The sequence below is a fragment of the Saccoglossus kowalevskii genome, chromosome 2 (assembly GCF_978046115.1).
Source record: "Saccoglossus kowalevskii chromosome 2, keSacKowa6.1, whole genome shotgun sequence".
Taxonomy (NCBI): Eukaryota; Metazoa; Hemichordata; class Enteropneusta; family Harrimaniidae; genus Saccoglossus; species Saccoglossus kowalevskii.
The window spans coordinates 10,411,685-10,530,685 of record NC_140642.1 but is presented as its reverse complement, the minus strand read 5'-3'; the positions used below and the strand labels follow the sequence as shown (position 1 = coordinate 10,530,685).

At 36.2% G+C, this 119,001-nt stretch overlaps 7 protein-coding genes and 1 long non-coding RNA gene across 11 annotated transcripts; 4 read left to right on the top strand and 4 right to left on the bottom strand.

Annotated features, from left to right (window-relative positions):
• Window positions 1-1,864: 1,864 nt before the first annotated feature.
• Window positions 1,865-8,619, bottom strand: LOC100378583 (mitochondrial genome maintenance exonuclease 1-like). Its single transcript, XM_002737973.4, has 5 exons — window positions 8,547-8,619; window positions 6,656-7,122; window positions 3,632-3,848; window positions 2,720-2,852; window positions 1,865-2,136 (listed from the first exon to the last, which is right to left on the bottom strand). Exons 2-5 carry the CDS (start codon window positions 7,041-7,043, stop codon window positions 1,975-1,977), a joined length of 900 nt encoding a protein of 299 aa, XP_002738019.2. The 5' UTR covers window positions 7,044-7,122; window positions 8,547-8,619; the 3' UTR covers window positions 1,865-1,974.
• Window positions 8,606-33,211, top strand: LOC100378432 (sorting nexin-6-like). 2 transcript variants are annotated; one of them, XM_085491084.1, is made up of 15 exons: window positions 8,606-8,667; window positions 8,767-8,814; window positions 12,902-13,006; window positions 13,434-13,544; window positions 23,323-23,444; window positions 24,237-24,360; window positions 26,007-26,102; window positions 26,468-26,573; window positions 26,817-26,892; window positions 27,427-27,453; window positions 27,751-27,790; window positions 30,480-30,566; window positions 31,624-31,719; window positions 31,915-32,064; window positions 33,008-33,211. In XM_085491084.1, exons 1-15 carry the CDS (start codon window positions 8,662-8,664, stop codon window positions 33,065-33,067), a joined length of 1,254 nt encoding a protein of 417 aa, XP_085347210.1. In that variant the 5' UTR covers window positions 8,606-8,661; the 3' UTR covers window positions 33,068-33,211. The 2 variants fall into 2 exon arrangements, with proteins under 2 accessions (XP_085347210.1, XP_085347217.1); XM_085491091.1 differs by lacking the exon at window positions 27,427-27,453.
• Window positions 33,212-43,604: 10,393 nt separating this feature from the next.
• Window positions 43,605-56,850, top strand: LOC100378281 (uncharacterized). The gene is made up of 7 exons (XM_002737971.4): window positions 43,605-44,047; window positions 47,868-47,963; window positions 48,054-48,284; window positions 48,653-48,866; window positions 51,343-52,290; window positions 52,464-52,597; window positions 53,835-56,850. The coding sequence occupies exons 1-7, from the start codon at window positions 43,670-43,672 to the stop codon at window positions 54,324-54,326; spliced, it is 2,493 nt and encodes an 830-aa protein (XP_002738017.3). The 5' UTR covers window positions 43,605-43,669; the 3' UTR covers window positions 54,327-56,850.
• A 1,835-nt stretch (window positions 56,851-58,685) lies between these two features.
• On the bottom strand, window positions 58,686-64,528 carry LOC100378130 (E2F-associated phosphoprotein-like). Of its 3 annotated transcripts, none has more exons than XM_006820412.2 (5): window positions 64,407-64,528; window positions 62,767-63,021; window positions 62,086-62,273; window positions 59,710-59,877; window positions 58,686-59,481 (listed from the first exon to the last, which is right to left on the bottom strand). In XM_006820412.2, the coding sequence occupies exons 2-5, from the start codon at window positions 62,835-62,837 to the stop codon at window positions 58,973-58,975; spliced, it is 936 nt and encodes a 311-aa protein (XP_006820475.1). In that variant the 5' UTR covers window positions 62,838-63,021; window positions 64,407-64,528; the 3' UTR covers window positions 58,686-58,972. The 3 variants fall into 3 exon arrangements, with proteins under 3 accessions (XP_006820475.1, XP_077868139.1, XP_077868140.1); XM_078012013.1 differs by having other exon boundaries at window positions 62,767-63,018; XM_078012014.1 differs by having other exon boundaries at window positions 64,411-64,528.
• A 192-nt stretch (window positions 64,529-64,720) lies between these two features.
• On the top strand, window positions 64,721-71,650 carry LOC100377982 (thymus-specific serine protease-like). Its single transcript, XM_002737969.4, has 10 exons — window positions 64,721-64,913; window positions 65,834-66,121; window positions 66,274-66,403; window positions 66,990-67,113; window positions 67,343-67,468; window positions 67,567-67,830; window positions 68,084-68,225; window positions 68,780-68,962; window positions 70,073-70,218; window positions 70,429-71,650. The coding sequence occupies exons 1-10, from the start codon at window positions 64,850-64,852 to the stop codon at window positions 70,507-70,509; spliced, it is 1,548 nt and encodes a 515-aa protein (XP_002738015.2). The 5' UTR covers window positions 64,721-64,849; the 3' UTR covers window positions 70,510-71,650.
• A 696-nt stretch (window positions 71,651-72,346) lies between these two features.
• On the top strand, window positions 72,347-100,861 carry LOC102804894 (symplekin-like). Its single transcript, XM_085491051.1, has 27 exons — window positions 72,347-72,563; window positions 73,435-73,557; window positions 73,645-73,718; window positions 76,161-76,293; window positions 80,028-80,134; window positions 80,247-80,358; window positions 80,477-80,580; window positions 80,884-80,981; window positions 82,065-82,123; window positions 83,242-83,337; window positions 83,608-83,700; window positions 83,813-83,962; window positions 86,286-86,432; window positions 86,579-86,648; window positions 86,766-86,957; window positions 88,384-88,470; window positions 89,299-89,488; window positions 90,581-90,662; window positions 92,485-92,667; window positions 93,618-93,790; window positions 94,538-94,607; window positions 95,519-95,627; window positions 95,777-95,877; window positions 95,970-96,162; window positions 98,961-99,196; window positions 99,524-99,652; window positions 99,756-100,861. Exons 1-27 carry the CDS (start codon window positions 72,474-72,476, stop codon window positions 100,086-100,088), a joined length of 3,534 nt encoding a protein of 1,177 aa, XP_085347177.1. The 5' UTR covers window positions 72,347-72,473; the 3' UTR covers window positions 100,089-100,861.
• On the bottom strand, window positions 80,129-83,303 carry LOC146748100 (uncharacterized). The gene is made up of 3 exons (XR_014926613.1): window positions 83,222-83,303; window positions 80,694-80,745; window positions 80,129-80,497 (listed from the first exon to the last, which is right to left on the bottom strand). It is a non-coding gene; the product is annotated as an uncharacterized LOC146748100 (long non-coding RNA).
• Window positions 100,862-106,294: 5,433 nt separating the features above from the next.
• LOC100378730 (protein dpy-30 homolog) lies at window positions 106,295-112,467 on the bottom strand. The gene is made up of 4 exons (XM_002737974.3): window positions 112,387-112,467; window positions 110,708-110,775; window positions 107,399-107,592; window positions 106,295-106,910 (listed from the first exon to the last, which is right to left on the bottom strand). Exons 1-4 carry the CDS (start codon window positions 112,394-112,396, stop codon window positions 106,838-106,840), a joined length of 345 nt encoding a protein of 114 aa, XP_002738020.1. The 5' UTR covers window positions 112,397-112,467; the 3' UTR covers window positions 106,295-106,837.
• Between the last annotated feature and the right edge of the window lie 6,534 nt (window positions 112,468-119,001).

Below are 119,001 nucleotides of genomic sequence, written 5' to 3'. Positions count from 1 at the left end.
GTCAAGCTATATTCTATACCAAAAATAATGGCAAAATACACCCCACTATACATTTATATGTTTCACAATGTCTCAATACCATTTAGGAAACAAAATTTAGCAGAACGGCCCCAAGTAAATGCCATTTGGCCAATTGCATTCTGGGTGTAATGGTGAACGGGCATGTAGATTTGTCCACAGCAATGACCTTGCTCATTTCTGGTTCCACGATTCGACCTTTCCAAGCACCTGTAATGGCATGTGTGAGCAACTATGATTTTGATGTGATTGTGAAACTGTAATAACATAAATGGTTATGAAAGTTAACGCTTATTTTATGACACTATACATATATTGAATTTGTTAATCTTGCCTTTTATTTATCAATGGGTTTAAAAACTTGCATGTTGGATATTTCCAAATCAATAGTGGTTATAAACCGTATTTCATTCCAAATGGTTGAATTACACAAAAGGGTAATCAGTTAGCAATCGATATTTAAACCACACTTAGGCTATTGTGATTTTTCATCTCAACGCATATTAGCATCACCCTTTACATAAATAGGTAGTATTTGTCAAGATTATGAAATCTTACTGAAACTGGAGCAGACTTAATCATAGAATGTGAAAGAAATTAAATGAGAATATGTGCAGACAATAAAACATTTCCAGCCTTAATTGCATCACTTTTCTATGGTTTGTCGTGAATTTCAAAAAAGATAATCGCCTGAACAAAGCCCCAAGAACTTATAACAGTTATAAATACATCTGTCCTGTTTTCGTTTACTATTTTGTTTGTATGAATCAGAAGTCCTCATGAATAATTAATCACCTGAAAGATTGCTTATTGATGCAATTTGAAACAAATGCTTCATTGCAATGCTTTATATAGACTAAATGGTCAGTTCCTGAGTCCAATTAGTCTGAACACAATGGAAAGTCTCAGGTTCTAGGGATTTTATATGATAAAGCCCTAAAGCTTCAGAAACATGTCACAGTTTTGACTTTGAGTAAATATTCAAAATTAATACTAATGTGAATAGCTGGATTTGAACTCAAACCTTAAAGGAGAGCTTCTTCATCTACCTGGAATTCAATGTTGGTTGGTGCCTTTCAGACTACGGTACATCATATTAAGAGTTATAGATGCATGAACTCTTCCTGCGACAAAGTGTCTAGGTCTGCAATCTCAATACTTTTAAATTATCTCTAGGTACTGGCAAAGAATTTGCCAAACTCTCTCGACTCTCCAAAAACAATCATGCAAGTTGTCAACAAAACCCAAACAAACATCTTTATTTCAGCATTTGTGTTGAGTGAAGGATTACTATGGCACATGTCAAGTGACATCAAGAGTAAAACATGGTTATTAGACTTTGACCAAGGATTTTGAATGTTATCTGAGTTATATATAGTGAGGCTGTCATGTCTTTGCAATCCATCTACGTGAAGGTGGCTTGCAACACATCAATTACCAATAAATATATAATAGCATCTAGTGGGGAAGGGTATGCCGACTATCCATCCATCTGCCATTTTTACTAAAAGAATAACTAAAACTGGTCATGACATGACAGAGTTCCTGTTGTTCAATAGTAAACTTCACTTAAATGAAACTATCGTAATAATTAAGTCTGAACAATAGCTGTTCATGTAAAATCAGGATCCAGATCATTAAAATAACTGCCATATATGTCTGAGATCTGGTTCCAAAATATCATAAATGCCTTATTTTACCAAATTTTAATCATAAAAATAGTCATCCTTCTGCCAACATGAATCATTTCATGAAACAAATAATTTTTATATATGTCTCCTAAGATGTATGCATGGAGTTCAAATGTGATCTGAGACCACGCATGTTGAGGATACAGGTGGGGGCACTTGGCTCCACGTATAGATGCACAGAGGTCAATTTTCAGACTTCGTGAACTAATAAAGTTGGGTTTTCCTGCAACCTGTCACTGTAGTACTGTGGCAGACTTGCCGTTATCTAAATATCTAATGCTTCCTTTTCACTGGCTTTCATCAGTCTGTACATGTGAAGTCTACTCAACCATTTCTCCCAGAAATATTGGGAAGTTTTCTTTGGCATATAGTGTACATGGGCTTCAGTGCCATTTTTATAAGCAATAACCAGTAGTGTATCTACCACCTGAAATATATTAACAGAGTAGCATTATGATTGATTTGATATTCATAATTATTATACATCTGTCACTGTAACGCCATAAGTTATAATTACTGGGTATTTTCATCCTACCATATTAGGAAACGCGAATTCCAAATATGGGAACGATTACATGGCTGCCCCCTGGGTTTGACCGGACCACACACAAAGAAGTTCACTAAATATGTTCTAAACGTTTTGGATTTCGGTATTTCCATGATTTATTCCTGGGAGGAAAAGATGTATAATAATAATGTTATTATAAGGATACTGCAAAGTATGCACTCAGACAGTATGCAGTCGCATTGACCTCCGCTGTGTGTCGGTCGATACTCCTGCTGTCTTTGTGCATACTTTGCAGTGTCCCCATAATAACCTCATATTTTCAATGTAAATTTTTTCCATAAATACAAGGTATGAACCATATACATAGATCAGAGCATGTAAATACCAGTATTCTGTTTTCGTGTTTTTCAAATGACATTTTTCAAAAAAATGTGAATCCCAAACTACATGCAGTTTGACAATACAACAACATCATTTTGATAAAGAGATCTAATCACACTACCTGTACATTGATACTGTCATCAAAATTAGTGGCACCGGTATAAGCAGCAGTTTGTAGTGGTGAATCATAGCATTTTAACAGTGTAGGTTTGGGTTTTGTGGATGTCTTCCAGTCAATCACGCATAGCTTACCCCTTCAAAAAAATAGAATACATATTTCAATCAATCATAGCTCATATTATGACTACTGAGCCACAAAAACACTTTATTGACATTTAATGTTATCAATTTATGTGTGTGAAGTATAGAAGCGAGTATACTCAACATGTGTGTGTTAATGCATGTCAAGTTACAGTCATGGAACATTAATGAGAGGTATGTGGGGTACCACTATACTTTATTTGTGGTAGTTACATTTTTGTATTTCTGAAAATTAAATTTTTTTATTAACCAGGTGTACGGTAATTGTATCTCAAAAAACTTTTACTAGATTTTCTGTTATGTGCATTTATTAAATATGTTGAAATACCGGTAATAGACCCATAATCATGATCAAATCAATACACAACCTTGAATTTGAAAGATGTCAATTTCAATTTTTTATACCACTGTGACCGATTTTTCAACCACTACCGGTACTTTTATTTCTATAAATCCATTTATTTATGTCAATTGCAAACCAGTTACAATTGTGATACTTAAGTGTCAATCAGCATTATATTACCTAAGATAACTGTATATAACATGTAAACCACTAGTATAAATTAAACCTTGTACCTAAGCTAATACAATGGTGTGAGACTGCAGCTTTAGCCAAGGGGAAACATTTTCTGGAGTTGACAATGAAAAAGTTGATGATATTTAGTATTTATATTATGCATGAAATACTTATAACCAATTTCATGAAGCAAATATATAAACACATCCAGATGTAAAACTTTTATGGAAAACAGATTTTACTGCCAAATCTTACTTGTAAGTAGCAATACAGTCTATGTATCCAGCATAGCTAAGCATTGGATGCTTGACATATTTCTCTGTTGCATATACATCTGTAATCTGTGGTAAAATAGATGCCATACTCTTCCAATGGCCTGCATTGGCCTTTCCCACATTGATTTCATTCATAGGGATACCCTGTAAATACTGTTGTATACAGCGATGCAAGGCACTACCTGCTGCCAGGGTCTCTGTAAAAAATCACATTACATACATGATTCATACATAGTACAAATGATCGTCTAGCTTTCAAAGGCACTTTTTTCAAATTTTTAATAAGCTATGCATATTTGTAATTTTCAAATGGACAAATGATGCAGATCAACCTGAAAAATAAGGATGTTTATTATTCAAATCCATTTGATCAACTTACACATCACATACATGCCCCAGTGTATTAACCAAAATAATAGAACCCAGAACTTTGCTAGGTCATCTACATGTGCATATTTTAACTATTTAATTTAGAAAACAAATTTGAATCTATGCTTGGCTGTGCTAGCCATGAACAAATCTCATAATTGTAGTATGATAAGAAGCATTTATAGACTCTTGCACCATAGCAGTCTTGAATTGACCAATGGGTGTTCTCGATTATCTCTGATTATATGCTGTGACCTGGTTATGGCATGGTAAGAAATAAAAATACAAACAACTTTGATTATTTGACAAATTGACTACAATTCAAGTGACTCACCACAGCAGTGGTACAAATCAGTTAAGGCAGTCTTGAGTTGAATTTGAATGTTGCACTACTGGGCATGTTTTTGTTTTTATTGGAGTTTCCTTTTAAAAAAACATTTCTTCGATGCTTACAGCAAGTTTCAGAAGTATTGGGGCAGCCAATTTGCAAACTCGCTAGCGAATTGGCTAACTGCTTTGGTTTTGACTAAACGGTTGGCTTTCGAATCTCGCTGGCGCTGTCTTGCGGTCACGCCCACTTAAGATGAATCTATGTAACAGTAGGGGAAGATCCTCATATTTTAGAAGCTAATCAGCAACGGTCTTACAGTTGGGTGGCGATTTCGCTTTCGAATCTACTAGGGAAAGTGTTCTATTTCTTTCGTATCTACGTAAAAATGATGAATGACTTTTTTAGCGGTCGGCTTAATTTTACCTCAACGGATCATTTGTATGTGAAAGTTTGTTATTTTCTCTCTGATTTGTAGGAAAATGTTTCTCAACTTGACTATTTACATTTTGACTATTTACATTTTTACATTACAGTGTTCAAGATGACTACCCCATATAATATCGGTGAAATAATCGCATTTGTCATTTTATCACTTGTACGCCAGCTGACTATGGTTATTTCCAGGCTCAAACCGGGGGCTCAAATTACTCAGGGGAATCCAGACGTGTAAAAAGCATTCTATGTCCCCTACTGCAATATAGACTCGCCCAGAGTGGACGCGATCACAAGTCGGCGCCAGCGAGATGCGAAAGCCAATCGTTTAGTCCAAACCCAAGCAGTTAGCCAATTCGCTAGCAAGTTTGCAAATTGGCTGCCCCAATACTTCTGAGACTTGCTGTAACTTACATAACAATTTCTTCTCATAAAGTATAATTACAGGTAGATTATTGTCTCTATGTTTGTTGCCTGCGTGTTTCTTTTCATTCAAATGTTTCTTTAGTTTAGTGTTTGTGTTCATTCATTTGTATCTTGAAAGTTATGTACATGTTTTCTCCTTTTTCTATTGTGGGATCTGGTTTTGTTTTTTTCTCTTGGCAATGTACAATTCTATTTTTTGTATTGTTTTCACATACTGCTTAAAAACATGAAAATCTGGTTTGGCTTTTTTACACCAAGATATATATACATGTCGTTTTCCCAGTAGTACAAGAAAATTTGTGAGACATGAGAGTGATTCATCTTCTAATATAATCTGCCAGTCCCTAACACGACTGAGCTTGTTACTGCACATATACTCAACCACAGTCCCTCAACAATGGATTTGTAAAAAATATGGCCTCATATGGTGGCCATTTTAGATGTAAAATCCCAACCCTGAATTTTCAAAGATGGCTGAACTAATTTTAATCAAACTTGGTATGCTGGGTACCAGGTTAGTGATATTTTTTTTAACCTGTCCTAGCAAGTCCTTTCATGCAGTTCAAATGACTTTGATTGTAATTTTATATTATTTTAGTACTGAAAGATTATTACAACAGCCAGATGTGCATACTGGTTGGTTACTCCTAGGTGGCGCTGTTGGCTTTCTATTCCACATGATAGTCACTTATGCTGTAAATAATAAAGCTTTTGATCATGTGATCTCTGCAGCCAGCTCTAATTGGCTTCAAGAACATTTTGCTGACATAAGCAGAAAGTATATAATCATTTTGTTAAACATGACTTTTCTAAAACCGTTGGACTGGTTACATTATTATTTGTATTGTAGATATAGTATATCACAGTCCCTCAACTGGACTATGACACAATGTATGGCAGAGAACTTCCCATTGTATATAATGGGAAAACTATTATCACTCTAGAAACACACCAAATTATATATCAATAACAATATGTCAGCAACAATATATTTATTCCATGTCACAGAACAACATTTTTAGATATAAAGAAATAACCTTGCCATAGAAACCAGTCAAAAAATGCCAGTTTTGACCATTGACTCTTGTATATGAGAAATTTTGTTTTTCAGTATCCTGATGGCATGAACTGATAATAATGAGAATATGGTAAACATGACATGTATTCTTCAATTGAGCTTGAACCTCCTTATGTCATAGTCACTTTATGATTAGTGCACATAAACGGTTTATATACCATAACTATCACATGACCAGGATTTAACAAGTACTGTAAAATCTGTATTAGAAGCCCCGGTTTCCATTAAAATGGTACAATGCAACAGATGGGATGCGGTTTCTAATAGAGCATCTACACAAACGAGAGATTGTGATTTTTTGGTTCTCAATAGTTCAAAAAGAATGGGTGCGACTTCTAATACAGATTTTACGGGGTACATAACATTACCTTCATTAAATTTTATAAATCCTTTTTCTCCAAGCTCAGCAATCATCTTCTGCTTCCATTTCAATAACATTATTGCATTCTGTATGGGCATAGTGTCTTGGAGTATTTTTGTGACACTTGGCAATCTCCCCGATTTCTTTGCTGCAATATTCCAGTCTTTTTTCTTGAATCCTGGCTCTTTCATCAGTGGGAATATGGGAATATTTGTATCACTGCTTTTTGGGACTTGACTTTGTGTTGAAATTTCACCATTTGTGTCTGGGGGAACGCTTGTATTTTCAGATTCATGGAATTTAATGCCATCCTGAGTTGAAGAATGTCTAGAATATCTTTGTAAACATTTACTTAAATATCTTTTGTGATGACAGCATCGCTGAAGGCAGTACATTGCACACTATCAGTCATGCAGCCAGTTCTGTCAATAAAATATCACTATGCTTCGGAACAATGACTCTGTAATAGTAAACCTGAAAAAATATCAAAATAAAAAATGAGGTATGGTAGTACATGTATCGGTAAAATTGTAACCTTGTATAGACAAGGTAATATTTTCTATTTTCATTATTAAAGGCATTAAATTATGTCATTGTTTTGTCAATATGCCAGTGAAGTGTGAGCCCTTCCAACTTTTTCAATGATAACATTGTTACAAATTAGTGGACATCATATGATATCTAAAAATACCAAGGTTGCTGAGATGTAGAGGTGTATAGTAATCTTATGTAGCCCACAGGCAAATATTACTTATGCTGTGCATTTCATTTTATACAGCATGCATTTTATATTTGTGCCAAATATCATTTTGTCTTTCAATCTGAACTGTACATTTATATAATTTTTAAATAATGTAGCATGTTTTGACACTTTAATCAATATTATTTATATCAAGTTTTGGGCAGATATACAAGTACCGGTATGTATATACAGCTACCTTTGACAGCATCTTGGATTTCAGAGGGTCAAAGGTCACAGAAGAATGGCAACATTTATTAAGCATTGGCATGGACCACAATTTACTCACATACACTTACACACTATTGGGCTAATTAACTATTAATCATTTGTATTCATACATGCTATGTTTATTTTACTAAGCATGTTTCAGAATTTTTCATTTTCATGACTTGGCATGAACTCAATAGGAAGCCAGTTAACAATGATGTTCCACTCAATTTTGTGATTTTAGTTGTTTTTTGACAAAGAAGCCACCAGTCAGCTAAATGTTATCAAAATCTAAAAATAATGCCTATTGTACATTGCTTTTGTACCAAATCTGTAAAAATATCTTTGAGAAACAAGCAGAAGATTCATAAACAAAACAAAATGACAGGCAGTCGGCCATTTTTAATCAAATAGTGAAACAAATAGTGATGTACATGTCATCAATCAGTAACACATCATGAGTGATGTTTAAACATCAAAATATTTCACCCGTATTTGTCTATGTATCAAATTTAAACAAAATCCTGTATGCATGCAAGTAAAATACTAGTAGCAGTATGGATTAGACGAACGCACGGATAGAACATAATTAAGTCCCCGTTCCGACGGAGACTAAAATATTTTAAAGCAACAAAAATCTGAAATAAATAACTCTAAGTTCCAACCCGCACAAAACTTCATAATAACCATTAGTTTTAGGTTTTATTCAGGTGAAAAAACCTGGGTTTTACTCGGATATGAATGGACCCGACACTGCCAAGGGAGGGGACAAGAGCACATTATTGAAGGGGTGTGTGCGTCCTTAGTCCTCACGGTTGGAAGACATTTCGGTACTCGATCGTGTGGTGCACTCGTCCCTCCACTTTCTCTGCTAGTTAATTTAAACAATATTTGGCCTGACTGGCTAAGAATCTGTATTATTCAATATTACAATATTTGCTAAACATACCGAGATAAGTTCTCTAAACCTTGTCTTTGCCGCCTGTGTCTCGCTCTGATTTCACTTCATTTCCCGAAATACTTTGCGTGGCTTCACATCACGTGATATTAGCTAGCAAGCAGCCATGATGGTGGGTGTGCATTCTATGTATCGATAATATAACGGTTAATACTCAATAATATCGCTTTAACGCGTGATAAAAACTCACTTTTATTGTGTTTAATTTTAGGACGGACTGGACGACCACCCAGACCTCCTCTCCGAAGACCAAACCAAGGTAATAATTTGTTATTTCAGTGTTGTTGACGCCCCCAAGGCGAAGATCGCATGTAGTTACAGGAAGTGATATTATTGACGTCGAACACGTTTCATATTTGATTTTATACAACATTTTTTATGGAAAATGAGTTTCTTTCGACGATGAACAGTGCGTTACACCTAGGTATTTTGTTGACCATTAGTTAATAGTATAATTGAGCTCCATGGCTGTATTGTGTACGAAGTAATGTGTATTGTTGACACCCATGGCCATTGACAGCAAACCTGTAATACTCTACCCACCCCTGTGTCACGTACCCTTAGTATCTTCAATATTTTAATCACATTTATGCCATTTGTCTTTGTTGTAATATTTTGAGGAACATTTCCAATCCCGTTGTTGAACCAAGTACTCAATACACGTACGTAATAAGTAGTAAATCTGCAGGGGAGGAGGGGGCAGTTTTCTAACGTGGCTATAGACAATTCCAGTGTACTCATTTCATAATAAATTCTGCAAATATTTGCTCAAAGTTACATGCAACGCCTTAAAGAGTGCATGTCTTCTTGAACTCGGGCAATATCCTCCGAGTGTCAAGTACTATTCAGATTCAGGTGTCTTGGGATACACTCATCAATGAAGCATTCAAACTTGGCAATATTTTTAAATTCAAAATCAGGAAAACTGATACATTGAATAATAAAAAAATCAAATTAGGTTTATAAAATGACAATGAAGGTAAAAACCAGCTTTGAACTTGTAGACCGATTAAAGATGACTTTGGTCTGGAAAATTACTCCACTGTTGTTAAACATTCTTTACATAAGCTAGCTGCTCTAACTACAATGAGAATTATTGCTCCCAATCTTAAAATTGGAACTGGCAGGTACATGGGACAGAAATTGGAAGACAGAAAATGTCTACTGTAAGGACAACCAAATCAAGGTTGAATGTCATTCATGCTGAAGTGTGGTCTTTACAGTAACCTGAGAATGTATTTTTGCCAAGTTTTTGAAACCATGGTGACTAATAAACAGATTTGAAAAATCTCATCATCATCTTGAATGATAATCACAGTCTGATGGATCTCAGTAAATACTCTTTTACAGCCGTTCTGAGAATTATTCGGACAGCCACTTGCAACTTTGCAAAACACTTCGGTCTATGCCAATTTAGACTTGTCAGCACAACTTGAGTGACGGGCGCGTGGTTTGGGATAACTATTTCATGGGGGTTGTCGGCTTGGTGAATTGCAAGCATTATCTAGCGTGCGTTTACAGCAACCATTCTTTATTTTTTATAATCATATTGTAATTATTTCCGTAATTTTGAAAATCACAAGTTGGGTGTTGCTTAAATCTGTCGAAAAATGTCAACCCCTCGCTCAGTTGTACCTGTTACAAAAATGGACTAGACATAATAACGGTCGTTATACCCCGTCATTTTCAAACTGCAGTTGAAAAAGTGATTCGATCAAGGAAGGTACTTTTGATTTGACAAAGTCCATCAAACTGTTATAATCAAGTTTTCCATCTGTACTCTCCCACCTCGGTATAAAATCTGAATTTGATACATAATGCATCAGTAATGTAAAAACAACTTTTAGTTTGGTCTAAAACTGTAGCGAAACTGCAGCGCGGCCTGCTAAGAAACTTTACTTTGAGCCTTCCCGCCAACGACGAGTTCATTAATACCTGGGGTTACTCAACACTCAGGAGTTGTTTTGTAAATTGCTCTATGTCAGGTGGACTCCAGTGTTTTCACGTAATATTTCTTCTGTGATTTTTTTTGGCTTGGCTGATTTCGCTCAAACTTGGCTGGTAGGTCACACCTTCACCCTAATTATAAGGAAAAATCTGGAAACAAAAATTGGCCCACCATTGCCATAGCAACAGCCAAAAAACTGGTTTTTGAATAGCTTCGCTTTGGATAGCTTATCTCCTACAAATTTGGGATAAAACAACTCAGACATAGCTCATTCTACTTAGCTTAAGTGTGGTCACAAAGTTACCATTTAAATTTGTGATATCTTTCTTCATTACCGATAAATTTGACCCTAAAGTTGGGGTAAATGTTCACCAGGAATGGCTTTTTATCTCTTCTGTGATTTTTTTGGCTGAGTCGATTTGGTTCAAACTTGGCAGGCAAGTCACACCTTCATTTTAGTTAGGTTGTAAAATCTGAAATTCTGGCTCCACCGTTTCTATAGCAACAGCCAAAAAACTGATTTGTTTAATATGTATCTCACCTTACATTTCTATGATTAAAAAACACGAACATAGCTCATTCTACTCAGCTTGTGTGTGGGCATAAATTTTTTATGTCTATTTTCATTATAGAGAAAATTGACCTGAAAGTTAGAGTAACTTTTCACCAGCAACAGCTTTTAACTGCTTTGTGATTTTTTTGGCTTTTTTTTGTCCATACTTGACAGACATGTCGTACCGTCACTAATTGAAAAAAAAATTGGCCCACCACTGCCATGGCAACAGCCAAAAACTGATTTTTGAATACTTTCGCCCCAAATTTATTACCTCCTACCAGTTTTGTAATAGCAGGGTTCAAATGATCATGCTTTTTATTTTGGCTACGTTGCACACTGGTAAGAGATCACTGGCGCCGACATTGTTACACCTTATCAACGTAATCCCAATGCAACTTTGAACTTTGAATGAACTGTAAATGCTGCCTTCATTCTAGAAAATACTATCACAAAACGGTTGGAAATAATAATTGTAACAGCAGAATAAGTCCTAGTAATAAAGTAAAGTGACTTCTAAAGACTGAATGGTCTTTGCGAACTTCGTATATGGGATCCATTTAGTTATAAACTGACTTTAGCTTTTGTCCTACCATGAAAACAGCCAAAAACATGTTGCTTGTTTTTGAGCGGAGCGGATTGCCAACCAGCCTACCAGCTTGTTTTTATTACATATGGTAACATTTATACGTTGTCTTTTAGTAAATCCTTTTTTAGTTTTTATTTTAGTAATAAATCCTCCATTTTGAGTCTTGACGTTGGTTGTTACGGTAGTGTTTCATTTTTGTAGGCAGTACTTGTATGCTTTCTGTTTGAAGCAATGTTTGTTGTTTTTTCCAAGCTATTTTTTCCACGATTTGGGTTTGATGTTAATAGAAGCTGTGTCCTCCAATACAGATTTTACAGTACTTCTTAACTCCAGTAATTCCAGCTCCTTCTTCATCATAGTGCAATTTGGGTCTGTGTATTTTGGTTTTCTTTTTTTTATCTTTCTGTTGTTGCATTTACTAGTAGTTTTTTCTACCAAATTTCTGAATGTTGCACGTATTTCATTGGTTGGTATCTCTTCTGAATGCTCTTCAGTTCACTATTGAAGAAATCTAGTGTAGGTTGGCATCTCCTCTGAATGCTGTCCAGTTCACTATTGACGAAATCTAGTGCAGGTTGGCATCTCCTCTGAATGCTGTCCAGTTCACTATTGACGAAATCTAGTGCAGGTTGGCATCTCCTCTGAATGCTGTCCAGTTCACTATTGAAGAAATCTAGTGCAGGTTGGCATCTCCTCTGAATGCTGTTCAGTTCACTATTGAAGAAATCTAGTGCAGGTTGGCATCTCCTCTGAATGCTGTTCAGTTCACTATTGAAGAAATCTAGTGTAGGTTGGCATCTCCTCTGAATGCTGTTCAGTTCACTATTGAAGAAATCTAGTGCAGGTTGGCATCTGTTCTGAATGTTGTTCAGTTCACTATTGAAGAAATCTAGTGTAAGTTGGCATCTCCTCTGAATGCTGTCCAGTTTACTATTGAAGAAATCTAGTGCAGGTTGGCATCTCCTCTGAATGCTGTCCAGTTCACTATTGACGAAATCTAGTGCAGGTTGGCATCTCCTCTGAATGCTGTCCAGTTCACTATTGACGAAATCTAGTGCAGGTTGGCATCTGCTCTGAATGCTGTTCAGTTCAATATTGAAGAAATCTAGTGCAGGTTGGCATCTCCTCTGAATGCTGTCCAGTTCACTATTGACGAAATCTAGTGCAGGTTGGCATCTCCTCTGAATGCTGTCCAGTTCAATATAACATGTTGTTGATTACAAAGTCATCAATAATTTTCATTCTTGTACTTTCAGGGGAGGTCAGAAACGGTTGATTTGAATACAGACACATCACTTCTGGTTGATATATCTGATGCATTAAGTGAAAGAGACAAAGTCAAGTTCACAGTTCATACTAAGGTCAGTTGTTGAGAGTGAGAGATCCACAAGACTTATTTTCGCCCTGCAAGAGCTGAAAAATGATGGTAATAGTGGTCAATAATGGAGTGGGAACTATAACCACCTACTGCTTAATAATTAGTGAATGTAATGTTTAAGGATGATATGGATTATATTTTCAAATAAAATAATTCACCTTCCAAATTATCTACTTATGAAATATTTTCTCTAATGAATTAAATGCTGATCTTTAGCCAATACTCATTGACTGATTTGTTCAAACTTTACACAAAGACAGTGGAAAGAATATAAACAAATATGACTGACAGGTAGCCATTTTAGACATATAATTATCTGTCTCTGATTATGTGTCAGCAGTTTTTAGAGATGACTAGTAAAAATAAACACTAGGTTTTTTTTTAATTATAACTTGTGTTTTATCTTTTAGACTACATTGCCAGAGTTTAGAGACAGTGAGTTCAATGTTGTACGACAACATGAAGAATTTGTTTGGCTGCATGATACTTATGTTGATAATGAAGAATTTGCTGGAATAGTTGTAAGTAGTAAATAGTTTCAACCAAACACAATTTGTGACTAGGTTGGCATTCTTCTATCCATTTCTGTGCACAGGGACTAGTTCAGACAGGTGTCCAGTATGATTGGTGTTCAATCTACACAGAGTGAAACTGATCCAGTCAACAAGCGTTTGACTGGTTAAGACAGGTATCCAGTCAGCACAGGGCATGAGTAGTTTAGATAGAAGTCCAGTCAACACTGGTTTAGAAAAGTGTCCAGTCTACACAGGGTACCAGTGGTTTAGATAGAAGTCAAGTCAACACTGGTTTAGAAAAGTGCCCAGTCTACACAGGGTACCAGTGGTTTAGATAGAAGTCAAGTCAACACTGGTTTAGAAAAGTGTCCAGTCTACACAGGGTACCAGTGGTTTAGATAGAAGTGGAGTCAACACTGGTTTAGAAAAGTGTCCAGTCTACACAGGGTACCAGTGGTTTAGATAGAAGTCCAGTCAACACTGGTTTAGAAAAGTGTCCAGTCTACACAGGGTACCAGTGGTTTAGATAGAAGTCCAGTCAACACTGGTTTAGAAAAGTGTCCAGTCTACACAGGGTACCAGTGGTTTAGATAGAAGTCCAGTCAACACTGGTTTCGAAAAGTGTCCAGTCTACACAGGGTACCAGTGGTTTAGATAGAAGTCAAGTCAACACTGGTTTAGAAAAGTGTCCAGTCTACACAGGGTACCAGTGGTTTAGATAGGAGTCAAGTCAACACTGGTTTGGAAAAGTGCCCAGTCTACACAGGGTACCAGTGGTTTAGATAGAAGTCAAGTCAACACTGGTTTAGAAAAGTGTCCAGTCTACACAGGGTACCAGTGGTTTAGATAGAAGTCAAGTCAACACTGGTTTAGAAAAGTGTCCAGTCTACACAGGGTACCAGTGGTTTAGATAGAAGTCAAGTCAACACTGGTTTAGAAAAGTGTCCAGGGTACCAGTGGTTTAGATAGAAGTTGAGTCAACACTGGTTTAGAAAAGTGTCCAGTCTACACAGGGTACCAGTGGTTTAGATAGGAGTCAAGTCAACACTGGTTTAGAAAAGTGTCCAGTCTACACAAGGTACCAGTGGTTTAGATAGAAGTCAAGTCAACACTGGTTTAGAAAAGTGTCCAGGGTACCAGTGGTTTAGATAGAAGTCAAGTCAACACTGGTTTAGAAAAGTGTCCAGGGTACCAGTGGTTTAGATAGAAGTTGAGTCAACACTGGTTTAGAAAAGTGTCCAGTCTACACAAGGTACCAGTGGTTTAGATAGAAGTTGAGTCAACACTGGTTTCGAAAAGTGTCCAGTCTACACAGGGTACCAGTGGTTTAGATAGAAGTCAAGTCAACACTGGTTTCGAAAAGTGTCCAGTCTACACAAGGTACCAGTGGTTTAGATAGAAGTCAAGTCAACACTCGTTTAGAAAAGTGTCCAGTCTACACAGGGTACCAGTGGTTTAGATAGAAGTCAAGTCAACACTGGTTTAGAAAAGTGTCCAGTCTACACAAGGTACCAGTGGTTTAGATAGAAGTCAAGTCAACACTGGTTTAGAAAAGTGTCCAGTCTACACAAGGTACTAGTGGTTTAGATAGAAGTCAAGTCAACACTGGTTTAGAAAAGTGTCCAGGGTACCAGTGGTTTAGATAGAAGTTGAGTCAACACTGGTTTAGAAAAGTGTCCAGTCTACACAAGGTACCAGTGGTTTAGATAGAAGTTGAGTCAACACTGGTTTCGAAAAGTGTCCAGTCTACACAGGGTACCAGTGGTTTAGATAGAAGTCAAGTCAACACTGGTTTCGAAAAGTGTCCAGTCTACACAAGGTACCAGTGGTTTAGATAGAAGTCAAGTCAACACTCGTTTAGAAAAGTGTCCAGTCTACACAGGGTACCAGTGATTTAGATAGAAGTCAAGTCAACACTGGTTTAGAAAAGTGTCCAGTCTACACAAGGTACCAGTGGTTTAGATAGAAGTCAAGTCAACACTGGTTTAGAAAAGTGTCCAGTCTACACAAGGTACCAGTGGTTTAGATAGAAGTTGAGTCAACACTGGTTTAGAAAAGTGTCCAGTCTACACAGGGTACCAGTGGTTTAGATAGAAGTCAAGTCAACACTGGTTTAGAAAAGTGTCCAGTCTACACAGGGTACCAGTGGTTTAGATAGAAGTCAAGTCAACACTGGTTTCGAAAAGTGTCCAGTCTACACAAGGTACCAGTGGTTTAGATAGAAGTCAAGTCAACACTCGTTTAGAAAAGTGTCCAGTCTACACAGGGTACCAGTGATTTAGATAGAAGTCAAGTCAACACTGGTTTAGAAAAGTGTCCAGTCTACACAAGGTACCAGTGGTTTAGATAGAAGTCAAGTCAACACTGGTTTAGAAAAGTGTCCAGTCTACACAAGGTACCAGTGGTTTAGATAGAAGTTGAGTCAACACTGGTTTAGAAAAGTGTCCAGTCTACACAGGGTACCAGTGGTTTAGATAGAAGTCAAGTCAACACTGGTTTAGAAAAGTGTCCAGTCTACACAAGGTACCAGTGGTTTAGATAGAAGTCAAGTCAACACTGGTTTAGAAAAGTGTCCAGTCTACACAAGGTACCAGTGGTTTAGATAGAAGTTGAGTCAACACTGGTTTAGAAAAGTGTCCAGTCTACACAGGGTACCAGTGGTTTTTAGATAGAAGTCCAGTCAACACTGGTTTCGAAAAGTGTCCAGTCTACACAGGGTACCAGTGGTTTAGATAGAAGTTGAGCCAACACTGGTTTAGAAAAGTGTCCAGTCTACACAGGGTACCAGTGGTTTAGATAGAAGTCCAGTCAACACTGGTTTAGAAAAGTGTCCAGTCTACACAGGGTATCAGTAGTTTAGATAGAAGTCAAGTCAACACTGGTTTAGAAAAGTGTCCAGTCTACACAGGGTACCAGTGGTTTAGATAGAAGTCCAGTCAACACTGGTTTAGAAAAGTGTCCAGTCTACACAGGGTATCAGTAGTTTAGATAGAAGTCCAGTCAACACTGGTTTAGAAAAGTGTCCAGTCTACACAGGGTACCAGTGGTTTAGATAGAAGTCCAGTCAACACTGGTTTAGAAAAGTGTCCAGTCTACACAGGGTATCAGTAGTTTAGATAGAAGTCAAGTCAACACTGGTTTAGAAAAGTGTCCAGTCTACACAGGGTACCAGTGGTTTAGATAGAAGTCCAGTCAACACTGGTTTAGAAAAGTGTCCAGTCTACACAGGGTACCAGTGGTTTAGATAGAAGTCAAGTCAATACTGGTTTCGAAAAGTGTCCAGTCTACACAGGGTACCAGTGGTTTAGATAGAAGTCAAGTCAACACTGGTTTAGAAAAGTGTCCAGTCTACACAGGGTACCAGTGGTTTAGATAGAAGTCCAGTCAACACTGGTTTAGAAAAGTGTCCAGTCTACACAGGGTACCAGTGGTTTAGATAGAAGTCCAGTCAACACTGGTTTCGAAGTGTCCAGTCTACACAGGGTACCAGTGGTTTAGATAGAAGTCCAGTCAACACTGGTTTCGAAAAGTGTCCAGTCTACACAGGGTACCAGTGGTTTAGATAGAAGTCCAGTCAACACTGGTTTGGAAAAGGTGTCCAGTCCAGTCAACACTGGTTTGGAAAAGGTGTCCAGTCTACACAGGGTACCTGTGGTTTAGATAGAAGTCAAGTCAACACTGGTTTCGAAAAGTGTCCAGTCTACACAAGGTACCAGTGGTTTAGATAGAAGTCAAGTCAACACTGGTTTAGAAAAGTGTCCAGTCTATATAGGGTATTAGTGGTTTAGATAGAAGTCCAGTCAACACTGGTTTAGAAAAGTGTCCAGTCTATATAGGGTATTAGTGGTTTAGATAGAAGTCCAGTCAACACTGGTTTAGAAAAGTGTCCAGTCTATACAGGGTACCAGTGGTTTAGATAGAAGTTGAGTCAACACTGGTTTCGAAGTGTCCAGTCTACACAGGGTACCAGTGGTTTAGATAGAAGTCCAGTCAACACTGGTTTCGAAAAGTGTCCAGTCTACACAGGGTACCAGTGGTTTAGATAGAAGTCCAGTCAACACTGGTTTGGAAAAGGTGTCCAGTCCAGTCAACACTGGTTTGGAAAAGGTGTCCAGTCTACACAGGCTGTGCTCTCGCTGTCGCTCGCAAATGTCGTAAATTACAAAATTTGGACGAGATTTACGAACAAAATAAATATCTATTAGTAGGATTTACGAACACATTTTGTACAAAATACCCTCGCAAATCGCCCTCATTTAATTGTCAAGACTCGACTGTGATCATCACGCGTGTTACGGTTTGAGTGATTGTCATTTTAAAGTTAAACAATGTCCCGTTACTTCTAAGATTGCAACAATTGTTACATGGTGATCGCGATCAACACGGAACTGCCATTGAATGTATTTTTCCACTCTAAAGTTATTTTTGTGTCATCGCACATGCGTAGTTTAGTCGACATGTGTTTCAAGATACCCCGCGACATTACTCTCAGTATGGAACGGTTTCATGTCGCCCTTATCAAACACATGATTTGTTTATTTATTGAAAATGGAGACTACGTCAAAAAGGAACAGACAACTGCTCGACGAGTATTTTTCACGACGAGATGGACAAATCGCTAAATCGTGTTCAGAACCAGAAACATATGGGTGTCCTAACCCTGACAGCATCAAGAAACGGAAAGTTGATCGTACTGCAGCACGATTTCAGAAATAATGGAAGGTTAGCTGCGGTTCCGTAGCGCTTTGGTGCGACATACAATCTAATTTTGCCCTACCAATTTCATTCGGACGTCTTGTTTTTATTGTTGTTGTTGTATGTCGTACATGGGCCGGCCAGTGTCTGTCACGTAAATAATGCGGTCGGCAACATAGGGCTATTATTCCACAGCTAATGGAAGGTGAGCCAATGTTAGCGAATCGATCGAAAAATACTATAATTTGTGTAACATTCTTACCGGGCATTCTTAGCATTGAGATCGAGTTACAAGACCGAAAGTTACTTTAGTTACTTTTTCACTTTAATTCAGAAATTTCGATGAAAATAAATTGTCATTTTGTGTCGTCATAAACGTCAACATGCGGGTTTGCATGATGAGCACGGGAGATTACTTCATAATAATATTGATTGGCATAGGCTTAGTCTTTTCCACGAAACGAAACCCTAACCCTAACCCTAACTCGCGTTTTTGTTTTCATTGGCCCAATAATATCTGAGAAAATTTCACACTGTGAAATACGGACGTGACGATGTTTGAGGTCGTTCAAAATCTAAGGTTAGGGTTTCGTTTCGTTTTATTTTGTTTCATTTCGTTTCGTGGAAAAGACTAAGCCATTGGCATAGAGTTTTTTTCTGAGAAATTTCCCGTGAAAATTTATTCACAGACTTGTGTTCTAGGCAGTGAACTTTTGAATGATAACTATTTTCCCCACTGTTAACAATGTGAGCTTATCATGAATATGTTTAATTAATACTGAGTTATTCAAATAAAGGTTCTGGTGTCTACATTTTATATTTTGTTGTGATGTTTTGTTGTACCATCATAAATGGTACATTTTGTGGAGCAGACTGCCTAATTTGATGTCATGAAATTACACACAAAATTAGAGCTCAAGTTGCACCAGCAAGCACCATTTTCAGCATGCTGTTCTTGTTTTCGGCGGACAACAGATGGGACACCTCCCTCTCCTTCTCTCTTCCCCGTTGTGCTCGGTCGCGGGAAAATGCTCCGCAGTTTCCAGACAAAGTTTACTAATACTTTTTTTTCTTGATTAGTAAATTTACTATTACCTAGCAAATTCCAGAGAGAGCCCAGACAGGGTACCTGTGGTTTAGATAGAAGTCAAGTCAACACTGGTTTCGAAAAGTGTCCAGTCTACACAAGGTACCAGTGGTTTAGATAGAAGTCAAGTCAACACTGGTTTAGAAAAGTGTCCAGTCTATATAGGGTATTAGTGGTTTAGATAGAAGTCCAGTCAACACTGGTTTAGAAAAGTGTCCAGTCTACACAGGGTACCAGTGGTTTAGATAGAAGTCCAGTCAACACTGGTTTAGAAAAGTGTCCAGTCTACACAGGGTATCAGTAGTTTAGATAGAAGTCAAGTCAACACTGGTTTAGAAAAGTGTCCAGTCTACACAGGGTACCAGTGGTTTAGATAGAAGTCCAGTCAACACTGGTTTAGAAAAGTGTCCAGTCTACACAGGGTACCAGTGGTTTAGATAGAAGTCAAGTCAATACTGGTTTCGAAAAGTGTCCAGTCTACACAGGGTACCAGTGGTTTAGATAGAAGTCAAGTCAACACTGGTTTAGAAAAGTGTCCAGTCTACACAGGGTACCAGTGGTTTAGATAGAAGTCCAGTCAACACTGGTTTAGAAAAGTGTCCAGTCTACACAGGGTACCAGTGGTTTAGATAGAAGTCCAGTCAACACTGGTTTCGAAGTGTCCAGTCTACACAGGGTACCAGTGGTTTAGATAGAAGTCCAGTCAACACTGGTTTCGAAAAGTGTCCAGTCTACACAGGGTACCAGTGGTTTAGATAGAAGTCCAGTCAACACTGGTTTGGAAAAGGTGTCCAGTCCAGTCAACACTGGTTTGGAAAAGGTGTCCAGTCTACACAGGGTACCTGTGGTTTAGATAGAAGTCAAGTCAACACTGGTTTCGAAAAGTGTCCAGTCTACACAAGGTACCAGTGGTTTAGATAGAAGTCAAGTCAACACTGGTTTAGAAAAGTGTCCAGTCTATATAGGGTATTAGTGGTTTAGATAGAAGTCCAGTCAACACTGGTTTAGAAAAGTGTCCAGTCTACACAGGGTACCAGTGGTTTAGATAGAAGTCCAGTCAACACTGGTTTAGAAAAGTGTCCAGTCTACACAGGGTACCAGTGGTTTAGATAGAAGTCAAGTCAATACTGGTTTCGAAAAGTGTCCAGTCTACACAGGGTACCAGTGGTTTAGATAGAAGTCAAGTCAACACTGGTTTAGAAAAGTGTCCAGTCTACACAGGGTACCAGTGGTTTAGATAGAAGTCCAGTCAACACTGGTTTAGAAAAGTGTCCAGTCTACACAGGGTACCAGTGGTTTAGATAGAAGTCCAGTCAACACTGGTTTCGAAGTGTCCAGTCTACACAGGGTACCAGTGGTTTAGATAGAAGTCCAGTCAACACTGGTTTCGAAAAGTGTCCAGTCTACACAGGGTACCAGTGGTTTAGATAGAAGTCCAGTCAACACTGGTTTGGAAAAGGTGTCCAGTCCAGTCAACACTGGTTTGGAAAAGGTGTCCAGTCTACACAGGGTACCTGTGGTTTAGATAGAAGTCAAGTCAACACTGGTTTCGAAAAGTGTCCAGTCTACACAAGGTACCAGTGGTTTAGATAGAAGTCAAGTCAACACTGGTTTAGAAAAGTGTCCAGTCTATATAGGGTATTAGTGGTTTAGATAGAAGTCCAGTCAACACTGGTTTAGAAAAGTGTCCAGTCTATATAGGGTATTAGTGGTTTAGATAGAAGTCCAGTCAACACTGGTTTAGAAAAGTGTCCAGTCTATACAGGGTACCAGTGGTTTAGATAGAAGTTGAGTCAACACTGGTTTCGAAGTGTCCAGTCTACACAGGGTACCAGTGGTTTAGATAGAAGTCCAGTCAACACTGGTTTCGAAAAGTGTCCAGTCTACACAGGGTACCAGTGGTTTAGATAGAAGTCCAGTCAACACTGGTTTGGAAAAGGTGTCCAGTCCAGTCAACACTGGTTTGGAAAAGGTGTCCAGTCTACACAGGGTACCTGCGGTTTAGATAGAAGTCAAGTCAACACTGGTTTCGAAAAGTGTCCAGTCTACACAAGGTACCAGTGGTTTAGATAGAAGTCAAGTCAACACTGGTTTAGAAAAGTGTCCAGTCTATATAGGGTATTAGTGGTTTAGATAGAAGTCCAGTCAACACTGGTTTAGAAAAGTGTCCAGTCTATATAGGGTATTAGTGGTTTAGATAGAAGTCCAGTCAACACTGGTTTAGAAAAGTGTCCAGTCTATACAGGGTACCAGTGGTTTAGATAGAAGTTGAGTCAACACTGGTTTAGAAAAGTGTCCAGTCTATACAGGGTACCAGTGGTTTAGATAGAAGTTGAGTCAACACTGGTTTCGAAGTGTCCAGTCTACACAGGGTACCAGTGGTTTAGATAGAAGTCCAGTCAACACTGGTTTCGAAAAGTGTCCAGTCTACACAGGGTACCAGTGGTTTAGATAGAAGTCCAGTCAACACTGGTTTGGAAAAGGTGTCCAGTCCAGTCAACACTGGTTTGGAAAAGGTGTCCAGTCTACACAGGGTACCTGTGGTTTAGATAGAAGTCAAGTCAACACTGGTTTCGAAAAGTGTCCAGTCTACACAAGGTACCAGTGGTTTAGATAGAAGTCAAGTCAACACTGGTTTAGAAAAGTGTCCAGTCTATATAGGGTATTAGTGGTTTAGATAGAAGTCCAGTCAACACTGGTTTAGAAAAGTGTCCAGTCTACACAGGGTACCAGTGGTTTAGATAGAAGTCCAGTCAACACTGGTTTAGAAAAGTGTCCAGTCTATACAAGGTACCAGTGGTTTAGATAGAAGTCCAGTCAACACTGGTTTAGAAAAGTGTCCAGTCTATACAAGGTACCAGTGGTTTAGATAGAAGTCCAGTCAACACTGGTTTAGAAAAGTGTCCAGTCTACACAGGGTATCAGTAGTTTAGATAGAAGTTGAGTCAACACTGGTTTCGAAGTGTCCAGTCTACACAGGGTACCAGTGGTTTAGATAGAAGTCCAGTCAACACTGGTTTGGAAAAGGTGTCCAGTCCAGTCAACACTGGTTTGGAAAAGGTGTCCAGTCTACACAGGGTACCTGTGGTTTAGATAGAAGTCAAGTCAACACTGGTTTCGAAAAGTGTCCAGTCTACACAGGGTACCAGTGGTTTAGATAGAAGTCCAGTCAACACTGGTTTGGAAAAGGTGTCCAGTCCAGTCAACACTGGTTTGGAAAAGGTGTCCAGTCTACACAGGGTACCTGTGGTTTAGATAGAAGTCAAGTCAACACTGGTTTCGAAAAGTGTCCAGTCTACACAAGGTACCAGTGGTTTAGATAGAAGTCAAGTCAACACTGGTTTAGAAAAGTGTCCAGTCTATATAGGGTATTAGTGGTTTAGATAGAAGTCCAGTCAACACTGGTTTAGAAAAGTGTCCAGTCTACACAGGGTACCAGTTGTTTAGATAGAAGTCCAGTCAACACTGGTTTAGAAAAGTGTCCAGTCTATACAAGGTACCAGTGGTTTAGATAGAAGTCCAGTCAACACTGGTTTAGAAAAGTGTCCAGTCTATACAAGGTACCAGTGGTTTAGATAGAAGTCCAGTCAACACTGGTTTAGAAAAGTGTCCAGTCTATACAAGGTACCAGTGGTTTAGATAGAAGTCCAGTCAACACTGGTTTAGAAAAGTGTCCAGTCTATACAAGGTACCAGTGGTTTAGATAGAAGTCCAGTCAACACTGGTTTAGAAAAGTGTCCAGTCTATACAAGGTACCAGTGGTTTAGATAGAAGTCAAGTCAACACTGGTTTAGAAAAGTGTCCAGTCTACACAAGGTACCAGTGGTTTAGATAGAAGTCAAGTCAACACTGGTTTAGAAAAGTGTCCAGTCTATATAGGGTATTAGTGGTTTAAATTTGCATATGTGCATGTTTGTAGTACTTGTGCATGTCTTTATGTAGAGGAAAATGAAAAAAGTCTATCACAATGATGAATGTGCAAATGTATTGCTTTTTTATCAGATTCCTCCCCCACCACCTAAGCCTGATTTTGATGCATCAAGAGAAAAACTTCAAAAGTTAGGAGAAGGTGAAGGAACAATGACTAAAGAAGAATTCAATAAAATGAAACAAGAGTTGGAAGCGTAAGTACCTTCTTGTGTTTTCTTCCAAATATAAAGTACTCACATAATTAACCAGGTTTGATAACATCAGTAATTTTTCACTTTGTTGATCTGCTTTTCACTTTGGTTTCAACAACCGCAACCTTGCCACCAGTGTCATGACAGGTACAATTTACCTGCTTCGGAACTTGCCTGTCACAGTGAAAATCACAAGACCAGTAATTTCTGTCTTATTTATGGTGTTTTCACATTGCCTTGGGTAAACAATCAGACTTCAGTGATAATAAATTTGGAGCTTGGCTGCTCATAGTGAATTAGTAAAAAAAACTCCAATTCATGCAACAAATACATCAATCATATTCATATTGCTAGCTGCTTCTGGTTGAGACAAATTCAAACACATATGAAGTAACTGGATTTCCAGGAAATTAATGTCATATTATTAAATCAATTTTGTCTGTTTGTTCTCCATTTTGACTTGTGATTTTGTGCTAATTTGCAAATGTTCTTGGACTGCAGATCATGTCACCAATAAAAATAAGTTATCACTCGCTCATTCTTTCACTTAAGTGGTGCGTTAAATCTTTGCTGTACTCTAAGTTGGCTATACAAAACTAGAAAGGTTATTAGACTCCAATGTGATCCCATTATGGCAGAGACTAGTGGTTTCTGCTTGTCCATGCACCATACAGAGCTATTTTCATGTCCTACATTCACTTATTAAAATAATTAATATTGTAATTGTAAAATGATGCTTCTCATAAGCATTGGTCTGCATAGTGTGTATTAATTATTTTTGTTTTATTTTCATAGGGAATACTTGGCAACATTTAAAAAGACTGTGGCGATGCATGAAGTTTTCTTACAAAGGCTAGCAGCCCATCCTGCATTAAGAACTGATCACAACTTTAGAGTGTTCTTAGAATATGATCAAGAAGTACGTTATTCAAATTATCACTGCTAGAAATGTTCAGTTACAGTTGAGTTAACTCTTGCTACTCACATTGAGTTACAGTTGAGTTGACTATTGCTACTCTCATTGAGTTACAGTTGAGTTGACTATTGCTACTCATTGAGTTACAGTTGATTTGAATATTGCTACTCTCATTGAGTTACAGTTGAGTTAACTATTGCTACTCTCATTGAGTTACAGTTGATTTGAATATTGCTACTCTCATTGAGTTACAGTTGAGTTAACTATTGCTACTCTCATTGAGTTACAGTTGAGTTGACTATTGCTACTCTCATTGAGTTACAGTTGAGTTGACTATTGCTACTCTCATTGAGTTACAGTTGAGTTAACTATTGCTACTCTCATTGAGTTACAGTTGAGTTAACTATTGCTACTCTCATTGAGTTACAGTTGAGTTGACTATTGCTACTCTCATTGAGTTACAGTTGAGTTGACTATTGCTACTCTCATTGAGTTACAGTTGAGTTAACTATTGCTACTCTCATTGAGTTACAGTTGAGTTGACTATTGCTACTCTCATTGAGTTACAGTTGAGTTGACTATTGCTACTCTCATTGAGTTACAGTTGAGTTGACTATTGCTACTCTCATTGAGTTACAGTTGATTTGAATATTGCTACTCTCATTGAGTTACAGTTGAGTTAACTATTACTACTCTCATTGAGTTACAGTTGAGTTGACTATTGCTACTCTCATTGAGTTACAGTTGAGTTGACTATTGCTACTCTCATTGAGTTACAGTTGAGTTAACTATTGCTACTCTCATTGAGTTACAGTTGAGTTAACTATTACTACTCTCATTGAGTTACAGTTGAGTTGACTATTGCTACTCATTGAGTTACAGTTGAGTTAACTATTGCTACTCATTGAGTTACAGTTGAGTTAACTATTACTACTCTCATTGAGTTACAGTTGATTTGAATATTGCTACTCTCATTGAGTTACAGTTAACTATTGCTACTCTCATTGAGTTACAGTTGAGTTAACTATTGCTACTCTCATTGAGTTACAGTTGATTTGAATATTGCTACTCTCATTGAGTTACAGTTGATTTGAATATTGCTACTCATTGAGTTACAGTTGAGTTAACTATTGCTACTCTCATTGAGTTACAGTTGAGTTAACTATTACTACTCTCATTGAGTTAAGTTGAGTTAACTATTGCTACTCATTGAGTTACAGTTGAGTTAACTATTGCTACTCTCATTGAGTTACAGTTGAGTTAACTATTGCTACTCTCATTGAGTTACAGTTGAGTTAACTATTGCTACTCTCATTGAGTTACAGTTGAGTTAACTATTGCTACTCTCATTGAGTTACAGTTGAGTTAACTATTGCTACTCTCATTGAGTTACAGTTGAGTTAACTATTGCTACTCTCATTGAGTTACAGTTGAGTTAACTATTGCTACTCTCATTGAGTTACAGTTGAGTTAACTATTACTACTCTCATTGAGTTACAGTTGAGTTAACTATTGCTACTCACATTGAGTTACAGTTAAGTTGACTCTTGCTACTCACATTGAAAAGATTAAGTATTAAAGCAAAATTATCGTACAATCATCAATAAACATGCAGACATATTAACAAACCTATACTTAATTTGTTACAGTTGAGTGTTAGAGGCAAAAACAAAAAGGAAAAGTTGGGTGGTATATTTAAAACATTCACAAAATCCATGGATGAGGTACTGTTGTCTGGACAAAAGGTATGTTTCTGTTCATGCTTGTCTTTTAACTCAATACTTTTATTTTAAAACTTAGTTTAGTCTGGAAGATATTTTAAGTCTTAAGTCCAGTAGAGAAATTTGACATTCGTAAACTAGGTGTATTCTCCAAAATGGAGGTTTATATGTATTGGGTTCCATCCATGCATCTGTCTTAAGAGATATGAAGACATATGACACATGCACGTACACATCAACTTCTTTTTGTTTCTCCATTCTAAAATGCATACACTTGATTGCAAAATGTGCATGTTCAGTTGTATTGGAGACGCGTATATGCACTTTAAACTTATAATTGTAAATTCACACAATACCTGAGAGTCATATTATACCGTGGTGTCTTGCAGGATGTTGATAGTTTCTTTGAACATGAAAAGGGTTTTTTAGTGGAATACCATCTGCGAGTGAAAGATACAACACGTAAAGCTGATGAGATGACCAGGAAGCATAAAGGTATAAAACCTAAATTCTTCATGAGAAAGAACATATTGCTTGAAGTTGGTTTACAAATTTCAAATTTTGGTCATTTTGATATTTTCTTGTGCCCATTCCTCTGTGAGCTTTTCAGATATTCTTAGTAATTAAGAAGGGCTATGAAAACCAACCTTTTTGCTGTACATGTTTTACCAGGACCAATATTAGTATCACGGTAATCCTGGATGGAGAACTACATGGCTTGTTCATTTAATTTTACAGATGTTGCTGATAGTTATATTAAGATATCTGGCGGCTTTGTTGGTTTAGGTACAATAGAAAATACACAGCTAGATAAGTGAGTATTGATGCAGCCCTACACAATGTCATTTTGCTTTGCTACCATGTTAATGCCATGTTCCTGTCAAAATATATACCATGATAGGAATAGTTGATAGGAATAGTCTCTCAGTGATTGTCTTGCTTCAACAATTGCTGCATTATGCAATATAGTGTTGTTTTGAAATACATGTTGTTTCAAGTTGATGTTGCAAAATACAAACAAGATGACAATGCAAGACTTAGTTGCTGCTGCCTAATTTCATACTAATTAGTATAACGTACTTCTTGATCCGTGACTGATGCTATGGGCGATATTTATTGCTGGCAATATTCTTGTGTTTGTAAAGGTTCTTTTTCCAATTTACCTTAATTTTCTCACACCTATTTCCAATGAATCTCTTTTCCTTTTTGCTCTGCTAACCTTTACTTTGCCTCTATCAGTTTATATCAATTGAGCTATTAATGACATATTACTGTGGTTCCTTTGTTTTTCTGCTTATTGTTATTTTTATTTGACATGTGATGATGATGCTCATTCCTATATTGCTAGTCAACTTGGAGGGAGAAATAATTCACGGTAGGCTTTGTCTATTTCATGCACAAATACTGAACACATGCAATCTGTAGCCAATGTTTCTTAGTAAACAATTAATATTCTTTAGATAGATCTTGAATACTTCTATAATGCTAAACGCATTCTAACTATGGTTCACTTTATATTATCCTGTCATCTCTTTGTATCTTCTGTTCTTCATACAATGCCCCTTGGTTCATGTGTTCATCATGAGCTGATGGTAGTCATTATAAATTATGTTTGATTTTAGTTCGGCATAAAATCATCTATAAAACATTTGTGTGTTTTTTTTTATTTTAGATTTTTCAACAAAACATCTGAAATTTTTGAGAAGGCAAGAGTAAGTGTCTTTAACTCACTGTAGCATGATACTAAAATCAATGAATATGAACTGCTTACTTAACACTGGCCATTTCTGTGTTTTCAGTTGCCGCATTTGGATTAGCGTCCATTCATTCAATATTTATTGCTGTGAAAAATACAAGTTTATCTTAGAAGTTGCCATTTGCACACTAAAATGAGAGAATTCAGAGATGGCATAGCAGTTTCACTGCTGGCCAATGTGTGATGATGGTTTCACTGCTGGCCAGTATGTGATGGTGGTTTCACTGCTGGCCAATATGTGATGGTGGTTTCACTGCTGGCCAATGTGTGATGGTGTTTACACTGCTGGCCAATGTGTGATGGTGTTTACACTGCTGGCCAATATGTGATGGTGGTTTCACTGCTGGCCAATGTGTGATGGTGGTTTCACTGCTAGCCAATATGTGATGGTGGTTTCACTGCTGGCCAATATGTGATGGTGGTTTCACTGCTGGCCAATGTGTGATGGTGGTTCACTGCTGGCCAATGTGTGATGGTGGTTTCACTGCTGGCCAATGTGTGATGGTGGTTTCACTGCTGGCCAATGTGTGATGGTGGTTTCACTGCTGGCCAATGTGTGATGGTGGTTTCACTGCTGGCCAATGTGTGATGGTGGTTTCACTGCTGGCCAATGTGTGATGGTGGTTTCACTGCTGGCCAATGTGTGATGGTGGTTACATTGCTGGCCAATGTGTGATGGTGTTTCACTGCTGGCCAATATGTGATGGTGGTTTCACTGCTGGCCAATATGTGATGGTGGTTTCACTGCTGGCCAATATGTGATGGTGGTTTCACTGCTGGCCAATATGTGATGGTGGTTTCACTGCTGGCCAATATGTGATGGTGGTTTCACTGCTGGCCAATATGTGATGGTGGTTTCACTGCTGGCCAATATGTGATGGTGGTTTCACTGCTGGCCAATATGTGATGGTGGTTTCACTGCTGGCCAATATGTGATGGTGGTTTCACTGCTGGCCAATACGTGGTGGTGGTTTCACTGCTGGCTGCTGGCCAATGTGTGATGGTGGTTTCACTGCTGGCCAATGTGTGATGGTGGTTTCACTGCTGGCCAATGTGTGATGGTGGTTTCACTGCTGGCCAATGTGTGATGGTGGTTTCACTGCTGGCCAATGTGTGATGGTGGTTTCACTGCTGGCCAATGTGTGATGGTGGTTTCACTGCTGGCCAATGTGTGATGGTGGTTTCACTGCTGGCCAATATGTGATGGTGGTTTCACTGCTGGCCAATGTGTGATGGTGTTTACACTGCTGGCCAATGTGTGATGGTGTTTACACTGCTGGCCAATGTGTGATAGTGGTTTCACTGCTGGCCAATGTGTGATGGTGGTTTCACTGCTGGCCAATGTGTGATGGTGTTTACACTGCTGGCCAATGTGTGATGGTGGTTTCACTGCTGGCCAATGTGTGATGGTGGTTTCACTGCTTGCCAATGTGTGATGGTGGTTTCACTGCTGGCCAATATGTGATGGTAGTTTCACTGCTGGCCAATATGTGATGGTGGTTTCACTGCTGGCCAATATGTGATGTTGGTTTGACTGCTGGCCAATATGTGATGGTGGTTTGACTGCTGGCCAATGTGTGATGGTGTTTACACTGCTGGTCAATGTGTGATGGTGGTTACACTGCTGGCCAGTATGTGATGGTGGTTACGCTGCTGGCCAGTATGTGATGGTGGTTTCACTGCTGGCCAATACGTGGTGGTGGTTTCACTGTTGGCCAATGTGTGACGGTGGTTTCACTGCTGGCCAATGTGTGACTGTGGTTTCACTGCTGGCCAATGTGTGACGGTGGTTTCACTGCTGGCCAATGTGTGACGGTGGTTTCACTGCTGGCCAATGTGTGACGGTGGTTTCACTGCTGACCAATGTGTGATGGTGGTTTCACTGCTGGCCAATGTGTGATGGTGGTTTCACTGCTGGCCAATACGTGGTGGTGGTTTCACTGCTGGCTGCTGGCCAATGTGTGATGGCGGTTTCACTGCTGGCCAATGTGTGATGGTGGTTTCACTGCTGGCCAATGTGTGATGGTGGTTTCACTGCTGGCCAATGTGTGATGGTGGTTTCACTGCTGGCCAATGTGTGATGGTGGTTTCACTGCTGGCCAATGTGTGATGGTGGTTTCACTGCTGGCCAATATGTGATGGTGGTTTCACTGCTGGCCAATATGTGATGGTGGTTTGACTGCTGGCCAATATGTGATGGTGGTTTGACTGCTGGCCAATGTGTGATGGTGGTTTGACTGCTGGCCAATGTGTGATGGTGTTTACACTGCTGGTCAATGTGTGATGGTGGTTACACTGCTGGCCAGTATGTGATGGTGGTTACGCTGCTGGCCAGTATGTGATGGTGGTTTCACTGCTGGCCAATACGTGATGGTGGTTTCACTGCTGGCCAATACGTGATGGTGGTTTCACTGCTGGCCAATGTGTGACGGTGGTTTCACTGCTGGCCAATGTGTGACGGTGGTTTCACTGCTGGCCAATGTGTGACGGTGGTTTCACTGCTGACCAATGTGTGATGGTGGTTTCACTGCTGACCAATGTGTGATGGTGGTTTCACTGCTGGCCAATGTTTGATAGCAGTACTACTAGATAATAGTTTGCAAATGTGTATTTTCAAAGTTTGTAATGTTCTTTGTTTTTCATAGAAACTAGAAGCACGAGTAGCGTCTGATGAAGATCTTAAGTTATCAGATTTAATGAGGTATTACATGAGAGATTCACAGGCTGCTAAGGTATATTGATCCCTTGATGCCCTAATCATCTCAATTTGTTGATGCACCTATCATCTCAATCCTTTGACGCCCCAATCATCTCAATCCTTTGATGCACCTATCATCTCAATCCTTTGATGCACCTATCATCTCAATCCTTTGATGCACCTATCATCTCAATCCTTTGATGCACCTATCATCTCAATCCTTTGATGCACCTATCATCTCAATCCTTTGATGCACCTATCATCTCAATCCTTTGATGCACCTATCATCTCAATCCTTTGATGCACCTATCATCTCAATCCTTTGATGCACCTATCATCTCAATCCTTTGATGCACCTATCATCTCAATCCTTTGATGCACCTATCATCTCAATCCTTTGATGCACCTATCATCTCAATCCTTTGATGCACCTATCATCTCAATCCTTTGATGCACCTATCATCTCAATCCTTTGATGCACCTATCATCTCAATCCTTTGATGCGCACCTATCATCTCAATCCTTTGATGCCCTAATCATCTCAATCATTTGATGTTCCTATCATCTCAATCCTTTGATGCCCCAGTCATCTCAGTCCTTTGATGCCCTAATCATCTCAATCATTTGATGTTCCTATCATCTCAATCCTTTGATGCCCCAGTCATCTCAGTCATTTGATGCCCCAGTCATCTCAGTCATTTGATGCCCCAGTCATCTGTTATTTGATGCCCTAATCATCTCAATCCTTTGATGCACCTATCATCTCAATCCTTTGGGACTCCATTCATCTCAATCATTTGATGCACCTATCATCTCAATCCTTTGGGACTCCATTCATCTCAATCATTTGATGCCCCAATCATCTCAATCCTTTGATGCCCCAATCATCTCAGTCATTTGATGCCCCAATCAATTCAATCCTTTGATATCCTCGTCATCTTGATCTTTGGATGTCCCAAACAACTCAGTCCCTTGTGTTCTCAGAGTATCTAAAAGATTTCTAGATTGCTAATAACGTGTAGTTCAAAATGTTTAACACAAATTTCTGTTTAAAGTGAGTTTATATATATTTATTGTTTTGTTCCTTTTAGGATCTGTTATTAAGAAGAACCAGGTGTTTATCTAACTATGAAAATGCCAACAAAGCACTAGAGAAGGCAAGAGCTAAAAATAAAGATGTTCAACAAGTATGTGCACTTTTGATTTTGATTTTTTTTTCAAGATATCAAGGTGTAGGTTGTAAGCTGTATATTTCTCAGTGACACTGTATGCTAATTATTCCCCCAGTAACCAATGAGCTTCCCTTCTTACCTGGCACCAGCATTTAATAGCAGCCTTACAATTGTTTATTTATTATTCACCTTTTCATTTTCTTTATATAGGCAGAGACAAATCAACAAAGAGCTTGTGAAAGATTTGAAAAGATATCTGATACAGCTAAACATGAACTAACAGACTTCCGGATGAGACGCGTTGGTGCATTTCGTAAACATTTGGTGGAATTAGCTGAGCTAGAACTTAAACATGCTAAAGTAGGTTTTCCACAGCTTGTGCACTTTGTGTAGTAACCATGTCTTTTCAATAATGGTATCCATTGAATGATAAGACACATATTGGGATGAATACATCCAGTTTTTGGAACTTTATGTTGTACATTTTTGCTGTGTATTTTGAGGTTTATGCTTTCACGAATAGCTGACTGAAAATCTCCACAGATTGAAAAATTACTTAAAAACTGCATCAGCAAATGTATCAGTTAATACAGTGTTATTAACAAAATACCAAAATGTATGTCAAGTGTATTATACAGCAAAGGTATTGTCCAAAGACGCACAACATCGACAATAGCTTATGAGAACATAAATTCTGGTATTTTGTTCATATAACCTTATTATTATATACATTTTTGTAAAGAAATTAAGTTTCTGCTGAACTACGCCTTTCAGAATTTGTCATGATTCACTGTCGTGGCGTTATTAGAAAATCTGCTGATTATTCATTCCCTGCTCATCAGAGCCTGAGAATGGCCGTACACTCGCTCTTATGCATACCAGTCTGTCTGGCTTGTGTTATTTGTGCAAGTACTTAACAAGTACTTTCAGAAAGTAATATTTCATGTAGTAGCGACTGTGAGAAGTTCAGCGACTGAAATACTAATGCATTGATACATTCATACTAAGATACGTGATATAATAGTCTGTCAGTGGATTTCTGTAAGATGAATCATCCATATATTATTTTGAATATGAAAATATATTTTCAAATAAGTGTTTTTTTTTATGTTTATATTTACATGGATCAACAGATGAGGTCAAAATGTCAAATTATTTTGTTAATTTTCATATTTATTAGAATCCACATCCTAATCTGTATAATTAATGAATGCATATAGCAGAAACTATTGTTTCCTGAATTACAGTAGGTGTTTTTGAGATGATTTGTCCTAATAACATGGAATACTCTGTTCAATTTCAGGCCCAAATGCAGTTACTTCGAACGTCCATTGCCTCCCTTAAAGAAGAACAATCTGACTAGCTTGAAACCATAGAAACCATCTTAGGTGCATAAAGGAGGATGTATTTTAAAATATCTGTCAAATATAAAAAGATAATTTCTATGTTTATTATTAGGTATCTGTAATAATCACATAATGTTGAATATACTTCGAGTTGGTAATAATTTGTTTTTATTTAGTTTATTCTTGGTATGTGTTGCTATCCACAGTAGATGAGCTCTTATGTGTAGTGTGTAATGCATGCCAGCATATATCTCTGATGTTTTTATTTTTGTACCCGGTTGATATATGTCAGAAACATATCAGGCATGTTGTGTTGTAGGTTTACTGAAAGGTAAATCAATTGTAGATGAGCAAAATTACAGGTACCGATGTAAATAATTCAATTCAAATCCCTTTGTATGTGTTATCTACCATCAGATAACATAGCAGAGAGATTAGGGTCTCATACATTGCTGATGATGTATGTATAACCGATAGTAGTAAGTAAAACAGTTGTAATACCAAGGATTTCTAGGATGATGGTATTGAACTGTGATGCATTCCATGTGTGTATCATTCAAGCTTATTTCTGACCAATAGCGTCATAAAATGTAATTATCACTTGGAAAGGTTCTATTATGAAAATATATGAAAATAATACATCGTCTGCAAATACACAAGTCCATTAGCAAATATAGCCCGAACACTGACCATTTCTTGCCAGGACTCGTTCAATCGCATCAGAACCTATTGTAAAGACTACAATTAGGATTTCCATTCAATATCTCACTAGTTTCTTACCCTTATTCTATAAATCCTTGGTATCAATACAACTTAATTTGATGATAAAAATGTTTGCTTCTATAAATTATCATGATTGATTATTTCTTTTTGGTTTAGTTCAATACATGTGTGTGTAAATTGAATCTTGGCATTATAACATGTACATGTAATAAATCTTTGCCCTTAAATCAACGAGTTTCAATTGTCTTTTCTTTTATTTTATATTACACTCGATATATAAACATTTTTTTGAAGTGATATATGGTAATTGATACCATCTGGGATGGCTGTATTTAGTGTGCATTTCAATGTAATGATTCTGCACTAATGGTTCTCAAAATATTTGAGATTAATGTGTTGAATGGTGATGGCTGACAGATGTGGTTTCATGGCGCTTTCAATTGACTCTGCCAACTCACTTCTCTCACTCGCTTTGTTTTTTACTTGTCTGACATTTTCATGGTTGCATTTTGTATATGCCAGTCAGACACTGACAATCAAGTACTGTAAAAGCATTTAGTTTATGGCGTCAACCAATTACTTCAACTATTTGTCTAAGTTAGACAAATGGGACTACTACTGCCAGCCAGAATTGAGTAATTATATCACCCACCAGGTGCATGGCACATTCAGGGATTATTGGCAATACCTATTAAATCTTCAGTTTCTAGGCCGAAGACACAATTTGAAATTTGAGTGCTGCTAGTCAGTTAACACTCTTATTAGTCCACCGGTTCATCAATCTGTTCAGTTTCTTAACATTTTCTTACCTGTTTACGTTGGTTTCAAGATGGCTGACATGCCTATTTTGGCGGAGAAAACAAGTTGAGAAGCAAAATTACCAAAGACACCACGGTGATGTTCGGCCTGTTAATAATATGTGTAATAATGACCTACACCCTGTGTGTCATTCCTGTGGTCATGAGTGTGAGCGTTTCTCCAGTTGTGTAATTTAAGTTGTTTGGTATTCCTACACGATGATATCGTCACAGAGCTTGTCTGCCATTGTGCTTATAGTGCTCGGCATTGGTAAGGACATGCATCACCTGATTCATCAGCCAAAAGCAAAGTTGTTAATTTTCTGATTATGATTCTGACTGCTCAATGCTCAAATGGCCAAGTAACTAAGGTGAATTTCATCTGAATGGAAATACCTGCCTCCATTATTGGTTATTTGGTCTCTGTGAACTGGAAATTGATGATTCTATGCAGTTGAAGGAACAGTGTAATTAGAGTAGAGCGCAGAGTTACATTTATTTCACTAATCTGTTAACCTGGGGATGTTATTACTACATCATCTGTCAACACACACAAGTGTGACAGCACCACCTGCAAGCCATCTTCATGCACTGTTGTATTGTCAGACTTGGTCAATCAATATTTTTCTTCATGTTACTACACCCTTGACAATATATGCCCAACAAACATACTGCTTTTGGGGAAAGTACACCACAGGGCTCACCACTGCTCCTGGCAATGCCTCTCACCCCTCCACAGAAGGTTTCCAAGGGACCTGTTAAAAGCAAAGGCAATACGGTACAGACAAAGGTACCATTCCTACTAACCAAAGCGACAATATTCCCCTGCACTGTAGCCAAGCCTAATTTCTACAGGAACTTGATTCTAGTATCTACAATTCTGACAAGCTAAGACCAGTTGTAGTTCTGTCATCCTTGAACCCCTCGGTCGATCTAAACTCGTTCCAGGTGGTTACACCAAACTCAAACTTTGGTAGCCCTTGAACTCCAGGATGCATACATACACATGCACCCAACAAGCCAAATGCACCCAAGCCATCAATGCATCCTACAAGCCAAAATCTGTTGAGGTTTGTGTTAAAAGGAATGGTGCTGCTGGTAGAAGGAAAAAGCACTGTTCGTGTTGGTGATGAAGGTGGTTCAACTTTACCTGCTGGACATCTTGGTAACCCTGTCCATAATTAACTGGTTTCTCCACCATCAACTAAGGAAGATAAGCAGTTACAGTACACTCTAGCATTGGGGTTTGTAGGCCCCAAGCTACATAGTGTGAAGCAGAGCAAAACAAGGCCTTCTGTGGGACACTCATTCTGCACTCTGTTCAGGGAGAACCACCCGATCACTTCACAGTTGGAATGCTCTTCATACAACTCCTGCAAACAGTGTTCGTTTGTGGGACGCCTCAGGGAGCTGGCTGGGTGGGCACACTAGATCGATCTCCAGACCCAGGCTGTCTTGCACATTGCTTAGTTAGGCAAACACACCTACTGGAAAGAGGTGAAGACTACCATCTGGACCTTTTTGCCCAAATCAGACTTGTGTTGATGAGGATCGTCAACATCACAAAAGCAACTCAACAAGGAAATGACTCAAACAGTTTAACAGTGGAAATGCCCACTGGTATACAATGCACAACATCTGAGTATCATGCAAAAGGTTGGCTATATCAGACGAAACACAATGACACTGAAGCATTGCTCTGGGTGGACACCCCGCTGGTCACTACCAATAAGCCATCCAACACTCTGTTGTCTATCAACTTAGAAAAGAACATCGTTAATAAAAACACTGCACATGGTGTGGTCTTGCATGCATGCTTTGGAGTCACAGGACTGGATTCGCCAACATGATGGTTCTTTTCATTAGTGTTGGAAATCTCTTCAGCATCAGTTATCACAGCCAAATCAGAAGGACAAACTGCTTATGGATTTTCTGTTGTAGATTTGGGCTTAGAGTTTCACCAAGACACTTGCAGCTTAACTTTACCCAGGGAGACAGCTAGCTAAACTGAGTTTTGCACAAATTGTGAAATTATCGCTCACGTTATGTCTGTTCAATTTGATCTCTCTCAGTTTATAAGTATATATCTTAGGCCTAGTTTGGTACTTTTCAAAGTGTTTTAAGTTGGATTTGGCTTCTCTGATACAGACAAATCTAATTTTATCTACCTTAGTGGAATATCTAACTTAAAAAGTACTGGTAGCATAGACAGGATGGTCTGCTTCACCCAGCCTTTTTTGTCACTCCAAATACATACACCTCTGGGAAGCTGCTGTGTGATGCTATGCCCCATTGGGTTATACCATTATTACTGAGGTCGACTGACTGGCAGTAGTAATATCTAGCTTACACAAATACTGTAATTGGAGTGACTAATAGCTAGAACTGGTGCATTTAATTTCACTATTTTGATGTGCAAGAATTTTTACTGGGTACTTGGCAAGGAAACAATGAGTTCTATTGTTATTCTACATGTTCACATCTATGTTATTAGCGACATTTTATTATCAGCGAAATTAACAACCATGATTAATTAATTTGTTGACAGTAAATGTACCTGGATTGACTATTGAATAGTCAATCCAGGACTTCAGAATCAACATACATCATTTCGGAATTTATACAGATTTGTAAACACATTCAATTTAAAATCTGCCTCAATGCACAATGAAGGCATTATGCAATATTGGATATGATATTGTTATTACTATAAGGGGTTAACAACTGTTGAGGGATGATTGTTGAAGGGGGAGATAAAAATATAAACAATACTGCTGTACCAATAGAACAAATGATTATTTGCTAAAAGCATTACCTAGCCAATTCTGCAAAATTAGCTTGTAATTTCTACGCTTTCCATAGACTATTCCACTTTGAGGCTGTGGCATTGTAGGTGACTTTAGTTTGTTTGTGATTACAGGTTATTATCAATAACCAATTCAAATCTGGCAGCTTGTGAATATATAACCTTAAAATAGACTCTGATGTGTACATAAATAATTTTTTTTTTGGATTTCATTGATATGTTATTTCATTGATAGAACAGAAAATGAGTGTTTTCAAATGCATAAACTATCCGGACTTGTAGGTGCTAATGAAATAGATGGTATATTCTTCTTTCATTCTTGAATAGATTTCCATATGGTGTGGCAATGGCCGATGGACTTGCAGGCCAAGGTCTTGTGCCTTAGAAACTGATTGCAAAAGAATGATCGATCATTCACAATTATATCTCAAGCTGCAACATTCACAGATTTCTGTGCCTTTAACTTGATTTTTAAGATTGGATAAAATACATGGCACTCTATTTGTCAGTAAATGTTTCAGAATGCATTCTTCTAGATATTCTTCTTCCTTGGTGTTCTTCTTCATTAGCAGTGCTTATATAAGCTTTGATGTCAATTGAGAAATAAACTTCCCTGCCTCTTTAAAAGATTCAAGCATATTTACAACTGATTTCTGAACTGTTTATGTCACTCATCTTGTTTGATTCTTGTACATTTGGGTTTTACCAAAGGGATTCATTTCAGATATCTAAACAGCTAAGTGGCCATTAAGGAGATGTGTTTGAATTTATGAACCTTAGTTCTGTCAATGTACTTTCATACTGCAGTAGTAGTATACATATTATAGTTGGTCTGGTAATAGGCAAAGAATCAGGACATTTGAGACTTACAAACTCATTCTCTGCATGCACGAATACATATCAGCAGAAGCGATCACTATCTGTAGGAAATTTGGACATTGGTTCTTTGTTCATCTCTCTAAAATCTTGAAACAGTCAACATATCTTGTCTGTGGTATGTGATGTTAGAAGGAAATAGCACCTTTGTCTTCTGATTGAAGTCAATATCTATATCGAGGTCTTGTGCTGTAATAAAATTCTCACCAAAGTGTTTCCATTGTAGTATTAAGCATTGTCTCGTATACCATTTTCAAGATATGTACAACTCCGTTGTAATGGTGATTTGCTAATAATAGGTGATCCATCTTTTAGTCTATGTTCAGGACCATGGACTTGTACAAATATCTACAGAGCTATATATGGTAACTCAACTTCATGTCCTGTGTATATTCCTGTCTCAATGACTGGCTCCTCCACCACCAACCATGAGACCAATCAGAGAACCTATGGTACAGCACACATTATCTGCAGTTTCTGGGATGTGTACCCAAACACAATTCTGTCTTACTGTTGTGACACATGGACAACAAGGTTTCAGTTCATGTGCTACAACCACCATCGGTGCATGCACCAATACTCAGGAATTTGCCGCAAAAGCAGTGGTGTATGACCCACAAACTGATATGTAAATCAGATGAACTGAAGTGCACCAGAATCCATTATGTAAATTACGCATGTCATATAAATATTCGAACAGTGTATACAATAAGCATGTATGCTACGCCCCAAAGTACATGCATAACTTTATATATTTTAAAGTTCATAAAAAGTTACATATGCATCTCTCAAGGCTCAGTCAAGAAATTTAATTTTATAAAAAAGTCAAAACAGTTTTATAAATGTGCATTTAAAGGACATAAGTCGCTATATAGCATGTAATCACTTTCTAAGGAACCCCCTGCTTTGAAGTCTAGTATATGTTAGTGTCTTAATATTCACGCACACAAACAGATAAAACAAATCATCCTTTACTTATTTAGCATTGGCAAAAATTTATAGGATTACTTACTGGCATGATTGTATGTATTAACAGAGCTCAGGCAAAACGTCAGAGTGCCGTGCAACTAAATATCAAGCATCTCAGACTATATTTCTAGAGAGCTAATATTTAGTAACGCATAGGCAGCCGCCATTGTACTCGATATTCCCGCTTAAATTAATTCTGGTATGATTGTGTCGTTCAATTGGAGATTTCAATGTAAGCCACGACTTAATCCTAAGCATAACCTTTAACAGCACATTCAAACATGGGCCAGATGATTTGTTTTAGTTCATGTTTGACTATCTTCAAGCAAAAAGTTAGAAAACAGTCACTATTGGTTCACTCAAGCACAGCCCCTCAGCAACTTGTTGTGACTGTGACTTAAGTTCAGGTGAGCCAAATGGTTGCGGATTATTTTTTTAGTACATGTGCAGATAGGTAGAGCTGACTAGCTGTATTTCTTTTCCATAAGGATAATCAATTGCCAGAAAACACTGCTACAAGATAAAAAGTTGCGTCACATTCTTGGCTGCACAGTTGCTAACAACACTGCAAGATAATGTTCAGTAATGCCGTGCTATGGCTCAGACACATACAACAACTCCTGTTGGTATACATGTCCTTCGAGGATAAATTCCCATTACGGGTTGATCAATGTTTGAAACTGAGTCCTGGTCTATTTATATCTACTGAACATCAATGGGCATGCCGGACATGGGACACAATGTCAATAAGTTGGGACATATACCTACGCCCAGTTTTCACTTATAGCAGCGATACTCACTGTCAATACAATGATGACACTGATATCATGGTGGGATGTAACTCTTGCTGTCCTGTTACAATGTAATTGAACATCTACACATACTACCCATGACCGAAGGTGGTAAAAATTCCTCACATGGATGTATATATAATGCCAGAGATATTCCATTTCCATGCCATCGGACTATTTGTATTTTCAGATCGGCACTTTTTGCTAAGTTCGTGATGTTATTTGTGGTGCCAAGGTGACTACTGGTGCATTACTAGAGTTTGCTATGATTATATTGTTAGTAGAAAAAGATAACTAAATATTATTGTCGTTGCTAAGGTGACCTCTGGTGCATTACTAGAGGTAATTATGGTTTAGCTGCAGTTCTGTAGCTCTGGATTTCGCTGGTGTCTGTTTTTGGCGTTTTCTGTTGCATCGGTAATCTGATTCGTTCGTCTATTGGTAATTGCGAAACCCTAGCTAATTATGATTAGATTGGTATTAGAAAATGGTACGATGTTATTTGTGTGCAATGGTGATTACTTTGCATTATTAGAGGTGACTATGTTTTCGGAAACTATGGCAGTCATTATCATCGCGATCGCATTTCTCGTGATTGTTCACCTCATACCAGGAATTTAGTTCCCATGTTTTGAAAAACGTTTCAGTTAGCCTGTATGTTTCGATCATTGATATCCGTCTCGAGTATAAATCAGCAAATCACTACGACCAAACCATACGCGATCACTTAAGGGAAGATCACTATTATCAAAGATTTATAAATCATTGGTATTACAATGTATTTATAACTGTCTTCTTTTCATCTCTGGTTGTATTTCAAGACTAAATTGAAAATCTGACAATGTTTTTCCCCACTTTAACAATAGATAGTAGTATCAATGTTTAAATTCTAGGCAACCATGAGTCTGGTTAACCGTGAACCACTTAAGGTAGAAGCCGAGTCATATTTTTTGACAAAATTGGTCATAAATCACATAACAATGTTAATTAGTTTATTATGTACAATCATGAAGCTAATGTCGCATGGTACAATAAAATAACATTATTTTATGTGTTACAGTTAAGCTTTATGAGAAATGTGTTTCTAATATTTCTTGAAAATTGCTGTTATAAAAAAAATTACATAGAACACAATGTTAAAGAAAAATTGCATTTTTGGACACTTAACCAAGGTTTTTCAAATAATTCAGAACAACAAAAAGTACTCCATCATTAACAATATATGATTTTTTCAACCTATGTCACCAGGCTAGATTTTGAGATAGTGCATAATATCTCTGCCATAGGAACCTGTGGTAAAAGTGTTATAATAGTGTCAAAATGGCGAATTTTCGCTAAAATACAACCACCAATCTCTCGAAAAAAAGGCTGGTGATCCCCATTTTTTTTTAGGTCAATATTTTTATATTGCCTTGGAGTACAGTTTATTGCAAAATGAATAAATTCTGTGTATTTTAATTTATGAGTATGCTTCTACCTCAAACACGCATAATTGGGAGTAAACATGTCAGGTGGGCAGGTTACGTGATTTTAACATTTACAAGAGCGGATTACATATATTGCCCATAATGCAATCATGTGATAACCTTTCCAAAACGGGGGCTATTTTGAACTCAGTAATATGAATTATAACTAAGGATGATGTCACAATACTATTTCTGGATTGGTCTATTTAAATTGTAACATTTATTTTGATTTAAAAAAACGTTAATAAAATTCTTATAATGACCACAGCTTCCTGTTTGCCACTATATATCAGTAGCCTTTGTTCTAAAATGTTCTTAATTTTCACACATTTCACAGATAATAGTACGTAAATTCTCTGAATGGAGCTAATCTCGTTTTAGCTCTATGTTGGAATCAGTCAACATACTTGTTTTTGACACACATTGCGAATATGTCTACTTTGAAATAATATGCATAAAGGTCTCCTTGAAAGATACCTTTAATACAGCGAGTGTTTTCAATAAAATAAATATTACGTGAATGAATACTAGTAAATGGCGAAAGTCGGATTACCACGAAAGCCAACAATCTTGTTCACATATATTTTTGCGCCCCTTCACGTAAGAGAAAAACAGACGTTTATGAAGGGGTATCAGCACCGATGTAACTACATGTATAACGTAATAGTCACGTCGGTTTAAACACAGATGGGAACACGTCACTGCGGTGCAAAATCTCGTGTGTTTTTTTCATAAAAAAAGATATATTTCGTTGTGATCGATAAATGTTTACGTTCACTACTTGGGAGATAGAACTCAGGAAAAGAGCCTTTTTTCCTCTGCTTGAAATGTGGGTTTGGGGCTGGTTATGGTGAGCCGCACTTAAATCAAAACTATTCCGGTTTGATACTTGTAATGCATCCGGGTAAAGCACATACTCCAGGCTGAACATATCTTTTCCTAAATCTACATTGTATCGATATTGAACACTTTGATACGTTCCCGTTTCCTACACAGCTATACAATCGTATCGCGCCTGTAACAATACAGGAATTATGTTATACTTTACAATTTGCAATATATAAATATTACTATATTTTAAACTAATTAAACTTGAAATATGCCAAATGCCAGCGATACACATTACATTTAACAGTGTTTTCTAGCAACATAGAATTATTATGACCATGAATATTTCACTTCACCGGCAGAAAATGCAATAATAATCAAAATAGTACAATTTAACCCAAAATTACTTTTATATAATATTAATTTCTTAATATACTTTAGGGTATTTGGCCAAAATATAACGAGCCGCAAAAGTTATCTTAAACTGATTTCATAAATTCGGTCTTCGTACACAAAAACTAAAACAGAAATTTATAGTAAAATTCAAAAATTAAAACACTGCTAACGAAGGTTAAACATTGTTCTTTTGTCTGTAATTCTTTTGTTGATAAGCATATAGTGATTAATTATATTGTCGCCATTTTCCACGGATTGTGTGTGTGTGCTCGTTGTTGTTTGATTTCTCTTTGTTTTTTTTTCATCAAAGTGGAAGTTACGTACAAAAGTTACTGTACTATGTATGTGCAAGTGTCGTGAGTCTCAGAAAGTTGTAAGTAATGTGGAAGTGGCAAAAGATGTTGTTGGTTTTCAGCGAAGTGCGGTGAATGCTATCGTTCGTAAGGCCATGCACCGTCACCTCCCTCGTTACCAACAGTAGATAGAAGTTGACTTTTTTAAAATAGGAAGGGGCATTACTGTTATAAGTTTTGAGGGTGAACCTCAAAACAATTCAGGGATAGTGCAAATGAGAAGTGGGAGGGGTTTAAAAAGCAACATTTCTGAAACTTGTCACATCAAATTTAATACCCCTCATTAAAAACTTTATGGGAATGACTGCCAATCAACGTGTTTATGTAAATTATCTTAGTTTTGGACCAATCACAGATGTTCAATTTCTTGCTAGCTAGGCCCTGATTGGATAATATTATTTTTGGTGGTTTTGGTGGGATAAGTAATGTTGCTTCCCTATTTTTTTTGTCTTGAAATAAAGATTTTTCATCTAGTTCAAATATATTGCACAAGCACGTGTTGACTGTCAACCAATAAAGTGCAATACTCGAGCTCCGATATTCGCGTCATGCGCAGAAAGCATGCGCAAAAGTGATTATTTAGCATTTGGTTAATTTGTCGACCATTTTGTTGGATGCCCCCAATTTTGCCGCTTTTATCAAGAGATTGTGCGCTTAGTGGGATTCCCTCGCCCAAAATGGCGTTGTGGTCCAACCTTATCTCGATGCAGATTCCCGAGAACGTCAATGAGCCTCCTCCAACCATGGTATTGTGCTCCAAAGAAACATTGAAAGATTTAGAGAGACTGAAAAACGACAAGGATAAGCAGACGAAGAGTGGCACAACAAAGCCAGACGATGTCGACAATGAAGACAATCCCGAATGTGACGAGGTTGTTAGATTAGAAGATGACACTGACAAAGAAGTTGACTGTCTTATAAGAGACTTGCTTTCTGAATGTGATAAACAACTCGAAAATGTCGAAGTTACAACTGAAGGCGTTCTTACCAAGGTATGCGTTATTGTCATATGGAGCCATATTCCAGCATGGACTCCACTCGACTCCATAATAGGTCAACCTTTTAATTTCCGGAAAGAAGTTTATGTATGTTTATGCCACGTTGGTGAATGATCTATTGTCCAGTCGTATTACTATTATAACTTATTCGACGAACTAATATTTTATAAAATTTAACTTCAAGCAATTACGGATTAATTAATATAGTGTATTAATTATTATAAATCTTGTATTAAATGGTGAATTACATACAAGAATAAATTAAAGAATACATGTCAACTAAAAAATAAATCTTAATCAACATGTTAGTTTTTATGATTTGAAAGATCGGCAACTGATTCACACATTCAAGTAAAAAATTATTGCCTCTTTTATTATGCACTGTTTTGCATAATTCATGTGTGAAAATAATTTCTTATATAAATTGAGTATACTACGCAACAATATAGTTTTGAAGTAGTCGAAGATGCATTTCTAGCACTAAAGTTACAAGTTGGTCTATTTGTACATGTATGTGATGCATCTGTGAATTCATAAATCATGGAGGTAAAATTAACTTCTATTATTATACATCTGTCACGATAACGCCATCAGTTACAGTGTGCCGTAATTTTGCGGTATTTCAGTGGGTATTTTCATCCTACCATATCAGGAAAGACTTTTCAAATATGGAATGATTACGTGTGGAAGCATCCTCTAATAATAAAAACACAATGAGGTTCGCTGATTCTGTTCTAAACTTTTTGGATTTTTGCATTCTCATGATGCATCCTCGGAAGGAAAAGATTTATAATAATAAGGTTATTACGACAGTGTTCTCCACAAGGGGTTTTAGGCGGGCGGCCCGCCCATCAAGTTTTACGGCCGCCCAGTAACTCTCAACACCCGCCCACCAACATACATCCAGCTGAACTTATTTGTAAAAAGCTTGCATTGTTCTTCCCAAGCCTAAACAAAAGAGTAGTTACCCAACCCTTTATTTTGCTATTGTTTCAAGAGTCCAAACATAAACAATGACCACTGGAAGTCTGCAAGCAGTTATCGAGTGTATTCATGGCAATGTGTCAATTGCCTGAATTCATTGTCGCCCGACATTGTTGCCACTTATTGCTCACGATGCGCAACTACAGTGGTTTCAATTTACAGCTGTATTTTTAATAATCGCCTTCCGATCACGAAAGAAAGAAGTAAATACGAACGAAATGTTCATGCACGGAAAATAAACAAATATATTAGCAGATTGCATGTAAACTTGAACAAAAATTAAAATTCTAGCTGTATTTACAACGTTCGCTCGATTTTCATCCTGAAAACAGCATGGAGAAGGCAAACTGGTGACCTTTTGGCCTACCCCATTCAACGACCATCGGGCACCCACCTCTGTTGGCGCTGTAACGATTAAGTATCTAAGTTGCATAGGGGAACAGCGCATTCTGGGTGTTCGTGTACTGAATTCGGAAAGCGGTAATAAACATCAAACATGCCTGTCGGATTAGGTTATCGCGAGTATTCGTAATTGAATAATATTTTAGTTATCTTTTCCACGTACTTTTTTCAATTTATCCATTTTTTATGTCTAATCTTTCGAGAACATGGCAGATTCTCTTATTTTGCCGATTGCTAGCATTTTTTCTTGAATTCCAAAACAACGTGTGAAAACGCAACGCAACGTATCGTGACCGTACATGCGTAAATGCATCTCACCGTCCGTCAGCACAGGTGAGTACTGATGCCACAAATAAAAATGGGTTTTGTTTTGACAAATCGTCCGTTTTGGCTTCGAGGTCAAATCACCTTGTATATTTTCTACATTATAACTCAATTATGTTTTGTACCTGCTCTTGGTTACTCGAATTGCATTCCATGAACATAGAATAATTTGCGAACGATCAACGATTTCAAACTTTTTGCATTTCGTAAATATTGATAGTGACCAATCTGTTTGCATTTCAAAAAATTGTAACATGTTTCAATTAAATTAAAAAGAGTATAGTAAATAACTTAGTGTGTATTGCAGTTCATGACATAAATGCTAGAATGGTGTATGTAAATGATATGCAAATTTATGCTAATTAAGCCACCCACCAGCTATTTTGGATTGTGGAGAACACTGTACGAGGATACAGTACCTCAAAGTATGCACTCACTGCGCGTCTGTCAATACTTTCGCTGTACTGTCTTCGTGCATACTTTGAGGTATCATCGTAATAACCTCATATTATTACATATGTACTGCAGTTTATTTTGATTCGTCCCTAAAATCATATTTGGTATTTCCACACCTCATATGCAAATGAGGTCTGAGAGCAAACAAAGTAGTCCCTTCAGGAGTACCGTTTTTCGAAACATAGCAGAAATAAACAATATTACGAAGTATATTTTTCTCTTGGGGTACATGAATATACTTGCCGAGTGAAATGAAATTTGAACAACAGTAATGGTACCTTTAGCCAGTCACTTATTTGACAATGCAATAATGTTTTCGGTATTTTCACGGTCGATATGCAAATGAACATGGTATTTCCCTCGGCTACCGAACTATTTTTATTTTGTAAACACATTTTCGTCTGCTATTTTTGTCCGGTTCAAATCGTCAGGCAACATTTTTGGCGTGTTAGGTGTACATCACATTGAATACTACGATTGGGAGAACTTAATGTATGTTGACCAACTGGAAACTGAGTTTTATAAACCTTGAAGAGCTCTCGGAAGATCCACCAGCAGTGAAATCAGCGATTACTATGTAGCCGCAACCATCAACATCGAGATACCAGGTTTCTGCTGGTGCCGTTGCGGCGTTACTCAGTTCCAAATAAAAATTACCAACGCCAAAAGAGCAACAGTTTAACCGGCAACCAAGACTCAGTCAATCCACGACCAGCAAGCAACATCACACACGAAGTTGTAGCGTGCAGCTCAGCGACAACTGCTGTCGACGAAAGTCATCCCGTCAGTGGAGTACCGCAGTTGCACTCGAGATGCGGTCTATTCTGCTGTACATTCACGTGTATTCTGCTGTACATTCACTCGCTTCGCTTGTGAAAGTACGGCCGCAGGATACACCGCATCACTCGTGAAAATAACTTCCATACGCAACGAAAGCCACGGGCAGGGTGTGGGGTTCTGTCATATTATTATATGCTGTATTCTTGGCTGCGAACTGACTGTTAAACATTGTGCATTCAGATGGACAGAATATGGATTTTTAATGGGAATGTTGCCTTCTGAAATGAACACAAGACTAAATGCCGTTTATGATTATAAGACTTTAACAAATCTACAAATAATAAACTAGTGAATCAGTCCAAGTTTTATGGGAGGGCTTTACCAATGGGTCAGACTGTGCATGCATATTACCATGGTAATAATGTACTGAAGTCTTAGAGACTGCCAAGTTATTACACAAACAACTGTGCTGACTACATAGTTACAGTACATAGTGATTCATCAAGCCATTCATGAGTGTAATGGGAATGACCACATTCCAGGCTAAAATGAACATGATTTCAGTGAGAATATCATAATAAACATTTTGTTGTATGATAGTTCACTAATTTTTGGTACACTGCCATTATGGATTAATGCTATAAAGTAAAGATGGCATTGATGATAAAAAAAATCAGATTATTTTCATGACAAGGCCATTGTAAATCACCAGCGACAGTTATATTTGGGATTCATTCTGAAATAGAATAACAGTTGAGATTGTATGTTCTAATTGTGGGAAAGAGTCAGGTTTTTTTTCTGACCATGACTTCCTTACGATTTTGTTGTTTGATGAACTCTATTCAAACATTTTTTCATTAAATTGCAGGAAGATCTGAAGACGGATAAAGAAAAACTACAAAAAGACAAAGAATCTATTGAAAAATCTATTTCAGAAATAAAAGGAATTACAATAGCTATTCAGGTATGATTTTTATTGGATGTTTCAGTAGGAACTCGTGTTCAGTTTTGAAAAATAAAAAATAAAAAATGGATTATATTTTTTGCTTTACAGGCTAAATGTGACCAACTGATTGAAAAGGTCAGTCAATCCATCCATAAATTGATGAACACTTTAGAAGACAAGAAAGCAGTGATGTTAGAAGAGATAACATCAAGTTTTAAAATCCAGTTGGATAAGTTGTGCCTTCATAAAGCTAAACTTGAGGAGGGATTGGAAACTGCAGAAGATTTAGAAAAGAAAGTTGAAAAAGCTGTGGATTTACCAGAGTCTGAATTTTTAGATGTAAGTTCATGTACATCTTGAGATTTGTCACAGAATGTTCTATCTTGCTTGGACACTTACCACTGTATAATGTTTTTCTATAAGCTCTATGCGAGCTGCAGTGGAATGTCTGTCAAAAAGCTAGTGAAAACTGCAAAAGTTGAGAAAACAGCACGAACTCAACTTTGACGTAATCCTTCAAGCAACCAAGTAGTCTTGTTACACTGTTCAGGAGTGTCTCAACAACTAGCCCAAATTACAGTTTTTTGAGAGATTTTAATCATTGTTTGAATAATGTACATTAATCATTATAATTTTAATATCAATCAATAAATATTGATTTCAGGTGCTTCCAGGGATATGATATTTGTGTTTGTTTGATATTTCAGGAATGTGTGGATGTTAAAAATAGTTTAATTATTGCAGCTGATATGATGGAGGCCATAAACACTGATCACCATGCTATTAAAAATACTAGCATACCACTAGAATTTAACAAGGTTCTTTATGTGACCAGAAAATACAAACTTAGAAAAATGGATTTGCTCAAGAGGAGTGAAAAGACAATGATTGATGTCATTAAAGAAGAAATGAAAAAAAAAGGTAGGTCAGGGTTCTCCACGATTTGACAATTAAACTGAGACCGCCAATGTGGAGTGGCCGTGGCTCATCACATGAAATTTTGCAGGACTTCTGTCAATGGGAATATTAAAGATTGTAACATTGATCTTTGGCATGGATGTTGAAAGACCGTAAATCAAAAAATCTATTGCACAATTACATATACATGTTATATATTCATTATTATCAAAATGGTTTCATATATGTAAATTAATTTCAAAATTCATCATTTACAAATGTCATAATTGTTGCTATTTATATGGACTTTTGATTTATATAATAGCATTGCATTGGCTAGCTAAAGAATAATTACCTAAACTTATCAGCAGTTTTCATTGTGACTGAAATAAAAGCAGATAATAATTATTTAAAACAGAAGTTTCCAGGGGTGAAAGAGAAATTTATTATTCAGTAAACGTTTACCATATACAATCAGCTGATTCATCACAGCTACATCAGTTGTTTACTAATAATGACCGCATCCAGAAAAAAAAACAAGTTTGTTGATTTGTTTTCCCAAATAGATGCGTACATGCATTATTTAATGCATGTATAATTTTTCACAAAAATATAAAATTTAAAAAGACAGAAAATTTCTAATTTTTGTAAGACAAACTGAGCATTGATCAAATGTTTAACATTATTTACATTGAGAACCACAACATTGTCAAATGGAGTTAATTGGCTTCAATAGACAGATTTGTAGGACCGAACTGATTTAAAAGGGCAGTCAATGGTCATATTGGATATGTGGTTTTTCTTCACTTTACATGTAAATTGCATTGGGACAACTTGAAACTGATCACTATGGGAGTATAATAATTTAGTTTGACCGTATTTTTAGCTCCGCTGTCGACTTTGTCGAGCGGAGCTTATCATATGAGTGATTGTCTGTCGTCCGTCGTCGTCCGTGTCAAAAAGTGATATTTTTGACTTCTTGTTAAAAACCACAAGTCCAATTGCTTTGATATTACATATATAGGTACTACATGTGGACCTCTCTCAGATTTGTTCATTTTGTAATGATATCTTTAATTCTCTAATTTTGGTGAATATTTTTGTCATTTTTGGTAAAAAGTGATATTTTTGACTTCTTGTTAAAAACCACAAGTCCAATTGCTTTGATATTACATATATAGGTACTACATGTGGACCTCTCTCAGATTTGTTCATTTTGTAATGATATCTTTAATTCTCTAATTTTGGTGAATATTTTTGTCATTTTTGGTAAAAAGTGATATTTTCGACTTCTTGTTAAAAACCTCAAGTCCAATTGCTTTGATATTACATATATAGGTACTACATGTGGACCTCTCTCAGATTTGTTTATTTTGTAATGATATCTTCAATTATCTAATTTTGATGATTATTTTTGGTGAAAAGTGATATTTTTGAATTCTTGTTGAAAACAGCAAGTCCTGTTGCTTTGATACTATACATATTGTTCATTTTCTAATGATATCTTCTGTTCTTTAATTGCAATGTGCATTGTTAACAGCGGAGCTATCTCAGCTGACAGGCTGCTTGTTTAGATCGAGCATGTAATAATTGCATTACATTGCATTACATTGTTTTTATTGTGTTTCTATACTTGTATGAGTTAATAAGTGGAACAATTAGTCACTGCTTCAGTCAAAGTCTGTAAATGTGTCTGAACCATTTTGGGGGTGATTTCATTCAAACTTTTTTTTTTAAATTTACACAAAAATAGCTGACTGGTTTAATCTTTTTAATCAAATTTGTTGAATTGTCAGTGATTAAAACATGTCTGAATCTGTTTCTTATAGACAATGATTTTATTTGTATAGTGATCATGCATACTGGGTTACATAGGCACATATTTTTTCTGGGAATTGAACGTATCGACTGGTGTTTTTTTTAATGCATCCATATTAATATGCGTAATAATATCACTACATTTTGTCAGTCGTAATGTATTGAAATTAACATACAGCTGATGCATGCAAACCCTTTGGTCGACCTGTTCTAATATATCTACATGTGACTGAATGAACAATGAGATCAAATATGACTGAACATTGAGATCAAATATTCATAATAACTGTTCACCAGGTTTTTAATTAGGCTTTTTGCTTGTTGATCTGAGTAATAAATAAATTTATCGGTAATTCAAGTGAAAATATTGTGCTTATTGATATGCCAATTACTGTAAAATCTGTATTAGAAGCTGCAGCTTCTATTAAAATGGTAGAATGCAACATAGGGGATACCGCTTCTATTAGAGCACCTACACATATGAGAAATGATGAATTTTTTGTTCTCAATTATTTTAAAAGAGTGGGTGCGACTTCTATTAGGGATACGGCTTCTAATGCAGATTTTACGGTAGTCAATGTCTTTTTAGTTTTTTTCTGGGTGAAACTATATGCTGTGTAATTTTCATCTTAAATTCACCATAATAAACTGCATCTAATGACATCAAATTATTTCTTTCTAGCTTCTGAAAAGAAAGATGAGACAAATGTGGAATTAGAATGTGACACACGAAAGACACTGGAGAATCTATTATCATTCTGCCAAACGCCAGGTACACAAACTAAATCGGTATCATCAAGTGTTGTAACAGGAACACAGGGTACAAGTAATCTAATCTCAAGTACACCAGTAGCAAAGCTGGTGAGAACTTTAGCATCCACACCCCAGGTTGCTACTACTACTACTACTACTCAAGTTGCACCATATTCACTAGGAATATTGAATGGGGCTATGCTTGGATCTGGAGTATCAGGACAGTCATTGTTGCTATCTAGACAATATCAGCGACCTGGAATGCAAACATTACAAGGAACATCGGGTACATCAATACAATATGTTACTCAGCCTGTCATCCAAAATTTGCAAGTTGTCAGACAAAATACTGGAACACAACAAATGCAGATAATGAATGCAGCCTCAGTTGCTGTGCCGACTGGAATCACACAATCTCGACTGCAGACTGGCGTGTACAATACTGTTCCAAATTACCAGGCTTTTCAACAACCTACACAATTGATGGGATCTAATCGTCAGTTTGTTTATATGCCAATGACCACTGCCCAGGCACCAAGGAATTTTTCAAATACTGCTACTGTTAACACTGTAAGACAGCAATTAGCTGTGAGACCTGTCGGTACTGCTATCAGATCAACATTCAGACCGCAGAATGCTGTAAATAAAATTACCAATTACACCCAACCACCTGCTGTGAAATCAGTAATTGGGTTAAATCAACTAAAGAGAAAACTGGAAGGGCCAAATGTTGCCTGGGGTCCAAAATCTAAAAGGAAGATGCCTGCCTGTAGAATTCATCTGATGAAGTATTATAGCAACCAAGATTATGCATGCCGGGATAGATGTAATGAAACTCAAATGACTATTAACAGATATATGAGGAAGAAAATGAGAAGTAAGTTGCATATAACCACTAATAAAAATACACAGAACAAAGTGCCAGGTAATAGTAATAAGGGCTGTGCTTGAAGGCAGATATGAAGTGATTTCATTGCATCATATTATAGTTTGTGTTATTAGGGTAGTGAAATCCACATTGCTGATATGATTTTGATTTGTTTTTCACAGTTCTTGATATTTGCCTTGATGATTGCACTGCTCATCCGCTTCTGGAAGTGTTGAATCCAAAACAAGTCAAGTTAAAATTCAACAAGAAAATGAAGTCTTGTAGCTGTACCCCTCAACCTGTCCTGGCATTTAAGGTAATGGTTGAATAGAAATGTTATAGGCAAAAAAAAAATTATAAATTTGCTTATTTTAGAATTTATTACTGTGTATTGTTAATGTTTACAAGGCAACATTAATGATACTATCATCTGTTTTGTAAAACATGACTGATGGCCACAGTTGAGTGAATTAACATAGTACTGTTCAGGGCCTAATTATGTTTTATTACCTTGCCTGTATCATAGTTGAAGGAAATGATGCATGAAGGAGGAAGTGTCTGTCTGTCCTAGTCTGTTCCAAACTTGATTTCTTATGGTTACAAAAAACCTACGTTTGCATTTGACATTTTTCAAACTTGGGTATTTTATTAACCAGTGTTGTGTATAATTTTCCAAATATTGGTGCAATTTCAATTAAAATTGTCTTTTTGAAACAATTCAAACAATTTCTATCTGATCATTTTCAAATGCAGAATCTCATTAATTGCAATTAAATGTCAACCAAGTTTAATTTTAATCTCTCAAAGATGTGCAGTAATGCTGTTATTTTCATCATGTGGTATAAATCAAACTTCTTAGCAAAAATTTGACCAGGATTTTTCATCACCAAAAACATGCATTCTCACTTCATTGAGTACATTATTACTATGTTTTACCCTTATTCTGCTTATAGATGAATGTGCTAAATTAAAACCCAGTGACTGCAAAGTTTACAATAGAATGCATTATTTTACAAACCAGTGAATTTTAAAACCTGGTGAATATCCCTCCAACATCAAATCTGCTGAAATTAAAACTAGTGAATATTTCTCTCTACAATGACCAAAGCATATTTACACCCACACTATAAACAACAAACATTTTCAAAAACAAAGTGGCACATATTTATTAACATAGAAGCTTCACACAGTGTTGTTATAAACACTTTTCTATCGGGCATTTTTGTAAATTACCGCCGGTCCCTTAATGCCGACCCTGCCTGACACATGGAGGTTAACACCCATTTACAGGGACTCTTTGATCATAGTTAGTGGCAGTCGGGTAAAACAATGCTGAGAGACTGAAACAATAGCTACATATTTTGCACTTTATTTTCTTAATACAGTACACCAGATGAACAATGAAAAAAAGCACTGTGGCGGTGTCAGACCAGTATGTGCTGAAACGTATTTAGCAAATTGTAGTTCTGTGTGTTATAGCCAGATGACATTGAGATATTGTACAAGAATGATGAATTTGTATGTTTATATTGTTCTATTGTCTCTTTCAACAGGATGTATCATTCAGCATACTTGGTAGTAGACCTCTGCCAATAGGACGATGTTATTGGGAAGTGATGGTGCCAATATGTGGTTTCAGCGTTGGTATTGCAACTGGATCTGTACCTCGTAATAGAGCATTAGGTTACAATGTTGCATCATGGTGTGTCAAGTATGAACCAACTGTAGGCATGTGTTTTGTACATAATAGTCATCAGAATCCAGTGACTTTGTACAACACATCTATTAGAACAATAGGAGTCTTACTCGACAGGGAAACTGGTGTCTTAGAATTCCTGAATGCTGAAGACAAAACTACTTTAGTGAAAGTCCATACAAAGTTTGCTGCAGCACTGTATCCTGCTTTTAGTCTCTCTGGTCATGGATGTTTAACTGTTACAGCAGGATTTCCATATCCAACTGATATACAAGGCAGGAGAAAGCAGCTGTTTTATCCTGTTCAGAGCCCAGCAGCAACTGCCTCAACCTCCCAAGGCGTTAAATAATTTATTGGTTCAATCTTGTTCTCACCATGTCTAACCATTGACTGGCTTTGTTGGGCAGACAATCACATTGGCAATGCATCATACATCTTGGGATGTATATGTCCATTCGTTTCATTTCATGATTTTAATCGAAATAGTCAAATGGCGGTCATTTTTATGCTAAAAGTTCATCAATATCGAGCCTCTCTGCTATTCCAGAACAGAACCTTAGTTGTGTTTGGATGGATTTTGTTTAAACCTGGTCCATACATATGATAGGATTACGTGACTGATTCAAAATGGCCAATTGATGGCCATTTTGTTTTGATAAATGCTGTTCATATTTCTGACATGTCTTGATAGATTATGTTCAAAATTTATATGTACATTGTACATGCTGAAAATTCATATAGATAAAATGTCGTACCAAAACTTGATCTCAGTCATGTATGAATGAATTTTGTAATTTTCTTTTTCATGTTCAAAATAGCATGGATAATGGAACAAAAATGTTTCTCGGATCAGATTCAAATCACAAAAATTATTTATCAATGAATGTTATAGAGCTTTGTCTTTGCAATCAAACTTTGCAGCTAGTAAATACATCATGCAAGTTTTTATTCACAAGTGGACTTGTTTGTCCAACTGACTGCAATTTTGACCCCCCCCCCCCACTCCATAACGATTCCATTTGCACTTTGAAGATTGTACATAATACACTTGATTTAAAACAGACAAGTGACCCCTGTATTTTTTCTATTCAGTGATTCAACTCTTTATCATGAATTTCTATTTATTTTTCTGAGTGATTCAAAGTTGATGTTGGATGCTCTTCTGAAAGCAGCTTTGACACCCATATGGGGCCATAACCTCAACTTTTTTGTATCCTGTTGGCACTGGAAATTGTTTTTGTCATATACTGGCACTGTAATGTTGAACAAAGTCAGAGATACATATACTGTATTGATACATAATAAAAGGTGCTATAAAAGTTTGTATACCCACTACAACAATATTGTGACTAGTGTATGTGGTATTGTGCTGTTCATATTCTAACTCTCGTACATCAAATGATTGATGCACTGTTTGTGTACTTGGCATCTTGAATGTTCTTGAACAAAATGACTTGACTGTAGCATATATACTTGCTATGTTCAGTTTGCTTTTGGGAAAGAATGTGAAGATTGTACTCCCATGCATAACCAGAATTCAATTAGTGAATATTTATTGAAATTATATTAAGACAATGTAGTATCTGTACATCAACATCTGAAATACAAATCTTTATACTGTTGGTCATATTGATCATGTTTTTATGTCAACAAATTATTTGTATATAGAGTGAACTAACTCTTTGGATTATCGTATATGAAGGTGGGACAAGGATCACGCCAGTCAAGTTCCATTGATCCTTCCTATCAAATGTGGATCATTTGTTTAATGTGCCAATTATAGAAAGTTGCACAGCTTGGAACAAAGGAAATTACTGCCAGTACACTTGAGTTTAATAAATACAATTAGTTCAGTCTAAATTTTCAACTATGAAAACTATTTTGTGTACTTTTATTCAGGCTTCTTTTCCTTTAAAGTACTAAGTCTGCTTACCAGTGAAGAACTTCTTGTACTTGAACTTGCCAAGCTCCACATATCCAGTGGTAACTTGTATTTTCAATGAGATTATTTTTGTGTCCTTTGCATACATAAAAAAAATGACCTGTGGTACATTGGAAAAAGTGATGTTTTTGGTTATGCAAATTCAGTATTTGTTCACAGATGTTTGCACACATGTTAATTTAGTCTTGACAATGCCAAAGCTTTTAGAAAAGGCTTTTTTAAGCAAGTAGATAACATTTCACTTAACTATAAAGTGACTAATAACCTTGTTTTTGTTAATTTTTGGATTATGAATTGCTTTTCATATATTGTTTTTCAAATTATTGTATAATGCTCGTTGAAAAACTCCACTGCCAGTATCCAATTACCCGGTATATTTTTATTGAACAATTCCATATTTGCCAGATGCCACTGATTTCACTCCAAATTTGGTCCGGAAGTTTTATACAGAGGAAGATGCATTGGCAGTGTACCCTTTCAAACTGGACGTATATTGGACGTATGTAAATGTATCTCCATTGTCATTTCTAAAAAAAAATGTACATTAGTTCAGTAAGTACTTAAGTAAGGAAGTATTTTGCCATGCTCGATTTGAGATGCATTTACATAAATTCTTGACCTGGTCATGCACATTGGTGGCTAAATGTCAGTGATCCCTCATTTTTGTTGGAGTTTACCTTTGTCTTGAATATTATTAATCACAACACTTTCAATTTGTTTCTTTTTGTAATTCGTCTAGTTTAAGATACTTTAAACTAAAATCACCATGATTGTGGTATGCTGCAAAATACTTGTACAGTATATGTATACTAGTACAGGTAAATGTGCAATTTTGGGACACTTGTCACAAAAACATTTGTGGCCCTCCCTTCAAAATAATATATAGTACAGCAGATTGATAATTTAATAAAAAATATGAAATTTTCATTTATTTTTGACTAAGTGTGTTTTGTCATTGTGGTCTTGAAGCATTTCATGAGTATTTAGTGGGTTTACCGGTATATGCAGATTCCATAAACATTTTGGGCTTAGTACTATACATATCAGTAGTACCAGTCGCTCCTTATTCTATTCATTATTTATTCCTACACACCATAAATTGGTGTATTTGTATGCAAAATTAAGTTGTACCTTCAATGGTATAATTTTATTGCATCCCCAGAAATAGGTAGTGTTCATGCTGCACAAAGAATGGACTAAGATTTAAGCTAATCTTGTATGTTTGCATATCGAAGAGTTCCATTTGCATTCACACACGGGAAGAAACTGTGGTTAGCACGGGATAAGGAAGCCTCAAACTAAGTTAATATACGAAAATCTTCAGTCAATATAACCATAATTGTGCAGTACAGTAACTTGGAAGCTATACATGTTAGTTCTACGCTTATAAAACAATACCAAACAAATTCAGAAAGTGCAGATTGCAGAATAACAGGAAGTAGCACAGCCTCTAAGTTATTTCTTGATAGCAATATGTTTAGATGTACCCAAGTTGAAATGGCATACCGAAATGATTAGTACTAAATATAATAGTTGGAACGGGGGTCTTATAATTCAGTCTCTGTCCGGTGTCATATTTCAAAAATCTTGACCAAATCTGTTCATATGTCCAGTACTTTATCTGGGACATGTGCACATGCAGTGGTTATGTACATATTCCATCAAAGACGGCTGACTGGCAACCATTTTCTTTCTTGAAACATCGTTAAGTTTTATGGTGTAATAGTTATGTTTTTTTATTATAACCTGATATCCCTTCACCAACTATTGTAACTTGTGTAAAATTGACATACAGTATGTGGGTTTTTACTTATTATGAAAATTGCAAAAAAAATTTGAAAACTGAGTAGTAAATCACTTGGTTGACTTGCAGTCCCTTGATCCACCAGGAATTTTGTAATTGGCTTGTAGACTGATACATTATGCAACTCCTGTGACCACATTTCAGTATGAGCACTTTTTAAAACAATAAAATTTTGAAATTCCACAACTTGTGTTGAACATGTATGGTGTTATGTACTGGTATATTCTATTTGAGAAAGTAGAGACATGGTGCTTTTTTGCAGAGCTAGCTGAATGAGTGGCTGATTCAATCACCTGGGGGAGGGGGGTTTAATAATTGGAGCAGTTCTCTGAAAGTCCCACTAGGAAGAATTATTACATTGTCAATTATGTGCAAATTCAGAAAGCCATTTTGTTTGTATGCGTTGATTGCACTCAGTAACGACTACATTTTGTGTAACAGACAGTGGTGGCTCAAAATCTCAATAATTAGTTTTAATTGGCCAAAATGTTTCAATCACCATTTTAGACTATTGGTACATCTAGGACGACATTGAAATAGCTACATGCCATATTAGAAACTTTGACTCTATGCATAATTTAGCTAATTCTCATTAGAATATACTTTATTTTAAATGGTGGTAGTCGTCGCGCCACGCATGCACGAGATAAGTCTTGTATAAATAAAGATGGCAACTTTAACTGTTGCGTACACAAACGAGTACAAACTGAGACGATATCAAGCTTTAATCAGGTTTTTTTTGGTGTTTGGAAGGTATCGCCAGCGGAAATTAGTGCAAGTGGGACTCAAGGCAAAATCACAATCATAATTTCATCAGAAAAGCGCATTGGATTATAGGAGAAGCAATGATTATCAACACAAATGTCGCACATGCGCGACTCAACGACTACCGCCCTTTAAATTGCCAACATCTTGGCTTAAATAAATTCGCTAAAATAACATGCTAGCAAAAAAGAGACATGTTTTATAATCATTAAAATTTGTGTTTTATTTTGGAATTTAACATGTATTAAATTTCATGGTTTCACATCACAGAATGAATTGCAGCTCTATTACCCTGACCACATATTTACAGCTCTCAACAAGGCCCACAAACATCCAAATATGATTGGACAAAAGACATAATTTTTGCTTGTTCTAAAAATTAAAAAACTTGAATATTTAACAGTATCTATTTGAAATTCAATAGAGTCTGTTGCATCATCAGAATATAAGCGACTGTGTATATAATCTTTCATTCATACAATGTTTATGGTGCACTGGCGAGCACATTATGAAAGTGGTACACTTCATCTTTGTCATAGACAGCCACTTCAGTGTTACATTCTCCACACTTCACAGGGTGATAGATTTCTTCTGATGTCTCATTGGCTTCTATTCTTACATATTCTGCTTTATTTTGATTTCTTTGTCTCTTTTTACCTTGTCTGATTGGTTCTTTATATCTCAACACTTCATCCTTGACAATAACGCAGTTTATAACGAACATTGCTCTGAACTGATTTCTGTAAAAATCGTGTTTTTGACAATCTATACATAAAGAAGCCATGCATGCAGGGCAGTTCAATACCGCATCAGTAGTAGCAGTCACCTTCTCACTACAGTTCTGTGATCTACATTGATTAGCGGCATCCCCAGAGCCTGATTTTTTTGGTTTGTATCTATCTCGTTGTTTGTTTATCCATCTTTCATTTTCATCATCAATGTCAGGATCATAGAACAAGTCATCATTGCTTACAACACGATGTTTCTTCTTAGCTGTAAAGCAGTAAAATAAGTAAAAATAGATGAATTCAGCCATAATTAAAATGAGTACTAGAGTAAACAACCAAATTGTGAAAACTGTATGATTAAAAACTCATTCCTTGTATTCAGAATGAGGGGAAATTTATCTTAAAAAAAAATTGTTTAAAGAGTGATTGGCAGAATTTCTCTTTTTTTCAAATACTGCAATAAACTTTTGAAATTCATTGTAAATTTAATTACCTTTCTTATTTTTACTTGTGTTTACTTTTTCATCTTCTTCTTCATCATCTGTATCAAAGTAGATATCATCATAAAATGCCTCTTCTAAGCCTTTTATTTCCTTATTTTCACTCAAGTTAGCACTTGATGTAGATGCAGCACCACGAGTATCTGCTAATGTATGCTCCCCTGTTGATTCCAATAGCAAAAGTAATTAAACTTTAACAGCTTGACTGGAGCCCATGTAAAAGTGAAAAATACTTGTGTTTGGATTACATCAACTGCTCACATGGGCCTACTGTGAACAAAATGAGCGGCAGTAGAAGACTGAACGACAAAGACCTTGGTTTATAGCATATACTAGTACTGTAGAATAATTTATTTTCGCTGAAAGGATGATTCCGTGAAAATAAAATCCAGCGAATATACTTTTTTTTCTACATTTCACATTAAACTCATCAAAAATCAGTGAAAATAAATTCCATACAAAACACCCAAAAAGCCTTTTCAGTGAAAATTAATTCCAGCAAAAATAAAGTATTCCACAGTAGTTTAATTGGTGTTGTTTGAATGCGCAGTCAATGACTGAAAGTGGGATATATGGCAGTGTTTTAGATATATGGTGCTGTTCGAATGCCCGGTGTTTGAGTGGGCAGTCAATGGCAGTGAATGTGGGATAAATGGTGGTGTTTGAGTGGGCAGTTAATGGTAGTAAATGTGGGATCTATGGTGGTGTTTGGCTGGGCAGTCAATGACTCAATGTTGGTTTACTGCTCAAATTGACTAAGTGTTCAAAACGTCATAAAAAGGACGCCACCGATGGTGCGCGTCGCACAATCTTTTTGCTAGCTGTCAAACAACTTGTCAAAACATCTATGCGCCAAAGTGAAAAGGTTGACGCGCAAAAAATAAAATTAACCCGCCAACCGTATTTTCTCTAAACCACGCCCACTGACGAGAAGTCATACAAAATGGAAACTGTCAAAGGTGACTGGTTCCGAAAAACTCCAATGGTGGCTAGAAAATTTTGTCCACGAGATAGAGAAGTATGTTCATGGTCTGCGAAGTTCTGGATATACCAGTTTACATGCAATAAACATAAGATAACGGCATAAGATATTCAGGAAATTTTATTCCAAGTCTCCCCCAAAATCACATCACTCCAGTTCTTGTCACGAGAAGTATGTGTCATCATTCGAAAGAATCAAAGCCGACAAAGAAATCTTTTCAATGTTTCGATCAACTCTAAGTCACCATCCTAAAGTTATGGTAATTTCGTCTGTTGCCTTTGCTTGCTCTGTATAATAATAAACTTCGCCATATTTTTCGGATCCCCTTGTCGGTGAAACGAAACTTTTCTGCTATTTCACAAAAAGAAGAAAAATGACCAGTGATCGGATTACCGCCCCACAATATAATTTCGTTAACAATCATATTTTCAACCTCTTCTGATGTTTTTGACCCTCTCTTCAATATTTTACCGGTTGCAGTAACGATATTAGCCATATTTCTTGCATTTGACGGTCAGATATCGTGAAAAGCAACGCAGATAAACGTATTTATTCTGTGGGCGTGGTTTAGAGTGGAGATGGTTGGCGGGTGGCTTTTATTTTTTGCGCGTCAACCTTTTCACTTTGGCGCGTAGATGTTTTGACTTGACAAGTTGTTTGACAGCTAGCAAAAAGATTGAGCGACGCGCACTGTTGGCGGCTCCTTTTTTATGACGTTTTGAACACTTAGTCAATTTGAGCAGTATGTGATTTGTTTGGCTCATGACCAAATAATGCTTATTCTATATCTAAATGTCTATATGTGCCAACAATAATACCATTATGTTTCAGACTACATAAATTGTTACAATGTGTTTGATATACCGAGTAGCGTGATAGCGATATTTGATGACTGTTGTAACCCGGGCATTTGTTCCACTATTTTTACATAGGATATGACTAATATTTTTCATCATATTTTCCCAACATACTTTGTAACTTTCACATGCTAGAACAAAGTGTTCTAGTGTTTCATCACATTTTTTTGGAGCATGAACATGTACAGTCACTATTGACATTTGCCCACTTTCTTTTCTCATACGCAAGACCTAGAGTGTATGACCTTGCGTTGTTTTAAGCTGGGCACCTTTATAATTTTCAACTGATTTTAAATTTTATAGTTTTTATGATATCATGAATACATTTTGGCAGTTCCTCATTTTGATCATTTAAAACATTAAAAAAAACTTTCAGCCATCTGGAATCTGCCATATTGCACAATCTTTGGTAATATTTTAGTTTCATTATATCTAGTCTACATTTCATTGTGAACAACCCCAAATCACCAAAGATGTTCATGTCGGAGTTCAGAGTTCAAACACTATGATGGCTAGTAAAACTGACTTGCCCATATTCTTGTGTTTTTCTTCAAGTGATTTCATAGTGGCATCCAACTCTGCTTCAACTTCTTTTTCAAAATCATCCTCACTGGATGAAGCATCTGTAAGGTCTAAGCTGCCGCGACTCAGACTCCGGGTCAGTCTGCGTTTCTGTTTTGGTGTACCATGCAATATAATGTCAAGCTCATTATCCGAACTATTAGTGAAAAAGAGTGATTTAGTTAATGATGGATAAATACCATCAGGTAATGATGAATCACACACATGATTGACAGGTCCTGAATTCAAATCCCACACCAGGGGATGAACAACAAAAAATATACATCCCATGTGTCCTTTGAGATACAAACTATCCTGTGTCCACTGATTGAAACTGCATTGGACACGGCGAAATTGGCACGAAACAGCATTGTGGACGAAACAACACAGATGAAACAGCATTTGAACGAAACAGCATTGTGGAAGAAACAGCACTGAGACGAAACAACACAGATGAAACAGCATTGGGACGAAACATCATTGGAACGAAATAGCGTCGGGTCGAAACAGCATTGACAAGAAACACCAATTTGGGACAAACCGTCTTTGGGACGAAATAGCATTTGGAGTTGGGACGACACATTATAAACGAAACAACGTACAATCAGCATTCGCGGGAAAATATAAATAACATGCGTATGATGTATTACCTTTCACTCTTAATATCGTGTTCTTCTTCATCACTCTCTTCGAACACACAATAACCGTCATAGTCTGTCATTGTACGTTTAATATTAAGGGACAGATCAGACGCACGGGCGACGTACGTACACTACTGCAGTCCGCGACTTGGTAATCTCTCAGCTGTTTAGGTAGCCTCTCCAGATCGATCGTGAAGTTAGCAACATATTCACATTCCAACTTAAAATTCAAATTTCAGCAACAGAGTTTGATTTACCAATCTTCTTCAAGTTAAAAAATAAAGTCAAAGTTTGCGTTTATTAATTTGGTGTTAGTTCTAGTACATACAATAGTTGAATAATTAAAAATGAGATTTATTATTATTATTTATATAGCGCACTACACTGCGTCTCAGAGCGCTTTACAAAGTTGAAATGACAATAAGATAGGATTAATAACATTGGTTAAAAAGGAATCTTTTCAAGTGACTCTTAAATGTAGCTCTTGATGAGCACGAACGTAATGACAGGGAAAGATGGTTCCATAAAATTGGGGCAATTATATAAGAAAAATATATAAGAAAAAATCAAAATCTAAGGAGGCACTTTCATTAGCTTTAGAAGTCATTTGGTAACGCCCATTACAATTGAACTGATCAAGAGCGTGTGACAATGTATCAAACAAAGATGGGAATTGTATTCATGACAATAATAACAAAAATTTAAAATATTAAATATGATTATCATAGTACGCTTTTTGAACAGACAATCTTTGAGCAGAGTCTTAAATTTGTTGAAATCAGAGCAGTGAGGTTCAGCCACAGAAAATGATGTACGATCCTCGCAGTTATCAAATTTCTCCTGGGAACGATTAGTGATTGAATAATAAATAATTAATTTCATGCAAAGATGTCTAATGTTTAACAAACACATTGTGAAATTCTTTCGTTTTTATACAGAAAAATACAGCATTTTTAACAAGTAAAATCACATTTATTAAAGTTATTGTTCATACATTTGTTGTTGGTAATTATGAAAATTCAAGTTATTTATGAGTGCATAGGAAATACATTTCGTCATGAATTATTTTTGATATAAATTGAATTATCTTGTCAAAATAATTGTTTTCGGGATTTTTTCACCTAAAAAAAATTCACAATGTCGAAAACGGAAAGTCTTTATCGTAGTCATGAGTGTTAATGATATCGAAAACAAACATTGAAGCTGATTTTGAAATCGTATCCAATGTATCAGATTTATATCAGAAACCATTATCAGACAATCAACTATAATTAACAGGACATTTTTATTTTATTTTTTTAAATTCGCACAAGTTCTTTACCAGATGTTTACACACTTCATTTGGTAATCATTTCTCGAATTTGTTCCGGCAATAAACTTTGAATACGTTCCCAATCTGAATATGTTGCTACATTCACGCTCGTGTTGAAAACGAGGTCACGACGAAGGCTTTCAGGGCTCATACCACTAATTGAATTTCCATAGACGACAATGTTAACATATGACGAGATTGCTATATGAAAATGACGAAGAAAGTTGAAAATATGGCTCAAAAATGGGAAATCAACATGCCAGTAATCAACCATATGAAAAAAACTAACATGTTGGCCAGCTCAAACTCTTGCAAATCTCAGGTAAACAAGACACACCTACTGTATTTGGATTGCACCAAGAGAAATCACTGGAAAAACACCAAGATTAGAACATCCATTAACACACAGAATAAACCCACAGGTTGTTGGTCTCACCTCTGACCCAGGTGATTACGCCCTCAAACAGGGAGCACCTGAGAAAAATAATATTTAAAAAATTTCATTGGTTCTTGCTGGGCATTTTTTGGGCTACGAGCAGCCATTGGTTAATTAGTGGCATGAGACCTTTCTAACCATCGATTTCCAAAAACAGGGCTCCTTAACTCGTTTTCAATGGGCATATAACCTCGTAACCCCTGGATATCTGTCATGTGATTTCACTTACGCTGTGACATGTGATTTTACTGATCACATAGACGTATCACATAGCAAGTCTCACGGGTTTAAAACCTTAAAGAAGCGAGTGTCTACAAACACACATTTTGTGAGAAAGTATTGCAATGAAGACTTTACTGTTGGTACTATCATTTACGTGTGTTTTTGAAATCTCCAATTCAATTCTAGGTAAGACAAGAGAAAGTGACCAGTATTGTTCATCGATTATGAATGCTAATAGTGAACAAGGCATTAAAGGCCGAGTGTTGCAATATTCATTAAAAATATTTATGTACAAGAATTTACATTCATATTTATAAATGATGTATTTATATTCGTAGAATCTACATTTGTATTTGTAAACTTTCCTTTCATATTCGTAATACAAATTTGCATTTTTGTGGAAATTTGCATTTGGTATATTTGTAAAATCTTGGCTACAAACACGATAGAGTTTGAACTGCTAATACTGTCACAAGGGGTTTAAATAAATATTTAAAACTAAAACAAAAATACACCTCTTAAATATTTTTCATTATTTTATTTCCTGTTTAATATTCCTGTAACTAAAATTATTGTATCCCTTCTACATTATTGTACTTCTACATTGACCAGATAAGGGGTAGAGTTATCAAAATCTTAATCAGGATATACGATTTCAATAAATTGGTATTATTACATACCACACTAGGAAACTTCCAGGACATGTTGGTATTTGTAGCTGGCTGGTAAAGTACTATAGTCTAAGAGTTAACATGGAAGTTATGAAATATCATTCATAAAACTGTTAGAAATAATGCCAGAATATCCTATACATTTTACTAAATTTGTGGGGAGGCATAACTGTCATTCTTAATCTACTAATATATGATTTGATTGCTATTAAGATTTTACTTGCTGCTATGTACATTCATGCATTACATATTAATTAATGTGATCTTGATCGTTATTAACAATCATCAATACTGTTACTGTTACTTGCACTTCACATGCATCATAACTACATTACTTAACATGACACCCAGACACACCAGTTTTCCAGACATAATGATTTGCCAGACATACTTGTACCATCTGTTGAATAACATCAATTTGATTATGGCTTGCAGGAACACATTTTTGGAAGTTCCAGGAAAAGGTAGGACAGTACAAGAAAAAACGATTTTTGAAAAATAAACTAAGATGGCAGAAAGTGTTTTCTCCAAACAGTCATTTAATGTATAGTGAATTTGAAGACCTATACTTGGAGCAACCACTGGACCATTTTGATCCATTGGTAACAGATATATATGAACAAAGATACTGGGTAAATCCCACTTACTGGAATAAAGAAAATGGTCCTGTATTTCTGTTTATTGGTGGTGAAGGAGCACTGGGTGCATATGATGTGGAAGAAGGTATGTGTAATGTCATTATTGTATTGCGTCAGCCCTAATTTATATTTATATATGCATAATGTTTTTATTTTTGGTCAAACCTAATCTAGGTTTCAGCACATCTTTAAATTTGCATCATAAAAGTTTTGTAATTAACTGTAAATTCTTTTTAGGAGAGCATGTTGACCTGGCAAAGAAATATGGAGCGTTGATATTTGCTGTAGAACATAGATTTTATGGTGCAAGTATAAATAAAGATGGCCTGAAATTAGAATATTTACAGTATTTGTCAAGTCAACAAGTGTATGTGTCAACATTTATTGTGGTGTGAATGGTTGTAGCATTTCTACTGTAAAAGGGCAAATATTCACTGAGTTCAATTTTAATTGACTTGATGTTTCAGGTGTTTTCACTAGAATTTAAATTCAATGCTTTAATTCGATTATTAAATAAGAATAAATTCACTGTCTTTTTATTTTATCACATTTAGCTGTCATGAAAAATAAAACCCAGTGAATAATTAAACCCTGTTGATATACAGTAATTTACCAAGGATGTGGAAAATATTATATACTCATTTTGAATTTTCCATGGATGTTAATAGTAAGATTTAATATTTGTTATGCAAATTCAAATTTAAATGAAATGAAATGATTTCTAATTCACAGTTGATGTGATTGCATAGTTGAACAACCATCATTTTAAGGTGTAAGAACTTATAAATTAATTGTAAACCAAATCCATGGGTAACCTGACATGAGTGTACCTGCAGACCTAGACTTTGTAGATTGATTCGTTTACTCTTCTTTAAAGTAGTAAATGGAGGAGATATATTTCAATGACAAAAAATTATGCTACACTTTGTGAACTTGACTTATTGCTCTTTCAGATTGGCAGATCTTGCATCATTTCATCGTTTTGCCACTTCTAAGTATAATATTACACAAAGCAACATATGGATATGTTTTGGTGGTTCTTATCCAGGATCACTCTCAGCATGGTTTAGATTGAAAGTAGGTCATTCTCATATATGTATTCAATAAAACAGTTTGTTGCAGGATAACATGATTATATTGGTTATTCATATCTGTTAGAGAAGATATAGCAAATTTCATTTCTCATACTAATGTTGATTTTATCTCTCATATAAATTTTGATTTCCCATAGGAGTGTTGATATTATTTCTCACATGTTTGTGGATGATATTATTATTATTGGTGTTGATATAATTTTTCTACACAGTATCCTCATTTAGTTTATGGAGCCATAGCATCTTCAGCACCTGTGAGGGCAGTTACCAATTTTGAAGGTTATAACCAGGTGGTTGCTGCAAGTTTGGCAGATCCTGTTGTCAAAGGATCTCTAAAAGTAGGTACCACTACTAATTATCTTATCAATAAGAAAATTTAAATCATAATCCTAGATATTCAATATCTTCTATTTATTATTTCTTTTTTATTTAAAAGTGTTCAGATAACATTGCTGCAGCATTTAAGATAATAGACCAGAAGATCAAGGACAAACAATTTGACACGTTGAAGGCTGACTTTAAGTCTTGTAATAACATCAGTAGCTACAATGATACTGCATTATTTCTCAACAATCTTGCTGGTATATTTATGGGTATTGTACAGTATAACAATGAAATGCCTGACTGGAACGTGGCTGCAGTTTGTCAAAACATGACTCAACCAGCAAGTCCTTATGACAACCTTGTTAAATTTACTAAAGTAAGTAACCTATATTGTATTGATAAATTAATAACCACAATTCAATGGGTGTTATATGTTTACTCAAAGACACTAGAAAATACATATATATTTTCTAGTGTCTTATTTTACTGAACACTTGCAACTCGATTGGCCTCAGTCTCTATGGCTAATAAATATGCTTTCAGTCATTACTGTTTTATGAAATCTATAACATTCAATTTTACACTGACTAGAAATAGTATGAACACTAATATTGAATGTGTCTTTTTAGATATACCTTGATGGAATGGGGCAGGAATGTTTTGATAATTCCTATGATAATTTCATACAAGAACTTGAGGATACGACTCCGACTGAAGAGGGTGTTGGTGTAAGACAATGGACCTATCAGACTTGTTCTCAGTTTGGCTATTGTAAGTCGATACGTACAGTATTATGTACAATGGTATAAAGAACGTTCAACTCTGTCATAGTGGTAATGGCATTGATCCTCCATGCTACATCCTATAGTGGTAATGACATTGATCCTCCATCCTATAATGGTCATGATATTGACCCTCCATGCTATAGTGGAAATGATATTGACCCTACTATAGTGGTAATGACATTGACCTTGTAGTAGTAGAAATGATATTGACCCCATGGTACAGGAATTGACATTTGATACAGTGATACAGAAATTAAATTTAACAATTCGCTGCTCAGATTTAGATGAACATTATACGACTAATCTTACCCATGAATGCTGTTACACTCAATGAATTATTATTTTATTTCTCCCAACTATCATGTAACAAAAATAAACAATTAGTTTAAATACAACTTGAATATTTTAAACAATTTCTTAACCAGAATTGTATTTTGCATCAATATTTTTAATGATTAATTAACATAATTTGCATAATTATTTTTCTCAATTTTAGTGGATTTACATCATATTGATATTATTATAATTTGATTTTTTCAGATCAAACTTGTGATCAAAACACCACTTGTTTATTTTCCCCATTGATTGATCTCAAATCAAGTCTGGAGGTGTGTACTACTGTCTTTGGTATCCATGGTAAAATTGTTGATAAACAAGTAGACTTCACCAATTCCTACTATGGAGCAAATCATCCCAAAGGCACTCGCATAGTGTTTGTAAATGGTAAGTATTTAACTTAGTTCTGTATGCAAAGCATACAATGGAAGTCGTTGCATTTACCTTGTCAGAGTATATACAGTATATAAATGTCTGTTTCACTGCACAACAGATGTCAATGAAACTTGGTGCATAGATACTTGAGATAATGCACAGACCTGATTATCCCCTGGCACATAGTGCTAGCTGGGGTATATAGTGGGGTGTATACCAGCATCCATACGATGTCATATCAGGAGCACTATTGCAGATATTAACACTGTTGTATTGAAATCATGGCAAACTAGATATGATCAACATATTTAATTACCATATAATGATATGTTCATGTGACCTCATTAAAATGCATAAATATATCTAGAGCACTATTGCAGGTAGGGCACACAATCTGATAAACATATTTAATAACTGTATATGGCCATGTGATATCATTAAAATTACATTAATATCATATCTGGAGCACTATTGCAGATGTAGACTTTCAATCAGTGCTTGTAATAAAGATGCTGGGGGTCTGCCATCTCAGATTTCAATGAAACTATGTGCAAATATCGTGAAAGCCACTAATTGCAAAGCTACTTGTACAGTTCATAAAAAACTTACCAAACAAAAATACTGGAATCGAATTTAGGAGTTCTCGTACAATAAATTGGTCCTGAGTGATTACAACAATTATGTTTGAGATTTGACACTGACCCATCAGTACAGGCTAGCTTCAGTGTTCCAGTAATTCAGGATTTGTTGCCAAGTCAACAAATTTTATCATTTTGTAGGGATCATGATAATCAGTGGAAGGTGTTCTGCTACATATAATACAAAGTAGGAATACAATTTGAAGGATGCTGGAACTGTAACAAAACATTAACTTCCAAATTAGAAAATAAATTTTTTGCACGCAAACAAATTTATACAGTTCTGTGTAGATGGTTTACATGTACTTTATACCAGCCAAATTAAGTACAGAACTAAACATGTTTTTAATGTCAATCAAGAAGAAGAACTAACACCCATACTTACTTGAAAAGTGTATTATTCATTATTTGTTATTAATCCATATTTATATTTATAAAACCAAAGGAGATTCTCATCATGTTTGATATATTTACTGTTTTCTAGGTTCTATTGATCCATGGCATGCATTGAGTGTACTCCGTAATGAGAGTCCATCACAAATATCCATATATATCAATGGTACAGCGCATTGTGCTAATATGAAGTCACAACAACCTACTGATCCACCATCTTTAGTTGAAGCTAGACAGGTAACTTGGTTTTATTGATTGGCTCAATACACATTATTTTCACTATACCGGTATATCCCCAAACTGTCAGTAATAGAGTTATGTTATTAGTCACACTTAGTAAATATTTCATATCATTAATAATGATCATGTTGAGTCTACTGCCCTCTATTGATGACCTTTATACTGGGATCCCAATAACTATATAACCTGCTTTGATTCTATTTGCAGAAAATTGATGCACAAATTGGTGAATGGTTGAACGAAACGAAACTTCCAAATAAAGACATGAGACTTTATTTCACAGTTTAGTACTTCCTACCAACATTGTTTTGAATCAACAAAAAATGTATTTTCATTATTTCTCTGCAAAATTTTTATTTTCATTGTGTCGCTAGTGAAAACCTATAGACAATATTTTCTATAATAAAAAAGCAATTATAGAAATCTTTTATTTTCAAAATTATGTCATTTGTTGAACCATACGTGTTATATGTAGCACTTCTATTGAGATACAGTAACTATGTACAAAAAATTGAGGTCATCACATACTGAAAAATGATAGTCTTGAAGAAAATGGCAGAACTTTTTGCTTTGCTTTGGCATTAAATGGTCTCAGAGAGAATGTTTTTTGCTTGGATACCATTGTGTATTGCATAGTTTCCATTGTGTATTGCATGGATTCTGTGAAACTATTTCATTTCATATTGTTTAAAATTTTTAAATGATTGTCTTTGAATTAGTTACTTTTCAATAAAATATTTTATTTCACAATGATTTGTACATTTTCAATTAGTCCATGATTTCAGCTGTGTGAATTAATGGAACTTGTAAAATTATATCACTGATCTTAATGGAAACAAATTGGTCATTATATTCAGTTCGAACATTCTGTGTACTATTACACTATACAGTTATACTACCGGTAATTCCAACCCAGTGAGAGTGATGAATGAGTGAGTGAGTAAATGTCTTTATTCCCGCTATTTGCATTCTACAGTTGTACAAATTTACTTTTAGGTTGATCAGGGTTTTGGACTATTATGTGACCTATTTGATGACTACTTCCAGTCTAGTGAAAGTAACAGCATGGGTTCCTGTTGGTGATGTTCACAATGATTTACTGCAGTAATTAATGAATAATTTATATTTCCCACAATTGATTTGTATTTCTACCATCAAATGCAAATCAACCTGAACATTTGTTTAGTTACTCATATTTTTTTTTATTTACTCAGCATAGAAGTTTGTCGAGTACAAGTGGTAGTTTGTAATTTATATGTGAATAAAAATGGGTGGTCAATATTCATATGAAGGAAAGTGACAATTATTAATTTCCACATGAAAAAGTGTTTTAATTTTCAATGTGAATAAAAATTGTCTTTAATTTATACATGAATAAAAATGGTAAATTGATTTCTATATGAATAAAAATGAATTAATGTAAATCATATATACTATGCAACATTGGAATCTGTTTGTGGTAATAGTTATGTTTCCATCATTGGTTTCAATATCATTCAAACAAAATGAAGCAAAGTTTCATTCACAAGAAATATATTTTATAATTCTCTGGTGTCATTGAGATGATACACTGATTTTGGGTAAGCCTTGTACTTTTAATTTATTCATGATCTTAGAATAGAAACTCAAACCACAGATAGACATTGCACAACAACGCAATATAAAAAGACAAAATGTCAAATGAACTTCAAATATGATTTGTCGTAAGACAAAACAATTATCAATAAACACCTGTACCTTGTTTATGATTAGTACATTGGATTTATCGTCATTGGCCGCCATTTTCCAAAATTGAAAGAATTTGTTATATTAAGCATCATATTTAGTTGTGTTTGTCTCATTTTGTGCAGTGTACACCACATCACCTGCAAAAAATAGACCATTTTACAAGAATGTCAGGGTAATTAATTAATTAAATACATAAATAATATTCAAAAACAGTCAAAATTCAGTAAACACTAGTAAACGACCTTTCATGTAATTATATGTATAGTCTCCTGTTTATTGTTGTGCAACCTCACAAAGCAGTATTTTGCGGCCCACCCCTGGTCGCCAAAACTAGTCCCTGCCAGTACTTTACAACAGCGACCTCTATATGCAGCCTGTAAGTAATGTCAAAGGTCAAATCTCATTCGCGGCCATCTTGTTTCACATGTTTCAAATTCGCCGAGAAGAAAGATATGATCTTGTATTTTTCGAGAATAGTGTAACCTTGTAAACGTAACCGAAGTTGATAAATTTTGAATATTAAGATGGCAGTCAATAGGTCCATTGCTGCCCAGTTCTTTATGGAAGAAGAAGATGGAATGGCTCCCGAAAAACTGGAGTCGTTGTCAGACAAGGTAATTGTTTTTGTATATATATATATTGACAAGTGTTATTAACTGTTGTTGATATGGTGTGATCATGCATTTATATCCAACTTTGGGCTGCTACAATGAAAAGCTTGTCAATTCGATTAACGCTTGTGTACCAAAGAACATCATCGCACACGGTTCAATGGTGTTGGATTGTCGCAGTCGCACAGGTTATCTATGTTGAAAGTCCGAAAAATGAAACCGGCTGCAAATACACTTCCTGTTCCAATATTGTATGGCTGTGGATATTTTCGTTCACCATTTCAAAACCAATTGTTCTTTATTTGAATATTATACACAATCTTCCGCTGGTTAATATATATATACATGTAGATGTAGAAGTCTATGTAGGCAGACAAAATAGTTTTATTAGTGTACTAGAAAATAAACTATCAGTCTCACTGATAATAACAAAAATCATTTCATGTTACGGTAAATACATTTGTTTGAATGATTTACTTTACAGTTGCAAGAAATTGATGGTGGTGATTAGGAAATTGGTTCATTGCATTTGTTGCCATTTCAATGTTTATGGGTGCTTTGACATCTTGTTGCTGGAGTTAAGTGTCCGGTTCGCTATACTCCTCATTACAATTATGTTTGTAGTGTGTGCTTTGACATTGTGCCTCCAAAGTGGAAGGCCTATACAAATTTTGCATTGTGTTAAAACGTAAGTGTTAATGTGCTGCATTCATTCCATGAACTCTGAAATGTCCTCCAAATGCTAAAAATAAGTTGTGAATTATAAAGCCGTACATTGATTGTGCATTTGATATATGAACACTTGATATGAATATGAACACATTTGGTGCATGTGTTTCGATTTTTGTTATTGTTGTGCTATGTTTTATTTCAGGTTGTTGATTTATTGAATCAAGCACATCTTATGACTAAAGATGTCCAGAAGATTGGTAATTTGAAACAAGTTCAAGAGTTGATTGTGAACAGAGACACCACCTTATTAGACAGCTTTCTAGATGTAAGTAATTGTGACTTTCTGACTCTTGGTGGCAGTGTTTATATAATTATCAGATTTTCATCATCATGCTGTCTTGCATTCTTTCAGGAAATGCTTCAATTCCAGCATGACAAGTCAGCTGATGTCAAGAAGTTTGTTGTTGGTTTTATTGAAGAAGCATGGTAAGAATTATCTACGCATAAAGCAGTGTTAAATTTGGGTTAAATTTAATTCGTGATTCCAAATTTGACTATTGGCAAAATTTGGCCAAACTGGGTTTGAACCATGACTGTCGCATACGACTTATTTACCACTTATGTCTCACTGAGAATGTTCTAGAACCGTACTGTGTCTGGGTGGAATATTCTAGATTTTTTTTAGAAACTGGTTGAATAGGTAATAGAACACTGTAGGAGACAATAGAAGGTAATGGAACATTCTAGAAATTTGTAGTAAGTTCCAGACTCATTATGTATGCTGATGTAATGGTCTATTTATAGACAGTGGGGGTATATATAGGGGAGTTGTTCAGCACTGAGATCAGATCGGAGATCTCGTTGAATTGTATTGGAGTTTAAGTATCTAGTTATTGGAGTAGTGGAGTTTTACCGCGTTATTGTACTTGATGTTTGCAGAGTATAATAATACCAGTACCAGTTGAAACCTCATCTGTTTGCTCTGTGTTCGTATTTTATCATCGCTGCCAGGGAAGTCTTTCTGTTACTGTTGCCATTTTGGTATTTGAACCATCACACCTGTACTATACCAACTACGGTAATATTACGTTGTGTGTGACAATGACTTTGATATTCACTGTCAGTATCTATAGTCCCTACTCTATGAGGGATTTGTGTGGGATAGCTATACAGATGTTATCATGCAATACATTTGCCGTCACGTGACCTGCACTAAATTGAGCTTTTCATGTTTATGCAAATGATGCTGTTCCACTGACAGCAACAGGTAGAGTTACCTGGTATCTACCATTGCATTGTAGACTGTAGTTACCTGGTATCTACCATTGCATTGTAGTTACCTGGTGTCTACCATTGCATTGTAGTTACCTGGTGTGTACCATTGCATTGTAGTTACCTGGTGTCTACCATTGCATTATAGTTACCTGGTGTCTACCATTGCATTGTAGTTACCTGGTGTCTACCATTGCATTGTAGACTGTAGTTACCTGGTGTCTACCATTGCATTGTAGACTGTAGTTACCTGGTGTCTACCATTGCATTGTAGTTACCTGGTGTCTACCATTGCATTGTAGTTACCTGGTGTGTACCATTGCATTGTAGTTACCTGGTGTGTACCATTGCATTGTAGACTGTAGTTACTTGGTGTGTACCATTGCATTGTAGACTGTAGTTACCTGGTGTCTACCATTGCATTGTAGTTACCTGGTGTCTACCATTTCATTGTAGTTACCTGGTGTCTACCATTGCATTGTAGTTACCTGGTGTCTACCATTGCATTGTAGTTACCTGGTGTCTACCATTGCATTGTAGTTACCTGGTGTCTACCATTGCATTGTAGTTACCTGGTGTCTACCATTGCATTGTAGTTACCTGGCGTCTACCATTGCATTGTAGTTACCTGGCGTCTACCATTGCATTGTAGTTACCTGGCGTCTACCATTGCATTGTAGTTACCTGGCGTCTACCATTGCATTGTAGTTACCTGGTGTCTACCATTGCATTGTAGTTACCTGGTGTCTACCATTGCATTGTAGTTACCTGGTGTCTACCATTGCATTGTAGTTACCTGGTGTCTACCATTGCATTGTAGTTACCTGGTGTCCACCATTGCATTGTAGTTACTTGGCATTGTAGTTAGGGACGACGTCAACAAATCGATGTCGGATAAAAAACTTATTTGCTTTATTTTGGGGGTGGGGAGTTTGACCTACAAAAACGATTTTATTTTTCAATGAAGTCAAAAACATCTTGGAGTATTTGTACGTTATTTTTTCTATCCAATCATAGACAAAAATAACAGAAAATGAAAAAAAAACATCCAAGACGAGAAAATGGTTTGGTGTAATGACAATTTCATTGTACTACCTACCTTTGTAAATTAAATGGTACAAATAAAGCTTATTTTTCTTTGTTATTGGTGCATTTGTAAAGTCTTTTCACACCCACCCCACAACCAACTGTACTGTCCAATTATCAATTTGTATTTAATGGTGAATTTAGTCTGTCGCCATGATCGATAATTGATGAATTAAGTTCCAGTGGGGTTTGGGAAAAAAATAAAGGAATTAAGTTTTTTATCCTACATTGAACTTTTGATGTTGTCCCTTACTTGGTGTCTACCATTGCATTGTATTGAGATCCATGATGATGTCTGAATATTCAAAGTAAGAAAAACACTCACATTACTGAGTAATGTGGTTGTATACTGTAAACTGCTTAGTTTTTGCTGCTGTGATGAATTTTTGACGACAACATTCATGAAGACAAAATTTGGTGAAGTCACTGACGCTGACAACTTTCACTGTTACAAAATTTCATGATTTTGTACCGGTAAGTCAGTGAAAATCTCTTGTGAAATTGAAACAGTTTACAGTAGAAAAATAGTTAATTACTAAATAAAGTGGTTGTACATTTTAATATTCACAGTAAAAAGGACACTGAATTGCTGAGTAACGTGGTTGTTCATCTGAATATGATGCTGAGTGATGTCACTCAGAACGTAGCAGTTGTCAAGAAAGTAATACTTTGTAATACACAGTTATACAAAGTGGCGCTCAAGGTAAAAAAATTCTATTAATTACAATGTAGATACATAACATGTCAAATATCTTTGAATATCATCACGGCTAGATATCAATTCTAGGTCCGTTCGTCTGTTCAGAGTTGTATCTCAGACACACATTGACTGATTCAAACTTTGCACATCATGTCTTAGAGACACTTTTTTTTTTTATTTGGAGATAGGAACAAAAATGGCCAACCGATGGCCATTTTGGACATAAAATTTGTTATTTTTGTTTCTCAAAGATGACTTAGACAATTTAGATCAAAGTTGTTATGATTGTACATATTAGTTGCATGTCATCGAACAAACATATTTTCATTTCGCAAACAGTTTTGATGAAAAAGGACTAAATCACCAATGTTACATGTCAAGGGCTGTTTTCTTAGTTCAGTGAAACTTGGTACACTTATTATTCTTGGAATTCATAAAAGCTGCGTTTTGTGCCAAATTATTTTTCAAAACAAAGTGCCACAATGAGCCATTATTACTAACCTGTGGCAACTACATATACATTTAAGTCATTACACTATAACATTGCAATTTTTATTGATCGTTTTTAATTCAGAAAAAAACTTTTTAATAAAATGAAACATCCAGCATTTAATTGTCACAGTTTGCATATGACTCTTATTAGTTTCTTGCATGTTGTACTGTAATCAGGATTACAAATAACTAGTCGAGTTGGGTTCGAAAATAGGGACTATTAACTTGGGTCTGTCCATCCATATGGAGCTATATCTTGGACACCCATTGAGGGATTTCATTCAAACTTTACATGAAGACAATACATAATGTCTTACATATGCGCGTCAAGTTACTTTATGATCAGATAAAAAATGGCCGACCATTTTGGAGGTAAAATTTGCTACTTCTGATACCTAAACGTGTCCGCAGCAGTTTCTCAGAGATGGCTGGGCCGATGTGGATCAAAGTTGGTATGATGATCATACATATTGGGTTGTAGGTGCACGTCATTTTTTTAGTTCCGCTGTCGACAAAGTTGACACAGCAAAGTTGTTCATATTACTGATTGTCCGTTGTAGTCGTCTGTCGTCAACTTTACAATTTCAACTTCTTCTTCAAAACCGCAAGTCAGATTTTTTTCAAATTTGATATGCAAGTACCTTGGATGGTTCTTTCTCAGAATTGTTCATTTCATGTCAAAATCTCAAATTCTTTAATTTTGGTGAACATTTTTGGTAAAAAGTGATATTTTCGACTTCTTGTTAAAAACCACAAGTCTGATTGCTTTGATACTATACATACAGTATTGTTCATTTTCTAATGATATTTCTAGTTCTTAATTGAAATGTGCATTGCTAACAGCGGAGCTATCTCAGCCGACAGGCTGCTTGTTTTCGTGATTCGAACAAATATGGCAGACTGGCGGCCATCTTGTTTTTTATGTTACCCGTGCTACTTTATCTTGAATGCTATGAACGTTTCTGTTTAAATTTTGTACAAAGACAGTATACCAAGAGATACAACTACACCATTATTATTTTTGTGATTCAATTCAATATGGCTGGCTGACGCCCAATTTCTATGTGTTTAAATTTTGTACAAAGACAGTATACCAATAGATACATCAACATGAACATTATTTTTGTAATTTGATTCAATATGACTGCCCAATGTTCAATTCTCGTGACTCTCATGACTTGTTTCATCTGTTATGCTTGAACATGCTTGAGCTGTAAGGGTAAAATGGATATGAAGACAACATAGTAGGACTTTAACTCACAGGGGTATCAACAGTAATTACCTTGATGCACTGTTTCTAAAACCATAGTACCGGTATACATTTTTTTCTTCATTTTGATTGCTGACAAACTGGTGGCCATGTTAGTTCGGACAAACATTTGAACATGTCAATCATTTCTCTGGCATTGTTGATTTTATTCAAACTTGTTTTGAATATTACAGGTGATAGTTTTGATGCACGACTGCATTGTACCGGTAATCTAATTCAAAATGCTGTCTTGTGATCATATTTTATTTTCATACATAGATTTTGTTCAAGAAAGTTTTGCACTCGTGGGTAACGCATTAACATGCTGACTACTCCCGCAACATTTAATTATAATCTCCAGTGTTCTCCCCAGACTTCATGTCAAGCATCACGGCCAATTTGCATAACAATGCATCTAATTTGCATAATTTTTATTTGCATAATAATCAGTTTGTCCCAACAAATATTGTCAATCTACAATTAATTAAAGACAAGATATTTTTATATCTGATAAATTTTATATCATTTTACTGCATTGTATTTTTGGTTTTTGTATCAAGTCAAATAAAGTTTGAAATGGAACATCATAAAAAATAAAAACAAATTGAAAAACTTGTGTTATAGCCAGTCAGTGAATATACTGTTATCCATGGATGTAACTGGTTCATCATTGTGTATAAGTTTTAGTGCCCATGTCACTGTCGGTTCATATAAACGTCGGGGAAAACATTTTTTGGTTAAATATATAAAGTCGGCAAGATATCGAAATATGTTGAAATTAATAAATCAATAATTAAAAAAAATTCTACAATGGCAGTTCGGCGATTTTTCATTGCAATATACCTTGTGAGTACAACGCTACGATCACCGTAACATTGTCAGCTGACGGCATTGCGTTGGACGGGTATTCACCGCTGCTATTGCGATCATTGGTATCTGACTTTTTGGTGTGAAATACACAAATTGTTTATTAAAACGATTCATTGATGATTATCATAAGCATTACATCAAAATTGCCAACGAGATGTTGTTTTTAAACATCGCAGAAAATCATGCATTCTGCGCCGCCATCTTTGTTACCTCGATCAGAACCCCTGATAGCCCAGCATGCATCGGTCACAATGTTGCAACGTGCATTATGTCGCCTTAGGGCGGCGTTTTTCTGTACTAAGGTACCCTATGAATGGGGTATTTCCAGAGGTCAGAGTTTGTTTTGTCTCATCCCGTCTCGTCTGCTGTTGAATTATTCATACTTTTCTTTCCAATGCGACTTAATTTCACTTGTTCTTTTTTTAATTTTGGAGTAAATAATGTCACCAGCGATTGAGTGATAACAAATCAGAGTGCAGCAAATCGGGGTTGATCTTCCCGACGTACGCCGTGACTTGTTTTGTCACATTGTTGCCGTTGCGTGCAATGGGCAAATTATTGCTATTCTAGTTATTTTTTTTTTTGATTTGGAGGCTCTGCACCTTTGAAAGACTTCGCAACATATTGCAGACTTCCGTTTTTATCACTGTCTTTGTATGGCTAACAAAAGCGGGATTACCTAAATCGATCAATACATGTTATTGTTTTAAATACGTGCAAGACGAGACTGACACTTGTAAACAAAAATATAAGCATCACGGCTGAGTGACCAAGCGTCACGGACAAAGGGCAAGCATCACGACCGAGTGTCCAAGCGTCACGGTACAGTGTCGCTTCAGAGGCCTGGGGAGAACACTGATCTCTGTTTGTCATTGTTTTTAATCGACACAATAACTAAAAACTGGATGTGAATTATTTCATTGAGATTGACTTTTTTTCTATTCATTGAAGTTCCATCCACTAAATATTTGTAACATTGTTGCCAGCATTTCATACATTAGGTTATATCACTATGATTCCATTAAAAATTCAGAGGAAGCAAATCACAGTCCTAAGATTTCAAATTGCTTTCTTGTTGTGCGTGATTTTGACTAATGTTTCATTATGTTGTCTTTATTACCTGTAGTGGATTTGTAAATCCAAAACAATCCGCGAAAAAATGGAAACTACTTGGGATGTAATGACAGAGATGAAGAACAAAATTAAAGCCATGTTAGATTCTGAGAATGATGGGTAGGATACCGTGTTCCTGTCATTTATATTTACCATGTTATAGATAAACTGAATTACCGCTGTACATGTAGGTAATGCTAGTTTTTAACTGAATTCTCTTTCTATATACCAGTATACGAACTCATGTTATCAAATTCCTGGACATGCTAATTGTAGTGTTGTCCAGTAAGACTGTTGATTCAGATGTTCCCAAGAAATCAGAAGGAGATGTTTCATTGGACCAGGTAATGTTTGATATTGCTCTTCGTTAACGCATTTTACTGTGTTAACCATGTTTGTTGACATATATCATCGTGTTAATTGATTCCACTGTGTTCACTTATCACCATGATTACATTACAGATACCACAGAATCATCCCATTCTGAAATATGAAGAGTTGAAGAGTGAAGGACAGAGTACATTTGAGAACTTAATCAAATTTATGGCATCGCCAAGTATAACCAGGTTTGTGAATTCCACATTCGTCAACAGTTGGCTAATATCAAACTGAATGTTATGAGAAGCATCATCAATTACTTTTTTAAGAAAGATAACTATTATTTTGAACATTGACTAACCCAGAATTGCACATCTTGGTGTCCGCTCAGATGCTTTCCATATGCAGGTCATCTGTGAATATATAAATATAATTCAGTCCAGTGTATATGTTACCCTATTCTGTTTTCACTTCTTCAACACAACAATGTATATCGTGAACAATATTTAAAGTGACTACAAATCACATTACTGGTATTCTTTTTTCTTCAGTGTTAACCTGATGGCAACTATGGGTACAATGACAACCATTGGGAAACAAAGACCAATTTTTTTGTCTAAGGTGGTCCAGGCATTTGAGTCCCTACATGGTAGGATTTATCATTTTGTTTTGTTCATGTTTACATCCCATCATGCAAACATCCCATCATGCAGGCCTTACATCCCATCATGCAAGCTTTACATCCCATCATGCAAGCTTTACATCCCATCATGCAAGCTTTACATCCCATCATGCAAGCTTTACATCCCACCATGCAAGCTTTACATCCCATCATGCAAGCTTTACATCCCATCATGCAAGCTTTACATCCCATCATGCAAGCTTTACATCCCACCATGCAAGCTTTTCATCCCACCATGCAAGCTTTACATCCCATCATGCAAGTTTTCCATCCCACCATGCAGGCTTTCCATCCCACCATGCAGGCTTTACTTCCCATCATGCAAGCTTTACATCTCACCATGCAGGCTTTCCATCCCACCATGCAGGCTTTACATCCCACCATGCAGGCTTTACATCCCACCATGCAAGCTTTACTTCCCATCATGCAAGCTTTACATCTCACCATGCAGGCTTTCCATCCCACCATGCAGGCTTTACATCCCATCATGCAAGTTTTACATCCCACCATGCAAGCTTTCCATCCCACCATGCAGGCTTTACTTCCCACCATGCAAGCTTTCCATCCCACCATGCAGGCTTTCCATCCCACCATGCAGGCTTTACATCCCATCATGCAAGTTTTACATCCCACCATGCAAGCTGTACATCCCACCATGCAAGCTTTACATCCCACCATGCAAGCTTTACATCCCATCATGCAAGCTTTACATCCCACCCTGCAAGCTTTCCATCCCACCATGCAAGCTTTCCATCCCACCATGCAAGCTTTCCATCCCATCATGCAAGCTTTCCATCCCACCATGCAAGCTTTACATCCCACCATGCAAGTTTTCCATCTCACCATGCAGGCTTTCCATCCCATCATGCAAGCTTTACATCCCATCATGCAAGCTTTACATCCCACCATGCAAGCTGTACGTCCCACCATGCAAGCTTTACGTCCCACCATGCAGGCATTATATCCTTCATGCATATTACTATTACATTATGTCTTGCATATATTACATCTTGTCACACAAGCTTATCTTGTTTTACTGATTATTTGCAGTGAATTTACCTCCTACCCTTGCTAAGTCACAAGTCAACAGTGTCAGGAAAAATTTAAAGGTAAGATTTGATGATAACTAATTGTTTGCTATCATGAATTTATCTTGCATGTTTTTAATCTCTGTCAGGCACAAATTCGTCCAAAATTTGGACTTGTGTTTTGGGTTCTGTCCATCGATGCATGCATTCATATATCCAATATCATCTCTTGGACTGCACTGATTTTTTTGACGAGTCATTATCAACTATGTTCGCACATTGATTTGTTTTTCATTTTGTTGATCTTTGACTGGTGGCCAATTTTGTTCTGAAAAACACAAAAAATGACCATTTGCACATGTCATCAATGGTTCTTCAGTTATGCCTTGGACGATTACTTTCAAACTTGGATACCAGTCATGGTGGGTCACTGATACACATCATATTGTTTTGCTTTTTGATTTCAATGGCCGACTGTAAACCATTTTGTTTTGTCAAGTCTTCTCTCGATTGTCAGGTACACTCTCACAGCTTTTGTTTAAACTTTGAACAAATGATCCTCTTAGGGATTTCAAAAAAACTGGTGGTCATTTTCGATCAAATATACTAAAACCAAAAATTTTAAACTGGCATGTCTTGACAGATATTATTCAAACTTGGCATGAACGTCACACATGATGGGTTACTGATGCACGTGATTTGATACAAAATGTTGGACTGGCAGCCATCTTGGTTTTATTGTCATGCATTTTTAAACATTTCTTGGACATTCGTTGACCGATTTTGTTCAAAGTAGGTACAAAGACAAGATACAATGGTATCTACGGTATATACACAATTATTTCAACATGTCATCAACCATTGCTGTAGTGCCAGATTCACTTACATTCCATCTTTTTAATTGTCATTACTCATTGTGGATTACTGATCATTTGTTTCAGTGATTTGATTCAAAATTAGTGCATCTCATTTCTTATGCAAAAATGCAAGTTGCAATTGTGTGAATATTTCTCGTAATCAGATGCAATAACATATAGGGGGTTTCTCTCTGCTTTTTTAATACACTAATTCACAACTAGTCCTACATGTACACTCAGCAAATTCCAAATGAACACTTATTATTTGTGATATCTAAGCCCATGTATTTCTTTATTCAAAGACAGAGACTATGTCACTTACGTCTTGTTATTTCAATTTAGATGCAGTTACTAAGTCTTCTAAGACACCCATCATCAGTTGAGTTCCATCCACAGATAACAACACTCTTAACAGACTTAGGAGCCACTCCTCAAGAGGTAACAGTTATATATATGCAAATGTTAATCTAAAAAGACATTTTTGCTCTATTATATCAGTGTATACGCTTATATAAATATATAGCTAAAATTAAATAAATGATCCAGTGTAAGAAAATGCAGTTTTTGGTTTCTTTGCACTTCTATTGGCAATGCACTTCTAATAGAGTAAATAAGGTATTTTGTGAGTACTATCAAGAGGAATGCTTTCATCTATTTTTTGTTTTTTTTAATGACAAACAAATGAACTATCATCTATTTTCTTGCTAGATTTCTAAGAATATTGCCAGACCAGCTGAGACTTCTAAAAGAGCACGTACTGTGGATGAAGATGCAACAGCTTCCACTTCAAAGAAAGCTAAGGTACATGTATTGTTGTAATTGTAGTTAAGATAAAATCTGAAATCACTCAAAAATGACTAATGAATTATTCGTTAATATTGACTTATTGCATGTTCATGGTTGTATCTTACAGCTGAGCGAGGAGCCTGCAGTGCCATCAACATCAATGGTTGCTAAGAAACCAACTACATCATCTCCTATATCAGATGTAGATCTCATGGCTGAAGAAATTCAACCTCTATTGAATGTGGAAAATGTGTCTAATATTGTACTGCTTAGTATGGTTAGTTTCACATTGTGTCTAATATTGTACTGCTTAGTATGGTTAGTTTCACATTGTGTCTAATATTGTATTGCTTAGTATGGTTAGTTTCACATTGTGTCTAATATTGTATTGCTTAGTATGGTTAGTTTCACATTGTGTCTAATATTGTATTGCTTAGTATGGTTAGTTTCACAATGTGTCTAATATTGTATTGCTTAGTATGGTTAGTTTCACATTGTGTCTAATATTGTACTGCTTAGTATGGTTAGTTTCACATTGTGTCTAATATTGTACTGCTTAGTATGGTTAGTTTCACATTGTGTCTAATATTGTACTGCTTAGTATGGTTAGTTTCACATTGTGTCTAATATTGTACTGCTTAGTATGGTTAGTTTCACATTGTGTCTAATATTGTATTGCTTAGTATGGTTAGTTTCACATTGTGTCTAATATTGTACTGCTTAGTATGGTTAGTTTCACATTGTGTCTAATATTGTACTGCTTAGTATGGTTAGTTTCACATTGTGTCTAATATTGTACTGCTTAGTATGGTTAGTTTCACATTGTGTCTAATATTGTATTGCTTAGTATGGTTAGTTTCACATTGTGTCTAATATTGTATTGCTTAGTATGGTTAGTTTCACATTGTGTCTAATATTGTATTGCTTAGTATGGTTAGTTTCACATTGTGTCTAATATTGTACTGCTTAGTATGGTTAGTTTCACATTGTGTCTAATATTGTATTGCTTAGTATGGTTAGTTTCACATTGTGTCTAATATTGTATTGCTTAGTATGGTTAGTTTCACATTGTGTCTAATATTGTACTGCTTAGTATGGTTAGTTTCACATTGTGTCTAATATTGTATTGCTTCGTATGGTTAGTTTCACATTGTGTCTAATATTGTATTGCTTAGTATGGTTAGTTTCACATTGTGTCTAATATTGTATTGCTTCGTATGGTTAGTTTCACATTGTGTCTAATATTGTATTGCTTAGTATGGTTAGTTTCACATTGTGTCTAATATTGTATTGCTTAGTATGGTTAGTTTCACATTGTGTCTAATATTGTACTGCTTAGTATGGTTAGTTTCACATTGTGTCTAATATTGTATTGCTTAGTATGGTTAGTTTCACATTGTGTCTAATATTGTATTGCTTAGTATGGTTAGTTTCACTTTGTGTCTAATATTGTATTGCTTAGTATGGTTAGTTTCACAATGTGTCTAATATTGTACTGCTTAGTATGGTTAGTTTCACATTGTGTCTAATATTGTATTGCTTAGTATGGTTAGTTTCACATTGTGTCTAATATTGTATTGCTTAGTATGGTTAGTTTCACATTGTGTCTAATATTGTACTGCTTAGTATGGTTAGTTTCACATTGTGTCTAATATTGTACTGCTTAGTATGGTTAGTTTCACAATGTGTCTAATATTGTTTTGCTTAGTATGGTTAGTTTCACATTGTGTCTAATATTGTATTGCTTAGTATGGTTAGTTTCACATTGTGTCTAATATTGTACTGCTTAGTATGGTTAGTTTCACATTGTGTCTAATATTGTACTGCTTAGTATGGTTAGTTTCACATTGTGTCTAATATTGTATTGCTTAGTATGGTTAGTTTCACATTGTGTCTAATATTGTATTGCTTAGTATGGTTAGTTTCACATTGTGTCTAATATTGTATTGCTTAGTATGGTTAGTTTCACATTGTGTCTAATATTGTACTGCTTAGTATGGTTAGTTTCACATTGTGTCTAATATTGTATTGCTTAGTATGGTTAGTTTCACATTGTGTCTAATATTGTACTGCTTAGTATGGTTAGTTTCACATTGTGTCTAATATTGTATTGCTTAGTATGGTTAGTTTCACATTGTGTCTAATATTGTATTGCTTAGTATGGTTAGTTTCACATTGTGTCTAATATTGTATTGCTTAGTATGGTTAGTTTCACATTGTGTCTAATATTGTACTGCTTAGTATGGTTAGTTTCACATTGTGTCTAATATTGTATTGCTTAGTATGGTTAGTTTCACATTGTGTCTAATATTGTACTGCTTAGTATGGTTAGTTTCACATTGTGTCTAATATTGTACTGCTTAGTATGGTTAGTTTCACATTGTGTCTAATATTGTACTGCTTAGTATGGTTAGTTTCACATTGTGTCTAATATTGTATTGCTTAGTATGGTTAGTTTCACATTGTGTATAATATTCTACTGCTTTGTGATCTCTATGGTTCTATAATCTATATGGATTGTTTTGCAGTTCACATTGTTTTTGTCTTGTTTTTCCATTGAAATTTCTATCTTAATAATCATACTTATCTTGTATTTGTAGGTTGCACTACCAGACACCATGCCTGTTCACTTTCAAGCCACCTATACACCAGTAGAATCTGCAGGAAATAATCAACAAATATTGCATTTATCCCGAATGATGGCAACACAGTTTGTGGCAGCTGGTTTCCAACCAACAAGCAAACCGGTAAGTATATATTATAGGCAATCATGATTGGGTATCATTGAGGCACACATTTGTGTTATCTGGTTGAACTTTTACGTGTTTATGTCCATATTTGACTTGTGTCAGTTCCTTATAATAAATTAGTTTAACATTGTGTTTTATTGAAGGCATCAACTGCTGACACTGCTGTAACAAGCTCACAATCAGAGACTGCACAGGGAATACAAACTGTTGTTGGTATGTATACACTATAGGTATTACCAATACTGTACATTGATGTTCAGTTGCAAAAGATGTGAATTGTGGGCATAAATATTGGATAGTTAAGATGGTTTGTTCAATGACTGTTTTTAGGTGGTCTTACTCGGAAACCAGAGGAAGCCAGTAAAAAGAAAACATCCATGACACCCATACCAATGGTGTCAACACAGAAAGGTGTAAGGCGTATTAAATTATTCAAACTATCAGAAGTAACTAAGCCATTGTCAGAACCTGTATTGAAAGGTTTAACTATTGGTGCCGCTAGAAGAATACTTGATGCTGAAAGTAAGTCATTTATAACCCACTCTATTTTTGACTTCTTCGCTTCCTAATGAATAAGCTGCAGTTCCATTTTGAATGAGAAGTTGATTCTACAATGTCTGAGCCACCTGCGAGCTTAGAATTGTCTCAGAATTTAAGTTCTGTTGCACCTTTCAGCAGATATCAATCAAACTTGGCTTGTTTATTAGCAGTCCGAAAACGAGGACTTATGGATTGACCTCTGTGCGTCCGGGTGGTTGTGCCTGTGTCTTAGACATGTCTGGACCAATTACATTCAAACTTGCACACATACATCATACATATGTACATCAATTTGTTTCATGATCTGAAAATCATCAAAATCAAGCATTTCTCGGCTGTTTACAGATGGATTTTGTTCAAACTTGGTATATACATTAGACTTTATGGGATCTTGATACAAATCATTTTGTTTTTCAGATAAGATTCAAAATGGCCTTCTAGAGCCATATCTCTGACTTGCTTTGACTGATTATGTTCAAATTTGATAGATATACAGATATATTGGTTTGACGATCCTATTCAAAGTGGTCGAATGGTGGCCATTTTTGTGCTAAAAAAATCATCAAATATCAAGCATTTCTGGATGGATTTCGTTCAAACTTATACATACATTAGACATTACGGGCTCTTGATGCACATCATTTTATTTTTCAGATCGGATTCAAAATGGCTGACTGGCCGCCATTTTGTTTTAATGAATGGGCTTCTGGAGCCATATCTCTGACATGCTTTGACTGATTATGTTGAAATTTTATTTATTCATTATACATCATGTTATAGATATATACATGTATTCAAAACGGCTGATTTTGTTTTAGTTAATGCTGTTCCAGAGCAATATCTCTCAATATGGACAAGTACTCGTTTGACGATCAGATAGAAATGCCAATCATTTTAATGTTAAACAATCATCATAATCATATTCCTGACATGGTAATACTCCAGCTATATTACTATAAACAAAACTATATATCTTAAATTCGATAACTAACAGGGACTGTGCCATGCATGGCTTGTTGAATAATGATTTTGTGTGTTGACCAGCTCTGCACACTTTTCACCAAAATTTTAGCCTTATGTTAAGGATCGTTGACTCACCAATCTGGCTTGATTTTACTCAGCATATTTAGTGTTTAATTCAAATAGCTTTCTACACTTTGAAAAAGTAGTTTAGTTTTGTGTGTATCACAGTTACTTAAAAGAAATAATGAGTGTGCTCTATGCTAAGTAAGTGAACATAATCTTGATTTACCGATTTGGCTAATGGAGAGGTAGGTTGTCTTGTGAACACTTTGAAAAGTTTACAGCAAATTCAAAGAATGTTACTGGGAAAGGTGTTTGTGTTATGTTGCAATGCTCAAGTGATACTCTATTTGCATTCAGTTTCTTTATATACTTTGTATTTCAGAAAAAGCAATTCAAGGAGGTGTAAGTGAAGTCCGAACAAAAATCATTGTCAGCTTGGTGACACTGTTTGGAGAAGAATTGTCAAATTGTGAGTGAAATTGTTCATCACCTATTTTACTATCTTTCATCCATCTAAGCTGCCCATCTTATATAACTTTGCCTTGCTTCCATCTAAACTTTTTTTTTCGAAATGTCTGCTTTGTGGTCATTTTGTTTTTAAATAGTGAATGCCCTGACAGATCATGTTCAAACTTTATATATACATCCTATCACATATATGCATATTTTTTTCTTTGGTGATCTGATTCAAAATGGCCGATTGGGGTTGCTTAACTGTTTAATATTCATCAAAATTAAGGATTTCCGCATCTGGATCTCAATCATGCATCAACAGATTTCGTTCAAACTTGGTATGTACATTGTAATGTACCATAATGCATGTTATTTTGTTTGTCAGATTGGACTAAAAATGGCAGTCTGATGGCCATTGTGCTTTAATGAATGCATTTCTTTGAGCCATATCTCTGACTGACTTTATATGTTTCTTGGCGGGACCATAGTGTATTTCATTCAGATCAGATTTTATATGGGTGAATACAAATTTTGTCTCTGACTTGCCTTGACTGATTGCAATCAAACTACATTATACATCATATTGTTCGTTTCATAGTCTGATTCAAAATGGCTGACTCATTTCAGTTTTGTTGACTATTAAACCAACAAAGACTCGTGCCATGTCATGACATGACTTCTTGACACTGTTTTGTCATTTAGTTAGAAAGGCTGACTGACAGTCAAACCTAAAGTCCAGAATGATTGCAGATTTGAATCAGATTTACAATTATTTGCTATGTTTATCATCGATGTCACAGTCAATCATTTCTAACTTGTACATGCATTTGATCTCCTTTACCAGTATTACGAGACTTTATTTTTGAAGACTTACGAAATAGATCTGAATTGGCATTCTCCTGGGTGTTTCATGAGTACTGTAGTTACCAAGGTTACATGCCAAAAACTACTGATAAAGAACAAAGCTTCATTAGATATGATAATTGTTTAACAGATTTGTTGAAAGGAATTAAGGAAAGGGATACAAGAGAAGGGTGAGTAATGCATATTAGTATAACCTTATTGTATTTAAGATGAAAATTATTTTGTTTAATGATCAATTTCAAAATGGTCAACTCTGTCATTTGGCTACATAAAACATACTACAAATCACATACTAAAACGACAGATTGAATATGTAATGTTATCTGATCTGAGATCTGGCAAACCTTTCATCATCTGTATGACTTCAGAATTCTGTATTTGCATCACATATTGTCTTTGCATACATACATTTGTACTGGCAATGCATCACATACTGGCAATACATCACATACTGGCAATGCATCACATACTGGCAATGCATCACATACTGGCAATGCATCACATACTGGCAATGCATCACATACTGGCAATGCATCACATACTGGCAATACATCACATACTGGCAATGCATCACATACTGGCAATACATCACATACTGGCAATACATCACATACTGGCAATGCATCACATACTGGCAATACATCACATACTGGCAATGCATCACATACTGGCAATGCATCACATACTGGCAATGCATCACATACTGGCAATGCATCACATACTGGCAATGCATCACATACTGGCAATGCATCACATACTGGCAATACATCACATACTGGCAATGCATCACATACTGGCAATGCATCACATACTGGCAATGCATCACATGCTGGCAATGCATCACATGCTGGCAATGCATCACATGCTGGCAATGCATCACATGCTGGCAATGCATCACATGCTGGCAATGCATCACATGCTGGCAATGCATCACATGCTGGCAATGCATCACATGCTGGCAATGCATCACATGCTGGCAATGCATCACATGCTGGCAATGCATCACATGCTGGCAATGCATCACATGCTGGCAATGCATCACATGCTGGCAATGCATCACATGCTGGCAATGCATCACATGCTGGCAATGCATCACATGCTGGCAATGCATCACATGCTGGCAATGCATCACATGCTGGCAATGCATCACATGCTGGCAATGAATCACATGCTGGCAATGAATCACATGCTGGCAATGAATCACATGCTGGCAATGAATCACATACTGGAAATGCATCAAAACATTTGTCTATTCTCCACAGGTTATTTTCACATCTCATATTAGAAGCACCTTTATTAACACCAAATGCACTGGAAATACTTAAAGAATACTGTGAAGATGAGGTAAGATCATTGTTCATTGTGTGCAACATTTCTATAGGATAAAAGTTACCTACTGTGCTATATTGAATTATGATATTCTTATTGTAATGTTGAGGACAAACTGAAATTTGACTACTTTTAAATACTTACATGAGGTGTGAATGTTCATCATTATATTGTAATCAGATGACATGGTTAGCTTGCACACAACAATATTCACCTGGTAAATAAGGGGTGATCAATGTTGATATGCTTTCATGTGTCAGGAATATTTTACTACCGTTAAAATCCTATTATATACCGCATACCTAATAGTAACCGCACCCCCGATTTCGGCTTCAGTGTTGAAGAGTTCTCAACAAAAATTGAAAACATGAAAAGTACCTATTACTAACCGCACCTCCAATTCAACAAGACCGTGACTAAGGATGTCAAACACGCAGTGAAACTGCTTTTGTTTTCAACAATGAGCTGTTATCACCGAAAAACTGTTAAATGCTTTTTCAATGCTCAGTTTATCTTTCGAAAACAACTAATTTTTTTATTTAAAAAAAAAGTCATGTCGTTTTCCCATGGAAATCAAAGCCAAAAGAAAGCACTACATTATCAGTTAATCGCTTCCGGGTTTCGTTCACATTGTTATTATTACATATTTAAATGAACCAAGGTAATTTGAACACGTGGGCACCATCCAGCATTTTGATTGGTTAATTAGCGACTTGACCTATTTGGTCAAGTAACGTCTCGTGTGCATTCAAACTACATGGCGGATGTTGTATCGCATCGATTGTTTACATGTGACCAAAATAATTTGCTTACGCTGAAACTAAGTTGAATTTTACTTGCATTTGATAACAATTCAACGAATTTATTTTTCGTGCGTTATTATTATCACTACTGAGTAACAATCAACAATTTCAACAGTTCGAAAACAAGTAAGTTATTCACTTGTGAGCCGAAGCATGGCCGGATTGCGTTACCGTACCCACGGTACCGTACTTTTTTAGTGCTTGTTTTTATTTGAAACTCCTGTCAGAATATACTTTCCGTTACAAAGAAAATTAAAAAAATAAATGTATTTTTTTTCATGTGAACAGTTTTTTTGTGACGCTTATCACTCTTCCCTGACATCTGAATTGGAGTTATGCTTATATTCAAAAAATTGTATGGTGTATTGTTTGTTTTGTGCAAGTGATGTGGGAAAAAATGACCACGCCCATTTAGTGATTGCAATATGTACATAATAGAAACCACACCCCGAACTTGAGCTGTTGATCCCAATTTTTTATTTGATACATTGTAATATAAACCGCGGTTTATAATAGGATTTTAACGGTATTACCACCTTGTTTCCCAAACCTGTTGTTTTTGTATTGTAGTTACTGTATTTTTATGTGTGACACATAAAGCATGGCAAGCATAAACAGGGGTCAAAATCAGTGATAGTCCCAGACAGTCACTTCTGTTGGGCCAACCATTGAAATAAATAAAGAAATCACACTTATTAATTATTCCAATATATTATCTTTGCTTAAATTACTAGTTTTTAACAGTGACATTGTTTGAGACCACATTTTAAATGGACAAATATATTTTCAAAGTAGTTGTTCCACTGGACAACCGAATACTTGTTTTCGATTTCAACACGTGCAAAATATAGTTTGAGACATCTTGGTATTCGTACCAAGAGATACAAGTCTGAGGGACAGCTGCCAAGGGTGGGTAGAATAACAGTCTTACAAAAACACCCGTCCTCACCTCCACTCCAGTAACCCTAGCAACTAGGGAAGACAAAACTCATCTGGTGTATATACATTAATAAATAAAGTGTATTTCTATTCAGTCACATGTATATATTGGCATGTCCACACTTCGTGACCTGGTTTTAAAACGTCCAGCAGATGAACTTAATTATCTTATTGTACTATTGGATTTGACATTCCATGAAAAACCAGATGTTAGAAACCAAGCAGTACAGTTTACAAAGAGACTGTATGAAAGACCAAAACTAAGAGAAACAATAGAGGTAAGTTATTCTAATATCTTAACACATTAATTTTCATGTGTTATTACTCAGCCTAACGTCACTGTGTCAGTATTGTAGGCAATTAGTTGGCTTCAATAGACTTAACATGTAAGTTTTCATTAAATTGCCATAACAAATTTTACATATCGGCTTTGAATCCAATGGACAAAGTGAAGTATAACAACTGTTGATGGTGTAAACATTTTGTAAAGGTGTTCAGAGAACACATCATTTATAACTACATGTAATTTTCACATTTTCGAAATAACACACTTGATATGCATAACTTGGAAAGATGGATTACATTGTCTGCACACTTGAATACGGAGTTCAAAATACAGTCATTGTATCACACAGCCTATTTATTTTTTTGATGAATTCTATGAATATTAATTATCTAATTTGCATAATAGCTCATTTTTAGCCCAAATTAAATTGTAATATACTTAATGATTTCATCATCTAATTTGCATACTGAACTATTTGAAAAGATAGATTCAACTTGATCAAAACAATATTTGAACTTATTTCAGAAGGTGAATATGATCTGATGTCATGATTAAATAAACCATGCATACACACACATCTACCTTAATATTATATTACAGAGATAGTAAACAGTAACAACAATCCACATATCTTATCTTTGCAAACAGCTGTCTGACAAGTATGTTTAATTTCTAACAATAATTAAACAAAAATAATACTCCAAAAAGGGTTCAAAATGTTAACAGTGGTTGGCATGCATGTTGAATGGTCAAATGAAAACATTCTTTGACTTTTTCTGATTATGACATTTAGAATCAAGTCACATTGGTAATATAACACAAAAAAATAGGTGTCTGCAGGCATTGGCCTTTGTCTGCCATGGCTACATCGACTGTAAACACTAGCACACACTCAACCATGAATGGTTTACTCATGTTTATGGTCATTTTTTTGTCTTTCAGAAATTTGCGCTAGCCTGTTTAAAGAATTTGTTGAGTGAAAAACCAGCACAGCGTGTAAGAGAAAAATGTGCCCAGCTTGGTGATAGTGACATGAATTGGACTGAGGACACCATAAAAATGTGCCTTTATTTATACCTAGCATTGTTACCTCTAAACCATAAACTTATACATGAGTAAGTGTAAATAATTACTTGTATTGCTGTATTATAGTCCTCATTCTTATCATGTTATGCACTTCTAAACAGTAACAGTGTAGCTGTGTTGTAAGCAATATCCTTTCTGATGATTCATTTCCGTCAACTCCAAGAATATCTCATTTTATTCATTCAGTCATTCTGATGCAAAGCACACTGGTTACCCAGTTTGTATGTACATGTGTTTGTTACATCTGTATCTCAAAAACCACTCTGTTCATTAGTGCCCAGAGATAATCCATAGATATGGCTGGTTCTTGCTAATATCAAATTTGCATATTCATTAGCCAATTTTATGATCTTCTGTTTATATCAAGAACCACTCTAAATATTTCAGTGAAAATTAGTACATAGGTAGTCTGGGATAATCTTAATTGAGGTTGACATCTATGCATATTATTTACATAATTTTGCATAATAATTTAGCCAATTTTAACTTGCACAGAATGCAAATGGTAGAGTAATGACCACCGATTTTCTCCCTATACCTTCAGCACATGGGAGTTCTTTCTACACTTTCTTTTAATTAGAATGTTTTAATTTGTTAAGAAACTCTTAGACTAATAATGTAACCTAACATACTTGAAGTAACATACCTGTTAGTGAATTTGCCGATGTCAGATGGCAACACAGCTGTCAGTGAATTAGCTGATGATGTTAGCTGGCAGTCATAAAGAATTATTCTCAGCCTGATACATTGTAACATTGTCATGCTGTGTTTGACAGATTGGCTACAGTATATGTTGCCACTTCAGCTTTAATCAAGAGGACTGTACTCAGAGTACTAGAGAATCCGGTAAGTACAAATTGATTCGAACGAACATACCAAGAGTGTAATAATACCCTTGTAAGACTGTGTAACAAGACTGTATATGTGTAATAATAATGTGGTAGCGCCATGTAACAAGACTGTGTGTAATAATAACGTGATAGAACCATGTAACAAGACTGTGTGTAATAATAATGTGGTAGCGCCATGTAACAAGACTGTGTGTAATAATAACGTGATAGAACCATGTAACAAGACTGTGTGTAATACCCGGTAATAACAATGTGGTAGAACTATGTAACAAGACTGTGTGTAATAATATCGTGATAACACCATGTAACAAGATGGTATACGTGTAATAATAACGTGATAGAACCATGTAACAAGACTGTATTTGTGTAATAATATCGTGATAACACCATGTAACAAGATGGTATATGTGTAATAATATCGTGATAACACCATGTAACAAGATGGTATACGTGTAATAATAACGTGATAGAACCATGTAACAAGACTGTATCTGTGTAATAATATTGTGATAACACCATGTAACAAGATGGTATACGTGTAATAATAACGTGATAGAACCATGTAACAAGACTGTATCTGTGTAATAATATCGTGATAACACCATGTAACAAGATGGTATATGTGTAATAATATCGTGATAACACCATGTAACAAGATGGTATACGTGTAATAATAACGTGATAGAACCATGTAACAAGACTGTATCTGTGTAATAATATCGTGATAACACCATGTAACAAGATGGTATCTGTGTAATAATATCGTGATAACACCATGTAACAAGATGGTATACGTGTAATAATAACGTGGTAGAACCATGTAACAAGACTGTATGTGTGTAATAATACCTTGGTAGCACTACCATATGTAAAATGACTGCATGTTTTGTTTTCATTTACTTTTAGGTGAGAGGTATGGGAATGGGTTCCCCAGAACTTCTCTTGCTTGTAGAGAATTGTCCTAAAGGTGCTGAGACTCTAATTACTAGGATGTTACATATACTTACAGATAAAGGTAAGTTCAGTAATCACTATTATAGTAATCTCTGTAATGAGTATACTGCCTATCAATACTATAGTAATCTCTGTAATGAGTATACTTCCTATACTATAATACTATAGTAAGCATAAATTAATTATTTAATTTCTGGTTTTATTAAACAGCGCCACCATCATCAGAACTTGTGAAAAGAGTGCGTGATTTGTATCATAAACGTGTCTCCGATGTCAGATTTCTCATTCCTGTATTAATTGGACTAGAAAAGGTATGCACACTGATCGTTCTCACTGGTATCATTGCTAAAAACTCTACATATGCAGGCTACTTCTTTTCTGATTCATACCTATATATTTTCAGATTGAGGTGATCGCTGCTCTGCCCAAGCTCATCAAATTAAACCCTATAGTGGTGAAAGAAGTGTTTCATCGTTTATTGATGAGTCACCAAGGAGATAACAGTGCTGGTCAAAGCCCCCTAACTCCAGCTGAATTGCTTATTGCCTTACATAAAATAGATTCATCTAAGTGTGATATGAAATCTATCATTAAAGGTATAGTTCTTTTTATATATATATGACATGTTGGTACTTTTTAAAATCAAAGTGAAACTATGCAAAGCTCCAGTGGGAATACAGAATATATGCAATTATTGTTGTTTTATAAACAATTATCTAGGAAATGGGAATTCCCAACAGTCAGTAAAGGAGCAATGACATCAGAGGTCAGAATCATCAGCCAGCAGATGTTCATCACCAATATATAGCAAATCTGACAGAGACATTCTCCAGCCGTCACTAATCTGACCGAGACATTCGACAGCCAAGACTAATCTGACCAAGACATTCCCCAGTCGTCACTAATCTGACCGAGACATTCCCCAGTCGTCACTAATCTGACCGAGACATTCCCCAGTCGTCACTAATCTGACCGAGACATTCCCCAGTCGTCACTAATTTGATCGAGACATTCCCCAGTCGTCACTAATCTGACCGAGACATTCCCCAGCCGACACTAATCTGACCGAGACATTTCACAGTCAACATTAATCTGACCGAGACATTCTCCAGCCGTCACTAATCTGACAGAGACATTCTCCAGCCGTCACTAATCTGACCGAGACATTCCCAAGCCGTCACTAATCTGATCGAGACATTCCCCAGCCGACACTAATCTGACCGAGACATTCCCCAGCCGACACTAATCTGACCGAGACATTCCCCAGCCGACACTAATCTGACCGAGACATTCCCCAGCCGACACTAATCTGACCGAGACATTCCCCAGCCGACACTAATCTGACCGAGACATTCCCCAGCCGACACTAATCTGACCGAGACATTCCCCAGCCGACACTAATCTGACCGAGAAATTCTCCACCCGTCACTAATCTGACCGAGACATTCCCCACCCATCACTAATCTGACCAAGACATTTCCCAGCCGACACTAATCTGATCGAGACATTCCCCAGTCGACACTAATCTGATCGAGACATTCCCCAGTCGACACTAATCTGACCGAGACATTCCCCAGCCGACACTAATCTGACCGAGACATTCCCCAGCCGACACTAATCTGACCGAGACATTCCCCAGCCGACACTAATCTGATCGAGACATTCCCCAGCCGACACTAATCTGATCGAGACATTCCCCAGCCGACACTAATCTGATCGAGACATTCCCCAGCCGACACTAATCTGATCGAGACATTCCCCGGCCGACACTAATCTGATCGAGACATTCCCCAGCCGACACTAATCTGACCGAGACATTCCCCAGCCGACACTAATCTGACCGAGACAATCCCCAGCCGACACTAATCTGACCGAGACATTCCACAGTCAACACTAATCTGGCCGAGACATTCCACAGTCAACACTAATCTGGCCAAGACATTCCACAGTCAACACTAATCTGGCCGAGACATTCCACAGTCAACACTAATCTGGCCGAGACACTCCCCAGCCGACACTAATCTGACCGAGACATTCCCCAGCCGACACTAATCTGACAGAGACATTCCCCAGCCGACACTAATCTGACCGAGACATTCCCCAGCCGACACTAATCTGACAGAGACATTCCCCAGCCGACACTAATCTGACCGAGACATTCCCCAGCCATCCCTAATCTGACCGAGACATTCCCCAGCCGACACTAATTTGACCGAGACATTCCCCAGCCGACACTAATCTGACCGAGACATTCCCCAGCCGACACTAATCTGGCCGAGACATTCCACAGTCAACACTAATCTGGCCGAGACATTCCCCAGCCGACACTAATCTGACCGAGACATTCCCCAGCCGACACTAATCTGACCGAGACATTCTCCAGCCATAACTAATCTGACCGAGACATTCTCCAGTCATCAGTAATCTGACCGAGACATTCCCCAGCCGACACTAATTTGACCGAGACATTCCCCAGCCAACACTAATCTGACCGAGACATTCCCCAGCCGACACTAATCTGACCGAGACATTCCCCAGCCGACACTAATCTGACCGAGACATTCCACAGTCAACACTAATCTAACCGAGACATTCCCCAGCCGACACTAATCTGACCGAGACATTCTCCAGCCATAACTAATCTGACCGAGACATTCTCCAGTCGTCACTAATCTGACCGAAACATTCTCCAGCCGTCAATAATCTGACCGAGACATTTTCCAGCCGTCACTAATCTGACCGAGACATTCCCCAGCCGACACTAATCTGACCGAGACATTCCCCAGCCGACACTAATTTGACCGAGACATTCCCCAGCCGACACTAATCTGACCGAGACATTTCCCAGCCGACACTAATCTGACCGAGACATTCCACAGTCAACACTAATTTGACCGAGACATTCCCCAGCCGACACTAATCTGACCGAGACATTCTCCAGCCATAACTAATCTGACCGAGACATTCTCCAGTCGTCACTAATCTGACCGAAACATTCTCCAGCCGTCAATAATCTGACCGAGACATTTTCCAGCCGTCACTAATCTGACCGAGACATTCCCAAGCCGTCACTAATCTGACCGAGACATTTCCAAGCCGTCACTAATCTGACCGAGACATTCTCCAGCCGACACTAATCTGACCGAGACATTCCCCAGCCGACACTAATCTGATCGAGACATTCCCCAGCCGACACTAATCTGACCGAGACATTCCCCAGCCGACACTAATCTGATCGAGACATTCCCCAGCCGACACTAATCTGATCGAGACGTTTGAGATAAAAGGGGTATCTGTGAGCCTTTAATTTTCAGACAAGTATAATGAACAATTGTATACACTAATGACAGATACCTTAGATCAAAATATTAATATGTATGTAATTTACCTGTAGCTACCAGTCTTTGTTTCAATGAAAAGATAATATATACTCAGGAAGTATTAGCAGTAGTTATGCAACAGCTGATGGAACAGAATCCTATTCCTACTTTGCTGATGAGAACAGTGATTCAGTCACTGAGCATGTACCCTCGTCTCATAGGCTTTGTTATGAATATCCTACAAAGATTGATTATTAGACAAGTTTGGAAACAGAAGAAAGTTTGGGAAGGGTTCATCAAATGTTGTCAGGTAACCCACACTTGTAATCTGTATCCAGCATACTCTCTGTCAAACCTTTCCTGCCCATTTCTAAATGCAAAAAAGTTATTTGAACACAAGTATTTTGTAGACTTTCCTGCACTCCTGATAGTTCAAAATTGGTTTGAAGTTCACATACATGTGCCAGTAGAGGTCTTTCATTGCAGAGATATAGCAGCCATTGTGAAGGCCATGCTTGAGCTTCCCAACAGCGGAACATCACTGGCTTTTGAGGCCTTATGACATTTTTCTATTTCATTAAAACTATTTTTTTCTACCACCTGCATATAATAACTGTAATCCACCATGTGTTCACAGAGAACTAAACCACAGTCTTTTCAAGTTCTTCTACAACTGCCATCTGCTCAATTGAAGAATGTATTTGAGATGAGTCCTGATTTACGAGAGCCATTACTAGAACATGTACAGTTATTTACACAGCACCAGGTAAGTAGATGTAACAAATGTATTTTATGAAATAGGAATCACATTGTAGAGTACAATTCTAGGTGCAAGTATATTTTTTAATAACACTATTCTTTTGCCACAGAGGGGACACATTCCAAAGTCTGTTATGGAGGTACTAGAGACGCTCACCCCTGAGGAAAAGAAGGCATCTGAAGCCAGGAAAATTGAGGAAATGAAAAAAGGTGAAATCATGAAGCAGCAAGAAAAAGAAGCTCAGCAATTAACCCAAGAGAAAATCTATCAACAGAAACTTGCTGAAGAGAGGTTGAAACAACAGAAACTACTCCAAGAAAGAATTGCTAAAGAGAAAGAATTGAAGTTGTTAGAAGAGCAGAAACTGAAAGAGGTCACACCCGAGGAAGAAAGTATGGAAACAGATCAGCTAGCAATTCTCGAGGAACCAATGGAATCATAGCCGAAAAGGTTAATGTCACAGCCGAGGCTGAAAGTATGGAGACATATCAGCTAATGATTCTGGAGGAACCAATGGAAATGTAGCTGAAAAGGGTGTCACAATACTGCTGCTCATGTCCTTCTGGTCATTGCATGAAGTTTGTTTACTTTGATATCATTTGTATAAACCATATACCGGGTATAAACTTCTATAGATTAGATTTTTGGTACATGTGTTCAGTTGACGTATCTGACTACTACGAAGTCAGTCACTCACTTGCCACATTCACTACAATCATGTTCTGGAATTAAAGGTCTGTGCACAATCACAATGAAACTGATGTTAAAAGTGCATTAGATGCACTTTTTTTTCTTTTAATAACTTTTGTGTTAGCTTATTGTTGTAAATTATATGCTTTATCTGTTTCAAAACGTTGTACAATGTCTGCTGCATAACATGTTAGCATCTTATTACTAACAATGCTACAGAATGACCTCAATTAGATTTGAACACTAGGTGGCCCTATACCCATTTCAGTTGTATAGACTGCTATGAACCTTCAAGTTGACAGAATATATTGATGTTAGGATATACCGAATGATTCTGTGTTTAGGATGTATCAGTAAAAACATCAACACTTGAACCTTTATTTGTTTCCAATATCCATGTTGTATTATACTTCTAATTTTACACTACATTAAGTCAGTACAAAGTAGATAACTAGTCAGGTAGTAATACTTGTGCTGTTAAAAAGAATAAAGGACATACCTCTATTCCAGGTATTTTATGATATATATTATGTTGTCAAGTTTTCGTTTCTTGAGTTGCTATGAATGCATATCTTGGTGCATATTTATGAACCCCAAATGAATGAATTCACAATCACTGAATATAAAGGAATGACAATGTATACGAGAGTTCTAGAGAATTACCGTAAAATCAGTATTAGAAGCCACATCCCTAATAGAAGTCGCACCCATTCTTTCTGAATAATCAAAAATTCATCATTTCTCATATGTGTAGATGCTCTAATAGAAGCCGCATTCCCTCTGTTGCATTGTAACATTTTAATAGAAGCTGCGGCTTCTAATACAGATTTTACAGTAGTTGCATTACATCATTCCACAAAGCTTAATTATTAACTAGTGGTTACTGCTAGTGAACTGTTTTGGAGGGTCTCCAGTCTTTTTTTAGTCCAAGTCAAATGCATATGCGATGGAAATTATACGGTCAGAGAAATTCTCAAATTTATACCTGGAGTTTGGGTATCCAATACAAGCTAGGCAAGTGCATTTTTTAGAAATGTTTGTACATCGTAACATTCATTTGTAAGTAGAATTATTTCCAGTAAGCCCAAGTTTTTGAATAAGGCACTAATAATACGATTTGCGAATACTAAATTGTTTATCTTCAGTGCATCAGAATCTTTTACAAATAGTTGTATGGCTTCCCTAGCCCTGCTACCATTGTAGATAATTACAAATAGTTGTATGGCTTCCCTAGCCCTGCTACCATTGTAGATAATTACAAATAGTTGTATGGCTTCCCTAGCCCTGCTACCATTATAGATAATTACAAATAGTTGTATGGCTTCTCTACCCTGCTACCATTATAGATAATTACAAATACTTGTATGGCTTCCCTACCCTGCTACCATTGTAGATAATTACAAATAGTTGTATGGCTTCCCTACCCTGCTATCATTGTAGATAATTACAAATAGTTGTATGGCTTCCCTAGCCCTGCTACCATTGTAGATAATTACAAATAGTTGTATGGCTTCCCTACCCTGCTACCATTGTAGATAATTACAAATAGTTGTATGGCTTCCCTACCCTGCTATCATTGTAGATAATTACAAATAGTTGTATGGCTTCCCTAGCCCTGCAGCCATTGTAGATAATTACAAATAGTTGTATGGCTTCTCTACCCTGCAGCCATTGTAGATAATTACAAATAGTTGTATGGCTTCCCTAGCCCTGCTACCATTGTAGATAATTACAAATAGTTGTATGGCTTCACTAGCCCTGCTACCATTGTAGATAATTACAAATAGTTGTATGGCTTCCCTAGCCCTGCTACCATTGTAGATAATTACAAATAGTTGTATGGCTTCACTAGCCCTGCTACCATTGTAGATAATTACAAATACTTGTATGGCTTCCCTAGCCCTGCTACCATTGTAGATAATTACAAATAGTTGTATGGCTTCTCTACCCTGCAGCCATTGTAGATAATTACAAATAGTTGTATGGCTTCCCTAGCCCTGCTACCATTGTAGATAATTACAAATATTTGTATGACTTCCCTAGCCCTGCTACCATTGTAGATAATTACAAATACTTGTATGGCTTCCCTACCCTGCTACCATTGTAGATAATTACAAATAGTTGTATGGCTTCCCTAGCCCTGCTACCATTGTAGATAATTACAAATAGTTGTATGGCTTCCCTAGCCCTGCTACCATTGTAGATACAGTGGCCCCTCGCTAAGTCGCGGGTGTTGGGATCCAAGCAAAAACCGCGACTTATCGAGGGCCGCGACTTACCGAGGGACGTCGTGAAAGAGGGAGGTCGTGCATTGAAAAACATATAAAAAGCACATATAAACCCTCGGTTTAGTTAATTGATGTATCATCACATGTGTCAGGAAGTATTCGAATAAAATCATGATTATGTTTGCTGTAAACATTGCGTTGATTATTTTGTTTGTGTCTGATTTTATGTGGGCCGCTTGCTGTTGCTTGCGACTTCGACGGTAACAGCTTCCAAAATAAACCAGTTTCATCGCAATTATAAACATGTTCGTCAAAATAACCACCTTCATAGATAATTTCGCTCAGTTTTTCGGGAAAAGTTCCGACAGCGTCAATGTTCCCAGATCGAGCTTGGCATTGGATTGAGACTGCGTGTGTCGATAGCGTGTCTTCTTTGCCATCGCAAGAACCACCCTGAACTGGCCTTAAATTCAAAGTCGTCATATCTGAGTTGTATGCTTTGCATTGGGTGATGGGACCAGATAGTGGAGTTCCGGCAGACCGTTCTTAAAGAAACGTAAACAGCTTTATCGGTGTCATCATTGTCGGACATTTTCGCTTGTTTTTTCTGTTCAGTCCCGCCTCTTGGTCAACTTTGAAAACAAATTTACTTTTCATTTTTTACCCACCCACGAATAGTGGGCTCAACCACGTGCAACCCTTAACTTGGTTTGACACGGTCGATCGCCGTGAGTTTATGGCGTACGAACAGGCTGTATAGCTTTCGCTTTGATATGCTGCTCAATTGAGAAATAGAGATCAGAATTCTATGAATTCAACTCATTGTAGCGAGTTTTTGTAGAGGTATACCAAAATGGGACCGGCCAAGAAGTACGTACGGTCACTTCTCGACACCCCTGTTGACACCTTGAGTAAGGCCGCCGTCACCCATTGCATCTCAGCAATTGACGGACAGTAGGTGTTAAGTTGTCTTTTTAACGGTTAGTTAAAAACACTATGCAACGAAACATTAGTCTTTGTACTTCAAAACTGCTGTCAAAACACAATAGAAATTTTGGGAGCCATCCAAGTACCCGCGACTTAGCCGAATCGCGACTTACCGAGGCGCGACTTAGCGAGGGGACACTGTAATTACAAATATTTGTATGACTTCCCTAGCCCTGCTACCATTGTAGATAATTACAAATATTTGTATGGCTTCCCTAGCCCTGCTACCATTGTAGATAATTACAAATAGTTGTATGGCTTCTCTACCCTGCTGCCATTGTAGATAATTACAAATAGTTGTATGGCTTCCCTAGCCCTGCTACCATTGTAGATAATTACAAATATTTGTATGGCTTCCCTAGCCCTGCTACCATTGTAGATAATTACAAATAGTTGTATGGCTTCCCTAGCCCTGCTACAATTGTAGATAATTACAAATAGTTGTATGGCTTCCCTAGCCCTGCTGCAATTGTAGATAATTACAAATAGTTGTATGGCTTCCCTAGCCCTGCTACCATTGTAGATAATTACAAATAGTCGTATTGCTTCTCTACCCTGCTACCATTGTAGATAATTACAAATAGTTGTATGGCTTCCCTAGCCCTGCTACCATTATAGATAATTACAAATAATTGTATTGCTTCTCTACCCTGCTACCATTATAGATAATTACAAATAGTTGTATGGCTTCTCTACCCTGCTACCATTATAGATAATTACAAATAGTTTTATGGCTTCTCCACCCTGCTACCATTATAGATAATTACAAATAGTTGTATGGTTTCTCTACCCTGCTACCATTGTAGATAATTACAAATAGTTTTATGGCTTTTCCACCCTGCTACCATTATAGATAATTACAAATAGTTGTATGGCTTTTCTACCCTGCTACCATTATAGATAATTACAAATAGTTTTATGGCTTTTCTACCCTGCTACCATTGTAGATAATTACAAATAGTTTTATGGCTTTTCTACCCTGCTACCATTGTAGATAATTACAAATAGTTTTATGGCTTTTCTACCCTGCTACCATTGTAGATAATTACAAATAGTTGTATGGCTTTTCTACCCTGCTACCATTGTAGATAATTACAAATAGTTGTATGGCTTTTCTACCCTGCTACCATTGTAGATAATTACAAATAGTTGTATGGCTTTTCTACCCTGCTACCATTGTAGATAATTACAAATAGTTGTATGGCTTTTCTACCCTGCTACCATTGTAGATAATTACAAATAGTTGTATGGCTTTTCTACCCTGCTACCATTATAGATAATTACAAATAGTTTTATGGCTTTTCTACCCTGCTACCATTGTAGATAATTACAAATAGTTGTATGGCTTTTCTACCCTGCTACCATTGTAGATAATTACAAATAGTTGTATGGCTTTTCTACCCTGCTACCATTGTAGATAATTACAAATAGTTTTATGGCTTTTCTACCCTGCTACCATTGTAGATAATTACAAATAGTTTTATGGCTTTTCTACCCTGCTACCATTGTAGATAATTACAAATAGTTTTATGGCTTCTCTACCCTGCTACTATTATAGATAATTACAAATACTTGTATGGCTTCCCTACCCAGCTACCATTGTAGATAATTACAAATAGTTGTATGGCTTCCCTACCCTGCTACCATTGTAGATAATTACAAATAGTTGTATGGCTTCTCTACCCTGCTACCATTGTAGATAATTACAAATAGTTGTATGGCTTCTCTACCCTGCTACCATTGTAGATAATTACAAATAGTTGTATGGCTTCCCTAGCCCTGCTACCATTGTAGATAATTACAAATAGTTGTATAGCTTCTCTACCCTGCTACCATTGTAGATAATTACAAATAGTTGTATGGCTTCTCTACCCTGCTACCATTCTAGATAATTACAAATAGTTGTATGGCTTCCCTAGCCCTGCTACCATTGTAGATAATTACAAATAGTTGTATGGCTTCTCTACCCTGCTACCATTGTAGATAATTACAAATAGTTGTATGGCTTCCCTAGCCCTGCTACCATTGTAGATAATTACAAATAGTTGTATGGCTTCCCTAGCCCTGCTATAACTCGGTGATCCAAAGGAGTTTTATGCTCTCCCAAGCTGTATACTTTTCTTAGCCCTATTGTAGATATAGTGAGTGAATGCCTCTTGACTACAAGTACACAACTGTCATCGCAGTGTCCCTTAGGAACAAGTTACCACATATTATGAGTCAAGGGGTACCAGTCGCCACATTTCATGGCTGATGATTTGTAAAATATACTGATGAACCGTTATCTAAGTTTCTGAGTCTTGCTTACTTTTTGGCCTTCGTGAATGACAGAGCTTAAAGTTGATTGGCCTATCATAGAGTATGATAGCATTAGGTCATGTTTCCACATTTTAAAACACGTTTTGATTTACTATTTAAATCAAACAAAGCTGTAGACGACTTGACAAAGATCAAAATATTTCATAGGCAGAGCTTAGACTGTCTCTTTCAAAGTTCAAAAACAGGACAGAATTTATTATGAATGCTATGTATGAAAATCATGCAACATTTTGAATATACAGCAAATCATTTATTTATAATCTCAGATTTAATATGCAATAACATGGAGCTTTTCAACTCCTCAAATTATGTAATGTGTTTTCACTATTTGCTTCTGAATTTCTCAACAAGACTGTTTAAAAACAAAATCTTGTTTCTACTCGTGCTATTGTAAGTTTTCAAGATAAAGGAAAAGCAACAACAATTTACTGGATAATAAAATGTTTTATTCTAGAAACTATGATGTATGAAAAGAAGCTTGACTGTCAATACACTAGACTCACAACAAAAGCACATTTACAAAAAAATACACCAATGTATATAAATATATAATTTATATCATTGGTTTTAAAGTCTCAGTAAAATCTCATCATATTTCACAAATATGACAACTAATCTAAATAGTATATAAATATGAAAAAAAAGTTTCCATCTGTTTATGTCATTGAAATGTACACTACAGTTATTTATGTATATTTAATGATGTGTGCTTTGTGGCCAGGCTGGGTGGCCCCATACTGTAAATATTATACAGCTTGCTGTTATTTTTGCTGATTTAGGTCTGGGTACTTGTATTCTTCCTAATTTAAGATGTAACGGATTTAAGCAAAAACAAAAAGTCAGTTCTTACAATGAGATTATTGGCACTTCAGGCACTGATCCAAATTAGCTAAAATAACATGTAGGTATATTTACATTATGTATGATTTGTGGCAAAGTGGTGACAGTTACTGCAACATGCTGGCTACTAATTCTTGTTTTCAAACTGATCTTTGTTTTTCAGGAGATATGCTGCCAAAAACTCAACAGGATTTGGGGGTCTGTAAATAAAGCAGTGAAACCATGAATGTTAACATAAACAGTAATTAATAGCTGCTAATCTGTGTACGGTAGTAGAGATTACCTTGAAAACTAAATATATTCAAAATTCTCCACATAACAAATTTGACAATGGCATTGAAACAGAGTTAACACAGTCATTTGAGTGACAGATATAAATGTCATTTTCACACTGACTTGATTGTAAACACAATATCATACACAAAATGGCAACCAATGAAAAAGATTGTTGATAGGAGTACAGAGAGAATTACACATATGTAATACAACTGACAAATATTTTGCATGAGAATGGTTTAGTTTCCAGTGAGAACGCAGCTTATATATGAAAACTAAAATCTTCAACTCTTTGAAGTCAATTTTTGTCACATTTCACTAAATAAAACTTTTTTTTTATGTTATGTGCACAAGAATTTTGGCTGAAAAAATGACGTTATTGAAAGGGTTAAGAGACAATTGTTTAGCTGACCTTTCTCTGGCTAGTGTTGACATTGCTTGAAGTAAAATAGGTACCACAGTTTGATCTAAGTAAGCCCTTGTGGGTAAAGACTGAAGATCAACCTTGGGTCTTGTAGTTTTTTCTGCTTCTGCTTTCTCATATGCAATAATCTTTTGCACATTATCTGTTAATCCATGTTCAGCATGTGGATTTTCTTGTTTTAGCTTGTCATATGCAAGAAAGAACAAATCAGAAAGATAAACACACAAACAAATTCTATATTTGTACTAAATTCAACAGTTATTTTCATTAATCAGATTAGCAAGCAAATGCTTAAAACAACTTGTTGTTAATGATACAATTAGAGGAAATGTTATCCATGTCTAAGATAAAAATAAATATGGCAGATCACAAATTGAGTTGTCATGGATATGCATTGCTAACATAAATAATGTAAGTTCCAAATATGAACAGTAAACACTGTAGCCGTATTATGTATTGGTATAGTGGAAACTTTCCAAGATACATCTATAATGGGATATACTAGACATGTGGTTCATGAAAGGTGGGACAAACAAGACAAAAATGCTATTTGTCTCAATGGAGTTATTTACACTAAAACTAATATTTGGCAATTTTATCAAGCCTACAAATGTATACGATTTTAAACTTGGTTACCCAGCTCACCCTTGCAGCAAAGTGTATAATATAATAATTTCTACTTCTAGCAATATTTTCTTATTGGTATAAAAGATGCTTTTTATATCTAAACTAGTAAAATACATGTACCTAGTATATTAAGTGTGTACCAGATTATTTGGTCTGGGGTGACCCAATGACACTATGTCTAACAATGCTTTCTTGGCAGGAAATTAAAGCGCTTTACAATTTCATGAGAATGAATCATAGGTAAATTATTAATATTTCAAACATTGTAGTCAAACCAGTACACATGTTATTACATGTACATCATTATCAGTTCAATTGTATGGCTGTCGTCGCTGGCCACAGTCAGCAACTCCACACAGAGTTTTGCCTGAAAACTGGAATGTTTTTGGAACAGAAAAGCATTTGCCAAGGATTCAACTGTAATTGGTGTTTTGAAATCTACAGCATATCCAATTTGCCAAAAACTGATGTTAACTCACAGTTTAGAAAGTTGCATCGTCATGTCATACAGCATAATAAATTGTACAAGAAATAACTATTTGAAAGACTTGGTTCCAAATAAAGCAAACATAAACCTGACTATCAAACAGATCTTGCATTTGACCAAAAAGGAAATCACTGTAAAATCAAAGTCAGACTAAAAATGAGAATGAACACTAGATTTCATCATGATTTTATGGAAAATGGCAAATTACAATGTTCAACAAATACACTAGTTTGATGGTAAATTGGAACATCAGGAAATCGTGTCTACTATCATGCCGAGAGAGGAAAAGATGCCGTCTGAATTCAATGAATGCTGTCTGAATGCAAGTAACACAAATCACACAGTTCACCTGTTGTCTGGAGCTTCCAGGATCAACAATGTAGATATAATGATGAACAATTCCTAAAATGTTTTTTTTTTTAGGTTAAGTACTTGGTGCTTTTGATGTAATGTATTAGAAAATCACATTTTGGTGGAGGAAGAGTTCATTGTCATGGACAACTGTGGATTTTTTCATGATCACTCTGTGGAGCCACGAACTGACAGCTCCATGGTTGAGCCTGCCCTCTGGGACTATTCTTGCCTCTCAACAGTATTAGTACATGAATTTGATTTTAAATAAATATTTCCCAATGTTTCCTGGCAATGATACCAACAGTGTACATGGCAGAGCTTGACCAAAACTTTGATTACCTAAGCACGCTAGTACAAGACGTCTAATTATGTGACGCCAAATCTACAGTTTAACCACAACATTAAAATATTTTTCACAATCACGCCAATGTTTATAAATTCACTAGTAACTTAAGTAAATCAAATTCAGAAATATAAGATCATTTTGGACAAGATTTTTTCTTGAAGTTACACTGTAAACAACTAATAATGTATATTTAGGGGAAAATTGTTTTGAAATTATAAATTTCTATAGATGACATTTCCTTGGGTAATGAAGAGGGATTTTTATTTAAAAATTATTATATATTAGTGACTTAGACGTAAATATTTGAAATGCACTCCAAGGGTCAATACATGTAGAAGCAATTTTAGAACTTTGTTACGAACAATACAAAGATTCTACATGTGTACCACACAATTATTTTGCACTGTAAATCAACATGTACATGTATGATAGATTTGAATGACTCAAATAACACAAACAGTGTGAATGTGATAATAACATATTTCCTCTACTAGGAACAACTAGTTTTCATAGTAAAATACACTGTAAACAGTCTACCAAATACCAGTATGTTGTACTTAAGCAGATGTTATCAGTATAGATTTAGATTTTTAACCCCAAGGGAGTTTGCAAAATAATACATGTAACTGATATCATATGTTATAATGTATTTGCTCTACATGATAGCATCATCTTAAAATAAAAATGCTTTTGATCTAAGATACCACACTTAACTGATGTTGAAGTAAAATAGTTCCTTAATTTTATCCTAGCTTGGGACACTTGAATGGTATCTCAGCATTACAATAACGATCAATACGGTCACAGACGTGAGTCATCTATCTTGAGAAAGTATTTATAAAACATTGTCTGTTTACACAATATTTAAATTTGAGAAGACTATAGTCAAAACAAGACCAGGATGAACAGCAGTAGTTCAAAATTATGTTTAGAATGCAGGGATCAGTTTCTCATTAACAAACACTGTTGCACAATAGTAATGGACACATTCCAATATTCATATGCTGATTGAGTTAAAGGTGGTCCAGGCACTAAATATTTACCAAATATTGAAGACATGCATCATCAAACTACTGTAGTCTTAAATTTATAAGAATCAAAACCCTTGTTTCTATTAAATACACACTCTGATGGGTTTAAAATATATTCCTGAAACATTAAGAGTTTGTCACTTGCATAAACAACAGACAGCTGCATTAAATAATTGCTGTGTTGATTTTACAAAAACATGCTCCTTGAAATAATTCTTTCAACATTCACTTCTCATTATTCACAATCTCTAATCATAGTTAAAGTTCTGTAATTAAAATTTGGACATTATATCGCCTGTGTTGAAATCACTTTAACTGATAATTACAACTGTCAGAGCAATTCTTCAAAAGAACACAATTCGTTCCACATAAACACCTTGAGAATGCAATGAAACAAGTATATACAGACAACCAATCAACTTTACAATGCCTGACACAACATGCAATATTACCTCTGTTCCTTCCGCTGGGGCTACTGATAAATTGGATTCACTTGGTGGTGCAGCAGGTTGTTCTGTAACTAAATCAAAACAGTTTGATTACAAACTAGTGCCTTTCTCAAAAGTAGAACATTTGAAATAATCATTGCACAATCACAAACATACACAAATATGAATAAACATACACAGTGTTGTGGCCACCTGATTTATTTGAATTTTATTGAATATGACACTAGATCACTAGAAATTCTAGTTTTAGCATTTAAGCCATTTAATTTATCTCTCAGGTTCTAGTTTATCATAAGCTTTACCACTCCAGCTAGAGTAAATGTGCTGAATGTTAATATATTTTTTTTTATTTTTTACTTGTAAGAAATCTGATGATGCATACCACATCATGACATGCATGATGACTCAGTATGCTCACAGTGAGTCACACTATTACACAGAACTATAATTCTTTTTATATAATGCAACTGGACATGGACACATTTTGGATACATCAGAGTGAAAAATACTGATAAATCTTTGCCAGTAAGTGTATTAAACACAGCGTAATAATATTTTACATTTCGAGAATATTTTTGTGAAAAACAATAGATTCATTTGAATCAGGATGTGTGAACATTGCTGACTGGAGTTTCCTAGTCCTTCCTATTTTTGTACACAAGTATTGACATAACAATACTATATTATATACTTACTATCGAACACAGAGCTGCAGATAGAAATAAACAATGCTGAATTTATATACTACATGCATTTATTATAAAAATATTTTTCCTGTGTTAAGTACTTGTGACAGCAACATAGCTAACCCAAATTTTGCAATAAAAATATATTCGTCACTGAACTAAGTTTTCCACATAACAAAATGCATTTTTTGAATAGTTTAATAGATTGCTATGGCAGTAACATTACATCATATCTCAAAAATGTGTTCAGTGACTTATGCTTAAAAAAAACAATATGTAGTGTTAGGAGGGCTAAATATTACTGTCACGAAAAATGTTGAATATTAGAATAAGTTATCCATGGAATAAATGTGTTTTGTGGAATCCTATATAGAAAATGTTCCGAAAAAGCCACTTTTTAGATTATTTTGCAGGTTTCCTTGGAAAAACATTCTTTTTCTCGGTAAAAAGTTTAAATATTCAGTGGCTCTGTTCAGGGAGCTGTAATGACAGCTCCCTGCTCTGTTTGACCTCACCGATAAGGTGAACCTAGACCTTAGAAATGTATTCAGTTATAAGGTCTAGGGGTAAACAGAGCAGCTAACACACAGGTTGTTTTCGTTTTATTCGTAATGTGATTGAGGATCGTACAGGGGATTAATCGATCTAAAGTGTAAATTTCCTAGTTTGGCGAAGTAGCTCGTCAAGACATCGCTCAGTTTAATGGAAAATGGAAATACTGCAAGTTTAGTTAATGCCATCATCCTTTAGGTATATCTGCTCGATTGATCCGGTCGAGCTCAAACCCCCGGCCCCAATCATCGAAACGAAACCTAGTTCCTCATGCGATTGACTACAAATTAAAAATTTACTAGTACAGAAACTAATAATATTGAAAGAACGACACAACCGAGAAGAATTGCACTTATGCGATAAAACTGGTATACACTGTATCAGGTAAGCGTACCTCATCCATTAAAAAAGTGTTATTTTCTGAGAACAATTTCCGTGCCTTACCTTCAGCCATGTTGTTGTCAACGACGGTCACATGATTGGAAACAACCAATTGCAGTAGTCACACGAAATCTCGCGAATGACGAGATTTTTAGGTAAACAAACTTTCAGCTGGCCAGGGCAAGGGGCAATCTGCACGCAAATTTCAATTTCTACGAATATATCTCTACCACCACGTGATCTAACAACAAAACACGCCACGAATACGCGTTGTAAAAGTCTTGTTACATTTAACCACAAATAGCAGTATGTGGTGGCAGTAATACTTTCGCACAGAACTCTGGGAAGGAAAATGGGTAAAGGCACAAGGCAAGAGTGATTTATTTTTGAAAGATTTGTGGAATGAATCAAAAAATATCAAACATACCAAAAAATATAAAATATCTAATTTCAGGTGATGGACCACTTCAATATACTTTTCGTTATTTTTGACTTTTGAGCTATTGTGAGATATACCTTCCTGACTCAAAAACAGTGTAAATGAAAAAAACAAAAACAAAAAAAACACGAAACATGTAAAAATATTCATGAACTTCAAAACTGTATTTATCGTATTTGTTTAAATTATAATTTTTTGATTATTTAATTTCAGTTTTCATTCAATGAATACCGTTTTTGTCAAATCAAAAAAGTACCATATCACATGTGATGATAAAGTGTATTTTATTATAATATATGACTTTTTCTGACTTTTTCATCCCTTGGCTTCGAGCAAAATTTACATTAAGTGGTATGCCGCAAGCATCTCTAAACCCCAACCTTTTACAGACAGCCATAATTCGAACGAAACGACCAACCGACCTGTTGACCTTTAAATCGCCACGCGGGAACGGCGACATTGTTTTGTAATCGTTACTTTTGCTGTCTAAGTATTGCACAAATCTCCACACGCTGCCTCAAAATATAAAACGTACCAGAAAAAAAATAACCCAGACGTCCCCAACCTTATTTTGTCTCTTATTTACAGACAATATTGTTTTGACTGTTCTATAGTGTACATTGCAGGTCACCTACGAGATCATCATATAGATGAAGCATGGGAAGATAACTGACTGGATACATTGTTCGTTCTCCTTGCCTTTAATCTAATATTAATTTTTGGCCCGTGACAGAAGGGCCCCCTGATAGCCGGTACAGGTTACAGGAAATATAAAAGACATTTTACGTTTATACAGAAAATAAAATGAAAGTTCCATTTACAGTAAAATACGTTTTTACAATTTACAGGTAAAGCAAATTTCATTTTACATTTTATAATATATTTAATACTTTGTGTTTAAGAACTTGAATCAAAATTGGAAATTGCGTAAGAATTACGACATGTAACGTTGAAAATGCTTTATACGCTTACAAAATATAAGATATCTGTACAATTTATGGACGAATAAAATAACTGATTACATCTTGTCCATGTCTACGAATTCACGTTTTTCATTTATTTAAATTACATTATTACGAAAATAAAAACAATTGATTACATCTTACGAAAATATCCCTTGCCGAACCCCGTGACAGTATCCTCAAGCGCGTCAACGAAATGAAAAACCTCAAATTGAAAATAGGATTTCGTTTTTCGTGCCTCATTTTAAAATCCTATTTTTGAAAGGGCGATTTTGCCACCACAAGCACAAGTTTGAAAACTATAGCTAAACTTTAAAGCGGGGGAGTCGTCATCTGCGCATGCGTCATATGGCCATAGCGTGTCACGTGATGGCGTATCACTACAAACAAGCGTTTACCCATAAGCCTTTGTGTTTTAGCATGCTTTGTTATCGTCGCTTGGGACTCAATTCCCTAGCGTGCGCAGGTGACGACCCTTTCGCTTTAAATTATGATTGTCACTAATTCATTAGTTGAAAACCAAAATGGATTCCAGAAAATATTAGAAATTCACTTGGCCGTCATTAGGCGCGGACCGCAAACCTCTTGACTCCACACAATATTACACAACCGCATGTTTGGCGCGTCATTTGAAAATGTGCTTGACTGAACACATTCCTTCGCCCTTTGCACGGGGGGGGGGGAGGGCTGAGCGTCAAAAAAGGACCTATAGACACGATTTACACTCTCTGACCCTCGCAAAATAATAATAATAAAATAATAACAGATTTCTCATTTCTTACCATTTTTGTTTGTTAGTAAGGTAGTCAGTTTATAATGGTCTGTCTGATCATTTTGCATACTTAGCTTATAAAATAAATTCTGTTTTTCATTTTCATATTTTTTGCATATACAAACAGTAATAAGAAAACGTCCCTAATCTTCTAATTTATTTGTATTACATGTAGAACATGATGTCTCCCTACTTATATCTGAAACACGCACACTTATCCTCGGTTTTGTCATAAATCCCTTCTGCGTAGTATTTAATCATACGTTTTGCACTTGAAACTAGTAGAAGATATCTGTCTTGTTCTTGCAGTCATGCTAAGTTAGTCGCCTTAGAGTTTACCTTGAAGCAGTGTGGGTCAAACTGGTTGACTGGCGGCCATTTTGATGATATTTTCATGTGCCCCAATGCTTTAACCGAATTTAGATATGAACAACACACATGGTGTTTTGTTTTGTTATTTAATTCAAGAATTCCAGGTAGTTTATGTGCGGATTATACAATTTAGTGGTCTTATTCCTATAGGAGGTGTCACTTTGAAAAATATCTGGATGATACTCCGCACTATTTAATTATAATCTGTTACATCTTTTCTTGTTTATAGTTGACACAGTCAACAAAAAAACTGAACGGGTACAATGCCATTGACAATGACTTGTTGACTGTAATTTCTATTACGAGTTGCATGTCACTTTTGGCTAAATTCGGTGTAACTAAAGTTTTTTACGTGACCATATTGCAAATAGAAATATGACAACAAATCCCCCCAATCAAATAGAATTATTTTAAATATATTTAAAAAAAAATCATTATCGAAGTTTGGAACAGGTTATTAGCGTGGTCGAAAATTAAATCACGGTTTTTTAGTAACTGTGATTAAACGTACTGTGCGTTTGGTTTAGGGGTGGCCTTTGATATGCTGTATCTGACCTCAGGACCCTTTCAAAATCGACCGGAACAGACAGAAATTACCCGAGCGATATGTTTTGCATTTTGCGTTCAAGGGTCATCGTAATATACCAGCGATATACATGTACAAAGTTTCATCGCCACGTTCCCGATCGACGCAAATCAATACATGTGGTGTGACGTGTTCACTTCCACGTTTTGACAACAACAACAACAACAACGTTGAACGTGACGCCCATTTTAGTGGGGCAGATAAGAGAAAAATCGTGCAAATGGCGATAAAAGCACCAAATTTGGCATAGTGACTTGTAAGGGGATACTTAAAAAATCAACCCCATTGCCCACTCAAAATTTCAAGATGGCGGCCATTTTTCAAGATGGCCGCCAGATGGGACTCCAGATAAGGGTTTTTCGCACTTACAGGGATGTACTTGGTCAATTGGAGTGATCTTGGTGTCAATATATATGGTTTTTGGTATGCTGAATTCAATTTTTCTAGCTTTACAATCTTCAGAGTACCAGTTGTACCAGAAAATGACAAATTAATAACAGAATACACATATTGAATTTATTTTATTTTTTTTTTTATTTTTAAGGTTTGTTACTTTATAACATGGTAAACTTTTAAAAGATCAGTCGACTGAAATAATGACACCAAAAAGAAAAACAATTACTGACCATATTACATATTATTTATGTAAAATTATGTTAAAGTGTGCCAATAACATTTCAATTGAGTGAACATTGTGTCAATGGCTATGGTTTATAACATGCTCAATTCCCTTTTCCCTAGTTTTACAACAGTAACAATAATAACAGTAGCAATAATAATAACAAAATACAACAATTGAAATAGTAAAACACCTTAAAACTAGCGTCTTTACATGTAATAGCATTATGCAAACTTTAAATAATGAGGAATTTTGTCCTATTCCTTACTGCTCACACATGCAACTACAGAGAGCAGTGCAGGAGAGTCCTGAGCGAAAGCATTTGCATCTTCGGTTGCAGCCTTTCTTGCAAAAGCATTTGGTCAGTTCCTGACAGACTTTTGCGACTGGTGGAAGAGTTGACCAACAGACTTGCCATTTCTCTCCTGTCCATGTCCATCCCCAGGCATCAGGGCTGTTGATTTGAGGGTTTTGAATTGTTGCCTGACCCCATATCATTCCACCCTGGTAGGCAGCACGCTTTGCATGTTCCATGAGGGCAGCTCTGTTTGGCGGAATTGAGTCATATGACCTCTGTTTTCGGGCAAAGAGATCCAACCTTGCCTCGTTCACACCGGCAGCAGCACTGGATCTGTCATACATGAGAACAACAAAGTTCTCTAGCTTCTGAAGGTCACAATCAGAAACTTCACCCGGGCAGTGACTAAGTTTCATGAAGGTATCAGACACTTCCCTGCAGACATCCTATGTCAGCCATGCTGATTTCTTTCCTCTACCACGGAAAGCAGAGACAACATCACACCTAGTGAAAGCATGAAAGTATACCATACCATTGGATTTTATGGGCCCTATTGCAGAAACAACATCATGGACTGGAATCCACCTAGCATTGGTGCCTTGACCAAAAGCAATCCACATGCTTTCAAGACCAAGCTCCTGCAGGGATGGCAGTGATGACACTGCTATTACGACCACATCAGTGTCATTGGCTTTTATGATAAGAGACTTGCTGCCTTCAAGGGTTGCGTTCCTGGCATGCACAAACATTCTAGTATCAGCTTCTTCATGAGAACATGGGGCCACACCATCCCAGGACTCCCTTCTGTTGCTGATGGCATCAACTCCTTTTGTCACGATAACAGTGCTTTCTGTGTCAGTCTCACACATTTTCTCTGCAAGATAATGAAACAGCTCTGTCTTGTTGCTATCATCCCGCAGAAAATTTCTCCAGTTTGTTGGGGTCTTGGTTGTTTCTGTCACTCTTTGCCTGATACCTTGCCCTCTTTTCGACCTGGTCTCTGACTTCAGACTTGATGACTTGTATACATCAAATACTATGTCCGCTTGTATTTTGCGCCGTACGATTTGAGCTTGGGAACAATATCTTCTCTGGCATATTCACCAAACATCTTTGAGCTTCTTGGGGTGACAAGGTTTTCTTACAGACAATGCAGAGACGCATGAGAGTCTTAGAGAATGGAGAGGAGAGAGCCATGTGGAAAGAAGTGGACCCTGAATTGATGTCCGGTGAAGAGGACCAGGAGGATGGCTCTCTCCTCAAATCACCAAGAATTAGATGGAGAGCTGCTCCAAAAAATGAGCTCATCTCTTCACTAGATTGTCGTCTTCATGACAAAGGCATAATGAAAAGATTGGTTAAAAAAAGACTCCGCTCAACAGTGTTTACAGAAAGGCAAAAACCAGCAAAAAAATATCCAACCAGCTGTGTGTGTTGATAATTTTTTTTTTTGAGGAATGGGGTTTCCTCATGTGTTTAATTGTGATAGTGTTGCTTTTTAACTATATGTGGGGGAGTGTTTTCATTTTTTTTTACATTTGAGACACTGACATGTTACCATTTACAAGTTTTAATGGATGTTTCACATTTATTTATTATTTTCATTTGGGGGGCATTATTTTATAGTATTTACATTCGAGGGACGTGTTATGCTATCATTTACAAGTTTAAAGGATTTTTCACATTTACGGGGGGGGGGGTAATTTTTCACATTTAATTTTTACATAGGGAAGGGGGTCAAGTTTTTTTATTTCTTATAGTATTTACATGTGTGGGAGGATTGTATGTTATTATTTACAAGTTTTAAGAAATTCTTTCACATTTATTATTTTTTGAGGGGGGATTCACACACATTCAATTTTGATAGAGGGGTGGGGTCTTATTTATTAACATTTATGGAGTATTTTTTGCAAAGGTTTCAAACATTTATGTGTTTACACGTTTTCATTGTTTTGTGATGAGTACTAATAAATCATAATGTATTTTCTTTATTAAGGTATATATAGATTTGTGTGTGTATGCTGAATGTATGTATCTATGTATGAGACTGCTGGCCACTGTTCCCATGAGTTACAAGGAATAACCCCACTATCATTGCTCCAGCTAATAATTTTAAATGACTGTATCTGGATTCTGTTTTCTTCATAAAGTTCTCTAAAGAAGGTAACAATGTCCTCACCATTCTTACTTCAGAATGCATGCGCCAATCATGTGGGCATATGAATACCTTTCACAGAATTCTTTGTGTAAAAACTAAACTGAGGGTTCAGCACCTCTGTGGAATACGCCCATGGTTCAAATATCTTTTCCCAGAAACCATGAATGAAGTAGCCCTCTATAAAAGTGATACAGCAGCTACCATTACTACATCAACCAATATTTTATATAAATGCTTCCCTGTATTTTTGTAATTTCACGAAAATACAGATCTTGAATTTGGTTGTATTTATACAAATCAATGTGAATGCATTCCATGTATTTTTGTGATTCCACGAAAATACAGTGTTTGAATCACGAAAATACAGGGTTTGAATTAAGCTGGTTTCGTATAAATGCATGAAAATACAGATCTTGAATTGGGTTGTATTTATAGTATCAATGTGAATGCATTCCATGTATTTTTGTGATTC

What these genes read in the sequence shown, in the direction of transcription:
- LOC100378583 (XM_002737973.4), bottom strand. Translation starts at nt 7,043, where the DNA reads ATGTACTGCCTTCAGCGATGCTGTCATCACAAAAGATATTTAAGTAAA. An exon ending in ATTTATAAAATTTAATGAAG is followed by an intron (nt 3,849 to 6,655) that starts GTAATGTTATGT and finishes GATTTTTTACAG; the next exon opens with AGACCCTGGCAGCAGGTAGT. An exon ending in GACTGTATTGCTACTTACAA is followed by an intron (nt 2,853 to 3,631) that starts GTAAGATTTGGC and finishes ATTTTTTTGAAG; the next exon opens with GGGTAAGCTATGCGTGATTG.
- LOC100378432 (XM_085491084.1), top strand. An exon ending in TCTCCGAAGACCAAACCAAG is followed by an intron (nt 8,815 to 12,901) that starts GTAATAATTTGT and finishes TTGTACTTTCAG; the next exon opens with GGGAGGTCAGAAACGGTTGA. An exon ending in AAAATAAAGATGTTCAACAA is followed by an intron (nt 31,720 to 31,914) that starts GTATGTGCACTT and finishes TTCTTTATATAG; the next exon opens with GCAGAGACAAATCAACAAAG.
- LOC100378281 (XM_002737971.4), top strand. Translation starts at nt 43,670, where the DNA reads ATGCCCCCAATTTTGCCGCTTTTATCAAGAGATTGTGCGCTTAGTGGG. An exon ending in GAATTACAATAGCTATTCAG is followed by an intron (nt 47,964 to 48,053) that starts GTATGATTTTTA and finishes TTTGCTTTACAG; the next exon opens with GCTAAATGTGACCAACTGAT. An exon ending in AGAAGAAATGAAAAAAAAAG is followed by an intron (nt 48,867 to 51,342) that starts GTAGGTCAGGGT and finishes ATTTCTTTCTAG; the next exon opens with CTTCTGAAAAGAAAGATGAG.
- LOC100378130 (XM_006820412.2), bottom strand. Translation starts at nt 62,837, where the DNA reads ATGACAGACTATGACGGTTATTGTGTGTTCGAAGAGAGTGATGAAGAA. An exon ending in CACGATATTAAGAGTGAAAG is followed by an intron (nt 62,274 to 62,766) that starts GTAATACATCAT and finishes TTTCACTAATAG; the next exon opens with TTCGGATAATGAGCTTGACA. An exon ending in CACAAGTAAAAATAAGAAAG is followed by an intron (nt 59,482 to 59,709) that starts GTAATTAAATTT and finishes ACTGCTTTACAG; the next exon opens with CTAAGAAGAAACATCGTGTT.
- LOC100377982 (XM_002737969.4), top strand. Translation starts at nt 64,850, where the DNA reads ATGAAGACTTTACTGTTGGTACTATCATTTACGTGTGTTTTTGAAATC. An exon ending in TGCATATGATGTGGAAGAAG is followed by an intron (nt 66,122 to 66,273) that starts GTATGTGTAATG and finishes AATTCTTTTTAG; the next exon opens with GAGAGCATGTTGACCTGGCA. An exon ending in CAGCATGGTTTAGATTGAAA is followed by an intron (nt 67,114 to 67,342) that starts GTAGGTCATTCT and finishes TTTTCTACACAG; the next exon opens with TATCCTCATTTAGTTTATGG.
- LOC102804894 (XM_085491051.1), top strand. Translation starts at nt 72,474, where the DNA reads ATGGCAGTCAATAGGTCCATTGCTGCCCAGTTCTTTATGGAAGAAGAA. An exon ending in ACATATACTTACAGATAAAG is followed by an intron (nt 95,628 to 95,776) that starts GTAAGTTCAGTA and finishes TTTATTAAACAG; the next exon opens with CGCCACCATCATCAGAACTT. An exon ending in AGTTATTTACACAGCACCAG is followed by an intron (nt 99,653 to 99,755) that starts GTAAGTAGATGT and finishes CTTTTGCCACAG; the next exon opens with AGGGGACACATTCCAAAGTC.
- LOC100378730 (XM_002737974.3), bottom strand. An exon ending in CCCCAGCGGAAGGAACAGAG is followed by an intron (nt 107,593 to 110,707) that starts GTAATATTGCAT and finishes GCATATGACAAG; the next exon opens with CTAAAACAAGAAAATCCACA. An exon ending in TCAACACTAGCCAGAGAAAG is followed by an intron (nt 106,911 to 107,398) that starts GTCAGCTAAACA and finishes CTTTATTTACAG; the next exon opens with ACCCCCAAATCCTGTTGAGT.